The sequence below is a fragment of the Thermobia domestica genome, chromosome 15 (assembly GCF_964235325.1).
Source record: "Thermobia domestica chromosome 15, izTheDome1.hap1.1, whole genome shotgun sequence".
NCBI lineage: Eukaryota > Metazoa > Arthropoda > Insecta > Zygentoma > Lepismatidae > Thermobia > Thermobia domestica.
In genome coordinates this window covers 89,798,127-89,926,205 of record NC_137468.1, presented here as the reverse complement: position 1 = coordinate 89,926,205, position 128,079 = coordinate 89,798,127, and the positions used below count along the sequence as shown (strand labels likewise).

The 128,079-nt window shown below is 36.5% G+C and overlaps 1 protein-coding gene across 2 annotated transcripts; it reads right to left on the bottom strand.

Annotated features, from left to right (window-relative positions):
• Positions 1-10,243: 10,243 nt before the first annotated feature.
• On the bottom strand, positions 10,244-111,324 carry LOC145671132 (beta-galactosidase-like). 2 transcript variants are annotated; one of them, XM_081739930.1, is made up of 12 exons: positions 111,107-111,323; positions 94,112-94,275; positions 80,430-80,580; positions 76,980-77,040; positions 74,587-74,681; positions 67,283-67,463; positions 47,210-47,431; positions 29,222-29,340; positions 23,717-23,986; positions 18,784-18,918; positions 15,929-16,177; positions 10,244-11,490 (listed from the first exon to the last, which is right to left on the bottom strand). In XM_081739930.1, the coding sequence occupies exons 1-12, from the start codon at positions 111,170-111,172 to the stop codon at positions 11,266-11,268; spliced, it is 1,938 nt and encodes a 645-aa protein (XP_081596056.1). In that variant the 5' UTR covers positions 111,173-111,323; the 3' UTR covers positions 10,244-11,265. The 2 variants fall into 2 exon arrangements, with proteins under 2 accessions (XP_081596056.1, XP_081596057.1); XM_081739931.1 differs by lacking the exon at positions 23,717-23,986 and having other exon boundaries at positions 111,107-111,324.
• Positions 111,325-128,079: the final 16,755 nt, after the last annotated feature.

Sequence of the window (128,079 nt, the reverse complement as noted above, 5' to 3'; positions counted from 1 at the left end):
CTCATGCCTTTGCATATGTGATGTATTTAAATTCAATGGTATAAATATGCCAAAGGATCAACCTTTTTCTGTGCTCTACTTACATTCATCTTCCACGTTTCATTGCCAAGTTAGGCGTATAACAACTCAAAAGTCACAGGATAGGACTTCGTGTACAGACACTAATAGTATTAATACGGGTAAAGTTTTCAGCTACTACTCCCAGGCTGACATTATTTGATGCAAGATCAAGAGCTGTTGAAACAATTAAGATATGAGCATCAATTTCTGAGTGTTTCATTTAGTATTTTCTCCAGACTATGCGTTACTTATAACAAAACTGATTACAATTGGAACATCACAGTTTCAGTCTCAGAAACTTCCATCAATGAAAAGAGCAGCTTTTTTCCCCAGTGTACACCTTCAAGTACTTCACTGGAAATCTCTCACTTAATCAGACAGACCCGAGAGAAAGGGAAGTCGGAAGGGGAAAAGTGGTAAATACGAATCGATTTAATATGACATGACCTCTGAATCAGAAGGTTTCCTGAATATTACGTGGCGTAAATTTAAAATGTAAAAAAAACCCTTGCTTTACAGGAATCTGTTCCTGTCAAAAAAGTGGTCCAAAATACGGTTCCTGCCATTGCAACAATTGAAGAAGTTTGTAACGACTTGAGCGGTGGTGATGACTAATTACATAAAATATACTATTTTTGATATATCTATATCTATCTATCTATCTATCTAATATATATATATATATATATATATATATATATATATATATATATATATATATATATATATATATATATATATATATATATATATACAAAAGTGCATATACACATTTGTACTATTCATAATTATATGTGTTAACATTATGTTCAACAATTTAACAGGATTCACATTTTGTATCCGCAAATCGGTCTGTGAACTGGGACATAAGATTACTTTGTTGCTTCAGGTACGCATATTCATCAAATATATTCCAGTACCACTGCAATGCGCTTATATCAAACATTTCTTTTATAAAATCTACAAATATTTATCCATGCAAAATAATAATAACAGATCAGCTTTGTACTATCCAGATTGAATTCAATTACGCCTCCTAGACTTTTTGACCATAGCGAAATCTATCTAAATATACACCTATAAACACCCTCCAATAAATAAATAAATAAATAAATAAATAAAAACATGATAGGGCTTGAAATTGCATAAGATAATTACAAGATATTTGCCACCTATGTAACTGATAAGCACAGAGAGCAGAGAACACTTCCTTTTCAGGAAAATGAATTACAAAATTGAGAATGTTTGACTACATGTATTTTTTATTATTATTCCTCAAAACCGATTTTGACTGACTTTGAATATGTTGTAAAGAACACTCTCCTCCATTTGTATACCAGAATTCAGCTTTGTACTATTTTATTCTGGCTTGAGCCTATATTTCAATCGCTTCGACTCCACTATAATGATTTATTTTTTTATTATTATTTATTTATGTAGGAGATATTAGTTTGCAACTTTAATGGTACTACTTAATAATCAAGATCGAGACAAATGGCTTGATACATGGTGAATGTAAAATGAATTTGCTCACAAATAGCAAAAGATTAACGGGCTAGAAGCAGATTGGAGTTTTCTTGTATTTACGCGTACTTTTAAATACAGTGCTATTCAAAAATCTCCGAACTCTGAATTTAAATTACTCAGATATAGTCAAAGAAAATAGTGATGCAGATTTTCTATCTATTGTTTTTACAAAATACGTTTTACTTTCCTTTAACTACAATGGCTGTAAATTGCTTTCACAAAAGATGTCCGAAATGTTCACCATTAACCTTAAAGAACAGACAGACTCGGTAACTCATGTTGGTTGCAACTTATTTTTATGTATTAGTTGGGATGCCACTCATGTTTTGATTATGTAGTACCGCAGGTTTCGGAGCATCGTGGGGCTGCTGTATTTTACGGAATTCTTCGGATAACAACATAAATAAAATGTGATATACCCAAATCATGTGAGCGAACACAAATCGTTTGATACCAGTTGCTCTTGTGAGAATTAGTGGAGCATCTCCATGTCTTGTCCTGTTGGAACCAAAAATGACATTCAACGTCTCCAAGGATAGCCGTGAGTGAGTGCTGATAATGAATATCTAAATTTACGGTTGTGTCGAGAAAATGGCCCCACAACTTGCAACCTAGTAGAAATTGCAGATAGTTTGCCGCTTCTAAGCGTATCTGCAACACTATCTCGCGATCGCATCCGCTGTCACTTGGTATTACTGCGTGGTGATAGCAAAACGTTTTACAAGGTCCCTCACAAATATCACACACAATACTCGCAAATATTTTCCATTTTCCAATTATTACATTTTAAACTTAGAGTTCGGCGAGTGCGAACTCAGAATTCAGCACTGTATGGTAGCGCGCTAAAAAACATGCTAAGCTGGAATGACGTGACAGTGACTGTGAGAATTATAATGCTAATAACGTTTACAATATTAGAATAAACGAAGAATCAGACGAAACAATGCAAACCAACAGACTAGTTAATGAAGATATTGGTATTTCTTTTGCACCGTATAAATACTTTAGAAAGTGGAGCATATTTAATTCAATAAAATGTACTCTTTTGTTTCTGAGTCATTCATTTAGTTCTAATCCAGTGTGACAAATCGAGTAAGAAAGTTCTTTGGGAAGGTGTGAGCAATCGTGAGAGCCATCATACCGATACTTCATAAGGTAAAAAGATGAGGATACATGATGTTCATTATAAAAATATAACCAACACTGTTTGCAGTCACATCACTTACAATAATTATCTTCCATTATCGTCATCATACAGTGATTTATATATAAAGGAAGGTCTCGCTGTCTGAGAGACATCCAAAACTTACTAGTTTGGAATTGCTTTTTTCACTTGAATAGTATCTTGAAATTGCTCTTTCCACTTAAATAACATCTCAAAGGATAGCTTTTCCTCCGCATTACATTGCTTTCATCTTGTAGTAGAATTTACTTTTCTGATTTTTTCTACAGACGCAGAAACTTAGTAACGTTCCTTGGATCCACTTTATCATAATACATTTTTAATCAACATGATATATCATAATTAAAAAAAACTTAAAATTTATCGGACTAAATTAAAAATCAACCTAATGAAAAGTAATTGATTAATATTAAAGTTAATATCAGAAAAAGTAACAGTTAAAATTAAATCAAATTTAAAACTGATTAAAATTAAATTTAAAATTTAAGAAAAATACAATTTACATTACTGTAACAAGAGAAGTCTAATATTGTGAGCAACTAACACACTCACTAAAGAGGCAATTTTGGAATGTATTTGTCAGGAAAATGAACTCTTCATAGAAATGATTTATATCATGTCAGTGATGACATTACAGTGTGCATCCATTGTTTTCATAAGAATTCTGTTTTTTTTTTTTTCTGGTTAGAATATAAACGAAAGTTTATAAGAATTTAAAAATTTGCTTTCATCAGAAGTTCTTTGGGATTTTTTAAAATTTAAGATTTTCTGGAAAATCGTTTTATTTCACACAATGCAAAAATATTTGGTTTTGTTTTCATTAATAAACAGTATGACTTACGTACTGAGAATGTACATTTCTTTGAGGAACGAAAAGTTGACTCTGGCTTTAAGGTAATAGCCAAGGTCATAGCTATTCTGCTTGTGAAATGGTCTTGAAATAAAGTAATTCTGCAAATTGCTGCTAGCGAAGCGTTTGGATGAGGCTTATAATAATAAGGTGATTATACGATCTTTTCGGCCCTTCTAGTAATTATCTGACAAAATTTTTACATTGTAAGGAATGTTTTTAGTTCATTTATTAGTTACATTTCGTAACTACAAAATCGGAACAAAAATGTCAGATAATTGTGAGAAGAGCCGAAAAGTTTGTTTAATCACCTCGAAGAAACGAACAGAAACTTTATACATCTTTGTAGAGATTTTCTTACGATGATGAAACGAACAAACAGCTTTACGTACAATCCGATAATAAATATTCTAACTGGGAATCAAAACTCTATCTTCCGTAATAAACACAGAAATAATGAGGGTGAGAGAAGTGGGAATGGGCCAAATAAAGGAACATACGACAATAAATTAACATACATTTTTTTTTTGAAAATTTATCTTAAGAGTTATTACAAAGTGCCTTTAATAACATAGCAAATTTTAAGTATAGTTTTAAAAAATAACATAAATGTTGAAAAAGTTACTAAGTTTCTACAATTCTAGAAAGATTTCTTCGTTACGTGTGGAACAGTCATTTTTCAGATCAATTCTTTGTATTAGGAGAAAACTTACTTTGTTTAAAAAACAGTGAAAAATTTTCTAAATAACGAAGTAAGAGTTGTAGAGTTTGTAACGGACCGTCTCTACCGATCCGTTTACAGAGTAATATGTCATGAAGTAATTTCTTAATGTTCATTTTTATTTCAGCTTTTCAATGTTAGCTGATTTAATTTTATTTGTTATTTGCCGACATTATATCAATCTGTACGTGTTTGTTATCTTGTGTTTATGTACAATGAAATTCATATTCCATTTTGTTTATTACGTATCTCGTGATATGCGATGGTATTCTTCATCTGCACGTAGAATACTATAAATTGATTTTCTGGGAGATTTAAATAATCTTTGAAACATTTTTTGTAATTAAGTTTAAAAAAAGAAGAAAGTAAGAAAAGATATATAGTGTATTGTCTTAAAACAAGACTATTAAATAATCTTGAAAAATAATTTTGTGCAATTTTAAATCACAAAATAATCTAAAGATATAAAATTACAATTATTTATTCTTCTGCTTTTTATATTTTGTGAAAGGGATTTATTGCCGGAAAGTTTAAAGTAAAAAAAATGATGCATCTGTAAACGAACGTTCTCCGGAATCTACAGGTAACATTAGCTGTAAGAAAATACATCGGAACACATTCTTATGAGGGCACACCGTCTTGTTTCCGAACCTGTAACCTATAAGGAGTAACACATCAAAAATGGCGACTGTGAACAGGACTTTTCAGGTTGGTTTGTCAACAACTTTATGTTTAAGAAACTAAGACGGGAGTTGTATTGTCGTCGAAGAAGTGTTTAAGTTCTAACTAATTAAATACTACACTAGTGCTTACTTAGGATTCCGGGGTATTGTATGAAAACAGAAATGGCATTGAGAAGTGATAAACTTTCTAATGCTAATAGGCAAGATAGTGAGTACGCGTGTGGTGCGTCGAGTTCTAGTTTATCGTCAAGTGACGAAACTGTAAATTCCATAATGTGTAGTCGCTGTGAGTCTTGGTGCCATTTCGACTGCATGAATATACCAAATGAAGAATTTGATTCTTTAAGTCAAAGTGAAGTGAAATGGCTGTGTATTAAGTGTAGGACTGAAGATAGTGCACCCGCAGAAGGCGTGCAGCGGGAAGACAATGTGCCAATACTACGTTTGTCTGGAAGAAACGCATCGGACAATTTGCATGAAAACTCTGATACAACCCGAGAAACAAAGCTTACTCGAAACGTGGTCGAGGAAAACAATTATACTACTGCGTCACCAGGGCAAACACAGGACATTACATTAGAAATGATTTTGAATAAGCTATGTCAAGTAGTCGAAAAGGCAGAAGAGTATCATGTTGGACTTCGAACTCTACGCCTGGAAGTTCGGGCTATGGGAGATGTTATAAAAGAACAAAGTAAAGAACGGAGAAAACATATGGATGATGAGCAATCAAATGATTGTCCTTTGACATTACTAGAACCAGAAGATGAAGAAGTTGTCAGTCTGAAGGAATTATTTAGTGAAGAAGAGTCAATTAAATTACAGACCGATGGAAATAGAAATTATAATCCGTTACCACAATCTGAAGGAATGAAAGACGAGTTTAGAACAACTTGGGAAGATGGACACAAAGATTTGAAGATAGAAACTATTTCTATGGAAGAAAACATTGAGGTCGTTAGTTCGAAAGTGCAAAGACAAGAAACAGAAATGAGTCGGTCGAAGGAATGTGATGTAAAAGATGTAAATCAGTGTTTAGGAGTGGAAGCATTGCAAAACAGAAATGCAATAGCTAATTTCCATGAAGTGATTAAATGTGATGTGGAAGAAAATGCAGAACTGAACCTAAATTACGTGCAATTGAAATTAGAAAATGATACCAATGACGAAGGAAAGTTTGAGTTCCCTGAAGAGAGAAAGGACGTAAATGGACTTAAGTCTGTTAAAGAAAGTAATGTAATCAGTAAGAGATCTTTTGAGAAAACAGTTATAAAAACAGGTCGAAGGCTGAGAAAATGGGAAGAAGCATATGGACAGAATATTTATTTAAAGAAACCTGTGAAAAACTACAAGAGCAAAAGACGAAAACATAATTTAGTTGGAAATGAGGAGAAAACTGTGAAAAGGCGAAAGAAGCATAATTTGAGTTGGAAGAAAAGAAAAAGACAATATTGTCTTCAGTTGCAAATGAAACTAGTACGTGGAAATACAGTGATTGACCACAGGAAGAAGACGAAAAGAAAATTTAAAACGGTAGTCAAAAGAATGGATCTTAGATCAAAAGAAAAGAAGAATGTGAATCCGAATTTGAAATGGTCAAAGCGAATTGTTCATCGTAAAGTGAAAAGAAAGAAAATTAAAAGTGAAACAGAAAAGGAAGAGAGCTGTAATGAGACACAAGACAGGTGGAATTCCAAATCATGTTGGAAGTTTCGAAGAAGGAAACGTATAACAAGGAAAGGAAAGATGGTTTGGAAGAGGAAAAAATGGAAAAAATAATGTATATAGAAAATGAGATTTCCTGTTGATTGTTATATCAATTTTGTTTTAATTTCTGGTTTGTTTCCTAACAATTAAATATTTGAATACATATCATGGACCCTATCTGGTCATACGTATATTTAAAAGTTGTGCTTTGTTGGGAACTTTCTGTTTTAGTTCCTAATTTGTTAATAATAGTTAAATACTTATATACCATACATACCAGTATGTTCAACTTTACAATTTCATTTGCACATTTAGAATAGTGTCTCGTTAAGAATTTTAATGTGTCTGTAAAAAATTGCGTTTCCTAATTGTTCAATACAATTTTTTTTCTTAAGCCCGTCGCAACCTGTAACGGACCGTCTCTACCGATCCGTTTACAGAGTAATATGTCATGAATTAATTTCTTAATGTTCATTTTTATTTCAGCTTTTCAATGTTAGCTGATTTAATTTTATTTGTTATTTGCCGACATTATATCAATCTGTACGTGTTTGTTAATTATCTTGTGTTTATGTACAATGAAATTCATATTCCATTTTGTTTATTACGTATCTCGTGATATGCGATGGTATTCTTTATCTGCACGTAGAATACTATAAATTGATTTTCTGGGAGATTTAAATAATCTTTGAAACATTTTTTGTAAATAAGTTTAAAAAAAGAAGAAAGTAAGAAAAGATATATAGTGTATTGTCTTAAAACAAGACTATTAAATAATCTTGAAAAATAATTTTGTGCAATTTTAAATCACAAAATAATCTAAAGATATAAAACTACAATTATTTATTCTTCTGCTTTTTATATTTTGTGAAAGGGATTTATTGCCAGAAAGTTTAAAGTAAAAAAAAAAAAAAAAAAAAAATGATGCATCTGTAAACGAACGTTCTCCGGAATCTACAGGTAACATTAGTTGTAAGAAAATACATCGGAACACATTCTTATGAGGGCACACCGTCTTGTTTCCGAACCTGTAACCTATAAGGAGTAACACATCAAGTTGCATTAACGAAAAATATTTGAATGCATATTTCATGAAGTAACTTATTAGGTTTATACCAGATTTTGTCTCACACAGGAACATATAAAGGGACTCTAATTAATTTTAGCAATTTTGCACATGAAAACAAATGTGATTCGATGCCGGAAACCAGGAACGGAAAATGCTTAGTTAGGGATTATATATATAGATATATTTTTTTTCTTCCTGCCAAGATTTATCCTACAAATAAATATCCTTTGGTTTCTACTGAAGTGATTGGATCAGTATTGACTAAATTATACTTGATCTTATCTACCAAGTCCTGATGCATTTAAGTTGTTTACAGTCCCAAGATCCATGTCTATACACTTTTCCATTGCTGCAACTTCTTGCAACGAAGCCTTCTTGTGATGTTTGTACTGCGTCATTTAATGTAAACGCAGTTCATAACTCAGTTGTCTTAAGGTGTTTTCTTATATATAAATATTCTTTTCTCTCTTTATCAGCGCACAATCTTCATGCATTCCCAAGTAACTTTTATATATACAGGGTATATCAAAAGTTCCCTGACATGTGTCACTCTGTCATTATCAAAGTTACAATAAAATGAAAGTGGGGAAACTGTATCCAAATCAGAGGCGAGGCTTGAGGGGAGACAGCGCATGCCCTCTAGAATTTTAAAGCCATTAAGCCTAAATTACTAACTTAAAATTTTGTAATTCAAAGATTCTGAACTTAAAATTTCCTATAATTTATTCTGAGCTTTTTTTTTTTTTTTTTTTTTTTTTTTTTAATGTTTCCATATGAAAGACAGAAAGCAAAGCGTCTCGCGTAACCTTGAACATTATACCTCTGCTGTATCCATTTAACTTGCATCAACTTATAGAAGCGTAGGAGAAACATCCACATGAGAAGTTAAAGTCCAAAGACTCGCACTTCGAAAAGACGTTTGCTGTTCTAAGTTTACAGGGCTGCCTACCTTATTTTAAACTGGATTTGTAAGTGACAGAAACAGACCGCTATTTATTCTTATTTGTTTTTATGTTAAACCATCTTTCGAGCTCCCTCTATAAAATGTTAAATTTTTATAACGTACCCTTGAAGAACATTATTATATATATATATTTTGTCCATATGTGTCTCCAACATCAGAATAAAAAAAGAAGACCCCCCAACGAAAAGTTGAGATGTATTGGCAATTCTATCACTTTTATGTTTTTCGCGAGAGTGACAAGCACTTTTACATGTCCCGATAAACGCCCCCTCCCCCTCTAAGACCCCTCTGGTTCGAATTAAAAAAAAACGCTTTGTCTTGTTCAGGGGCCTGGATCAAGGTACCCGTGACCAAATTTTGGTAACTTGGTCCAATCGTCTGGTCCCCTGATGCACACAGACACAAAGACAGACAAACAGACACACAAACAAGCTCTATTTTATTTATATTAGATTCTTCGCTCAATAATTGTGCAGATGAAAGATTTGAAAAATACAAAAAAATCTGGTCATTGTAGAACTAATAAATTATAGAAAATTTAGTATGTATCAACGAATTCTTCCATATGGCAAACTGAATGACTTGATATCCACCTTTCCTAATACTTTTTGCTCAGATCAACTTAAGAATGAACTCATCAACTTTTGTTCCGATAGTAACGAACACATTTCTCTTCCCGACTACTTGAAATATATTCTCAGTAATGAACTTCAAAGCGCTTATTAGGAAACAACAAAGCTGCTAAGTATGGTACTGAGCATTCCATCAACTTTTTTTTTGTGTGTGTAAACATTCAATGAGTGCTTTGAAAAGAGTGAAAACTTACTTAACGAACAGCATGACAAATTATGGACATTTCCTGAATTACGGACCGTTACAATAAAGAACGCGGTGTGGAAGTTTTGTAGGACACCTGAATCCAAAGAAAGAGCCATTAATATTTTCGCCGAAATGAAGAACGGTATGGAGCTCATTTACAAGATATAAGGTATTAGGTTAGGTGTTGTAAAGTGTTTTACTTCTTTCTTTCTTTCTTTCTTTCTTTTTTACTTTACAGCTCATTTCTAAGGTATTTAGACATGACTATCCCTAAAGAGGGTATGGGGAAGTAATGCAATACTATACACCAAATTTCATTAATTATAAAATTATATACTTAAAGGAACAGAGTAAACATATATTGCAAAGAATATTGAAAACGCAAATATTAATATTATATTTCTGAATTATCAGGGATAATCTTACTTGGAATAGTGATTAGTGTATATCAGCATCCTTTATACAGTACGAAATATCAGAACTTTATATATATATATATATATATATATATATATATATATATATATATATATATATATGTGTGTGTGTGTGTGTGTGTGTGTTTCTGTGTTGTGTCTGTCTACTCAGTTTTTTACAGCGCGCTTCACCACTGATCCAAATGTGATGTTTTCAATCTATTGAAGGATTTTTTTTTAAAAAAATCGGACGAGCCGTTTGGGCTGTACACTCTTTATGCGCCCAATGTTAAATGAAAATGCAACGTTGCAATTTACCGGGACCCACAACATAAGTGAATGAAGTTACTGTCTGCTATGCTGACGTGTCAGTGGCCAGCCCCCATTTTATCATACTCTTACAAAATTTATACACCTCCCGGTAAATTACAACATTGCATTTTCATTTAATATTGGGCGCATAAAGAGTGTAGAGTCCAAACGGTCCGTCCAATTTAAAAAAAATCCTTTCCCTTTGGATTTGAAATAATCATATTTGGAGTCGGTTTTCCCTCTTGCATTTTATTGTAACTCTGATAATAACAAAGTTACCCTATGTCAGGGAGCTTTCGAGACACCCTGTACATGATCCACACTCTCATTTCAAACATGAACAGATTTTTATTGAATTCGGCCATGAGCAGCAACGAAGTTTAAATAAGGCAGTTCCAGTTATTTATGGTCAAGTAGAAAGTATAGCAATGTTCTCCTTAGAAACCTTTTGGAAGTTGATTCACGGCAAAATTTAGTTAGGAAAACTAAATACAGTGGAACAAAACTTGCTCTAAAAATTGTGAATAGAGAGCGCTTTTAGTTGTATGAAATCATTACATTCACAATAGTCTTTTGGCTGCAAAACGGTATAAATATATTATTTGAAGTAAAATGAAGGTATCAAAAGGTTATTGTCCTGTTATTGTCCTTTTATTTATCGTTCAAAATATGTCTAATTAAGAATAACATTAATGATACTACTGGTAAATGTTGTGTATGAAAAGATAATAATAATATGAGGGTGTTCAAAAGTATCTATTTTTTTTTTTTCGTGACAATCGTAGTTGGGTAATACTTTTCCTCGACTTCTTTTATTTCATGAGAATTTGTTGACATTTTCAATTCGACTTTTAACGTTTTACAGTTGAGCTTGTTTTATTTAAACATCGTTATGTATACACAACTTTACATTACGTCTTCTGTTGATTCTAAAGATGAGAGTTGTCTGTGAAATCATCTCTCTTCTTGTGGTGTACTACCATTTATCTTAGGATATGGGCTAAACTTGATGTGACATGTCACTACATCTTTACATGGCGATGCTTCAAGTTCTACCACCAAAATTCTGTTTGATTGAGGGTACGGGTTCAGGAAGCTTCCTGGAACGTAGAGTGTTATTTGAGGACCAACCACAGGCCAATATCTTCCAAGGTTGTGATCGTTTATGAAAACGAAACCCTACAACATAAAATATTTTTTTTTTTAAATGTAAAAAATATAAAAGTAATTTATCAATGGATATATAACAAATAATCCTTAGTATAAAAGAAAAGCATCTCAGTCTGTAATTAACACCTGTTTATAGCAGTTACCACTTGCTGTTCCGCTTTGTACACTCCCTGTCCAATGTTAATACATGACACTAGCATGCAGGTAATTTTTGCATATTTAAAAACTTGTGACGATTTAATTGCAACTTAAATTGCAGTGTTTCGATTATTTGAAAATAGAATAGGCCTATTTCCATATTTAGGTCTGTGTCTTTCTTCAGTAGTATATTGTAATTATTTAATTGCAACGTAAACTATATTGCTTCAATTTACGAGGGTGATTCAGAAAGTAATGTCTCCATAATGATACCTTTATTTGTATTTGGCAGATAGCACTGATACAGGTATCACTGGAAAGTTTGCAATGTCAGCTACAAATAGTGACATCATTTTTCAATATAATCCCCATTACGGGCAACCCATTTGCGCCAACGCGAATCAAGGTTTTTTCATGCCGTCGGCGAAGAATAATTGTGGTGGCTGCTGGTGACATCATTGCCGAACTGAAGCGTTCACCTCCGTGTCACTACTGTAGCGTTGTCCTTAAAGTGCTCTTTAAGTTTGGGGATAAACTAAAAGTCGCAGGGCGCAAGATTCGGACTAGGCAGGATGAGGCAGAATGTAAACAACACTTTGTCAACAGATGGGACAAGTTCGAATTTTTTAGCGGAGGACAGGACGTGTGGCAGTACTCCATCGACTGATGCTTCGTTTCAGGGTCGTAATGGTGTATCCACAACTCGCCACCGGCGATGAATGTTCCTGTGCGCACAACCTTCCGCAATCAGAAAGTCAATGACAGCCCGCTGTTTCAACCAGACGTTATCACTGGATGGCATGGATTGCTACCTTACTCTGGAATGAGAAGAGATACGAAGGGGAAACAAGTGACATTCTATAGCTTAAATATCAGTGCACTAATGATAAACAATTCAGTATGTTCTCAGTGCTATTGGCCAAGTAGTGGGCTTGGAGGCATTACTTTCTGAATCATCCTCGTAATTATTTGAAAATGGATAGTGATGATGCTAAGCTTGTATATGCTTTGTTGTTTATTACTGAGACAAAAGCCGCAACCGTATTTAGGTTTGAGCATTAATATTTGTTTAACTGCAAGTTGGTTGGTGGATAATTAAATATAATATATATATATATATATATATATATATATATATATATATATATATATATATATATATATATATATATATATATATATATATATATATATATATATATATATATTTAAATGTAATATACATTTACATTTAATATATATATATTTAAATGTAAACAATTTCAACTTGTTAATCAAGAATTATTTTAACCTATAACGTACAGCAAGCTGAATACTTGGAGGGAGAACTAGTATACTTAAACCTAATACACCGAAACATAGTGCAGACGTTATAATGTCCAAATTACATGATTTGTGAAGTTGCAAATGTTAGTATTTCCCAAACTAGGTACTACCCGAAGTTGTAGGAATTAGAATTTCCTTCCTTAGATTATTACGGAGTAGGTACTTCAAGGTATTTTGTTTATGAAGCAGTTTATTAATTTATGCCTTTCTCAGTACTCGTGATTCGAGTCTGGTTTCTATTATTATTATTATTATTATTATTATTATTATTATTATTATTATTATTATTATTATTATTATTATTAGATACCGTTTGTTGTTACACTGATTGAAATTTTCGATAGTAAAGAAACTTTGCATCATTACATTTTGAGGTTTTACAATTCCAACACGTATTCCTAGATACAATCAACTGTTTGTCTGTAAGAATAGAACAGTGAAGTTGTATTCTATAACGTTACTATTAGTACAGGGATGCAAATAACCACTCGCCCACTCTCCCAGGACGAGTGGTTCATCAGTGCGGGCGAGTATTTAATATCATACCGAAGATAAGTTAAAGATTTCTATTGTGGGATGTGAGCTAATAGCTTCTTTTCTTGGGCTAATAAAATTTTGTTGCTTATTTGCAACCCTGTATTAGTATCTAAAATATCTAGTTATTTGTAGTAATTGCTTCCTGAATTTGTTTTAATCTTTTAGCGTCCCAACTTCAAGTTCCTGAAATTTACACTTCAGAAGTTAGGAGTTCATTTAAGTATAAGGGTGTGGTATCATGAACTAGTGTTATTAATGTTATTAAACGATATATAAAATTATAAAAATAAGTGGCATATTGCAAGTTGATTTCAGAAAGAACCTATATTAGTAATAGTAGTAAAGGAGAATGAACTCGACATTAAATGTTAAGATACAGGGTTCATTATGAAAGTAATGAGCATGGTGCTACCCTGACTCAAAAATCCCCCGCAGCGCGCGCTGCCGGCGCGGAAAAAGTAGTGGGTAGTCTGTCCTTCCAAACGCGCCCGGAGTCAGTCTGCTGCGAGCAGTGACAGCGTGTGGATGTCGATCCGCGTGAGGCACGTTTTTACAAGTTGTAACATGGCGCGATGGAGGGTTCGCTCGAACAACGCTACGCCATAAAATTTTGCGTCAAGTTGGGTAAGAATGGTACGGAAGCTTATCAGATGCTGAAAGAGGCCTACAAGCAGGAGTGTTTGTCAAGATCCCAGGTCGGAAAATGGGACAAGTCGTACATGGAGGGTCGGGAGGAGGTCGCCGAGGAGCCCCGTTCTGGACGCCCAACAACGGCCAGGACCGACGATAACGTAAACCGTGTGCGTGAAGTGTTGCGCTCAGACCGGCGTGTGAGCATTCAACAAATTGCGGACACCCTAAACATGTCAACATTTGCGGTACATGGGATAGTGACCGAGGACTTGCAAATGCGAAAGATCTGTGCGAAGCTTGTGCCGAAGGTGTTGACGAACGAACAAAAATAACTTCGAGTTTTGTGCTGCAAGGAGTTGTTGGCATTGTGTGAAAGTGATCCGGACTTTTTAGACTCGGTCGTAACTGGAGACGAATCCTGATGTTCGAATACGATCCAGAATCCAAAAGGCAGAGTGCGGAGTGGCATACCTCATCCTCCCCCCGTTCCAAAAAGGCGCGCATGAGCAAATCCCGAATCAAAACCATGCTCATTGTCTTCTTCGACGTTCGAGGAATCATCTATTTCGAGTTTGTGCCAGCAGGACAACCTGTCAACGCAGGATTTTATCTAGAAGTGCTCAAGAGACTGAAACGCAGGGTCGCCCGCGTTCGAAGTGACATCAAACACTCAATGAAACTCCACCACGACAATGCACCAAGTCACACCGCCTTCACCGTCGTCGACTTCCTGGCCCGAAGCAGAACCCCAGTGGTCCCCCACCCCCTTATAGTCCTGACCTGGCTCCTAGTGACTTTTTTGTTTCCCCGTTTGAAGATACACCTCAAAGGAAAACATTGGGACTCCATGCAGAACATTCAAGCCCATGTTGCAAGTGTTTTTAAAGCCATTCCAGCCGAGGACTTTAACCCCTTCAGTGCGTAATTTTCAGATGCGAACCGCTGTAAAAAGTGTAGTTTTTTGGGGGGAACTTTGGATGTTGATTCTAAATCAGTTTCAAAATCACTTACATCAGAACCACTAATTAATAATTCTTGCTCGATGTCAGCATCGTTGAAATATCGTTTTGAAGCCATTACTGTGCTGTCTGGTCTCAAACAAAACAAAGAATGAAAACTGTATTTGACGAAGCCTAAACTCTATTTTAATTTCTTTCGTTTTCCTCTTCTTCTTTTAATTAAGCAAGAATTGAAACCAGCTGAGCGCAAACTAGCTAAATATTGTCGGGATAACATTACTCATATTATAGGCAAGTATATTCGCCATACGCAATACAAAATAGCCAAAGCAAAATGGAAGCGTATATATACGCCACCCACACTGAAGGGGTTAAAGATGCTTTCCAGGCGTGGAAAACACGTCTCCAGAAGTGTATCGATGCAGAAGGAGCGTATTTTGAAGAATTTTAAAGATTTGTAACAATCGGAAGAATAAAACAGTTTTTCTAAAGCAATGCTCATTACTTTCATAATGAACCCTGTAATGTTGAAAGTTTCGCTGGAACTAGATTAGGCATATAATTATTTTAGCCGTTCCTAATGATTCTTGGGCTTAGATATCAGCCTCTTTCACCCTATGTTTCCCTAGTTGAGAATCTTGAAATCCTCAGTGAAGAAAAATGTTTTTGAATATCATTACATATTTTAGATTTTTAAACACTGTCAAATGCATTATGCCAAAATAATTTTGAAAAGTTCTTGTTAGAAGATTGAGAAATAGATCTTTAACAGTTTGGAAAGAAATAATAATAATAATAATGTGCATATAATAATAATAATAAAAGTAGTAATGCAAGGATGAAAATTTACCTACCTTATACCAAGCACTCATGTCCAGAAATGTGTCAAGTGGATCATCAAAAGTCTCTGGTAAAGTAAAAGTTCCTATATGGAGACTTGGACCGTACTTTCTACTAGATTCTACAGGGTGATGCTTTTCTTTGTTTATGGAGCTGTAGGTTTCTGCATACTTGTACAGTAAAGAAGGATTGTTAAAAGGAAACGTGTACATTGTCCATTTTGTCTGCATTATTTGATTGATCGTAACGTTAGAAACAAGACCCTGTAACATAGAGAAATTTTCCTACTTTATTATTGAATAAGAATCCATTATTGTATACACATACATATAATCCCTTTTCACTCATTGTACTAAAATGAACCGAATTAAACTTATTTCAGAGCTACAACAAACCTGGATACTGAGAGAAATTGGTTAAAAGTTCAAGAGTCGATGCTGCTAAGTGGATAAAGTTTTTCTTTTTTCGAAGGCTTTAGAAATTCAGGAAAAGCTACAGCACATTCGTTAAACTTATTGACAATCTTGTGTCATACCTGCAGTTCACCCGTAAAGGAGTTCATTTTAGTATAGGGTTTATCATTAGGACTGGATGTTAGGCACTAAAAGTATACAAAATAGGCAGACAAATAGGTATTCAAAATGTAAGCACTAAAATCTAATTCAAAACGATGAAGATAAACTATTCAACAACTGAAATGAAGTCTTAGGAAGTTTGAGCAGTTTTGTCTACATCCATATTAGGCGCAAGAACTTACTCACATTTCGCCCGGTGGTATTCTTTCCACGTATGTGAGTTAAGTTTATAACTCTGAATTATTTATCTGAACATAAGTCCGTTTTATGAATTGACAGAAACTTTCATTGATATCTATGTGGTTACTAAAACTATGTGGTTACTGATTTTGAAGAGCATGCAAAGGAATATTCAGTACTTAAGTAATAATATAGGTATTATACAGCAAAACGGGCAAGCAAAGGCAACCCAAATGAACTAAAGTGTGTTCGTTTTTATATCACCTCTAATATGAGGGTGAGTTATAAGTCTTTCAACGTTCTGGTACGCAACATACCCTGTATTTATTACAGTACAATGATAGGAGGTTAACATTCAAAATATAGCCCTTCGGTATCTGTAGCCACTTTCTTGACAGTTCCACGATTCCGCATCGATACAACGTCTTGTACTTAGAGGCAAAGGAGCCAGTCATTGCTCTTTCCATGTTGATGCCATCAAGTTCTTGCATATTCATTACATTTTTCTAGCCGAGTGTGGTTTTACTTATCATGTTATAGCAGGGTACGCTTGTGGCTAAAGTGCGTATTGTTGGTTCATCAAGTTCCGGATCAAACGGACTACAGTGGTCAGATCCTACTTTAAGCGTAGGTTTCGTATTATATACGTTCGTTGCTGATGTAGGACGTAAATACAAATCAAATATTTGTTTCGTTTCGCCCCACCGTAGTCCCTTGAGCAAATCCCTTGGTAGGTTGTCGTGTCCAGTGGCCTTCTTCCTTCGCATCTCTTTGATGCGTTGTACTACTTCACTTTTCAACATATTGGCTTCTTTTTCTTCACCATCTACCTCTTTCTCTGCTTAGATCGCAATATCGTTTTGACAATTCTTCTGCTCAAGGGCCGCGGTGGCTCAGTGGTAGAGCTTTCACCTCTGGTGCTTCGGGTCCCGGATTCGATCCCGGCCCCCGCCAAGTGAACCTTGTGGTGGGCAAACACTGAGTGCGTGGGTTTCCTCGGGGTTCTCCTTTATCCTCCCACTTTCTTCATTCCAGCATTTCATTCATTATTCATCATTACCGTCTCCTTTAGCCTAACCGACATAACTGTGGGACGTAAAACTCAAACATTTCAGTTCATTTTTTCCATTCCACATGTTTTTTGCATCCACTGCAATAATCAGAAACTGCTATTGCATAATTTCCTCCCATATATTGTACAAGATTCAAGTATATCACTACACTATTAAATAAGCGAATATTGCAGTAAAACAGACAAACGTTTATACCATTTATAAATGACATTTTTACTAGCTACAAGTTTTCTCCAATGATAACAAGAGGATGTGACACTATTTTATGGTCTTTCTGTTTTAACTTTCGACAAGGTAGGCAAAGTGAAGAATTGCTTCCAGACCCGCAAGCAGTACCAAAGAATGACGCTAGAGGACAGGCCTTTCTAGTGACATTATGAGAAACTCACAACAACTATTCAGTTCTAATGTCAAGGAAGGAAAGAAAAAGTGACATGTTGGAAATCGGTTGGAATAATAAAAAAAAAAAAAAAAGTAAAAATAATGTTAGGCCTATGTGTGGGTGTTATCGTTGGGTATGCACTGCTTACCTTATATACATGAGATAACCACTACCGGATAGTACAATATAACTGCATTTCTCATAAAATGAAATACGTATCTGCCTATTATATTTCCCTGAATCTGCCCGTAAATGATTAACGATGTTTTCTCTTTTTCCCTCGGCGTGTATTCGGGTAGACCTATCCTATTTTTGTCTTTTCTGTTCCTTCAATTTTTTGGGTTCTGGCTTATACGTAGGGCAGACTATTTTCGAGCCAATATGGTAATTCTAGAAAATCGGAATGTCCTGGTAGTCCAATTTTACATGTAGTAGATATTGAATTTTAAGAATATTTGTTAAAAAGAGCTCAGTAACGAATATATAATTTGCTAACTTAAAAAAAAAAAAATCCCTCTGAAATTAATTAGTATTACCTCTTACTTTATATTTTTTTATTAGACCTACGCTCACACATATAAATTTCATAATAAAATGTGTACTTTAAACTCCTGCCTTTACTTGTGCAACACATCAATAAAAATGCATGAATACATTACCTTGCGGTCTGCTAGTAAAGGTCCAAAGTTAATTCGTCCTTGATTTTCAACAAGAATTTGAAGTTTTTCTCCCACTTCCGCAAACATTGGTAGCGAATATATTTTCTGAGTCCTGCTTAGGATGCCAACAAATCTCTAAGTAGAAGATAAGGTGAATTACGTTAATCCATGATTGATTGTTATAGCAATGAAATACTTCAAAGGTTATGATCTATCTTGAACAAAGTATTTTACTTATTACGTGGTCTTCTGATTTATTTTGAAAGAAATACTTTTACAACTTATACACAGTACATTCAATAAGTTCCGGGACTATCTCGAAATAAAATACTTAATTATGCCATACAAATTTACTACCACGGTAGTTTTCTGCATAAATTCATACCCGCGCTACACAATCGCGGGATCGGTCGTAGAGGCTCTAGAACGCCCGAGAGAAGTCGTTCACTAAAATGCTATTCGGCATCAGCATCACACGCTTTATTTGTTGTGTTTCGTTATGAGTTGTCAATGCTCTTTTATTCATTGGTAATGTTGAGATAATGGACCAAGTGATGAAGTCAAGTTTTGTGTTGAACATAGTTAAGACCGTGACTGAAATATACAGAATGATGCAGAACGCGCGTGAACGTGATTGTCTTAGACGAGGCAAAGTGTTCGAATAGTTTTCGCGTTTCGAGAATGGTCATGAGTGCCTAGAAAATATCCTCGTATTGGTAGACCTGTGAGCAGTCGAAATAAGGAAAATATGAGCAGTGTGAGCGCGCTGCTTCACGTAACCGACGAAGGAACATAAAAAAACATCGCAGGTGAAACAGACGCACAACAACTTTCTTGTGCGCCAGTTTTTAGCCTTAAGAAGGGCCAGACTCCTTGAAGGCTCCAGCGGACTTCATACACTTCCCTATTCTCAAATTTGTTTTCAAGGGTAAACGTTTTGAATATATTGCATCCAGTGGCATCCGACGCTCTTGCCGACTGGGGAAGAGGTCATGAATATTAATACACCCTTCGACATTGTCAAACACAAGGTAATGTCAGCATGCGTTTAACATGGGAAACATCATGTTCACGGATATCCTCGAAGCCCTTCTATTTCCTCCCACATTATCATTTTATAAATTCTTTCAAAATCATCCGTCTTTTTAAGACTGAATGGCACAATTGTGGGACATTAAAGATTTAATTTCATTTTTGCACATGTTCTGCCAATACTGCGGCCGATCGATTTCCAGTAGCATCTATGTGAATCATGTGTATCATTTTTCACCCATGACAGTGTCCGAAGTTGCTACGCCTTGCAACAAAGGGAGAACTGAAAATTTCATGCCTTATTTCGGTAAGCATTTTCTCTGCTATAAAGCTGGTTAGGTCATCTTAAATTCTGTTCGAAGTTCTACAAACGTAGTGTGCGTTTAACAAATGCTTTGCAAGTTTCTAATCATTTCTTACAATAACACTGAGCAATTCAATATAGTTGTTCTTGCTCATTACCTTGCTACTCTCTCTATGTCTTCTATGTTCCAATCCCTGCTTTGCTAGAGAAAACCTCTGACGTTAATAAGGTATTCTCTTTTCTTGTTTATTTTTACATTTTCATTAGTTTTAACTATATCATAGCAACGTTGATGATCTGCTCGACTGTCAATCCTTGTGTAATCGAATATCTTTACGTAGTACTTGGATTGCGATGGTTTTGGGACTATTCACGACACCCACTATTTACACAAAAGTGATCACTGAATTATAAGACCTTTCAAATGGCTTTTCAGTAACAAAAAGAGCATGATTAACATCGCAATTTATCACTTGATGAACATCCACCAAACCATTTCGTAGAATTATGGTGACTACTTAGAAAATACCTACTGTAAGATTTCATTTTAAATTATGTAAGGCGAGGGGTATGCCTGCAATTTAAAATAACCATACATTATCATAAAATCCAGTGAACTAAAAGGACTCAATTCCACTTGATCTGTCATGAATTGGCTGGCTCATTTCTCTGCAAAACGAAATTTGCGAATTCGTGAACCTAGAACAGGTACCACAAACTTGTTCCGTTGTTGTTTTATTTGCACAAGTTTAAGTGGCATAAGGAAACCTAAGCCTTCCTGATTCTTAAATAAAAAATGATACAATATCACATACAACGTTATACAAAAGGATGAACAATTTCTTTACTCGTTGACAAATTAAAATTACATAATTGCACGATCCACTAATGCCCAATATACTGGTAGGGTCAGGCCAAAGTACAGCTTCCTCTCTTTCGTCGCTATGTTCGTGTCTGTTTGTTTTACTCGGAAGGAAATATCCCCCTCACCAAGACAACAGCAAATCAGACGACATGGAGCTTTCTTACAGTAAGACAGCAAATGGACTTCCTTGCCCTAGGGAACACATTTTATAATATTTAAATCTTACAGAGAGAGGCATAAAGGGGGGGGGGGACAGGGTGTTCCGTCTGTTAGATGGAGAATTCATCGCTGGCTATATCAATTCAAGCGAATGTGGCGTCGGTGCTGAAAGCATTCCAGTGAACGACTTTTGTAGGGAGTAGCAGAGCCTCTAGAACAATCCTGCCAAGTGTGTGGAGTGGGAAAGGACATACCTAGAAACTTAACATGGAAATACCTTTTTGGCATCGTTAAGTATTTTATTGCGAAGTAGTCCTGAAACACTGTATTCTGAGCAAAATTTTGTTGGAAATAAATTAGAGAAATAGAATTCACAATGACTTTGCTCTTTTATAACATTTCACTACATAAGTATACGCCAGTGTTATTGATATAGATACTTTTCTCTAAAATTGGTTGACTTTTTCTCAAAACTTATAGAACGCTTCTTTGAGTCGTTTGACACCAGATAACTCTGTAATACAAATAATTCGGAACCCATGAATCCAATAAGGACTTACGTTCGTGTGACAAGCAATGGAGTGAAGCATTTCATTTTTTAAAAATAAATTATGGTGAGTACACCTTGTCCAGTTTGGGGGCATGTTTTCAAGAATCAGTATTACATTAAAACAGATTGTATACGAGGTGGTATCAAAAAGTTTCGAGACAAGTTCTGTTTACAAGAAAGTATTTTATCTACATTTACACACTATCACTTTCAAAATAGACACCTTGTGTAGCAATACAGCGCTCCCAGCGCTTCTCCCATTGCTGGAATGTGCTCTTGAGGTCTTTTTGTTTTTTCGAAGTTTGTCAAGCATCTTCTGCGATTTGCGCTGGATCTCCACTATCTTGTTCAAACGGTGATGTTTGAGGTGGATCTTCAGGTTCATAGGGACGTCCGCAGGAGACAAACCTGAAGAGTAGGGTGGATGTGAAAGTGCGATCATCTTGTTTCAGGTGAGAAATTCACAAGTGAGAAAAGCATGTTGATAGGATGCATTGTTGTCGAGGAGCAGCCAGTTTTTCGCGCTACAGTTTCGGTTGTTTTCACGGAATGTCCTCCCTTACACGCTTTAAAACAACGGCAGTATTGACGATGTGGCCCTTGGTGACGAATTCTTGATGAAAAATGCCATGAATATTGAAAAAGACGATGAGAATGTATTTGATGGAGCTGCGGATCTGCCTCGACTTTTTCGGTCGTGGAGATAATGGACCCTTCCACTGTAAAGACTGTTGCTTTGTCTCTGAGTCGTACTCGTACACCCAAGTTTCGTCACCGGTAATGATCCTCGACATGAAAGACGGGCCATCCACGGTGCACTGATGAAGTTGGTGGCAGACTTCGACGCAGTTTTCCTTCTGCTTCTGGGACAGCAGCCTGGGGACGAACTTGGCAGCAACTTTCTGAAATAAGCATGTCATTTCTGTGTTAATAATTGCAGAGTTTTGTGGAATTAGTCTGGTCACTCTATAGTTCATTCATCCCCACGTGCAGTCAATTAGTGAGTTAACAAGTCAGTGATAGTGCGCAAATCATTGTTGAAGTTCTGTTTTTTAATAGTATCTCTTTCAGGAATTTCATCCAGGTCAGCAAAAACTACTCACCCGAATTAACCTTCTATAGATTACAATTATCAAAATCAATCTGATAATTTTCTCCTGACACGAAATCATATTATTGTTCAAGAACTTTGTTTGGTAATTTATTATTTGGTATTTAAAGACGAAATCCGCTTCTTGTTAAATTGGCGGTTAATGTAAACTTAATGAATAAAAAGGACGACAATCTAATATATGAATATCATTTGAAATAATTTTCATTATTTTTTAAAGATAAAATTGTTATATATGTTAATGAGCACTGCACCAAATTGAGTTAGGTAGGACCATACTCAAGTTAAGAGCTAGTGAAAAGTAACTGTATGGTTATTCTCATAAGGATTTTTCTTTTTTCTTGGTTTACGTTTTTGGTCGTTCACGTGAATAGCTTTGTTCTTCTGATATTGTGCAAGTTTATAAATTTGAAAGAAATATATTTTCCCCCTCTTTTCTTTCTTTACTGCCTAAGTCTACCTCACGGTGATTAGTTTTTAGGCCAAGATAGAAAGGTAGAGCATAGTAGGATTTACTTAATTTTTCTCTATTTCTGCTGAAATGTTTGTGTATGTTAAAGATATGAAGGTTAGTAGTTGAGTTTAGAAAAGAAACCAATGAGAGCCGTACAATTTGAATCTATCAATGAAATCCGAAATACTAACATTTCTGCATACATTATCTTTTCTGTTTATGTTCTGTCTTCATGTTGCTCAAGCATCCGTGATGCCAAACAGGGGATACGGCTATATAATTATAACCTCTGAAACCACCAGTGTTCTGATAAAAAGTGAAATGTCTTTATCGGTTCATAGTAAGACTAATTAAGTATTTTTCTTATACTTATTAAAAATATTTGATTTAATAACAGCAGATTCTCTGAGAAATAATTTAGCAAGAGAAGAAATAATACCGAAAGACACATAACTTACCCGTCCTACAAATACATATCCTCTGTCTCTTATGCCTTCCACTGTCAAGAGAGCTGGGTCAGTTAATCGTCTAGTAATTTTTGTTTCATATAAAACGAAGCCATACGCTTGATTTAGTTGTTCAAATGTTAATGGAAATTCTGCATAGGCAGAATCACTTGTTAGAGTGTCTTTGGCATCTAATAATAATCCGGCAGACCGGAGATGCACGGAGCCATAATCACCTTTTGGAGAAGGCACTGGTAAAGGAATTTCTGGCAACGGAAGATACTAAAAATGTAGAAAACAATTCGATAATCACAAAAAAGTACTTCCATCAAAATATTGGTATTCAAATCTACATATTGAACAAACACTTAAAATACCACAAATATTATTCAATGTTATAAAGCAGGGATGCAAATAACCACTCTCCCACTCGCCCGGGGTGAGTGGTTCATTGGTGTGGGCGAAGATAAATAAATGATTTCTATTGTGGGATGTTGACTAATAGCTTTTTTCTTGGGCTAGTAAAATTTTGTTCCTTATTTGCGTCCTTGTTATAAAGTAAGGACGCACCAACATAACAAACAAATTTTGGCGGCATGTACGAGGCAATGTACACCCACTACTTCTCAATGTCGGATACAGTGATCATGGTATCATATCTTTCGAATGAATAAAAGCAAAGTTATGCGAGATTAAAAATTAGAGATTTTTCGAAAGGTTTTATTTCGAAAAAGTATTTAGATAAATATTACATACCATTAGCTCTTCAATACACGTAAAGATCATTATACTGTTTATACCTAATTAATATTTCAAATCGTTGCAGAGACCCTATATATATGCTCTTTAAAAAAGGTGGTGAAACATAAATCTGTCAGTCCAAAACATATAACCGACAGGATCATTTAAAAATTTCGAAACATCAGACGAAAACTTTCTGAAAATGTTTTCTTTCATAAAAGGTAACTTTCACAAATAAGTCGATGCCGCCAATATAGTTAGGCTGGTTCAAAGGTGGTACAAAAGAAAAAAAATAATGTCGATGGTAAACATCTCAATATGGGATTATGGGATATGCTGAATAAATTATATAGGATATTCACGAACATACAAGAGTTATTTTGAAGCGCGTAACCAATTCGAGAGACCGCATAGATAAGCTAAATGGGACTTACGTCCAGAAATCTAGCAGGATAGGATAGGAGACGTATGCTGAATAGAGCACATCGTATTGCCCTAGTGATATTGGGGACGTGAGTTATATGGGCCCACAAAGTGTCCACATAAATTTGGATGATATAATTGACGACGTCACAAGAATATAACGCACTAGTCACACTCTCCTGACTGGAGATCAGAAGTGAGATGGATGTGCTTATCGCTCTCCATAGTAGAATGCTAGATACGTGGCCTTCTTTAGCGAGTGCGAACAGAAACTAAATTTCCCTGCTAATCTGCAAGACCATGGGTACGGACACGGGTATCACTGTGTCCGAGACAGAAATGACTTCCATCGTTGGATATCACCGCCTTCCATTCACCTCACAACTCGATTGTTTAGTGTTACAAGAGGGTACGGTGGCTCTTATTTCACTGGTGATCACCGTCCTCTCAGTTAGGATTGTTTGAACCATCCTGCTTTCAATACACTGTCCAGTGCTTTTGAAACTTTGTCTCATACATCACCCATGGATCGCTGACATATCACGATCATGTGAGGGCTAATAATGCGAAACGGCCGCCCAACCTCTTGCAGCTTTATATACGATCATAAAGCCGTAAAGTCAGTTGCATAATAGAATTCGCTAGCATCATTCTTGCATTGCAATCACAGGGGCGGTTCACACACAAAGGATTATCACACGTAAGTTCGCTCATCTTGTTGTCCGACATTTTTCAAATACTAGCTACAACACTCTTTATGGTCATTTTGTCTTCTCTGATGACCAATGTACTACCAGCACTAGCGTACATACATTATATGGTGCAAATTTCGTTAGAATCTGGCGGTAAATCTTATATACATACACACAACAAATAGCAGAAATGATAGACAGATAGAGATAGCTTCTACCTACGTTGATATCTCCTTTACTTAAACTATGTGAACCAGATGTCTTATCTCACAATTCTCACTAGTTGACTAAACATCGATAGTGTAACAATAAATCATGAAACAGATTTATCACCAGTTGACCTTGTGTAGTTTGTTGGGCGCGACAAACGGAATACTTTATGAGCGAAGTGGACACTCCTCTTGGATTTTTCAAGACAAGAGTTCAAATGATTTACCAAGAATAGTCAATTCATGATAGACATGAATAGCAAGTTGACAGTGCAGGCGCTCGCAACAGCCAGCGGCTAACCAGAATGGTAACCGCGTAAGGTGAAGCTTACGGCAAATCACAACAGAATTTAGTGTGAGTACTGTCGTACCCATTATTCAACGTACTGCATGCACAATGCACTGTTCGGGTTTTGGTAGTCATAATCTCATGTGTGTGCCAATGTTAACACCCACTCGTTGGGTACTGCCCCTCACTTAGACCAGAGAACATCGGTGCTAACCAGTAAACAATTCACACGGTATCGTGAGGTCTAGTTGAATGACGTTTTCAGGTCTTTCAGCTATTCCATATACTGTACCATATGTCTGCTCTATTTTATTTGTATACTTTACACCATAACAGCTTCTTAGGATTCACCTTGTAAATGAAAGAAAAGAAAGAAGAAAAAACAGTAAGAATACCCGTTGATTTATTTAAAATGGGACTTTCTTACGCAAAGATAGAACACGCTAGCTCCTCACTTAGATCCTATCGATGAGTGTATTTTGACTATTAATAATTGATGCTCTTTTCCCCTAACAATACAGATATATACACACTTCAAAAATAATAGTTCTATATAGGGTACACATTCAGTGACGACGCCAGAGGGAGGGGCGAGCGCCCCCTATTTGGTACTCCTACCCCCTAACTGCCACCCAGACTGCCCCCAGACTCGTATACTCTTAAAACATTCTATATATAGTTTTATACGTCATTATCATAACCAATCTCGTCAAATTGTAAGGTACTATCCATACATTTACTATATGGTTCAAGCTTTCTTCTTTAAGCGCTTTTTCCGATAAATTTTATAGTTCTTTCTCATGGTTTTTAATTTCCAACAATGAGAATAGGCTACATTGTAGATTCGATTCAACTGAAAACAGAACTTTCATTATGCCTAATAAACAACAATGGTAGAGTTGGTTGACTTGGTTTCTTCGCGTTGGATCAACTTTGATTGGAAACAAAAGAAAGGTAAAACCATTAATTATATTGTATACCAAGGATCTTATAAAATAGAGGATCTGCCCTTACAACAAAATCTTGAAATCATACGTCATAGTTTCGCCACCCCTACTCTGCCCACTCCGCCCAATAGGATCGCAATGTTTTGAGCCAACAATCATGGAGGAAACGAAAGTAGCCAATCAGACGATGGCAGAAACGAGAGTAGCCAATCAGACGTGCCGATGCTCGGTTGTTTTTTGGCTTCATCGATTTAATAGGATGACGATACATATGGGCAGATCCTCTATTTATAACATCCTTGTTGTATACATTAAATAACTCGTGTATGTTTATCCAGTTTTGAAATTTTCAGTTACACATTTTGTTTTATTTAAATGTTCTACCTTTTCCTGAAACATTTTCGGCATTCAGTAGTCATAGGGTGGGCTTATAACAGCATAATTTGCGAGTATCAGAGCTTAATTTTTAGAGATAGAGTTCTTTCCGTTACTGCTAATAATAATAATAAACGTATCGAATTAAATTGATTAGATCCCATTAAAACGTATTGTCAGAGTGCTGATCTTTAGTTAGTAATTGGTGTGTACTAGTGCTTCCTTAGTTATTTTGCTTCAAAGCACTGATGTGATGTCTACAATATTGTGTAGAAATGTACGAGCAACTGCTGAAATATTCGTAGTCCAACCCAAAAGGAGTGAGTGAACGTGAAATTATGAGTTTTAGCTATTCTACTCCGTAGCACTACCCTTATCAGATCTAAAATTGCGTCCTTTCAAGTGTTATTTGAGTTTGGGAAATAAGTAATACGTAGATGGAGTTAAACCTGGGGAATAAGGAGAATGATCTACACACTGAAATCATAGATCATACAATGTCAGTTGTGTTTGCAGTGTTTGATGGTGGACAGGTGGAATCCTGAAGGAACAGAATTCCTTTCCTTTCCTTTTCCGCGGCGTTGCACTTTCAATTTTTCTTTCAGTTTTGTGAGTAATGCAGAGATTCTGCATTAAATGTCTAACCCTTGGGCAGGTAGTCTATGACTATGACACCATCCTTATCCCAGAAGAATATTGCAAACACTATCTTAGCCTACTTCTGTTTCTTGAACTTCTTGGGGTGACGAGAAAATGAATGCTACCACTCCATTAACTATTCCATTGACTGTTGTTTCGTTTCAGGATCGTAGTTTAACAACCATGTTTCGTCCACGGTTACTATTTGTAAAAGAAATTGATCGGCATTACGGTCAAAGTGGGAAGACTTCCCTTGATGTCGTCACTCTTTTGATCTGCTGACAGAGTTTTGGCAACCCATTATGCAGAGAACTTTCGCATGCCCAAGTCATTATGACTTATACTACCGACGCATTCCAGTGAAATGTCCACAATCCCTGACACACGTTTTGCTGGAATTCTGCAATTTTCAGGAATAATGTCACGAACTGTATCCACGATTTCGGAGACATTCATGCTTTTGGTCATCCTGAATGTAAAGGGTCATCTATGGAGAATTCGCCATGTTTAGACTGTGTCGTTTACTTCTTCACCACTGTATATAACGAAGGAGAATCTCGTAGTGTTTTCCTGATTCCCTCATGAATTTACTTCGGTGACTTTTCTTGGTGTAACAAAAAATTTATGACAACTGTGATCTCGATGTTCGTGAAATTCACTGACTTTCTGGGTTGGCCTACGGGTTTTTCAGCAGCCTCTTAAGTCACTCAATTTATGTTTAGACTATCAAAAGTTTATTGAAAACTATTTCATGTGCAAACTTTACCTTATTTGTTAGAAATTTTACTTGAAATAATTTAAAATTATATAATATGAAAATAACAACAAAATATACGTTGTAATGTAACGTAAGTCAAATATAATAAAACTACCGTTTTTGGTATGAAAAATAGGCACCCCTCCACAAATGTATTGCCCCTTCTTTGCCCCCATAAGAAATTAAGGCTGGCGTCGTCACTGGTACACATATGAAGAGGAAGGATATAGTATCTTCAATTCACAGAAACTGAATAAGCTTTGAGAAAAAAAAAAAACTTTCATTTCCTTAACCAAAATCTTAACCTGTGTTTCCCAGAAAAAAACTAGACAATGATGTTCCTTGGGTGCGTGGAAGAACATTTTTTATTCTTTAAACCTCAGAAGAGGTATGAATAACGTATTTTTCGCACTCATTCCTCAATGTAGTAAGTTATTATAATTACCTTACCAACAACTTCCCGTATGGCAAAATATTTTGGTGTAGGGTCTCCAGCTTCTGTCAATGGAGCATCGTAGTCATAGGATGTAAGCACAGGCATATATGTGTCATCATAATTTGCTCCTGAAATTATCATAATTTAGATATAAGCATTGGTAGTAGAGCGATCTATATGTTGCAATAAGTGTCAGGACCTAATCTAAAATAAAGAAAGAAAGAAAATAAATTTTACATTCTGTTTTTATGCTCATTTATAACGCTTGTAACAATAGTGATTTTTGTCACGAGTGGCGAAAAGGAAGAATCCTCTTATAACATAGCTTCATCAGATTAAACATATATTGGAAAACAGAGATCAGGAGGTGCTGTATAGAAATAACTCACCACACCATGGCTAGTCAGAGAGTTTCTTAAAGTTCGCATGTACGAAGGAATGATTCTACAATCTCCATCACTGCTATGCTACATATTTAAATTATACAACGAATTTGGTGCAAATAAAGACAATTCTTCCCCACTACATCTCTTCTTCGACTTCAGGACATATACCAAATAACAATAATTACATTTGACACTCTTGTGTGGATCAGCTAACTTCAAATTGTATGCTTGTTTTTACAGATGCATCTAAATACATCAGAATGTCGGCGCAGCAGTTGTTGTTCCTACTCTTCATATTACCAAAAAATTCAAATTTCCTCAACATTTTACCATCTTCGAAGGTGAGGCCTTTGCCATTCGGCAAGCTCTTTTATTAATAAAAAAATTACAACTTTCCGATGCCTGTATCTGTTCTGATGCTTTCAATGTCCTTAACGCTTTGAGACACACCCATTGAAATATTAAAACTACTTGACTTCTTTTATATATAAAATTTTTATACCATCAACTTCAAGAACAAGGATATATTATACACTTTTTACACACGAAATTGCATTCTAATATCAAATTCCATGATGATACCGACCTAGTTGCAAAGTCTGCATGTACTGATGGACAACCAGCTTTTATTAAAGTTAGTCACTTAAACTTCCTTCCCATCATCAAACGAAATCAAGTCTAGACGTTAAATGCTTGGAAATCCAAAAATAGGCTCAGACCAGGGCGACACTATGGGCAAATCATATCTTTCTCAACCCAAACCATGACTTACTATACATAATTGGTCTCGATACAAAGTAATTCTATTCTACCGTCTTCTCTTTACCACCACCTTAAGGCCTCATAAATTATATCAAACACATAAATTGGCTACACCTTCATGTTGGTGTCAGCGTGATGTTGGATCTTTAAATAATTTAATTTTCGTTTGTGAACAATTTACTAAAGGCAGATATTATATGATCAACAAACTCCACAGAAAACTTGGTTATGGACCTTTTTCTGTCGCACAAATTTCAGCTACGACCTCTTGGACTCTCATCCAATTATTGATTGAATTTTTACAGATAAATGGAATCCCTCTCTAAAACTACCAAACTAGATGCACATATACTCTCCATTTCTACGTGAATACTTAAAAAAAAAAAAAAAATGAAGGCATTTAATAATGCATCTAACGAAAGTGCTTCTGGATATTGACACACCGACTTCACCTGTGATTTTTTTTCTTCCCAATTTGATTTCTTACGCTTATCGGAATACAAAAGGCAAGACCATCAATGCATAAAAAAAAAAAAAAAAAAAACTGATTCAATCCTTAGCGAAAACACTCATGAGATTGCCAGATAATCTTCGTGATCTACATACGTCCCGTTATGCATCACTCTCATCATCAGAGAACTGTCCGTAATCCACTTGACATTTTTCATCTTCCCACCAGAACAGTTTTCAAGATCATTACTAACATAGTTTTCTAAGTTCAACCATTCTGTCGAGGACTCGTCTTCAGCGTACGCAATATCTACTTTCTTCAAGGATTTTCACTGGAAGCAAGGAGTTACAAATGTACATTATACAATCCCTTAAGCAGAGATTTATCTATTTCTTATCTTTGAACAATTCTAGGGCCATAGCGAACTTAGCTACTACGGCGCCGCATCTCCTCCTTTGTATAACCTCTGTGTGAGGTTACCAGAACAAGAACAAGAACAATAGTGATAACAAGATACTGTTTTATTATCGAGACTAACGGATAATGGTTTTTTTCTGTCAAATATGTAGCATGGCCACAAAATAAAGAACGTTTAAATAAATGGCAAAAGAAAAAAATATTTAGTGGACACATAAACTTGAACCATCTCACCAAAGCGAAGCATTTATCATAACTTAATACCAGTTTTCCTACACTATTATTGTACTTGATTGTATCCACAATGTCGCTCACGAAGGTATTTAATGAGTTTCTATTTATTTATAACAAAATGTGCTATTTAAGGTATTTAAAATGTTTAATGAGTTTCTAAATTATTTATAACAAAATATGCTAAGGTTTTCGTGTTGTTTACGCAATTATATATCATGAAAAATGAATGTTTTACATACCTTGCATTAATTCGTGCTTTTCTTATCTCTAATTTTCTATTATGTAATTTTTATGTAAAAAGTTTATTTTCCATAGTTGAATCGATTTTTGTTTAAAAGGCGTATGTGCAGTAAACACAATTTTCGGGAAATGACAAAAAACTGTTTTTTTTTTTTTTTCACGAGTCGGTTCGGTTAATGAAAAAATAAAAATATGTGTAAATGTACATGGTTACTGATTGTTTATTAGCTATATAGGATGTAACTGTGAATTATGGTTTAATCTACAAAAAAATATTAAACTTGGGACACATACGTCCTTTTAACAGAAAACATGGTGACATAAAATGTGAAACCACGGTTTTCCTGAAATATATCTAAAATTTTAGACTCTGTTACATTGGTAGGATATAGTTGAAAGACAGAGATACTAATAATAGTAATTAGCAATAATAATAATTTGAAAGCAAAAATTTTTCTCCCAAAAATTACTTTTTTAAAAAAAATTTAATCTGTGTCAGGATAAGTTCTGATTTAACTCTTGTTGTCACTGTTTGCCTTACTCCAACTTGTAAAGTACTTTGGATCCATATCGGGAAATACTTAGGTTAATGCTGGCATATACCTTGGCCTATATGCTAAATAAAAATCCTACAAACTTTAATATTGTGTCAGAATAAAAGGTAAAATTTTCTCACGGAATCTAAAACTGTGGCTACAAAGTTTACGTTGATCTTCGGTATAACGCCAAAGTAGGCAATTATAAGTTTAGGTGGATTTTATTTATGTTGTGCGACGAGACATAATTGGAAATACAAGGAAATAGCATTGCATAAGAAAATATTGTGTTAATGGTAGATTTGTATTTTTAACCCAAACGAGTTTTCTTTAAGTTTTATTCCCCAAATTACTGAGCCTTTTTCCAGATTCCAGTACAGCTGATAGACTTACCAATAGGGCACATTAATATATTATAATATATCATAGTATAATATTATAATAATATAATTCAATGGATTATATTTTCAACATGTTCCAAGGAATACACTTCCTTGTAACACAAATCTTTGCATCTATCTTTAAAATACTAATTTGTTAAAAAAAAGTGAAAATCGTAAAAAAATGTTACATACATCCTTTTAACAGAAATCGATTCAGTTATCGTTGAAACAAAATTTATAGTGGAATACATCAATAAACGGCGCTCCCCAGTAAAAAAATGTTTCGAACAAAAAATGTTCAGTACACAAAATGTACAACTGTGTTCTTAGCATTGTTATTCACATAACTTATCGCTAAGCCAGAATTTCAGGTTAAACGTTTTGACAACAGGCGGACACAAAGTTCAGTTGTATTTAATTTGCAATATCCCGTGAGACTTTTCACATAAAATACATATTTTTTGTAGTAAACTGCACTTATATATTGTCACAGCCTCTCATTCGTCATCAGAGTGGGGTTCAATAGTTTGTACTGAATTTTCACACGACAACTCTTGACAGTGTAGGCACATGGGACAACACTACAGCACATCTTTCTAACATTGACTCATATTGGAACAGTTAGACATGCAGTTGTACGAAATAAGCGTTAACAGTTCAGATGGAGCAGTGCTTTCAGTCATGCACAGGAGGGGCTAAGGTACTTCTGCTTTTCATCCAACCCCAATCAGTAGGTTCTGTTGCATTCCCTTTCCATTCTTGGATTCACAGACACTCACGATAGGAGTGCTAAACTCTTTCACTATTTGTTGAGAGTAAAGAAGCAAGAGATCAAATAGCTTATTAATGATGTCGTTAAGGTGTGTATAGTAATGGGAGAAAAAGATTTACAGTTACTTTCTAAAATAGAATCTCACGAGTCTCTCATTTTAAGGAGATTAAACTGTGCATATAAAGTCCTCATTAAAAACACGGGTGTCTCTGGCGGGGGGACGAGGGAGACGCGTCACCCCCAATATTTTGAAGTACAAAATATTCAATATTTTATTCTAATTTAATTTCTTTACTAACGACAGAATATCATATAAATAATAATAATTATATTTATTTGGAATATAGTATTCAGGCTGTGAAACTATTGTAATCGAGTTCTTGATATACCTTAGGGGGTTCTGTAGAAGGCCGATGTCCTTCTCCATCATCTGCATATCGAAATGCAGATGAGGGGCACATTTGCATATATATGTAAATATGATAATTTTGTGGTATATTTAATTGCTTAACATTAGCATATTCAGTGCATATTTATTTAATATTATGAGTAATGAAGTGTGAAACACCGAGCATAGTACGTAAATATTAATACAATATTGTATTATATTGTATTTATTTCTTTGTGTTTATTTCATTTATAGGCATTATATAGCATATTAAACAGTTGCATCTAATTACTGCGTTATTGCATAATGTATAGCTTACAGGGGATGATGGAAGATATGATATTAAAAGCATAGATGAAGGATTAATTAAATAGGAAATAAGCAGATTCTAAGGGAATCATACATGAAAGTTCAGAACGCTGGAAGAGAGCTAGTGCTGAGAGAAGTTTTTTTTTTCTTTCCCGACTTGCTGTCGCCTAGACTTCAAGAGGTGAGGTCTCTCACAACTCACCATGGAAAGAAATAACCAGAATAGGAACTAAATAAGAATCTTTATACACAGGAAGTAGCCTATGAACTTCCTTGGTGAAACTACACTGAAGTTGATACAGTGTGTCGAAACACATCGTTTGTATTGTTTCAAAAGCCATAAACTTTTTCGCTGCTACATGCGAAATTTTAGTTTTCTATAGGTGTGATTTCCAATGCAGCGAGCTCAGGCGTCACTTCCTCCCCCCTTCTCACCAAAGACCAGTAAACCTGGCTAGCGAGCCTTTAGTTAGTTCCCGCAATGCAACACCAATTTGAAAATGTATACTCTAATTTGACTTATTTTCTGTGTTTAATATTAATATTTACGTACTAAGCTAAACACGTTCTTGGAAATACCGCATAAAATTCTGATTTATTTTATCATCGTGTTTCCCTTATCGAACAAGACACTTGGATCTTGTATTTGGTAAAAGTAAATAATTAACAAAGATGTTTCCTCAATCTCTCTCCAAGCAAACATGGCTGCATTAGTAGCAGACAGTTTTGAAAGACAGCCACAGGAATTGGGTGTACTGCTGCTTCTGAGAGAGATGACAGTTCATGAATTTTATATATATGTATTCTGTGTATATTTTTCTTTAATTTTATGTATAATAACCAATGTTTCTCATATTAATTTGTGTGTAATAAGTGAAGAATAACAAAAGTGTGTTAAAAACTCTCATAGTTCCTGCTGCGAGCAAAAGCTTCAGTGTTTACCGTCCTTGGTGTAGGGGCAGCACATGTCAGCAGGGTCAAGGTGAAGTTGGCTACGGAAGGTAGCTGAACAAGTGCAGTGGCAGATCGGACCACCTCAGAATATCGCTTCAAGGCAGAGAACCTTTTGTCAAAGGTTGCTTGAGGAAGCGAGTTTCTTCGTTTCCTTGTTTTTGGTAAAGACATATACTCGTTTTCATGAGAGAACGAGGTAGTTCAAGTTAGAATTGAGAGGCGACAAGATATAGTTTTTCGGTCAGAAGGAAGTCACTTGACTTCTCTTACAGAGAGTTTGATACCCGGGACAAGGTGTGAACAAAGTCCGGTTCCCCTGGATGGTCCTGTGAACAACTGTATACGCGAGTGTGTAGAACTCAGTTTTTCTATATATGAAGTTATAATCAATTCACAGAATGTGTAAGCCCTACACATATCTGTAGTTTATACATCAGTGGTGATTATTACATATAGTGACAATGGAGAGTGAACTTTAATCTTCCATTAGTAATTCTTCATTCTCTGAGTGCTACAGACACTCACTAGAGACCTCGTAGTTTGAATCTCGTCGAACATCCCATTTTTAATATGGGAAAACCTAGTTCTTCCAATATGGGAGAAATATATAACTTAAGATATCTCAAGTAGTGATATTAAACATAGGCCGGTAACGTCTTTATGCCGTGCCTGTCCTTGGACATTTAGAACAAGGCTTCAAGCAATTATTTTGCTTGTTTATAGAAGATACTAAAAGTTCCCTCATAGAACATCAGTATTCCTGTGTGCTATATCTCATACAGAACATTTTACTTCACAGTGGAATGAGAATCTAGAAGGACACTGTCACATTCAATTTAGAACTTGTGAACATCGTGTGAAAATCTGAACAGTGAATCAGCAAATTAAAATTTTATTTAATTTTATCTTCAATCTGTTTGTTTATCTACGCAGATAGTGAAATATGTTTTTCAGTTTGAAATATGTCTCTCCTCTCTAAACTGTTTAGAGACCAGAAACTCACGAATATGAGGAGTTAAAAGAAAGTTGTGTATATATATATATATCTATATATCTTCGTTTTTTTTATCTTATTAAAGGTCAGACAGACCTTTCTAACTTCAGGTTCATCCTACGTTATTATTTTTTTCTTTTTAAAAGAAATGAAATTGTGTTAAATTATCAAGTGTATCAATATATAGTAAGGTGTGTGTGTGGTAGTGCACTACGTATAGGTGATAAAATAATAGTGTATCAAGTGTGGATATCATCACATCTAGCATATTTATGTTCCTGTTTCCTATGTGGAAAATAAAACTACCATCTCTGACCAGAACCAAATGTCTACTCAATTTGCCGTAGGGTGAGTACCTGTGCTAATGATATGTTTGTTTCAGGAGTGTGACTCAAGGAGGCATTTTCCCCTTAATTGTGTATGTTTGACCACCTCTCTGTATGGGGGCTCAGAGAGAGTATTCTGCCCAAAGGACCAAATAACAGCCATGAGATAGTGAGTTCAAATACAGGCTGCTACCTGTAAAATTTTAAATTATAATTTTTTTTAACCTTATTGAACTTTAAACTGACTCACTATTGTAGCATCTTTGAGCATGGCTGTTATGCAGATGACCCTGAGATCTGCTGTTCCACAAAATTAAATAATATTGCTCTACCGACTTCATAAGGGAGTGGCGGCCCCTTACAGGAGAGTACCTTATCTCCAAGAGGGAATAGATCTTTTTCACAAGTTTGGTAATTTGCATTCTATGCAAATATTTCAGTTAATTTGAATATTCCCAGCCACTCCACTACTTATGCTATTTTATTTTATTTGTGTTGGTGTTCTTAGGTAGCAGTTGTTTCGGCTCTGGCTACCTGGCACCTCACATAGAAGTGGCGCCATCAGCGTAAAGGGCATGAAGTATATGTTATATACTTGCTGGTCAACATACAGTTTGTGTTAAAATTTTCGGCATATGTTGTTTCTCTTCCGGAAAAATTTCCAAGAACGAAGGTGTCTTGTGTGTTGAAATTTATTTGTGTCTTGAATATTTTTGTTTTACCATCACTGTGTCTTAGAGAATTCAGTTTTTTTTGAAACTTTGGGGGGAAGAAACCTTGTAATTCTGTTTGTATTTGTAAATGGTTGTAACGCGAGCACAGGCTCGAAGATTAGAAGGAAATATGGACACAGATTTTGTATTTGAAGAGTTCGCTCAGAGAGCTGGGGAGCTCTCAGAGGAGAATAGTGTTGTTGACGCGCAGAGCGCTAGCGAGCGTCCAGTCAGCGTTGTGGGAGACGCTGATGCGGTGGATACGGTTCCGCCAGTCCCCAGTAGGGAACAGGAAGTACCATTGCGGGAGGAAAGGGAGGTAACCTCGGAAACTACGAGAATGCCGGTACATAGTGTTAGCACCACAGTCAATGAGGGTAGCGTGGTGGAACAGAGAAGTTATTTAAATATTGAGGCCATTTTAAGCGAGATCTTACAAGGACAAAAGAAACTAAAGGAGGAATTAAAGTTAGAAATAGAAGCAAAACTTGAAGAGAATAGTAGAAGCTTGAAGGAAGATTTGAATTTGAAATTAGGAGAAAGCTCAAAGGGATTGGAAAAGTTAGAGAAGAAATTAGAAGAAAGCTCCAGGGGTCTAGAGAAATTAGATAAGAGTCTAGAACAAGTTCGTAACGAAACTAGACAGAATAGTGTAAGACTTGAACAGGCCATAGAATCGGTCAATGCTCGTCTTGAGGTCCGTTTAGATTCGATGACGTCAAGACTTGAGCAGAGTGAACGGGAATTGACAGAGCGACTTGAAATCACTACTGTAGAGCTGAGGGGGGAGATTGAAGGCGCTCGGGAAGATCTCAATTCACGTGTCACTGAAACAACTAGAAGATTAGAGGAGAATTACTCAGAGCTTTCTGAAAATGTTAAACAGGTCTCGTCTCGTGTCGAACAGACCACACTTACTCTAAATAATCAGGTCAGGCGAGTGGAAGTGAGTTTCGCTTCCCAACTAGCCAGGATCCGGGGGAACTAGAGCAGGAAACGCCACTCGATGAGATCAGGTCGGAATGTAACGGTAGCATCCAACAGATGCAAGACACCGTTCAAGACGTGTGTGCACAACTTGAGAAGAAAATGGAGGAGTGGAAGAACTCCATACAAAAGGAGACGAGCGAGGTGATTGAGGGGAGACTCGCAAGCATCTCTGTCTCCAGTGCACCAGAACGCCATACGTCACCAAATGAAACCTCGAGTCGCGATCTGCCTGGTTCTCAACCTGGGAACCTCGCTACTTCCCACGAGACAGAACCTGTCCCGTCGACGTCTCGCTCATGTAATCATGAGACGAGACAGCATCTCGCAACAGCATTTGGTCTCATACACAGGGACGTCACTTTACCTGTGTATGCTGGAAATGAATCAGAAACCGAAACCTACAACTTCCTACAAGATCTCGACCGGTACTTTGAGGTCACTGGAGTACCGGACGAGATGAGGCTCAGCTTCATACCTCGAGCAATTCGGAATACTTGTTATCAGTGGTTTCAAGTCAACCGGAACAAAATCCACTCATATGAAGATTTTGTACAAAATTTTAAGCAGTGTTACCTTAGTGAAGAGCGCCTGGCTAACCTAAGGGCGACTATTCTCACCTCCCACTTCGACAATCGTGTACACAAATCCCCCGCAGAATATCTGCTGGATTTGTTACACAAGAATAGTATTTTGGAGCCACGAATGTCTGATGCTACATTACTGAAGGTACTTCCGCGGCATTTCCCGAACTGGCTATTTAGGGCGATAGTCTCGTCTCGCCCTAAGACCATAGCAGAACTTTTAAATCTGGTACAGGAACTGCAGTCGTCGATGACGAATCGCGACCAGTTTTACCAGAGCAACCAGAGGAAAGGGGTCAACATGCTCCAAGTGAGCGTGGAAAATGAAGACAATAACCCCTCTGGCCATAGCGGTAAGCACGCTGCTCGTAAGAAAAATAGAACGAGAGAAAACCAGCGTCCTTACCAGAGACAGAGACATCCAAACACGAATCAAAACAACCTCCAGCGCTCCCCGCCTCGCAACCAGAGTAGCGGAAGTGGGTCGTCTGGCTGGTCACGTGGGGGGAACTCCCACTCCTCCCACAACAACAACAACGTTCGTGGAGCCCGCGGTAGGAGGGGTGGAATGCGCAACACGGATAGACCACAAGGAAATTCCTTCCGTCACGAGGACGATGAAATTCAGCTGTTGGAACGTTATGACCGTGCGCCTCCTCCTACCAGCCAAAACCAAAACAATACCAGGAGTAACCAATCCTCTTCTTCTGCTCCCAGAGAATGAGGATTGTCCGCATGTGCTTGGGACAACGGTAAGATGGAAATGGAGAATACGAGTACATCTGAGTTGACAAATTTAAATTCCGAGTATGTGCGACATTTAGAAGAGAACGTAGAAAATATACACTTATATGAAAATTCATGTGAAACCGCAGTTAAAGAAATTTTTGAAAATGTAGAAGAAAAGGAAGAAGGAAATTGTAAAATTTGTTTAGAAATTAAGGCAAAGAAGCATTTCAGCGAAGGCATGTTGGAAAATAAGTTAACTTTATTAAGTAGGACTGGAGAACACATCGATTTAGATAGGGCTGTATATGAAGAGGCCAATGGCATTTTTAAGAATTTATTTGATTCAAGTAATGAAGAACTACCTAGTAATAACGTCATCTCACTGCCAGAGATTAAAGTACTTTTGTTTGGAAAGGAAGTTAATTCTTTATTAGATACAGGGGCTTCTTGCTCCGCCATTTCAAAAGAAATTTGGGACTCCGTCTCAAATGGCCACCCCACACCCGCATTTTTGAGTGCTAAGAATATACGGGTACGTCTGCTTTCGGAAGTAAATCAGCGACGATCATAGGCCAAACGCTGTTAGTCATTCAGATACATGGGAAGGAATTTCATACACTAGGCATTATTATTTCAGGTCTGAACAGATCTTTGATTTTAGGTTCCAACTTCTTTACAGAATCTCGTGCCGTGTTAGACTATGACACCGGCCTTCTACATCTCAAACATCCTCATGATGTAGAAGTGAAATTTAGATCAGTAGATTGCGAGACTGAGGATCTAGTAGTTCGTTGTTTAGAATTGAATGGAGAGTGCGAGAAACCTTACAGTTTATTTGAGGAAGTAGATACTTTTGAGTGTAATTTTTCCCCGTCAGATGAAAGACGGAAGGCCATACGGGTTAGCGCACAGAATGAGCATAAGACCTGCAGAGAAAAGGCCGCTCGTGCCCCGAACTTGGATGATGGTAGATTCCCAAGTGCCCAAGAAATGGCAGTTCATGTATTCCCACCAGAAGAGTGGTTGAAAGTGAACACACGTGCCTCCCATTCAGATATAGAGGAGTTTGTCTCGAACTACTCAGATCTCTCAGCCTCACAACGAGATAGTTTGAAAGCTGTTCTTTTAAAGCACCAGGCGCTTTTTGATATCAAGCCAGGTTGCATAGCTAACTACGAGCATGAGGTTGGAGTAACGGACGAACGTCCCATAAAAACAAAATTGTATCCTTACCCAAAGAAATTCAGGAATTTAGTATCGAATGAAATTTCGCGTTGGGAGGCCTGGGGTGTGATCAAGAAAATGCCTACAGCATACATAAACCCTCTGGTAGTGACGCCGAAGAGTGACGGACGCATTCGAGTTTGTATTGATGGAAGAGCTCTGGCCAAAATTTCAGGGGATCTCTCCGACAGACCTATGCCACCCCTATCTGTTCTCCAAGACATTTGCGACAACTCTTGGTTCAGCTGCGTCGATGCAACTGAGATGTTTTTGCAGATAAAAGTGAAAGAAAGTGACCAGAAATATCTTGGGTTCCTACATGAAGGCATTTCGTATGTTTTTCAAAAACTTCCGTTTGGGACAAAACAGAGCCTTGCTTCTTGCGTTAGAGCATTAGATATGCTGATTGGATCAGAAGCTAGAGAGTACTGTGGCGCTTATGTTGACGATTTAATTTTAGCCGACAGGAGCTTCGAAGATCACATAGTACACCTCGACAGAGTGTTGGGTTTACTCACTGCGGGTGGCCTAACTCTCAGGCTGAAAAAGTGCAATTTCGCCAGAAAATCATTGAACATACTTGGTTTCCATCTTTCGCAATCCGGTATCGGCAAAGATCCGGCGAAAGTGAAGGCGGTGTTAGATTTTAGGACACCACGGAACGTAAAGGAACTGCGTTCCTTCATTGGCTACTGCCAGTACTATCGTTGTTTTAGTAGGAAGTACTCAGAAGTTCTCCATCCGTTGTTCCAACTTCTAAAGAAGAATGTTAGGTTCAAGTGGGAACCAGTACATCAGGCAGCGATGGATAGGATCAAGCAGATCTTCCAGGAGGAAGTAGTACTGAAAACCGTCCTGCCTGACAAACAACTGATTCTTGAGTGTGATGCGTGTGATATTGCGTGTTCTTCTCTATTGTACCAGCGTGATGATAATGATGATATTCGTGTCATTGCTTTTACATCACGTGTGTTCAATGCAGCGCAACGAAATTATTCTATAACGGAGAAGGAATTTTATGGACTAATAGATGGGGTTGTAAAGTTTAAACAGTACTTAGTTGGTACTAAATTCATAGTACGCAGTGACCACCTTGCTCTTAAGTTCATTCTCTATTGTAGACTTACAAACCAGCGCATCACCCGGTGGGCGATGCTGCTCTCCAACTTCAATTTCGAATTTCAGTTTGTCAAGTCCAATGAGAATCTGAGTGATTATCACTCTAGGTACCCTCCTCACACAGAAGAAGACCTCAGTGTTTCACGGAAGCCTATCCTCCAGGAGTCGCTGATGTCCATCCTGACGGAAATCCCATGTGAGTTGAGGAAGATGATAGCCATACTACCGGAGATGCAGTCTTCAGATCCTGTCTATGGCAAGATCAAGAAAGATGTCGAAGAGAAGACGGACTCACCAAAGGTGAATGGGGCTTGTCACCGTTTTGAAGTATTGAACGGGCGCTTATGTAAGCGTGACCGGGAAGGAGTCCGAATATGCATCCCAGAAGTGTTAGTAGTTCCACTGCTCGATTATTACCATTCAGATCGAGGGCACATGTCGGCTAGCAAACTACTTCCGCTTCTATCAGAATTTTTCGTATGGCCAAAGATGAGGGCAAGTGTGAGGCGTTTTTGTGCTTCCTGCGAATTATGTCAGAAAAGCAACCCTCCCCAATGTTATCGTCCGGGACCACTGAATCCCGTGGTAGTTGAGAAGCCAGGCTACTTGGCCTGCGCTGACTGGTTAGGGCCTCTAACCAAGGAAATTGGGGGAGTCCATTACATATTAGTATTTTATGATGCATTTTCCAAGCTAATTGGCTTGTAAGCATGTAGAAAGGCAAACACTACCACTGCAATAAGGAAACTGAAGGAGTATCTGAAAGTTAACCCTAGTGTGGAACTAGTCTTAACAGACAGAGGGTCACCTTTCCAGTCTAACCGCTGGAAAACAGAGTTAGCAGATCTTGGTATCAGGCACATCACTTCGACGCCATATTATCCCCAGGGTGAGATGGCAGAGGTCGCCGTCAAGGCAACAGTACGTTTACTACGTAAATTGTGCCATGATAACCAGAGATTGTGGCCCAAATACTTGGAAAAAATTGAGAAGTGCTTAAATTCGGCCAAACACCTGACCACTGGCGTGTCAGCCTTTGAGTGTCACTTTGGGCAGTCTATGTCTAGAGACATAGCCAGGCTGTTTGAAATCCCAGAAGTGGATCAGCGCCATGACGTGCAGTACTATATAGAAATTGCAAGAAAGAACCACAAAAGGAATGCTGCTGCACGAAAACGTAACTTCGACAAGTCACACCGTACTGTAGAGTACAAAGTGGGTGACCTTGTTCTATCTAGAGTATTTCCCAAGTCGGATGCTCTAGCAGGTGTGTCGAAGAAGCTCTTACTCTTGTACTCGGGACCATGGCAGATTGTCGCCACCACTGGTCGTAATATGTACACACTAGGGGATCTAGCGACTAAAGAAGTCAAGATGACAAGAAATGCTTTTCTATTGAAACCATATGTTTCTAGAGAAGAGAAGGATCACAGTGGTACTGGTCAATAGAGATGAAACAGATCACACATATAAGCATCACTTAACCGGATTTGACAACCTGTGTATATAGTGTTAGTGTATATTTCAGTGAACTAGTGTATTAGTGTATTAGTGTATGTATGGGAACCTATGTCATTTATGTTTACGTAACTTAGGGAACACTGAATTCTCGTTATTTAGCTTTTGTGTATTGATATTTCATTTATATTATGTTATTGTGGTGTTTAACTTTTTTTTTAACCTTGGATGTATTGTGTACCTATAATATTTTCAGGAACGAAAATGTGCCCTCCGTATGATCTACGTCCTGTACTAGAAAGTACAGCACCTAGAATCATAGGGGGGAAATTACTGTAGAAGGCCGATGTCCTTCTCCATCATCTGCATATCGAAATGCAGATGAGGGGCACATTTGCATATATATGTAAATATGATAATTTTGTGGTATATTTAATTGCTTAACATTAGCATATTCAGTGCATATTTATTTAATATTATGAGTAATGAAGTGTGAAACACCGAGCATAGTACGTAAATATTAATACAATATTGTATTATATTGTATTTATTTCTTTGTGTTTATTTCATTTATAGGCATTATATAGCATATTAAACAGTTGCATCTAATTACTGCGTTATTGCATAATGTATAGCTTACAGGGGATGATGGAAGATATGATATTAAAAGCATAGATGAAGGATTAATTAAATAGGAAATAAGCAGATTCTAAGGGAATCATACATGAAAGTTCAGAACGCTGGAAGAGAGCTAGTGCTGAGAGAAGTTTTTTTTCTTTCCCGACTTGCTGTCGCCTAGACTTCAAGAGGTGAGGTCTCTCACAACTCACCATGGAAAGAAGTAACCAGAATAGGAACTAAATAAGAATCTTTATACACAGGAAGTAGCCTATGAACTTCCTTGGTGAAACTACACTGAAGTTGATACAGTGTGTCGAAACACATCGTTTGTATTGTTTCAAAAGCCATAAACTTTTTCGCTGCTACATGCGAAATTTTAGTTTTCTATAGGTGTGATTTCCAATGCAGCGAGCTTAGGCGTCACTTCCTCCCCCCTTCTCACCAAAGACCAGTAAACCTGGCTAGCGAGCCTTTAGTTAGTTCCCGAAATGCAACACCAATTTGAAAATGTATACTCTGATTTGACTTATTTTCTGTGTTTAATATTAATATTTACGTACTAAGCTAAACACGTTCTTGGAAATACCGCATAAAATTCTGATTTATTTTATCATCGTGTTTCCCTTATCGAACAAGACACTTGGATCTTGTATTTGGTAAAAGTAAATAATTAACAAAGATGTTTCCTCAATCTCTCTCCAAGCAAACATGGCTGCATTAGTAGCAGACAGTTTTGAAAGACAGCCACAGGAATTGGGTGTACTGCTGCTTCTGAGAGAGATGACAGTTCATGAATTTTATATATATGTATTCTGTGTATATTTTTCTTTAATTTTATGTATAATAACCAATGTTTCTCATATTAATTTGTGTGTAATAAGTGAAGAATAACAAAAGTGTGTTAAAAACTCTCATAGTTCCTGCTGCGAGCAAAAGCTTCAGTGTTTACCGTCCTTGGTGTAGGGGCAGCACATGTCAGCAGGGTCAAGGTGAAGTTGGCTACGGAAGGTAGCTGAACAAGTGCAGTGGCAGATCGGATCACCTCAGAATATCGCTTCAAGGCAGAGAACCTTTTGTCAAAGGTTGCTTGAGGAAGCGAGTTTCTTCGTTTCCTTGTTTTTGGTAAAGACATATACTCGTTTTCATGAGAGAACGAGGTAGTTCAAGTTAGAATTGAGAGGCGACAAGATATAGTTTTTCGGTCAGAAGGAAGTCACTTGACTTCTCTTACAGAGAGTTTGATACCCGGGACAAGGTGTGAACAAAGTCCGGTTCCCCTGGATGGTCCTGTGAACAACTGTATACGCGAGTGTGTAGAACTCAGTTTTTCTATATATGAAGTTATAATCAATTCACAGAATGTGTAAGCCCTACACATATCTGTAGTTTATACATCAGTGGTGATTATTACATATAGTGACAATGGAGAGTGAACTTTAATCTTCCATTAGTAATTCTTCATTCTCTGAGTGCTACAGACACTCACTAGAGACCTCGTAGTTTGAATCTCGTCGAACATCCCATTTTTAATATGGGAAAACCTAGTTCTTCCAATATGGGAGAAATATATAACTTAAGATATCTCAAGTAGAGATATTAAACATAGGCCGGTAACGCCTTTATGCCGTGCCTGTCCTTGGACATTTAGAACAAGGCTTCAAGCAATTATTTTGCTTGTTTATAGAAGATACTAAAAGTTCCCTCATAGAACATCAGTATTCCTGTGTGCTATATCTCATACAGAACATTTTACTTCACAGTGGAATGAGAATCTAGAAGGACACTGTCACATTCAATTTAGAACTTGTGAACATCGTGTGAAAATCTGAACAGTGAATCAGCAAATTAAAATTTTATTTAATTTTATCTTCAATCTGTTTGTTTATCTACGCAGATAGTGAAATATGTTTTTCAGTTTGAAATATGTCTCTCCTCTCTAAACTGTTTAGAGACCAGAAACTCACGAATATGAGGAGATAAAAGAAAGTTGTGTATATATATATATCTATATATCTTCGTTTTTTTTTAATCTTATTAAAGGTCAGACAGACCTTTCTAACTTCAGGTTCATCCTACGTTATTATTTTTTTCTTTTTAAAAGAAATGAAATTGTGTTAAATTATCAAGTGTATCAATATATAGTAAGGTGTGTGTGTGGTAGTGCACTACGTATAGGTGATAAAATAATAGTGTATCAAGTGTGGATATCATCACATCTAGCATATTTATGTTCCTGTTTCCTATGTGGAAAATAAAACTACCATCTCTGACCAGAACCAAATGTCTACTCAATTTGCCGTAGGGTGAGTACCTGTGCTAATGATATGTTTGTTTCAGGAGTGTGACTCAAGGAGGCATTTTCCCCTTAATTGTGTATGTTTGACCACCTCTCTGTATGGGGGCTCAGAGAGAGTATTCTGCCCAAAGAACCAAATAACAGCCATGAGATAGTGAGTTCAAATACAGGCTGCTACCTGTAAAATTTTAAATTATAAATTTTCTTTTAACCTTATTGAAATTTAAACTGACTCACTATTGTAGCATCTTTGAGCATGGCTGTTATGCAGATGACCCTGAGATCTGCTGTTTCACAAAATTAAATAATATTGCTCTACCGACTTCATAAGGGAGTGGCGGCCCCTTACAGGAGAGTACCTTATCTCCAAGAGGGAATAGATCTTTTTCACAAGTTTGGTAATTTGCATTCTATGCAAATATTTCAGTTAATTTGAATATTCCCAGCCACTCCACTACTTATGCTATTTTATTTTATTTGTGTTGGTGTTCTTAGGTAGCAGTTGTTTCGGCTCTGGCTACCTGGCACCTCACAGTTCGTGAAGGTAAGCAGAAAGTTAACAAATGGAATCGAAGATAATAAACAGGTTGGGCTAGGTAGTGCCATTTAAATCACCTTCTTTGATGTCTTCCCCCAAATTTTACGTCCCAGAGACGCCAGTGATTAAAAATGTTAGATCACGTGCTCCACTGTTTTCGAAAATCTCGCCTGTAGGGAGAGCAGAAGGTGCAATTTCTAAACTTAATTTCTCTTAATCTCTCACTTTGTTCACCTTAATTTCTCACTTTGTATTTATGAAATGCCAAAAGCAAAGAAACGTTTTAACTGTTTAAAATTAATTTTTGAATATAGCACTTGGATCAACCTGGGTTTTTATTTCGCTCTGATTGAAATAATATCTTAAGGGAAAAGGGTTTTTATCTTTTTCCATAAACATATCCTATCTGTTCCAAGAACGAGAATTTCAGCTAGTACAGATGTAATAAACATACAACCTGGTTTCTGGCAATGTTATCGCGCACATGGCTATTGTCTCTGTTTCTCGAATTTTTTTGTAAATTTGTTGTGACCTGATTGTTTCATTTTCCCTTATAAAGCTATCTGAAACAATTACCTGATGTAAAACCGAAATTGGTTCCACCATGAAACATATATATGTTAACTGAAGCATTCCTAGCTAATATTCCATCAAGTGATTCGACAACATACGATGTATTGACTATTGAATGTGGCCTCTCCCAAAGATCCATCCAGCCTGGATAAAATTCTGAGTTCACCAGTGGACCACGCGGTTGATGATTTCTCATGGAGTGAAAGGCGTCCTCAATATCTTCACCTTGAATAAGAGAGTAAGTAATGTCATTTAAAACTTGTACAAATTATAATTAAATATTATAACTACTATGAAATTACTAAATTTCATTATTACATTTGTTTATTTTAAAATTGAGAATTTAAAGCCATCCTCTTTGTAGCTTTAAATTATAGTTGTAAATGTAGCTTGTAAATGTAAATGTTTCTTTCTTACTTTTGTAACGGATCAGTTCATCTCCATCACAAATTTTGTTTCATAGTTTACGATTTGTTATGTTATATGAGGTTTAATTAATTTACAAAAATTAATTAAATTAAAATGCTATTTGTGTGGTCATAATTAGAATAAAATTACGAAACCTTATAAATAGCTGTAAATTTTCATAACTGTTCTCCAAGTGGATTTGTTTATAACCAAAGGTAGTTTTGTGAAGTTTTAGTCAAAAAAAAAAAAAAAAAAAAAAGATCTTGAAAACAGTTCTTATTTCTGAAAGAATACATGATGATCGTTTTGGATTTTGTAATGGTCTGTCCACGCACCTTGATAAAAATTCAGCATAGCATAACAACAAAAGCTGCTCTTCTCTTATATTAAGAAAAAAAAGCAAGGAAGCAAAAGTTTGGTACGGTGAGTGTAGGGAGCGCCGAACTCTACTTCACCCCGGGCGCCGAAATCTAGCTACGGTTCTGCAAGTAACCAACCTCTTCGGCTATTGCAGATGAAGAAACTGAGTGACATAGAGTAGATGACTAGATTCTTAAGCGTGCTTTATTATTACTGCAATGTGTATTTGTGTAACTTTATTAACCGACTTAAAAATGGAGAAGGAGGTCCTCAATTCAGTTCAGCTATATATATGCTCTGGCTAGTTTTTTTTTCGTTAACTGATTTTGAAGATTCTTCTTTTCTTTGAAACAGTAGCCTATATCTTCCCAGTGGTCTCATAAAAACATCTCTAGGATCTGACGGTAATCTAAGCTAGACTATAAAACTCTTCAACGGATGGTTGGGTTAGTTACGCAAAGTAATATGCTTATAGGCAACCATAAATTCTTTACCATGATTATTGTTGCATAACAGCACAAGAAATTACAGTGCAAAATTTCGGAACACTTTCATAACACTAGTTAACAAATTTAAACTTTTTGTTTGTTACATGAGAAAAATCACCTGATCTTAAAGGAACTTTTTGCGCTGAATTCGAATATGCACTCGGTTTCTCTCCATCACGTACAGTTTTCCCGTAACAGAGGGATTTTCGGGAAGTTCCCTAAAAAATTTCCCTTTTTCAGATATTTTATTCCCCTAGCTCCTGTCCCCTTACATATAGTAACATAGAAATTATACCTAAGTATACCTCGATTTATATTTAATAAACCCTAAAAGTTTCGTAAAAATCGCTTTGTTCTTTCTAGAGAAATAAATATATTTGTATGTATACTGTGTGCACTGTTTATTGCACCTGATAGTAATGCTTTCAGATCTCCTGAGTTGGGGTAAAAACGATTTGCTTTATTACTACAAACACAGACATAAAAATGAATATTTACAATAGTCAACAACACACTTGTATTGCTCTCTGTAAAGTAGAAACGTGTATAAAAATAGAATGTACTTCCAACGTATATTTTGTTTAAACGTACAGTATATCTTAATACATATATATACAATTCTCCAAGTATTTTCGTTTTGTTCATGAAATGGTTATCAATATTTGTTATCAAGTGTAACAGAATGCAAAAGAAAGAAAGAATGGAATACAGACTCATTGTTGACAACAATGAACTAATGCAGTCTGAATTTTCCACTACGGTATCGTTTCCCCCCTCCCCCCGCGAATTTCTTTCTTTCTTGTGTTCTTGACACCTGGTGAGGGAGTTTTGTACATTTTTATATTGACGTGTGGTTTAACACTACTTCACTTTCAAAGTTGTCTTTGCTGCTAAGAGTGCTTTCATGTTTGATCTTAACGGCATTATACCCAACTAAGACCAGAAGTTTAGTTTGTGATCAGTACAATGGCGTCAAGAGGACGGCGTTCGTGTGTTAACTCACCAAATAGTTTTTGTTATGTGTGTGGCCAGTTTGTAGTTAAAGGACAGTGTAGATCCATTACGCCATCGGTGAAACTAGCATATTATATATATTTCGGATGTCGTGTGGGAGATCAGGACAAAACTTGGGCACCCAACATAATTTGTGCGTCGTGCTACGTCACTTTACTTGCATGGGCCAAAGGGAAACGGAGGTTCATGAAATTTGCTGTACCAATGGTGTGCAGAGAACCCACCAACCATCTGGATGATTGTTATTTTTGTCTCACAGTAGTTAAGGGACATTCTAAAAAAAGCAAATACACAATAAGTTATCCCAACGTTAAATCCGCAATTAGACCTATTCCGCACGGGGATGAACTTCCACTTCCCGAGCCCCCTACCAACTGGGAAGAGATATGGCCAAAAGACTCTGATGATGATCATGACCTTGATGAACCATCGACATCAACATGTACATCCAAGGATCCGACGTTCATCCCTGACTGTGTTCGCGAGCCACATTTCATCCGGCAATGTGAACTTAATGACCTAGTCCGTGATTTGCACCTGACAAAACAAGAGGCGGAACTTCTGGGATCAAGGCTCCAGCAGTGGAACTTATTGGATGCAGAAACGAACATATCAGTGTACAGGAAAAGGCATGTTCAATTTTCAAGCTATTTCTCAATGCAAGATAATGTGTGCGTATGTACGGATATAAATGGGTTGATGGCATGCGTATGTACGGATATAAATGGGTTGATGGCGGAGCTAGGAATTCCTTACGTTCCAGAAGAATGGAGGTTATTTATCGACGCGTCAAAGGTCAGCTTTAAAGCTGTCCTTTTACATAATGGAAATAAAAAACCTTCTATACCACTTGCGCACTCAGTGAAGATTAAGGAATCCTATGACACCATGTCAACTTTGCTAAATCTTATAAATTACCAGGACCATTGTTGGCAAATATGTTGCGATCTCAAGGTAGTTGGTATTTTATTAGGACTGCAGTGCGGTTACACGAAGTACCAATGTTTTTTATGTTTATGAGATAGCCGAGCTGATGACAAACATTATGAAGTGAAGGAATGGGAACCTAGAGTGAATTACGTACTTGGAGAATGCAACGTCAAATACGCTCCTTTGGTAGATCCTAATAAGATATTACTACCGCCACTTCATATCAAGTTAGGACTTATGAAAAACTTTGTCAAAGCCATGGACACATCTGGTGAAGGTTTCAAGTATTTGCGAGATAAGTTCCCTAACCTGAGTGATGCTAAGATTTCAGCGGGAGTGTTTATTGGTCCCCAAATTAGGAAATTAATGCTTGATGATAGTTTTGACAGCAAGTTAAACAGTGCTGAGCTAGCTGCCTGGACAGCATTTAAGTGTGTTGTGCGCAACTTTCTGGGCAATAACAAAGCTGAGAGTTACACAGAAATCGTACAGGACATGATACAGAAATACAAAGAGTTGGGTTGTAGGATGTCTTTAAAAATCCACTTTTTGCACTCCCACCTCAGCTTCTTTCCTGCTAACTTAGGTGCTCTCAGCGACGAACAGGGGGAAAGATTCCACCAAGATATAATGGCAATGGAGAAAAGGTACCAGGGACGATGGGATCCTTCAATGATGGGGGACTATTGTTGGGGTCTTGTTAGAGAATGCAACATTTCTTACAAAAGAAGGAAGTAGTGTACGTTTTTGTAACCCAATGGAAGTTTCATATATTGTGATAGTTATGATTGTCTTTTCACGACCTTTTGGTACATTTGTATTATTGTTTATTGTAAATTGTCACACTTGTAAATTATATTGTATTATATTTTATATATGTGTTTGTGGTAATAAAGCAAAACGTTTTACCTCAACTTAAGAGATCTGAAAGCATTACTATAAGGTGCAATAAACAGTACACACAGTATACATACAAACATATTTATTTCTCTAGAAAGAATAAAGCGATTATTACGAAACTTGGAGGGTTTGTTAAATATGAATCAAAGTATACTTAGGTATAATTTCTGTTAGTATATGCAAGGGGACAAGATCTTGAGGTGTCAAATAAACGAAAAGGGAAATTTTTGAGGGATTTTCCCGAAAATCCCTCTGTTAGGGAAAATCGTACGTGATGGAGAAAAACCGAGTGCATATTCGAATTCAGCGCAAAAAGTTCCTTTAAGAACAGGTATTTCCTTTTATATAACAAAACCTTTGTTAACTAGTGTAATGCTTTATACTACCTTTGTTGTTTGTAACACTTTAAACAAGTGAATTACATGTACAGTCGGTTAAGACTTTTTTTTTAAAGTTTTATAATTATACTGTTACAAACTTACTTAAGTAACACAAAATTCAATTTATGGTACTATTAAACAGCATTTAATTTCAGTTACTGGTGTAAAAGAAACTTGTGTACAAAATATTAATAAATAAACAGTAAATAAAATGTTTACAGTAATATTTACGTTCCATTATTTATGTCAACAACAAATTTAAAATAACGCATAATTTGCAAAATAATAAAACACAATGTGACTTGCTTTATTTATCAGTATTATGGCTTGGTCTTGCAACAATAAAGTGCATCTCCTCATATAGCCTCGCTGCTGAAAGCGACGTTAAACTCAACCTAAAGTGCATCTAATGTCTCAACTTACTACACAGTGTTTGAGGATGAAGAAGTAATTAGAGAGAGAAGTTGTCCTTGATTATATGCGTGACTTTGAGTCGCTAATTTTAAAGGAATACACGAAAGTTTAAAAGTTAATAATACGTAAATTTCACATTTATTGGAACTATGTTAATTTCATTGAAACTATGGAGGAAGTTTATTAAAGTTAATTATTTACTACGGAACTATAAGGATAATTACAACAAAAAAATTTCGTATTGATAATAAGAAAATGTCATTCTTTGCGTAAGTCTGGCTGACAGCATAGCCGACAACGTTTGGGAGATGTTTCCTGACACCAACATAAAACAAAAAGTATAGACCAACCTGGGTGCACAAATGTTTTTTTTTTTTTCGGAGTTATAGGCTGCCGAAAACATGAAGTGAAATTTAAAGGTCAATAGTTCCAAAACTATGAGACCTACCCTAATTGGGTCAAGACTTCACTTAGGAACTATTCAAATATCGATGTTTCAGAATCCTGCGGTACTTCCGCAACAATTTTTTATAGAAGTAGTTGGTGAGTACTTCAAATTATACGTCCGTAGTCCTACTCCCTCGATAAAAATGGTTGCGTGAGTACCGCAGGATTCTGAAACATCTATTTTTGGATAGTGCACATATTAGTTCTTAAGTAAAGTCTTGACCCGACTGCAGTAAGTTCCGTACTTTTGGAGATGAGGACCATTAAAGTACATTTTCCCTGTTATATATATATATTCAGTTTTATTTTGTTTAATTGATTTCGTCCTTGATATTTGATTTTTCTCAAATAATAACATAAATAAATCAGAACGATAGTAGCAGATAGTCGAAAAAGTAGTGAGCTTTTTGCGCACGATATGGCATTATTGTTCAAAATCTGAGGGTACATGAATCGCAGCGAGTCGGGCCTAACGTCATTAGACAGTTGACAGCTGAAGCTAGTAGATGTTCAATAATGCTGGAATTCTTATAATCAAGAGTATGGTGTTGCGCCGTAAAGATAAATGAATGGTTCGCAATTCGATAAAGGCGCAAATGCTGCATAGGCCCGTGAAGATATTTGTGCTGATTTTTGGACAAGATTCAGTAAAAGCAACAGTCAAAAGGTGGTTCAGTTACTTTTCTTCTCAAAATTTCGTTTGTCCAGGATGCTTCCGATGGTCGACTAATGATAGAAATAGTAGATGGTACTCTTGCAAGAGTCGAGTAATACTGCTATATAAGCAGTCGTGACATTGATAATGACGTAAATGTCCTTCACCAAATAGCGTTAAATCATTTAGAGAAAGCTGTAGCTACCAAAAAAAAAAAAAAAAAAAGCTCGATGTTTGGACGCCACATGATCTGAGTCGAAAACATTTATTCAATCGAATTTCTATCTGTGAATCTCTACTGAAGCGAGGAAAAGCTTCACAGTCTGTGGCAAAGCCCATACTGACGTCCAGGAATGTTAGTGTGCGTTTTGGTGGCATTAGAAAGACATCGTGCATTACGAGCTGTTGTTGCCGGGAATTGTACTGTCGACAATTAGCGTTCGTGCATCTACCAATTGAAGAGAAGCGGCCAGAAGTGGTCAGCAGAAAGGACGTCGATTACGTCGCTGACAACGCCAGACCACATACATTGTTAACAACCCATCAGGTATTGAGAAAATTTAGCTGGTAGGTTTTGATATATCCACTGTATACTCCGGAGCTGGCACAGTTAGAGTATTATTTGTTTTGGCCTCTGCACAACTCCCTGAATAGTGTTAAGGTAGTTTCAAAAGAGGCTTGTAAGAAAAACACATATCACCTTTTTTTTGTCCAGGAACCACAGTAGTTATATGGCAATGAGATTATAGGGTTGCGAGAAAAATGACAGAGAGACATTGAACAAAATGATGCAAGTGTGATTTCATAATGTTATTGTCAAATCCAGTGGCGGCGATTGGACGTTAAAAGTGGGGGGGGGGCAAGATATGATCTGAATATGTGTATATCAATGTTAGTGTTCCTGGTTGTTTCTAACACTTTGTTTGACGAAAGGTTGTATAACTAATAGGATACTATATTTTTCAGTTAAAATACCTTATATCGTGTTTCATATTTAATTAAGTAAATTGACAAGAGTAATTTACTTAATTGCTCATGATTCCTTGCTCATGAACATCTTAAAATTCTGTCTGGAAAATTGTGTGATCAGATTATTTAATAACATATTTGTAAAACAAATAAATAGAAAGGATATTATTAATCATACTAATGAATAATGAGTCTTGTTTTGTAGAAGTTATATTGAAACTGGGGATTAACGAACAACTTACATTTTTAATTCCACACTTGCCATCAAATGTATGTTATTACTCTTAGAAAATGAAAGACAGTAAATACTAGAAGCATATGCTACGACGCAATTGTAATATTAATTCCTTTGAATTGTAATTAAAACACAATTCCTGTAGCTGTCTTAACTCCACGGGAAGACAAATAACCAATACAATCTTACGCAACGACAAATATTATATTGTACCATTTTTTCTATGAACCAGTAATATATGCAAAAACTTTACATTTCCAATTGCAACTATATACATTAACCATTTTAAATTGTGGCTTTTTAAAGGTAAATTATTGAATTTCAGTCAATCAGCTACAGCATCTATCCTAGGATCATGGTTAGTACCTCATTCTCTTCAGAATAGAACAACCTTTCAAACGGTTCCATTTACATTTTCGTATCATGTCGCTAAGGCGGGAAATTTTGAGGGAAATCTGGATTTTTTCTGATTTTTTCATACTTTGATTCCCTCTGGCCCCCCTTTGTTAACGCACAGATCTCAAAATCAACTGAAAAATACGAAGGGGGTGTACTAAATGTGTATAAAAAATTCAAGCTTCTATCTTGAAAACTAAGTGCGGGAAAATATTTACCAATGAGCTAAGAACATTCCCACAATGCCCCAGATGACCCGTATGTAATATAAAATTTTCCTGAGACATCCCTATTTATACTATGATCATTGTTCATACATCATTCCCTTAAGAACAGAACATACCTTCAAACGGTACTACTCACGTGTCTCCATTATGTACCTGAGGTGGGAAAATCATGAAAAAAAAATGTATTATTTGTTTAAAAAATATTCCTTCTTTGTACTTTTTTGCCCCTCTGTACCTCCTGTTTTAACGCAGAGATCTGAAACAAATCTGAAAAATACTAAGGGGTGTACTAAATGTGTGTGCAAAATTTAAATCTTCTAGGTGCAAAAGTAAGCCCGCCAAAAATAATATTTCTACAATAAATCCAGATTGCCGTATAAAAAAGGATCTCAGGTAAAAATTCCCTGAGACATCCCTATTTATACTAGGATCATGGTTCGTACATCATTCTTTTTAGAAGAGAACAGCCTTCCAAACAGTACTATTCACATGTCTCCATCATGTATCTGAGGAGGGAAAATCGCGAAAAAAGGGATTTGTTAAAAATATATCCTTTTTTTAACTTTTTGTTCCTCTGGGCCCCGCTGTTTTTATAGCAGAAATCTGAAAATAATCTGGAAAATATTAAGGGGTGCACTGAATATGTGTGCAAAATTTCAATCTTCTAAGTGCAAAAGTAAACCCTGCAAAAAGTAATAAAGAAGTAAAAAAATATTTTTTTTAGTTATGACGTTATCACACTACGTCTCGAAGCAGAAAGGCGTGAAAGCATATGTAACATGTTCTACAATGCCTCCAGACTTGAGAAAAAAAAAAACAAGTAAAAAGCTTTTTTAGTACTTTTTAAAATCGAATAATGAAAATTATAGCCTATCACCGAAAAATAGATGATATCATTTAAAAGAGTTAAATGGTCACTTCAAAAAAGTGGGGGGGGGGCAACTGCCCCCTCTTGCCCCCCCTAATCGCCGCCCATGGTCAAATCATAGTAAATGTATACCGTTTGGACAACCTGAAATCAATGTATCGTGCACGATCGAAGAAATTCATCTGATCTTGATGAAACTTAATATGGCCTTTGACAAACATACTGAACATTTGAAACATTATGTGGTTCACGCTTTCATTTTCCGAGTTATGGACCATCAAATTTAGAGTTTAGACTTAGTTAAAGAGCCTATTCGATTGCAATGATGTGAACAGACTTTGAGGGAGATTGTTGAAATTCAGCTCAAATGTAGAAGAGACTATGTGGTAGAGACCTACACAAGCCGAATTTTTCGGCCCGAGCCCAATCCAACCCGAATGTATCTAGATCCGGCCCAGCCCGGGCCCGAGAAATTTTGGAGATTTTCGGCCCGGCCCGATAAGTTTTTTAAAATTCTTGGCCCAAGCCCGGACCGGGCCCGATAAATTTAAAAAGTTTTTGGCCCGATAAATTTTTAAAATATTTAGCTCGAGCCCCAATCTTTCTCAAAATTTAGTATTAAATTTGACCTACCCCTCAGAAACATTTTCTAAACTCTAGTTCACAACCTGACGCTTACCTCCCGAATGGTACCATTACCCCGGTACTTTGCCTGTCATCGAGAGAACAAAAACTCCACTTCCTGTAACAAAAATCTAAGTTAATTGATTTTTAGCATAAAGTGAAGATGGCAATATTGTTTAGCGACAGGCAAAACTTCCAAACCTTCTTGTCATATTTTAAGTTCAGTGAAGGTCAAGGTCAGAGTTCAATTTACCGCACAATGCCTGCAATCCTCTATAGTGAAAGTGGAGCCGCTAAGCAACACAAACTGTAAATAGCTATTGCATTCTTTGTAACATTTTTCTTCTTTGTAACATTCTTTGTAACGGGCATACTTCTTCAACGTTTGGCTTTATTCCAATTATCGTTTAACGAAAGTCAATAATTATTAAAGAATTGCAATTAATCAACCCCAGCCCGGCCCGATCTGAAGAGAAATCCGTGTTGGCCCGCCCAAGCCCGGCCCGTGCAGGTCTCTACTATGTGGATTCTATATTTCACAAGGAAATTGTCGTAAAATGGATGGAACATGTAAAAAAGCACGAAACATTAATGTCAATGGAAAATCAATGACAAACAAACAATTCCTCCAGTTACGTAGAAAACCAAAAGAGGGAGATGGTTGAAATTCAGCTTAAATATAGAACGGACTATGTAGATTCTACATTCAAGAAAGAAATTGTCCTAAAATCGATGGAACATAGTAAAAAATCATGAAACATGAACATTAAAGCCAATGGAAAGTCAATGAAAAAAATGAAGTCGTCCACATATCTGAAAGACTATAATAAGGAGATGGAAAATTGGAAGATTATTGCAAAGACATAATGAAGACTTGAAAACGATGTATACCACATAAAGTAAATATGGATAGAACATAGTCAAAAGTCAAGTTGTTTGAGTAAAATGAATATAAATGATACAGTATATGCATCTTCTTCGAATTGCTTAAGACGCCCCGCGCGGAGGCAAAAATACTCATAAACAGTCAGCTAATAATTTCGTTTAAATGAAGATGTTGAAAATAAATTATATACAAATAGGATATAATTGCTGTTAACTCTAGCGAATGCATGAATATGAAACCTATAATAGTCCATAGGAATAGGCTACTGCACTATCTTATACGCATACATGTTTACATAAAATACGGTACCAAGTAGGTTCATAATTCTGATTAATGCCTAGTTTAGTAAAAAAAGCTGGATTCTCATGCAGGCCATGCACTAAGCCCCATCGTTTGTGCTTTCTAGAGATATAAGCGAAAAACTGGTAGGGGACAAAGTTTACGCTGGCTACCCCGCTTCAAGTACAAACCAGGTTATTGGTGTCATTGGATAGTGCATTGTTTGTGATTCTTTTGTGCACGAAACCCCATGGTTTGAGCTTTTTAGGTCCAGAGACATAATCGAAAAAATTGTAGGGGGCAAGTTCACGCCGCTCTCACCCTGAAGCGCAAACAATGATATTAGTGTCATTGGTTAGTTCATCGTCTGTGCTCCTCTGTGCACAAAATCCCATCGTTTGTGCTCTATTAGTTCCGAAGATAAGTGAAAAACTGATAGAGGGGCCAAGTTCACCCTATAAACAAAAACTGGTATGGAAGCCAAGTTGACGCTGGCTTCCCGACTTCAAGCGCAAACGATGGAATTAGTGTAATTGGTTCGTGCGTCAATTTTGCTTGTTTCTGCACAAATCCCATCGTTTGTGCTTTTTTAGTTTTAGAGATATAAGCGAAAAACTGGTAGGAGGCCAAGTTTACGCTGGCCTTCCGACTTCACGCAGAAACGATCAAAGTAGTGCCGTTCGGTAGTGCTTCGTTTGAGCTCCTTTGTGCATGAAACTCCATCGTTTGTGCTTCGATAGTTCATAAGTTATAAGCCAAAAACTGAAAACAGAGTTCGAAACTGCCTAGGTAGATACAAATATTTGCAATTTCTTTTGAAATAAAATGCTTGCAGTTGTCCCACATCTGAAGCACAAACGATGATATTAGGGCTATTGGTTACTGTATTGTTTGTTCTCGTTTGTCCACGGAACCCATCGTTTGTGCTTTAACAATTTCGGAGATGTGAACAAAAAAATGGTAGGAGGCTAGCGTAAACTTGGCTTCCCGATTTCATGGGCTATATAAAAGATGAAAAAGTGTCATTCTTTAGTGCGTTGTTTATGTTCGTTTGTGCATGAAATTCCATCGTTTGTGTTTCAATAGTCCCTGAGTTATAAGCCAAAAACTGAAAATAGAGTTGGAAACTTGATACAAATTTTTACTATTTCGTTTGAAATGAAAAGTTTTTATTTCTTCCACATGTGAAGCACAAACGATGGCATTAGTTACATTGGTTAGTACATCATTGTGTTCATTTGTGCATGAAACCCCATCGTTTATACTTTAATAGTTTCCAATATATATCGCGGAAAAAACTGGTAGGGGCCAGCGTGAACTTGACCCCACAACTTCAAGTGTAAAACATTAAAATAGTGTCGTTTGTTATCGTTTGTGTTCATTCCTGCACGAAATCTCATCGTTTGTGCTTCGATAGTTTCTGAGATAAAAGGTAACAACTAAAAACTGAATTGGAAAATGTCAAAAAGTTGCTTGATTTGTAAGTTTCAAAAAGAGAAACTGTGTGTAGCGAAACAAAAAGCATGATGATAGATTCATTTTTTTACATTCGCGTGCCAACTGCCACGATTTATACATATATATTTAAATTACACTATAAATTAATATGATTATTGTTGATAAAAAGTTAGATAATTTGTAGTCCTGTTACGAAATTTGGCCATGTGCAGTAGTTTGGCATCTACGTAATATAGAAAAATCAATAAGGCAGTTTTGATATTGAAAAGAAAGAAGGTCATAGGTCCAGAAAGTATTCCCCACAGAAGAGACAGGAAGATCATGAAAAACAGTTCGCTTCAAAAATTTCTTTGTTGTTCCGACTTGTTGCAATTCCGCCTTGTTGCAAGTGATTGTAAATAAATACAGGTAGCTGGTTTGGCGCTGATTTTTTAGCAGACAAAATCAAATCATATCAAACAGTGAAATTCACTGGACTCTATTAACAGCAACTAGAAAACTGGATCTGAATACCCAATTTTCAGCTCTGGAACCGAGTATCTGATTCTCGATTTTGCATCCGGATACCGAATTCTCGGTACTGAATTCGGATACCCGATTCTCATTGGATCCAAAACCAGGTAACCCGGATTCGAAATTTTCTGGCCATTCTCGTGCAGGGGTCATTTCTCTTTTATAAGACTTTGGTTTTACAATGATGCTCCCTTTCTAAATTTGGAAACGGTACATTAGCATACTCCTTAAACTTAAGAATTGTCAAAAAATGAAATTTGGTAAATGTTTCCTAGGACTCGGATATATAACTCTGTGAATTTGGATAATCCTACTTATCCCCTTCTGTAGGTAATATATATACCGGTATATACAGTATTAGTATATATATTAGTGTTGCCACGTGGTCGGTTATTGGACTAATTTATCTTCTTTGATGAGGCTTTCAATTCTCTTGCAAGACATATACACTCATGTCCAAAATGATTGTCGCATATCTATAACTGTCTTCTTGTAAGAATATAATTTGGTAATGATTTTGCAGGATACTTTTCATACTGATACTATGTGTGTAATCGGGAAATGTATATTTGTGGTAAATTTCATAGAAAAAGAATTATAAATAGTGCTCTCAACGGGTCGGGTCAGGTCGGGTTGAAGACCGACCCGACCCGAATAACCCGACCCGAGCTGACTCGATTGACCCGACCTGACGATCCATAACCCGACCCGAGCTGACCCGACCTGCGGGTCACGGGTCGGGTCAACCCGACCCGTTTGAGAGCACTATGGTCATGACACTGGGTGAACGCCAAAATGCATTCCCATTGGGAATTAAACTCGGAGGACGTGTACCGAAGTCTTACACGTTAACCACTAGCTAGATCAAGCGGGTGATTTGTATATGAATCTTAATAAATATTTGGCACTTTTGAGGTTTGGTTATTTCTTTTTATAACTGATACCAGTGTCCGACGTGGGAGATTTTCTTTTGCTTTAGTTCTATGTGACGAAATTTTTATTCAAGGTCAGTGTTCTCACCTGCTCGGACGGCAGGGGGTCTTCTCGGAAGGCAGTAACAAGTTTCTCTTGGCGGAGACAAAAGGAAATCGTTTAACTACAATGATAAGGGTTGAGGAAACGGGAGAAAACCTGTGATTTTTTCCAACCCTTCAACTTTCATTCCAAAATAAGTTCTTATGATTCCGGGACCCGCGCCACTTTGATTTTTCTTTCTCGGTAATTAAAACGTATCTTACAGTATATATAGTTGCAAGTAAGAAGATACATAATATGAATTTTGTATTTTAAAATTTAAAAATACAGTATGATAATTAATTATAAAGCACTAATTTTATTTCATCACTTTCAGCCCAACAAATGAAATTCAAACAATTCGCACCCTGGGTCTTGGTCATCAATACTGCGTCTTATTCTTTGTCTTGCACAGTCAAGTCTTGGTGCTGCATTTCAATATTCTTGGTGGTCTTTCATGCTATACAAGAGCCAAGAATGCTCGCCTCATCGGTACACCAATGTGAAGACCAATTGTGATTTTGATTATGGTCTTTCATACTATACGGAAAGCAAGAAAATATGCTCATCGCTACTTCGTGATCACCAAAACAAGGCCAAGAGCAAGATACTTTGCACTTCGTCTTGCATATTCAATCTTTATCTTACTTTGTATCGATGTTCTTGGGCTTGGTGAAATAAAATGAAATATTCAGTTTAAGGTCCCTCGATTCTGCACCGAGGCTAAGGGATATGGTGACCATGAGAAATAAATGAAATGGTGGAATGAAGGAAGTGGGAGGAAACAGGAGAACCTCGAAAAAAACCGCTACACGGCGTTTCTCCACCACAAAGCCCACTTAGCACAAGCTGGGATCGAACCATGGACATCACGCACCATAGATGAATTCTCTACCACTGAGCTACCGCGGCTCTGCTTGGGCTTGGTCGTCCATATCCAATCTTTCTTTTGGCCTTGTTTAAACAACTTTTAGTTTTGTTCTAAATCCAGACTCCATATTGGCGTAGATACTAATATTACAGTCGATTGGTAAAATCAATCTTCCACATTTAAAAATTAAAATACACACAAGCACAAAAATAAGCATTTACCATAAAAACACTAGCTTACCATAAATCTATTGTTCAAAATAGATTTATGGCATCTATAAAATCAATTGAAAATTGCTATTTTTAATTAGGCAGCTAGTGAAAAACAGCAGCTTTCGACTCCAGCCGAGTTTAAGCTCAACCTATAATCAGTTGACCAAAGTGAACTGACCCGACTGATCTGACCCGAGCTGACCCGATTGACCCGACCCGACAACCCGACCCGAGCTGACCCGACCCGACAACCCGACCCGAGTAGCCTGACCCGACAACCCAACCCGAGTAGCCTGACCCGACAAACCGACCCGAGCTGACCCGACGCGACAACCCGATCCGAGTTGACCCAACCCGTAACCCGACTCGAGTTGACCCGACAACCCGAGCAGAGTTGACCTTATCCGACCCTACCCGTAACCCGATTCGAGCTGACCCGACCCGACCTGTTTGAGAGCGCTAATTATACATACGAAAATTAGAATGAATACAACAAAATGTTGCTAAATGGGCAAGAAAGTTTTATTTTCGTTTTATTGTTCTTATTTACTGCTCTTTTGACATGAAATTTACCACCTATATGTATTTGCCGATTATACACATACTAACATATAAGAAATACCGAACGAATTCGTTATCAAATTATATTCCTACAACACCTTACTTATAGACATGCGACAATAATTTTGGACATGAGTGTACATTGAATCACTTCTTAAATTTAGGAATTGTCAAAAAGAAAATCTGGTAAATGTTTTCTAGAACCTAAATGTGTATTTTGGTAAATTTGATTGGTATAGCCTATTATCTTTTAAGGCTAAAAAATTATCAAAAATCAAAATTCGGAGGTTTTTGACCTATTATAATTTCCTTCTTGGAGCTTTAATGTATTCTGTTTATGTAGATAAGTACATAGTGAACTTTATGTCCAGTTTCATCTTCCTAAGTTGGCGAGTTCATGGCATGTACTTTTTTTTACATACATGAATTTTTAACCTCCTTTGCCCCCTTTCCATTGGATGCGCTCTTGAACCAAAGTAATATGATTAAAGAAAACAGCTCAGGGTAGGTATTAACTACTGTTTGTTCAAAAATTCATTTCGAAATTTTTAACCCTTTCCCCGTGATGCGATCAGAAACAATAGGCAAGATCGCTTTCAAAGTATAGAAAATGCTTCCCTTTCCCACTTGAAATGGAAATTCTCAAAAACGCTGGACACGAGTCCATTTATTTGTAATGTGAAATTTATACTGTATAAAACACTTCATCTGCCTGACTTGATAGGATCGTGAAATACTAAGTTTTTCGCATAGATTTTGACCCTCCGCTCTCCATTCCCTTCATAGAATATACATTTTAATAAAAGTGATATGATCAAAAACTCAGTTTGTGGTATGGTAACTACATCCAAAACTCATGGCAAAAGGTTAAATCGGTTAAACCATTTCCCCGTGATACGAGCACAAAGAAGATCCTCTTAATTTTTATATAATAGAATTCAGTTGAAAACTGTTAAAACGAATTTGATCGAGTGCAAACACAATTCGTTATATATGATTCGCAAATCTTTTTTGTTTTCAAAGGATTATGTTTTAGTGGTAAATACGTATTTTAAGCCAATTCTGAAACTGGACATATGCTAAGTAGCATGATTAATGAAAGTAATTATAATCACATTAAGGTTATTTCAATCCAAATTTTGAAGTATGTTTTTGGAGGTCAAGTTTTCGGGTGTTATTGTGGGTTTCTGGGTTATATAGGATTTTATCTAAAAAAAAAAACCGGGAAATTTGGGCTGGGAAAATCCCACTAACCATGATAAAATGGAACTAGATGAACCATCCAAATTTACAATGGTAGGGTAACTGTCCCAATAATTGACAGTATAAGAACAGTGTTTGACAAATTGCAAGTTTCTTCACCCTTTAAATGAGCCTGGCTTACTGATCTCTCGTAGAGGTACGAAGGCATCCTTCCTTCATCTATATAGACCATCATAAAAATAATATACTAATAATTATTATTTTTTACAATATGTATAGGAAAAGTTGATCATTGTACCAGAAATTGACACCAAGATTTGTGAGATTCACCAGTAATTGACATCTCCTAATATCTTATTCTAATGAAGCATATAATTTTCGAACAACTTATCAAGCTGATTTATAACAGTTTCCACCTGGATAAACATGTTTATTTCTTTCGCTAATATAGCTATTATAGTACTATTTTGCACTGTCCATCGATTTTCTGTTTTCTTTGGAGAACTACTTCTTAGAGGCAAATATTAACAGTGGTGTGGGATTAACAACACTGCAAAGGAAGAATAGGTGGCAGCATTTGCTTGTACCTAGTCCCGCAGTCTTGTTGCGTCGGAAAAAAGACGACAGTGTCAATTACTGCTACACTGTCAATTATTGGGACAGTTACCCTATATATTTGGGTCCTAGAGAATATTTACAAAATTTCAGTTTCTCCCAATTCATAAACTTAACTATGTATTATTCCAAAATTGAGAAGGGAACATCAATGAACCATGTCTTATGAAAGGAGATGAATGGACTCTATATTCACATATATAACCACATAAGGTAATTAAGGCTTATCGAAGGGAATAAAATAGGTTTAAACTCCCCGAAATTTCAATTTTTGGCATTTTTTACCTAAAAAAGGGAACGAGATGGACCTCTAAACTTACTGAGGTATATAGACTGGTCCTAAAATACCAAGTCAGATTTTTGAACTGGCCAATTTCCAGAACTTAAGGAGGTGGGAAACGATATCCCTGCTAAAATTTGTATCTACTCTGTTTTCAGTTGCTGGCAACACTTTAGGAACAATTGAAACACAACGATCGAGTTTCGTGCACGAACAGGCATAAATGCCGCACTGACGAACGATATTACTTTCATCGTTCGTGTTTAAAGTTGGAGAGCCAGCGTAAACTTGGCTCCGTACCACTTTTTATTTATATCGTCAGCACTAATTAAAGACAAACAATATGGTTTCGTGCACAAACGACGCATGAACAAATGGCACACATCCCTATCATTTGTGCTTCACGTGAGGCAGAAATGACCATGTGATTCATTTTACTTAAAAAGAAATACCAAAAATTTGTATCCAGTTTCCAACTCTGTTTTCAATTGTCGCATAATATCTTAGAAGCTATTGAAGCAATAAACGATGGGGTTTCGTGCACGGACGAGCATAAATGATGCACTAAAGAATGACACAATTTTCATCATTTGTGCTTGAAGTCGGTGGACCAATGTGAACACACACACCCTACAAGTTTTCCGTTTATATCTCTGGAACTAATAAAGCACAAACGATGGGGTTTCCTGCACAAACGAGCACAAATGATGCAATAACAGATGACACTATCTTTATCATTTGTGCTTCACGTGGTGGATTAATATAAGAATTTTGTTTATAAACAAATAGCAAAAATTTGTGTCCAGCTTCCAATTCTGCTTTCAGTGTTTGCCTTTCCCTCTAACTCAGGAACTGCTGAAGCACAAACGATGGGATTTCGTGCATAAATGAGCACATACAATGCACTTAAGAATCAGACTATTTTTACCTTTTATAGGTCTACTTGAAGCTGGGGGGGGGGGGGGGGCAAGTTCACGCCGGTCCTTACAAGTTTTTCGCTCATATCTCCGAAATTATTAAAGTACAAACGATGGGGTTCCATACACAAACGATGTAGTAACCAAAAGCCCTAATCTCATCGTTTGTGCTTCACACGTGGGAAAACTGCAAGCATTTTATTTCAAAAGAAATTGCAAATATTTGTATCTAGTTTCGAACTCTGTTTTCAGTTTTTAGCTTATAACTTATGAACTATCGAAGCACAAACGATGCACAAAGGAGCACAAATGAAGCACTAATGAACGGCACTACTGTGATCGTTTCTGCTTGAAGTCAGGGGGCCAGCGTGGACTCACCTATCAGTTTTTCGCTTTTATCTCTATAGCTAGTAAAGCACAAACGATGGGGTTTCGTGCACTAACGAACGACACTAATCCATCGTTGGTTCTCCAAGTCGTGGAGCCAAGTTCATGTCTCTGATCTTATAAATGTCAACCGTTTGTTTCTCGTTATTTATCTAATAACATCGTTAGTATCCCTGCATAAACGATAAAATTCAAGCACTTTCGAGTAGAAACGTTGAAGCATCGATTGACATGTTGAAAACATTGTTTTCGGAAAGTGTCCCGACCAACCTCACCTTCTGTCAAGTTGGCTGCGACATTACAAAGTTTATTAACGGCATTAAATTCATTCCGATAGCAATGAAACTCGAGCACTTTCCTGTACAAACGTAGCTCAAATGATCACGATATTAAAATTTACTTATTAGAAAAATTTCCCGGCTAAGTAGAGCACATCTCAGCACAAACGAAGCACAAACGATTAATGTGTTTAAATTTGCGTCATCTTAAGATGTCCCGGCCAACTTGAAGGACATCAACTAGCTCTTTTATTTTTATTTCTCGATTTTCCTTCTACAAAAAAAAAAAAAAAAAAGTTTCCACCTTCAATGATTGTGAGAATGACAAGCATAGTTTTCGCATCAAAACTGTGATAACTAACTTAATGGAACAGGTGTTCGATACTGTTCCAGAATTGAGTTCTTGTATTTGACAACAGTCAAGCAATTCATACTGGGATTTGTTTTACCATTTGTTTTAGCACTGTCTATGTGACCTTAAATTAGCACTGTCTATGTGACCTTAAGCATCTACCAATACACGCATCTTTTCTGTCTATCAATATGAAACTTGTTACACACATTTCTTATCCAATATAGTATTTTTCAAGATACATTTGGATTGTGTGCATTTACCCGGGGCCACTCCAGAGGAGTCGTCCAAAGTTGATGGGAGGGACTTCTGGAGGGAATTTTCCCGACATTCTCCCAATTTTTCTGTTCAAGTACGTTATGGGCCCCAAGTTACATAGCACCTCTGGAAAGCTTGAGAATGAACTATAAATCATGACTTTCCAATGAGCAGTGTTGATGCAATACCTATTTAAGTGCGAGTCTACGATTTTCTTTATACTGACATGGTTAATGGGTCCCAGGGTCTTACTCCGTTGTCCATGGCATCTACTTTTTTGTGCATGAACATATCTTTATTATTTATCGAATGGAGTAGGTTTGATTCGGATGTCCGGATGACACGTTCATGTTTGTTCCTTGTTAGTAAATTTAACTACCATCATCATGAAGTCTGTTTCCAACAAGAAATATTCATTTTAAATAATAGAGTTATGACAGATTTTGGCGCCCCTCGAAACTTTCCGCTCCGTGCAAATGCACGTGTTGCACACGCGGTAGAGCCGGCCATGTTCTCATGTTAACAAATTGGTAACGATAGGTAAGTAATGCATCTAAATTCAACGGCGAGTTTATGAGAGATGTGAGCCAATCGAACAGCATGTGCCATTACTGCTCACAATAAAACTATGCTAGTTATCTTTCTGTTGAGTTGCAGATAAAAATAAGAATATTTACCTACTCCAAAGTCCACTGTTGTATAAACATCTGCAATCTTCCCACATTTTAGATATTCATCACCTGCTCCATCAGTCGTGAAAAGAACTGCAGAATCTTGAACGTAGGAGCGTAAGAAATCTCGTAGAAAACTCGTGTACGTAAAATCACATGCTGGATAGCTTCCATATTCATTTTCCACCTTTAAAAGATAGACAAAAAACTAGTAATTATTATATTTAACCGAAAAGTATAACTAAATTTAGGAACTTTGTGAGAGCTAATGAATATATTCTGCTTATCAATGTATAACGAGGTATTAACAAAATATCTTCCCTTGGTTATAGATTTATTAGGACAATGGATACAGAGCATGATCTAAGATACAAAGTACACTATGTTAGAAATATTTTAAAAGGATAAGAATTATTGATTTCAGTGAGTGTAATTGAGTATAGAAATATAACAACGCCGAATAATAGATACGGCAGTCACATCACTATACAGGATGGACAAGATAAAAGAGGCCTCGTGTGATACGGAACGCGAAATTTGTAGCTTTCTGAGTGTTCTTATTTCTTAACATTAGTGCGGCGCCCGAGCCGGGTCAGGCTGTTAGCGAGCGGCTGTTAGTGACAATAATTTTAATAAATTACAATTCTGTGATCTGTATCTACAATAAACGAGTTACAAGACATGGGGCCTCTTTTATCTTGGCCACTAACCAAGGGCGCCCATGTTGTGGTTTCCAAGGGGGGAGGCAAGTATAAGCGACGTTTCAAAAATAGTTTCAGATTTTGCTGTAACTAATGTAAAAATTCTATTGGATTTTCGATATTCAGAAGAACAATTTTCTCTGGAGGGGGGGGGGGGGGTGAGCGCCCTACCTTACCCCCCTGATGGGCGCCCTTGCCACTAACTGGTTCATATTAGCTTTGTTATCTTAAAATAACTTGAACTTGAAAAACAAATCACTGAACAAGTAAACGTTTATCTTAAACTAATAACTGTGTCACAGTTTCTCCAACTAACTGAACATATTGGCTTCAGAGTGTCTGATGAAACCAATATGTTCAGTTCGTTGGAGAAACTGTCACACAGTTATTACTTTAAAATAAACGTTGACTTGTTCAGTAATTTGTGTGATGAACAACTATCAGCATATTAAATAGCATATCAAATATATAAAACATGTTACTAGTGTTGTCCAGGAGACAAGACGAGACAGCAGTTTCTTGACGAGATACGAAACGAGACATAGCTCTTTAAATAGAAATACAGTTTTTGAGACGAGAAAGCATTTTATGTTTTTTCGTCGAGGTGAGACAGCCGCAAATCTGTCTCCTGGGCAAGATTCTATGTTACAGTAGAGCGTCGATTATCCGAAGTAATTGGGGGACATGGGTGTTCGGAAAACTGGTTTGTTCGGATAATCGAACCGTACTGTACTGTACTGTACTGTACTTCTACAGCCAGTGCCAAACCGACAGAAGTGTGCTGATTGTTGAAAAACAGCGACTGGCGGCTTGGCCGGTCAGCAGCGCCTTATGAAGGCCCCATTAGAAGCAATGTTCCGCCAGCGGTGGCTCAGTGCGGCGACTACTGTGGGAAACTTGGTTTGGGAGTGAGGGGGATGATGGACGGTAGGGTGGGAGAGTAACAGGTGCGAGCGAGTACACAGTTCGGTTAAGCGGTCGTTCGGTTGACCGACGTTCGGATAATCGACGCTCTACTGTACTTCCTTTTGTCGGTGGCTGTCATGGAACTAACAAGGAAAGAGAGGGAGATTATATATCGAAATGGAAGATGGTTTAGACACCAATCGAAAGCACTAATGACGACTATTACGAAACTGTAATAAAAATTTTCCGAATGCATATACTGTGCGAGTTATATGAATATACAGAGTGCCCAGAAAGTTCGTTGCCACCCCTAGAAATCACAAACGATAAGACAGATGCCAAAACAGGAAAACACGTGTTTGATCATTTTAAAAGTACAACTTATCAAAGCAAAAATTGTTGTCCTAGGGCCATCCGCAGCGCCTCAGGCGCGGTCCAACTCAAAAAATTGCAAATGGTGACGGGATCAAGTAGCGTATCGTTGATAGCTGTTGGGAAATGAATGAAGACGAAACAAGTCTCGACTCTAAAATTAACATGTGCAAAATGGCGGCCGGTCAAAATGTCTGCAAAAACGTAATTGTAAAGTCTATGGCACCTCATAAATCTGAAATGGTGCGACAGATGTGAAAAAAAAGGAAAACACCTGAGTCATCATTTCGAAAGTAGAATGGCTGAAAGTAAAAATATTTGTCTCAGGGTCCTCCTCAAGGTCCCAGACGGGGTTCTACTCAAAACTTTGAAATTCCAAGGGGGTCAAGTAGCATATTGTTTGAAAGCTGTTGTTAAATGAAAGCAGATTAAAGAAGTCTGGACGCACTACGATAACACTGTGTAAACATCTTGCGTTTTAGTTCTTTTTTCTGTAATCGGGTATTCCTTTGTTTTTACTTTAATTCGCGTACGAAACATAAAGAAAGGAAATGCGCCTACTGTGAAATTCTGTTCTTCGGGGCACATTCATGTGTAAACAAAGAAAGAAAAAAGAAAAGAAACGACAAGAACAGACAAAACGAAAAGGAACGGATATTAGTCTATATATCGAAAAATGAAATGAAATCTTTGACTTTTACGTCCCGCGGATATGACAGATTATATATCGAAGTGGAAGATGGTTTATACACTAATCGAAAGCACTAACTATGCTCATTAAGAAACTAAAATTATTGGTGTGAATGCATGTACGGTGTGAGTCATAAGCATACTTAATTGTAAGTTTTCTCATTTTCACCGAATATTGTACCAGATCGCATCGGAAATGGTTTGAATATAGTCTGAAACTGATTTTCTAGAGATTTGTGTTTGACAGAAGTGGTAAATCGTAGTTCATTTTACATGCACAGTGAATGACTACTTCTATATACATGTAGTTGTTTCATTTAACAACAGCTTTCAACAGGCCCGCAACTAGAGGGGGGCCTGGCCCCCCTAAACTTTTCATAGCCCCTCCAGACCTCAATACAAAATGCTATTATTAATACTAAAATCACAATTTAGATATTTGTAAGAGAATTTTTAATGACTTGGCCCCTCTATCTTATTCATGGTCCCTCCAAACTTATGTGTCTGGTTGCGGGCCTGGCTTTCAAACAATTTTCTATTTGATCCCTTTGAAATTTGAAAATTTTGAGTAGGACCCAGTCTGGGACCCTACGGAGGACCCTGAGACAAGTATTTTTACTTTCAAACATACTATTTTCGAAATGATGACTCATGTGTTTTCCTTTTTTTTCACATCTGTCGCACCATTTCAGATTTGTGAGGGGGCCATAGACTTTACAGTGACGTTTTTACTGACATCTTGACCGGCCGCCACCTTGCACATGATAATTCTAGAGAGTCGAGACCTTTTTCGTCTTCTTTCATTTTCCAACAGCTTTCCAATGATATACTACTTGATACCGTCACCATTTGCAATTTTTTGAGTTGGACCTAGCCTGGAATCCTGCGGGTGGCCCTAGGACAACAATTTTTGCTTTGATAAGTTGTAGTTTTAAAATAATCAAACACGTGTTTTCCTGTTTTGGCTTCTGCTCACCGTTTGCGATATCTAGGGGGGTGGAAACTTATTTTCTGGATACCCTGTATATTCATATAACTCTCACAGTATATGCATTCGGAAAACAATTATTACAGTTTCGTAATAGGCGTCATTAGTGCTTTCGATTGGTATATAAACCATCCTCCACTTCGATATATAATCTTCCTCTCTTCCCTTGTAAGAGCAATATCCAAGAATTGCTAATATTGAATAACAATTTGTCAGAGAACCGGAAATCTCAACTGCGGTTTCAATCAGTAAAATGTTTCTTTAGTAGTTCTGTGCTCTTGTCTGTACAATTAATTTACGTTCAAAATATTGTAACTTTTAATCGTCTTAAAAGAATTGTCTTTCTATGTCGAAATATTGAGATTACATTAAGAAATATCGTAGTTATCAGACGTATATAGTAGAACGCAGTTATCAGAAATATCGTAGAATATGTTTAAAATGATATTACACATAAAAAAAGAGAGAAAAATAATAATGAAAATATTCATATCGAGCAAAATCATACGCATACTTCATACCTTGAAGTTCGAATTGCCGACATGTTCAAGTATGACTTTAAGATATGATAATGTTTCTGTATGGGATCAAGTAATTTAAAGAATTAGATTCTTTCCGAAATGAGGTTTTTAGATCCTGGTGGACATCTAAAACTAGTGAGATCTTCAGGTTGAAATCTGCATAGGACTATTTTTTTTAAAATGAAACTTATTTCACAAACTATTGTGTCAAATGAACGCCATTTTGCATTTTACAAAACTAACCTAGCACCACATACAGTAGGCTCAACAGTATGAAATGGTAGGATAGGCAAGCCAACTGTAATTGGCCACTATAACGAGCATTTACCAACAAACTCAATTGCCAAAGTGACTCAATTTTGATTGCTAGTGCGGTGTCGAAACCATTGAGCAAATTACGGTGAATTGTTGATTGGCTAACATGTCACTAGACGTTGAATCAACATATTTTCAACTTATTTTTGCAATGATCAGTTCCCAATCACGCCGACCATTACGCCAAGTAGGACAATCATTTAATCTCTACCCGTTATATCCTGCAAGCATTTAATAAAACCTGTACAGCTATGTTGTTCTCCTATCATCCCCTATTAGATTTACATCATCAGTATACGCCACATCCTGGTGAAGACCGTTCAACTCTAGAACCTGGTTGCTACCATTGATTTTCCTTGAGCGTACTACAGAACAAAGTTGAATAATAATAACAACAACGCATCTCATTGTTTCAGGCCATTCTTGTCAGAAAGGCTCGTGGACAGGAATTTACTTTGGAATGAATTTAAACATATCTTCCTCGAAATTCTGTAAGAATGTCGTGCAGTGTTTCCCTTCTAAACGATTCGTAGGCTTTTCTAAATTTAATAAATAATTGATGTACCAAGGTATTTACTCCTATTTCTTTTCGAGTACGTATTTGTTGAATGGTAAATATGTGGTCGATAGTACATCGATTTCGTCTAAATCCACATTGATAATTAATCTCCAATAATTTCATCTGCGTATAGGATCAATCTTGCTAATAGAATGTTTGAGAAGATTTTATACGACAGAAGAGAAATGTCTTGAATTATTACGGTACAATCAGTTTTATCGCTTGTTTTGTGAATTGGAACAATGATTGATTCTTTCCATTCTTGTGGCAATTCCTCCTTGCTCCTGATGAAGTGAATAGGTGTGTGTACCTTTTCTACATTTTTTCCCCTCCAGCTAAAATTAACTCAGCTGGAATGTCGTCTACACCAAGAGATTTGTGTTACTTTAATTTCCTTTAGCGATTTCTATTTCTGTTCGGTTAGGCTCTGGAATAGTTCTGCTGCATACATTTTCCTTTCTCCACGAACATTAGTTTTTGACTGCGTGTTAAGCAAATCGTCAAAGAAATCTTTCCATCTATTCAAGATGCTATCTGTATCAGTGATAATAGTTCCGTCGGCTTCCTTTAATACATAAGCGCGAGATTGATAGCCTTTCTTTAATTCATTGATGCCCTTGTACATGTCCGGATGTTTTTGTTTCTGTTATTATTTTCAAGTTCATAAATTTTAGCTTTCAAAAATTCGCGTGTCTTTTTTCTAAGAGTTTTGGAAGTTTGCCGTCTGGTACGGAATTTTGTACAGTTATATCGTTTGGATTTGGTAGCCAACGCAGATTTGCTCGTTTTCTCTTCTCTTCTGGTTCAGTGCATTCCTGGACGAACCGTGAATTGTTCCTATGTATTTTCGTGTGCCCCAATTTCCCTTTTGTTGAAATTTTAATGTTATCCCTAGATTCAAACCAAGTATCCTCAATAATAGTGCATTCCAAACCTTCTCAAATCGAGAACGTATTCGGCACTTTAATTTGGTATTCCTTTCTCGACTTACCTTCCTCTAAGTTGTTTAAGTTAAACCTCTCCGTATTCAGATGTAGAATATTTAATTTATTCAATGATAATATTTCTCTTACTATCGCTGCTACCAGTTAGTGATCAGAGTCCCAGTCAGCTCCTCTGAGCGACTGAACATCAATTATGCTCGACTGTCTTCTATCTAGTAAAAAGTGATCAATCTGATTGTCTTTTTTCCATCCGGTGAAGTCCAAGTATATTAATGAATGTTGCGATGTGGGAATTTCAAATTTTCATGACAAGATTTTGGATGTTGCAAAGTTCACGAATCTAACGCAGTTGTCAATAATAACTTGGTTTGATATTAAAGAAAGTAATTTAAAATTCTTAACGTATTTAATTTTTCGACATTTTTCCCTCGATGTTCAACGAACTTTCCAAACGATTCTCCAGCTTAGCAATTCCCTGGCGAAAATTGATTTCTTCCAGACTTTCAAAATACTCGTTTACTTCTTGTATAACCTTTTCATTTAATTCAGTTTTGTCCGGCCAGAAAAGTGTTAAGTTTAGGAAATAGATGGTAGTTCGAAGGAGCTAGATTTGGTGAATAAGTAGAATGCGGAAACGGTTTAAATTGCAGCTGGGCCAATCTTTGCTCAGTGACACGACTTTTACCCTGCGCTGGAGTAAGTGAACGTGGCACCATTTTGCGCAATTTTTTTCCCATGTACAGTTCATTATGCAAAATGAAGTAACCCCACTCAGTTCAGATGCTTTTGGGTTCTGCTAACTCACGCTCTTTCATTCACTCGTCGGATAAAACCAAATGGTGAACTTCCGAAACACTTCTGTTTAGGAAACCGTCAAACAACGAATTACTGTCCGAATGACTTGAGACAAAAGACCATTTCTGCCCTGTCGCGACAAAACGCTGTAACTTTGGCGGAGCAGTTTTGAGAAAAAGAGTCGTAAAGTCGCCACAGACCGGCTAATTTCCTACTTACATCGAAATTCTCTTTGGTATATTTTCAAAAGTATTTGACTCAGCTCAATGCTGGGCCTGGTGAACATAAATATCGGTGTCGGGAAATTGAAAAATGCTTATAGCGACAAAATAATGTAACTCAAGTTACAGCGTTTTGTCGCGACACGGCAGATTTATTCATAGAAAGGAAACTTTATGACTACATATAGGGATGACGTTAGCGCCATCTATCAGTATGCGAACCAAGTTACTTATCAAACTGTCCTCTTATTATCTACAATAAAATTAAGACTAGTTTAGTGTAATTTAGAAATATTACCTGCACCATTATGATAGGTCCACCATTTCCATATAATAATGGCTTTACTCTTTTCATTAGTACATCAAGCCATGATGTAGCAGCTTTGAGATAATCTGGAAATGCACACATATACGCAATGCTAATGAGTAAACTGGTATGTCACACATGTTAATCCAATATGTTTTAATATCGTCATTGCAAGAACCTTGCTACATGGTTTCACAAGGGGAAAAAATTGAAAAATAAATGTCATTACTATGTCCATTGGATCTTAACTTAAGACCAGAGATAGACTTGTTTCCTAGCAGTATAATTTTGTAAATAATATTTATTTAAACCTGAATTTAAATTTAGTCAAAAATAAATCTTTTGTTTTCTAGTTTATGTTCCTCAATCTTGGCAGCTATTATTGTTTGAAAATCTTCGGTGTCATCTCATTTCGTCAAATGATCTTTAGCCGTTTCTCTTAATAAAATAAAAGTTTGAGAAGTTTTATCACAAGCTACAAAATGAAAATAATGCCTTGATGGTTGCCATTTTAGACAGAACGACAACAAAACAGTTAATCTTTTTTTTTTGAGAGAAATCCTCATACTCAATATTACATGTTAAAAAGTGCCTGCATGCGCTTCAGAACTCAAGTGAGATTTTAAAGTTATTCATAAGAATGTATTTTGCCATAACATTTCAGTATGATTACTTATTTATCTTATATATAAAAGAGAACGCACAAATCCTTTGTTCCCTCATCACGCTAATACGGCTGAACCAATTTCTTTCATTTTTGGGGGGTTATTAGGATTTGGACCCTAGATGGTTTTTATCATATCACTTTAATTTTCAATTACCAGTGTCTTGAGATAATTGACCATTCAAGTGTCCATAACGTACAAATCCTTTGTTAGTTCATCATAGGTAAAAATAAACGTATTTATATGCAACCCGCATGACCGTGTCACTCGGCGGGTTAACATAAATGACAGGCGATATAATGTTAACATTTACTGCAATCTACTATGGTTTTTATCATATCACTTGAAAGCGAAAAAGTAAAAATTATCTAATTAACAAGGTTTATTGCGTTCCGGGGTGACCCCAGCGAAGCGGGGTGAACGCTGCTAGTATTAAATAATTACAAGATGTCAGAAGAGGTCTTTGGTTTAATCTTCGTACCTAAAGAGTCTATATTATGCTCCTAACCACCAATTGTTCTGCCGCTCCTGAACCCATCGACTGACACGGATCATTCAGTCGAACCTGTGTCGTTTGAGAACCTAAGCCCTTATGAGCTAAATATGCATGTAGATCATAGTTAATACAAATAACCAGTTTTCCAAAATTGGAGAGGATTTTTTTTTTCTCTTTTGAGACAACATTTTGTCAGATTCAGAGTAGAAAGATCAGAAGTGAGTAGTTTGACGATTAGCAAACCATTAATTCGCAAAGACTAATTGGTTATTGTTTACGCCATCAGTTCGTACTCTAAAGGTAATTAATCAGTTTCTATTTTCAAGTGTGATTGATTTCTTTAATTTTTGATAGCTCCTTACATCTATAATATTTGTATACATATATCAAACTGTGGGCCGCAGTGGCTCAGTGGTAGAGCGTTCACCTCTGGTGCTTGAGATCCCGGGTTCGATCCCAGCCTCCGCCAAGTGAACTTTGTGGTGGACAAACACCGTGTGCGTGGATTTTCTCGGGGTTCTTTCGTTTCCTCCCACGTTCCTCATTCCACCATTTCATTCATCACTCATCATCACCGTCTCCTTTAGCGTAACCGGCATAACTGTGGGACGTAAAACTCACAGATTTCATTTCATTTCTTATATCAAACTGTTGCAAGTATTGCAATAATAAATACTTGCTCACGACAAGTATTTAGAAAGGGGAAAGATATTTACGTAGAATATGGTTAGAGAACAAGTTATATAGCTTTTGCTTGGTTACGTCAAAATTATATACGTTTACAGTGGCGGATCCAGGATACGATCAAGGGAGGGGCTAAACCATAATTTGCCGTTTTATCCAGTGTAAAGCTGAATTGGAGCTCATTTTATCCAGTGTAAACCTGAGCGTCAAGGGGGCTATAGCTCCTTATCCCCCCTTTGATCCGCCCTTGTACGTTTATATTTTATATTTGCTTCTGTGAAATTCTAAATTGTATTAAAGTGCATTTCTGGTATTTGCTATTGATATACAGTAATTTGCTTGATGTCTAACATTACAAGTGGAGGATACTGCTTAAATACTATAGCAGTAATCTACCAAGAAATATATATAAATAAAATAATGTAGCATACCCTTGACGTAAGTTAGTTTTCAGTATCTTTGCATACAGCATAATTTTAACCAATGGTTATACAACATTGGAAGTCAAAGTTTATAACAATAAAAGATGAGTACTTAACCTGGATCATTCGTTCGCAGTTGTATTTCTGGATCTGCTAGCAACCAAGGTGGAAATCCTCCCTTGAAAACAGAGAAAATATTTAAATATAGTCAACATTCGATGGATTCATTCACAAAGTCACAACGACAGACCATCTAACAACATACCTAACTATTACCAATAAGAACACAGACAAAAGGCGTGTCAGGAAAGTGAAAATACGAACGTCAATGACAGTGCACAAAAACCACCAAACACTTGTTGATTCTCACTATCAGTGTCAGTTTCTGGATCTCAAATTGCAGAATTCTACCATCACCTCCTGAACCATGTTATAATTTCCTCCTTGATCTCGTCATCGTCGTGGAAGCATTGTTCAGCAAGGAGTTTCTTCAAAGAAAGAAAGAATGAAACTCACTTGTTACAAGGTCTGTGTGCTGTATGGTAGGTGATCAAGGAATTCCCACTGGAATCTTGCAAAGAGCTTTTTGGTGACATAACCTTCGTGGACCATAGCGTTTTTATAAAGCAGGCTAACTCCACGCCATAACACAACCCTCCTTTTTAATGTATTACATGTCGAAGCTGTTCCGAGGTCTGGCAGTGTGCTGCAGCAGCAATGTTAATCCCAGAGGCTGAAATCCACCAACAAGATGTTGTGTTTCTTTTATAGAAAACTCATGACATCAGCCTGCGGGATGAAATGATGTTTTGAATTTTCTTTTTTAAATTTGGAGAATGGGTATGCCACCATTGCAGTGACAATTTCTTGGATTCAGGCATAAGGTGATAGACCCATGTTTCATCTTGTGTCACAAGTGTTGAGGAATGTAACTTCTTCGTCTGCGTAGCGAGTAAAGATGTAGAATACGACACCAATTTTTTTTTCGTTTTGTGTTCAACATTTTGGACATCCATCGAGCACACATTTTTCGATGCCCCAGTGTTACGATAATGGCTTCATGAAACGTGTTTCGTGATACCATGGGAAACATGACACCCATTCTCTTGTTGTCATACGCCTGTTTGCACACACTTGTTCTTCAGTTCTTATAAGATCATCAGAGACCACAGATGGCGCTTTTTCCCTTTGTTCGTTGTGAATATCAGTCCTACTTCCAGCATAGGTACGACACCTGACAATTTGTAATGCCTCCATAAATAGCCATGAGTATCCTGTGGACATTCACCTTTTGCCTGGAGGTACTACTGTATATCACAATGCACTCTTCAATTTGATGGGATTTTATTTCTCCACTGTCATTTCCAAGACATGTAGCTTTCACAAGATCCACGATCGGCGCAACATTGCCGAATATACGTTACTGGAAAGAGTCAGGATCAAGGTTACTGTCAGTGGGGCCAACTTATGCCCTATACTATTTACGCTACTGTATATATGCATTATATCTTTACTTTCCTGTCATGCTTCATATTTACCGAAGCTTATTATTATTATTATTTTAATATTTTAAGAAGAAGAAACCAAGCGTGAAAATCTGCAGGATTTAAATCCAACTAAATCCGAAGAATAAGTAGTATATTTCAAGATAGTAATGGAACTAACTTACTGTGAATTACTCTCAGGAGTATTTTAACCACAACATATAAATAAGATAAAGGTAAGATTAGCATAGACTCTTTTAAAAGGGTATATGTACTTCGTTTCCCTTTTAGGAATTGCAGTAATTTACGTAATTCCTTGTTTTTATCATAAACTCTTCAAATGTACTATTTTTTAATTAACTCTCTCCATAACCTTTATTTATTTTATCACTATTATTGTTGTTTGTTTATGAACAATATTAGTAACATAGTTTCCACAATTCAATTATGAGACCAACTTCTTTCACATCGTATTTCTACGTTTTGTGCGTCACCGGACGTGAGTCAAAAATTACCTTCAACATAGACGGAAGAGAAATGCTGTTTCGCCGTCATCGAATTTCGAGACCATGTCTTCTGCATCTGTGTGAGACGTGGACCTACAGCTTAACGTGGGAGCCAAACCAGATGAGCTCACCTGGAGCCGAACCCTGGTCATCCGCCCGCTGACCATACAGCTAGCAGGTAGTTCTAATGGCTTCACATTTTTCACTCAAATTTTGCTCCTCAGAAGTCACAATTTCATATTATTACCTTGTGCAAATTGCGCAATAAACGTATATCACTTTCACAAATTGGAGTGAACAAGTAGAATATTCTCTTCCTCCTGTATTCACTCAATCGCCGGGGATAAACTAATGTTCACGGCGAGGAAGATCAGATTTTTGCACTTAATGCAAAGCAGCTGCCATCAGGAAGATGGATATATTTGTTTTCAATAAATTTTCTTGAGGACAGAAGCAGGTAGAAGTGACAAACAATATGGTAATCAGCGATCTACATGCGAGGAAAATGTGTAGAATGACTAATGGTGTCATACGTACTGCAACTCCCAGAGATTACGTAGCCTTTCGTGTAGCTTACGGAGGGCATTATCATGTAACTACACAATGATTCTGTGGTGTTGACATGTTCCGAATACTTACGAAAAAGTCAAGAAACTAGTCTGAATTCGAAGTATGTCGGTAGCCATGGAACAGATGTTCAGCGTTGTATGCTGGAGTGGAATTTAACTACCAGGTACCACGATACTTTACAGTGTTATTTTCAGTATTGAAATGAACCACTTTAAATTTCCTATAGAAAATTATTGAGTTGTTAGTTTTTTATGTTCCGCTTTAACATAACTGTCTTCAATAACAAATACATGAACATCTACTTGTATCCTGTAGGTAAAACTGAAAGGTAGGGTTTCCAATTTCTATGGATAGACATGAGTAATGTTCCTGATGAGAAGATTTATTATTCGAATTCCACATTAAGATGCAGATTTACGTCTCATAGCTATAGCCTCATTGCTGAAAATAGATGTTAAATAAACCAACTATAAAGTAATATATGAACGACACTCTTCAAAGCATAGCATGCCTTCTTGTTTATCAATGTTTTGATGTATTATATCTGATGTGTTTGGAGCAGTTATTTTGGGAAGTGAGTTTCTTTCTAGATTAGGAAAGTGAGAAGTTTCTTTCGTTCGGATATCATGAAGACTACCTCGTCTTGTACCTAAATGAATACATTAACTATAGTCTTGAAACACTAACTTTTAACAGGAAATCGAAATCTCGAAAATTTTCTGAGTATACCAGTATATTTGTCGTATTTAATAATCTATCAGCTTTAGCACTGAAACAAAGTATTGATAAAAGTTACGTGTTATACCAACTGTTTTTCGAGAGGAGCAAAATTAACACTCACTATGAAAAGAAGCAAATACACATCGTTTTCCTAGCCTATTCTATGTGGCATCGGGCATTTAATTGGACTCACAAAATATACAATTTTAGCATTCTTCAGTACAATTTTCTTATAAGCATTCAAACGTAATACTAATTTTTTTAAAAATATAGTATTCAATATTTACCAAATCTCTTTCTGCACATATATAAGGACCAACTCTCAAAATAACAAACAATTTTTCTTCCTCTGCAGTGAGAATGAATCTTATAATATCCAGGTCACCACTAAACTTGTACACACCAGGTTGAGGTTCATGTTGGCTCCACTCAACATAGCTGTGAAAGATATATTTTTACGTTAAATTTTAATGGAAATCATATAAGGAAAGAACACTAGAGAGTCTGTATAAATTTAGTGTAATAATTTATTTTTTCTTCTGTGTACGAAAAAAAAATTCCACTTTTCAGGAAGAAATTGCTGGCGGGAAAAAATTACAGCACTTGCCGATTAGAATGAGAAAATCACTCAACAAGTTCATCTAAGATGACGACTTTGAGAAAAAATTGAATCTAATACGAATTTTACATGATGGGTAGGTAAACAATAAGATTATCATGTATTCCTATAGGAGTCTCCCTTAATTTCTTAGATCGATTGGTCACTATTAGCTTTTCGCTAAAAGTTATAGTGAGCTACGAATCTTTAGTTTAAATGTTCGAGCCATTTGCTGAGCTTTACATTTTTACTTAGCTCTACGCTGAGTTGCTGGACTGGACATAGCACACAGTCACAGCGACGAATGTGTCAAACCCGTGTTGTAGGAAACTCCAGGGGAAATGTTGACCCTCAAGAGACAATTTATATACTACCTGAATTGTGAATACACAGTAGTGAATATACAGAATTTTTTCAAGTAAAATTATTTTTAAAATGTTATCCATATGATGATATTCGTTTCATGGCGTCCGGCACTGTAACGATCCGAAGTGATGGTCTCGTCACAACGAAGGACGATATGATGTATCAACCGCACCATAAATCACCATACCAGCAACAACATCTTTAGTAGTATCGGAAACTATCCTGGACCTTTGATCTAGATTAAACCAATATCCTGACCTTTTACGATTGTCAAATGGTGCGTCCATTTTTAAGCAAAAATGACAATCCGATGCAGAAAATTTTTACGGTTAATCATTACACTCAAAGAACTACACACATTCAGGTGGTGATTTATGTTGGCCGGTGGCACCCATGATCCCAACCTTTTCACTTTACAAATTGCACGAATCAGCCGAACGACAGTAGTATGATCTATGCCTAACTCGTCTCCAACGGAACGAACACTCATCTAACGGGTCGCTTCCACTGTGTTCTAAAGGAGCTCATCCGAATATTACCAGTGGCCATGAGGCTCATTTTGTAACGCTGTGTCATCGGAACGAAATTAGATAAACTAACTACGGCTGGTGCGTCTATTTGCCATTCCTAGAACAAATGGTCATTCATGTTTTTTTTTGCGTCTTACTGTGCAGAATATCCCAATTTGAACTCGCAAATAAATAAATAAATAAATAAATAAATAAATAAATAAAATAAATTCAATTGTGTGTTCTTCATGGTGCACTGTTATACGACCCCGTTTAGCAATGTACTTTCTTGTGGTTGACTAGGTATCTCAGCCAATTTGTTGGCCCTGTACAAAGTTTGTGACGTTCGACACATGACCTTAATCTATCTCTGTGTTATGTTTCTGAGGTGTTTCCCACAAGACGTCAGTGCTTTCCCATTATGTAATCGTCCATAATTGTTATGAAATGAAATTTCTAGTTTTACCCCCACTTTTATGACAGAAAGCCTAAAGGAGATAGACGATTAATGGAAGTATGGATGGAATGACAATGTGGAAGGAAACAGTAGAATCCTGAAAAATCCATGTACAGGGTGTTTATTCACCACAAACTCACATGAACTGGAATCGAACCAGGGATCCCTCTAGGTGAGCGGTCTACCACTTCTTTTTTTAAAAAATGCTAACTCTTATTTTCTCGTTTTCTCACTTCTCAGAAATACCAGACTAGACACGGATATGAACACAAAATCACCGCGAACATGTTCTCAATACAAACGTGGACTTTAAACAAAAAAAAAAAAATCCATTTATTTTGTGAAAATAAATAAACAAAGAAATAAGTTGCAAAAATAAGCGTTACTTCTTTTATTCAGAAAGAAAACGAGGTTTCATTTGTCATCAAACAGATAGCTCTGTATACCAGTATTATGTCTTGTGAATAATGTGGCGATATACGTAATCATCAGCAGTTGTAATTCTTTCCTTCCTATCATCAGACGTCAATCTTTGTCGTCACGAAAAATACTTAAAAGAAATAGTAAATAAAATTAGTTCATATCTGAAGTTAGATTCTAAAAACATTCTTAAGCTGTAAGAAAACATCTGATGAATTATAGGGATTTTATAAACACTGTTACTACTGGTCGGGAATACTAATATATTCCAGACATTAACTAACTAACTAACTAACTCAATGGCCTATGGAACCCGGAGGTTCAATGCCGCGTTCACAAAAGCTCTCCACTGACTTCTATCCTTAGCTAACTGCATCCAGTTTCTACTCTGTATTCCAATCTCTGCGAGATCCATCTTAGTATTGTCCTCCCATCTGCGCCTAGGTCTTCCTATTAGTCGTTTTCCGATTGGTCTTCCTCTAGCTGCATGACCCGCCCATCTAAGCCTCCTAGACTTGACGACCCTCACAATGTTGGGTAAACCATATAAATTATGTAGTTCCTCGTTATGAAGTTTCCGCCATTCCCCATTCTCGTTCCTCTTGGGTCCGAATATTCGTCTCAGGATCTTGTTCTCAAATACTTTCAGTCTATGTTCTTCCCTCAGAGTAAGCGACCATGTTTCGCAGCCATACAGAACAACAGGCATGATTATCGTTTTGTATATTTTAAGTTTCAAATTCCTCGACTGAATTCCCGACGCCAAGAGATTTTGAACCGAATAGTAACACGAATTCGCTGCTTTTAGTCGACATTTAATTTCTCCGTGAATATGATTTTCCTCTGTTAATATTGATCCTAGATATTTGAAAGTGTTCACTTTATCAAAAGTATTATTTAATATTTTAACGTATCCATAATTTGCTGTATTCCGGTCCCGACGTACTTCCATGTATTTAGTTTTCTCTGCATTTAATATTCCAGACATTAAGGGGAGAAAAATCTTCTTGGGCTTTACAAATTAAATTTCGTATTTAGCTTAAAGTTATACCAAAATTAAAAATTGTCGTAAATCCATTAATGTAAATCTATTCTTGGCTGAACTACATTGATATCTACAAAAGCTTTTAAGGTTGAATGGAAAATTTGGTACAAAATTAGCTTCTTATATAAATATATAGAAGTGTAAATAGAGCAAGGAAGTATAAATGCAATATTAATCTATATATATAAAATTGAAAATCACTATGTTTGTGACTCTAAATCTCCTGAACCGCCCGACCGATCTTAATCAAATTTGTAACATGGATGAGGTTCGAGGCTGGGATGGTTTTAGGCTATTCACTTTGATGATAGAACTGAGGGCTGGGGGAGGGGGTATAAAAATAAATAAAACTTAATAACTCCTGAACCACTCGACCGATCTTGATCAAATTTTCAACATAGATGAGGTTCAGGCCTGGAATCGTTTTTATTATTTAAATTTTACGGAGCAATGTAGGGGAGGAGAAGGAGGGGGAGATATATAAAAATCAATTTATATAAGACTGAAAGTGACAATTTTTGTAACTTAATAACTTTTGAACTATCCGGCCGATCTCAATCAAATTTTCAAGATACATGAAGTTCGGAGGGGGAGGGGGACGTACAAATAGAAACTATTAAAACCTAATAACTTTAGAATCGTCCAACCAATCTCGATCAAATTCTCGATCAAATGAAGGTCGGGCCTTGGGTGTTTTTTTATCGTTTCACTTTGACGAGCCAACGTAGGAGAGGGGGAGGGAGGAGATATATGTTAAAAAAATAAAATTAAAATGACTACCCTTGTGACTTCATCACTCTTGAACCACCCGACCGATCTCAATCAAATTTTCAACATACATGAGTTTAGGGACAGGAATTACTTTAGGCTATCCACTTTGACGATGCAAGGTAGGAAAGGGGGAGGGGAGAGAAATTTAAAAGTGATCAAAAATGACAAATTAGTGTTGAATCCATAGTTTTCGAGGTCGATGAGAGAAACAGTGACTCTTCTGATGCTTTTTGAATCCAAGTTCAGCCATGATAGTTGGGGAGCGGGAGGGTACAACGTAGGGGAGGGGGATATACTTTTAAAAATGATCGAAAATGACTAATATTAGTGTCGAATCCATAGTTTTAGCAGTAGCTGAGATTAACAGTGAAAATTCTGATGCTATATGCCGCAGCACGGAGGAGGTGGAGGGGGAGCTATATATAGTAATGATCGGAAATGACCAATATTAGTGTATAATCCATAGTTTTCGGGATCATTCAGAAGACCAGGAACATTTCCGATCCGGTTTAAATCCAAATTCAAACCCACAACTTGGGGGAGGAAGAGATACTTAAAAATCGACGAAAATGACCGATATTAATGCTGAATCCAAATTTTTTGGTGTCGCTGAAATGAACGGTGACACTTCCGATGCCATTTCCCGCAACATGGGGAGGGAATATATATATAAGTGGTCAAAAATGACCGATATTAATGTTGAATCTGTAGTTGTTGAGGTCGCCGAGACGAACAGTGACACTTCTGATGCTGTTTAAATCCATTTTCAGCCCCGACACTTGGGGGATGAGGAGGGGTGACATACATTAAAACGATCGAAAATGAGCAATATCAGTGTGCATTTAAATTATTTATTTCAAGCCAGCGAAAGAGTAATATATGCTAGTAATATATAATTTGTATAATAACATTAAATAAGACCATTAAACAATGTAATAGAATTTAAAGCAGTATGGTCCATAATTTTGCAGTCAAATACAACAAATTAATGAACATATCTCAAATAAGTTGTGTCTAACTATATTTTAGAATATTTTAAACTTATAGTCACCAATTTGCTTAATGCCATCACAAATAATACCAGCATACAGCTTTTACACTTTCCACAATACTTTTACGATTAATTTTACAGGGTTTAATTTTGACACATACATTTGTTAACATTTGACACTTCAGTTTCGATGAGTTTTGATGAAACTTAATCGCCAAGATGGACTTCAAACGAACAGACCAGTTCCAAGATACAACGCTACGGAAGCTATTATAGCGTTGTTCATAAACACAGCAAATTGAGTGTATCTTTTTAAAGATACAAATTCATAACATCCTACAATGTTAGAACCAGTGTTAATTTGGTTTATGGGCGCCATTAAAATGTTTGTACCTTGGACAGAAATCTCCTTGTATGACGAGAGTAATGAATGAAAAAAGTTTTTTTTTGTTTTGTTTTTTTTGTTTTTTTTTTTTAATGTATACCAAGGGAAGGAAATGTGATTCAAATGTTTTACCCAGAATAGAGTAAATAAATCAAGTTACAGAGATTAAACGCCACATAAAACCCCTAATTAAAAATAAGAGGATGTGTATCCCAGCATTTTTTTAAATTTCTTTTTAAGGGAAAGAGACATTTTCTACTGTTTTTCCTCCATATTGAAAGCACTGTTGTCTGTTATTTGTGATCGCATCACAGAAAAATGGCTGAAAACTTTCAAAATAATTTTGGAACATCTCAAGCTATCACTACTTTGATTAAAGGGCATATCTCAAAGGAGTATGGGGTTCAAAATTAATGAGGTAAATAGAGTATATCATGATCTTCTCAAGTTAGGAAGTTGCAATTGCTATATATATATATCTAACTCTTCATTAAAAATAAGCAGACACGTGGACTACCACTTCCCAAAATTCCGGTTTTAAGTGGGTGGAATTTGCAATTTCTATATTTTTTTCGCCACACTGGTATAGACGCCTGTTCTTTGTGATTGCATCACATTAAACGGCTTACCTATTTAAAATGAATCTTAGAATATAAATCCTGCCTCAAGGTTTTTCTCATGTTACCTTGATTACGGAAGCACTTCGAAATATGCACAAAAAATGGAGTATCTTATGAGCTTTTATAATTGCACTTTCATTCAAATGATAATAGTTCAAATATTTTTCATGAACCTGTTCTCTTCGTACAAAGAACGGACATTTTAACTAGTTTTCTTTTAAAGCCTTAGAAACAAAAGTACTTGTTACACTTATTATTTATCCTTTCATTTATAAGACAAAATATAAAAACTATATATATATATATATATATATATATATATATATATATATATATATATATATATATATATATATATATATATATAGGGTTATTTTGTGGAATATGGGCAGTCCGATAATATGGGCAGAACTAAGCTTTTCATAGTACCACTGGAAGAGGAATTAGGTAGAAACGAAACCTGGTAGTTGGGAACACTGTGTAGAGTATTGGCACAACGAAGAGACAGCATCGTGGTGTTCGGCTTCAAGTTCGTGGTATTTTGAAAGAAAAAAGGTAAGCAATCTGCATATTTTCTATTGTATATTTTATTGTTTGTAAAATGTAAGGTATTGCAAATAAGAGATTCACGCGAAATAAATGTTTGGGTAGAAAAATCACCTTGGTGAGTGTAATCTGTGAACATTGCATCATAGTTATCCGAAATTGGAGGGAACTCGTACGATGTCTTCTTGCTGCAGTGTTGCAACTTACTAAATAATATCACTATGGGGAAAATGAGCATATACGTTTTGTATAAAACGGGCAGATGCATTGAACATAGGATAAGTACATTTTGGAGAAAATCAAATAAAAGGATTCGCATAGTTAACAAGTTCTTCATCATGAAATAATACAGTCATATTTGAAAATATATATTTTAAAAATTATAAATAAATTTACTAATTTATTTTCTTCAATATTGTACTTAAGTAGCCTTACAACTTGACTTCTTTCTATTCAATTCGCTCAGTGGTCACAACACTGGAGAATTAATCCTTCGATACAATCCTTAGCATTAATTTTTTATTAAGTACTAAATGTGAAAATATATAATCTTGAATCGAGCACAGGATCCATAATATTAAAAGTGACCACATGCGGTTAAAACAATCGAATAAAATATTGCAGTTAATGCAGCAAACAAGCAGGTTTGAATTGTTGGCACTTGTTCAATAACCCAGCCGGGTGTGTTTCCCAAACATTGCGACTGTAAGGTAGCGAGAAAAACGAAAACATCAAGTGAGAACTAATTAACATAGCTCATGGCCGCTAGTGTTGCTCACGAGACAAGACGAGACGAGACTTGAACATGTCTCGTCTTATCTCGTAAAATAGGTGTCTCGTCTCGTCTCCTCTCATCTTGCAAAAACAATGATAAAAATTTTCGAGACAAACGTGACGAGACGAGACAGGTGGAAGAAGGTATCTTCTCGAGTTTCAAAAGTCCTGTCTCGTCTCGTGGCCATCACTAATGGCCACAGCTCTTATAAGCACTGTTGAAAACAATAGCAGCTGATTATTTTTTGCTTTCACATTAATAAATGTTTGTCATTCTCTTCTCATTGTTTTAATTTGTTCCCTCTCCCTCGTCTTTTCGTATGTTATTTATTAGGCCTATTATGGTATTTTTTCATTGCAGATGGCTCATAAATATACCAGGAAATCTGACAGGAAAACATGGAACATCGAGTGCATGGAAATGGCTATTGCAGCTGTGAAGAACGGAGATTGTAACCAGTCAGAGGCGTCTCGAATATATGGAGTACCTCGTCAGTCACTTCAACGTTACCTAAAAGAGGACAGTGATGAACCGTTCGTTGTGGCTAAACTGGGACGGCAGTGCGAAATGGGCAGAGAAGCAGAAGCTGAGCTATGTCAACGTGTAAAAACTTTACAAGAACATGGCTTTGGAGTGACAAGAACACCATTGGCGTTTGAATTCATAGAAAAACTAAACGTGCCACACAAATTTAATAAAAATAAACGAATGGCTGGGTGGGAATGGTTGTATGGGATTCTTGGACGTCATCGTGATTTAAGTGTAAAGAAAGAGGAGAACTTATCACTGAACCGTGCTCTTGGGATGAACCGTCAAGCAGTGGGAGAATTCTTTACTCTCTTGGAAAATGAACTTACCGAACTTAACTTGCGTCAAAGGCCAGACAGAATATTCAATGCGGATGAATCTGGTCTGCAAATGAATACAAGACCAAGACATGTAGTTTGTGAAAAAGGGAAGAAGACTACCTACTCTATCAGTCCTAAAGAAAAAGGAGAGACAGTGACCATATCAGCGTGTTGTAATGCTGCGGGAAATTATCTTCCTCTCTTCGTCTTGTTCAAAGGTAAACGGCAAAGGCAGGAATTCGAAGACCATCTTCCTCCTGGAAGTCACATTTATATGACTGATAGCGGATACATAACTTCTGAGGTATTCTTTTCTTTCATCAAACAGTTTGTAGCGTATTTTAGTGTTACTTTAGACAACCCCGCGCTTCTACTTGTGGATGGTCACGACACTCATTGTAGTAACCCTGCAATGCTGACATATTGTAAGGATAATGGGGTGTACTTGGTGTGTTTTCCTCCTCACACAACTCATTGGCTGCAACCAACAGACAGGTCTCTCTTCAAACCATTGAAGAAATACTTTTATGAGTTTGCGCAAATGTTTGTGCGTAATCACCAGGGTCGCGATTTCACCAAACTTGAATTTTGTGACATATTTTCACAAGCATGGCAAAGGTCGGCACATGCAGCCAATGCCACCAATGGATTCCGTGCAACAGGAATTTGGCCGCTTAATCCATATGCAATTCCAGACGAAGCTTTCATCGGAGAAGACTTGGAATGTGCTATCCAAGCAGAGTCTTCGGCAAGACAATCTGCAAGCTCCAATGCAGAAACTTCACAACAACCTGATGAAATTTCTGGCTCCTCCGGCATGCAACGATGTCGCACAGGCTTACAGAGGCAACAGCAACACCTTCCTAGAACAACGCTGCCTTTATCAAGACCATCTGCTACAGCCAACCCAGCGAGTACTGCAGCAATTCATCGCAAGAAAGCTTCACAACAACCTGACGCGACTCCTGGTCCTTCCGTCATACAACGATGTAGCAAAGGCTTACAGAGGCAACAGCAACAAGAGCTTCCCCCCACAACACTTTTTTCATCACGTTCGTCAGATTCGTCGGTAAGTTTGGTGGAGGACCAACAGCAAAGTCAACCAGACATTCTTCGTTCTATTTCTCCTGTTCCGAAGATAAAGCTCCCAGCCAGGAGAGTGAACTCTCGACGTCGATGCACCAGAGAACTGACTAGCGACGCGGAAATAAATGAATCAGTTGTTAGAAAGAAAAACCGGGAAGAGAAGGCAAGTTTTCAGCCATCTAAACGAGGGAAGAAAGTAACAACGAGCAATAGTGTTCAATCGAAATGTCCTATTTGTGTCGTTGATTTTTATTCTGAAACAAATGGAGAAAGGTGGGTCGAGTGTCAGATGTGTGCGGTGTGGTATCATGAGTTGTGCGTTGGTACCGGGTCTCGAGGTGAGTTTATCTGCGTTAAATGTAAGACATAATCCAGACGTTGCAGTGAAACAATGCTCATTAAAGAACAACTGTACGTGGTGTATCCAAATATGAGCGTAGTTTGAGATCGTGGCTTTGATCTCTTATTATTTTCATGTTTTTTTCTAATTTAGTTTTCTTACTTTTTCATATTTTTTGTATTTTCTTTTCGTGAATAATGAATTAAAAACGAATTGGTTAAAACAATTATTATTATTATAAGCAAACAGTACGCCTGCCCATATTATCCAAACTACCTGCCCGTATTACACATATACTTCGATTAATATGGGCATTTGAAGTAAGGTTAGTATTTAATATTTCCTCGCAAGACCCTTACATATTGGTGAACATAAAATCCATGAAAGGGTAAGTAAGGTATCATTCTATGTTTCTGTAACATTTCTTGTCATATTATCTATTGATGAATATAAGTAATATTACATTTTGTTTTTTTATGCCCATATTCTCAAAATTACCCTATATCTATCTATCTATCTATCTATCTATCTATCTATCTATCTATCTATCTATATATATATATATATATATATATATATATATATATATATATATATATATATATGAATGTGTATATGTATATACAAGGGCGCCCATCAGGGGGGAAAGGTGGGGTGCTTGCCCCCTAGAGGAAATTGTACTTCAGAATATCGAAAATCCAATAGAATTTTTACATTAGTTACAGAAAATTTGAAACTATTTTTGAAACGTCGCTTATACTTGCCCCCCTTGGAAACCACAACATGGACGCCCTTGTGTATATAATAATTCAAAATGTTAAACTAAAATATGTCTCAATCGTTTAAAAACTTATTCTTTTCTATTACTATAAATAGTATTGTGCAGAACAATATGATTTTATTGAAATACATTTTATACTTAAGACATAAGTTTTCAGATAAATAAACATATTTAAAAATGTAGCTCCAACTGAAGATATTATTGTTTTAAATGTACATGCTCCAACTGAAGACAAGGATGACGATATAAAAGACAGTTTTTTACGAAGAAGTGGAACGGATATTTGACCAACTCCCGCGATACCATATTAAAATTCTATTAGGGAATTTCAATGCGAAGGTAGGACGAGAGGATATTTTCAAACCGATTATAGGGAAAGAAAGTCTGCATAAGGAAAGTAATGACAACGGCATTAGACTCGTGAACTCTGCAACATCCAAAAACCTAATCGTGAAGAGTACAAAATTCCCACATCGCGACGTTCATAAATACACTTGAACATCACCAGACGGGAAAGCACATAATCAAATTGATCACGTTTTAGTAGATAGAAGAAGGCAATCTAGCATAATTGATGTCCGGTAGTTTAGAGGGGCTGATTGTGACACTGACCACTACCTGGTAGCAGCGATAATACGAGAGAGGTTATCGTTGAATAAAGGTAATATTCATTGTCCGAAAATGGAGAGATTCAATTTAAAGAAATTAGAAGAGAGCCAGGTAAGAGAGAAATACCAGATTGATATTTCGAATAGATTCTCGGCTTTAGAAGATTCGGAGTGCACTAGTGTTGAGGATACCTGGATTGAAATTAGAGATAGCATTAAAATTTCAGCAAAAGAAAAATTGGGACACGCGGAAATACGTAGGAACAAACCATGGTTCGACAAGGAATGCATAAAACTAGCAGAGAAGAGAAAACAGGCAAAATGACGCTGGCTACAAAATCCGAATGAAATAACTACACAAAATTTCGCGGATATCAGGCGGGAAACTTCCAAAACTTTTAGAACAAAGAAACGATATTTTTTGAGAGCTAAAATTAAGGATCTTGAAGATAATAGCAAAATAAAAACATCCGGGACATGTATAAGGGGATCAGCGAATTTAAGAAAGGATGTCAACCTCGTGCTTATATATTAAAGAAATCTGACGGTACAGTTCTCACTGATACGGATAGCATCTTAAATAGATGGAAAGATTTCTTTGACGATTTGCTGAACACGCAGCCAAAAACTAATGTGCGTGGAGAAAAGAAGATACACACTGCAGAGCCGTACATTCCAGAACCCAACCGAATAGAAGTAGAAACCGCTATAAAGAAATTAAAGGAACACAAATCTCCGGGTGTAGATGAAATTCCGGCTGAGTTAATTTTAGCTGGAGGCGAAAAATTGTGGAACAAGATACACAAACTCATTCTCCTTATTTGGAACAAGGAAGAATTGCCACAAGAGTGGAAAGAATCAATCATTGTTTCAATTCATAAGAAAGGCGACAAAACTGACTGTAATAATTATAGAGGCGTTTCTCTTTTGTCAACATCCTATAAAATCCTTTCAAATATTTTATTAGCAAGATTGACCTCATACTCAGATGAAGTTATCGGAGATTATCAGTGCGGATTTAGACGAAATCGATCAACTATAGACCAAATATTTACCATTCGCCAAATACTCGAAAAAGAGTGGGAATACAATACCCCGGTACATCAATTATTTATTGATTTTAGAAAGGCGTACGACTCGGTTAGGAGAGAAACCTTATACAACGTTCTTACAAAACTTGGAATACCGAGAAAGCTAATTAGATTAATTAAGATATGTCTAAATGATTCCCAAAGTAAAGTCCGGGTAGGAAAATTTTTGTCCACGAGCTTTCACGTCGAAAATGGCCTGCAACAAGGAGATGCGTTGTCGCCATTATTATTTAACTTTGTTCTGGAATACGCTATAAGGAAAATCAAAGATAGCAATCAGGGGCTAGAGTTGAACGGTATTCACTAGGTTATGGCATATACTGATTATGTAAATTTAATAGGGAATGATAGGCGAACAATAGAAAGAAACGCAGAGATCTTATTAAACGCTTGCAGGGACATGGGTTTAGAAGTAAATGCAGGGAAAACTAAATACATGGAAGTGCGTCGGGACCGTAATACGGCAAATTGTGGATGCGTTAAAATATTAAATAATACTTTTGATAAAGTGGATACTTTCAAATATTTAGGATCAATATTAACAGACGAAAATCATATTCACGAAGAAATTAAATGTCGAGTAAAAGCAGGGAATTCGTGTTACTATTCGGTTCAAAATTTCTTGTCGTCGCGAATTCTGTCGAGGAATTTGAAGCTTAAAATATATAAAATAATAATCATGCCTGCTGCTCTGTATGGTTGCGAAACACGGTCGCTTACTCTGAGGGAAGAACATAGACTGAAAGTATTTGAGAACAAGATCCTGAGACGAATATTCGGACCCAAGAGGAACGGGAATGGGGATTGGCGGAAACTTCATAACGAGAAACTACATAATTTATACGGTTTACCCAACATTGTGAGGGTCGTCAAGTCTAGGAGGCTTAGGTGGGCAGGTCATGTAGCTAGAATGGAAGAAAGTAGAAACGCTTTGAAAGCCTTGACTGGAAGACCAATCGGTAAACGACCATTAGGAAGACCTAGCCGCAGATGGGAAGACAATATTAAGATGGATCTCGCAGAGATAGGACTACAAAGTACAAACTGGATCCAATTGGCTAAGGATAGAAGTCAGTGGAGAGCTTTTGTGAACGCGGCATTCAACCTCCGGGTTCCATAGGTCATAGAGTTAGTTAGTTAGATAGATAGAGGAAGTAGCTCCAAAATTTAACAATGGGAAGTAGTCATAAACAACAAAAAATCCATGTTTTGTAGACACTCTGTAATTTACCTTTTAGAACATCTTCTTGTCGCTTCGCCCGTTACAACTTAGTTAGAGCAATGTAATCTAGAAAGTAGTCAGGTTTGTTGGTTCATGTTGTAGACGATTCTTTTGGCATGAAGCAGGAGTTTCTTGATGTAGATTGGAAGTGTTAAAATCTACGAACTTAAGTTTTATCATTTGTATTTTACCCGCAGCTTACCATTCGACTATTTATTCACTAAATGTTTTTATCTTCTTGCAAGTTCGTGCAGAAGGACCGGAGTGTATATCTTTTCTGAACCTGGTGTATCAACTAGAAACTGAGAGGTAAAATGCTTTAACGTGGGAATTTTGTATTTCCAACCACAGAAAATTTCATCTAGTTTTTCTTTTAATACTTTATGACAATTTTATTTAAATGGGGAGAAAACATGCTAAATAATTAAAACTTTTTCTAAAACTTGATCTTTTAGTTACGAATTGGTATTCAATAGATAAGTAGAGATTTGTGGGAATCGAGCAACTTACGTTTGTACAGCGTTTAACCCAGCTGCTCTCAGCTTCCGCAGTCTGTCTCTCCAATAGAAAGATGGTACACGGTAATAGTGTAAGGATCCGGATACGTACCGAAAAGGTTCTCCATCTAGGATGAATTGGTTGTTGTTGTAATCGATACTGAATTCACGTTTAGCCTGGAACGAAAGAAAGCTTATTTTATAACTCTTATAAATCAAATTTTGAGATACAAATACTTGACAACGAACCAAGACTTGTCCAGACCTAGCCTTTCTCTTATACCATAGCCTATTATTAGAAATCATCATTATCACTTTCTGGTATCACGAAGACTACAGCAAACCACATTATGCATTATTTTAAATATATTCTTAAGAAATAATGGAAGACAAATATTACTCTAAATACCCAATTCTCTGTCTATTTTTATTATAGACATTACAGTTTTTTCATATCAATAAACTGAAATTAAATGTTGTTTATCAATATCTTAAATTATTATTATCTGACAGTAAAGCAAGTTTTTAACTAAGTATAAAGTTATATGTCAGTACACACTGAACAATAACAAAGCAATGTTTAGAAATGAGAATCTATTTTTTTTATGTTACTCGTAGTCCTTTATCTATACCACCCTGAAGAGGTTGATTAATTGAAAGTTTCAGATGAATCTCAAAATTTTCTTATCAGACAGGACATTTTAGCATCAAACTGAGCGTAGAAAAGCTGTTCTCAATTGAAGCAGATTATGAATTGCTCTGATTAAAACTGGCAACTGACCATGAAAACATCAAAATTTATATACTTTAGAGGAGTAATTCCCAACCTTTTCTGATTGACGACATACTTTAGTGAACGCCCTCATCAAAATGACATCTTATTTGATTTTTATTAATAATAATAGTGCAAACCTATAAGTTTCTATAAAGTTGTGAGTCTGTTAAGTACTGAACATTGTCTCATTCCCTTTCACATGCGCGGTTCTTATGGTTTTCTTTCTCCACATGCATGCACGTGCTTCCACCATACACTGTCGTTAGATTTCTAACGTAATATCACGTGGCACGTCGCAGATGTCGATTAACTCTGTTCTCTAACAGGTACCCTTCTCTGTGCAAACGATACCATGAGATGTCACTGCCGCGACGACGATTGTACGGAGATCAGCATGATATCTACGACGACGATTCACTTACGTTACGTACAGATAACGCAATGTCCGGGTTGTTGAATAGGCGTTGATTCTGACCGTGACGAACTTAAGAGATTCTGAAAACTATGAAATAGTCTGATGAACAAATTACAGTATTGTACAATTCATAATATATCAATGTTAGGTTAAGTACAGAACTTGAAACACACATGACTTCGAATAAAAACATACATAACGTGTACTGAAGTGACTGACAAGTAAACCTTACGTTTGAATGAATCGAGTTGCTGACTGAGTCACATATGAGAAAGTAGTACTAAATGTGGTCAGTATTTCAGTGAAGTTGTAGGTGCGAAGCTCCAGGGGTTTAGGAGACACAGCTACCAGAACATCACATGGAAGTACAGAATAGTCTTCATACAGTTGGAGGTAAAAGCTCTGTAAGACCTCTTGTAACGACAAAAGGTGAATAACAAATATATGAGTACATATTAGGACTAGGGGGAAGTCATATAGTAAGGGTATACCTGACGGCGGTCATCTTGAAATCCGTCATTTTGAATTAAGGTTAAGTTTTTAAAATAGGAATGGGGCCATGTGATACATAATTTAAAGCGCAAATTTAATCAGAAGAACTATCGTGACTTTAATTTTTATTTACGCGCAATTGGTAAAAAGTTACAGGGAAATTAAATATTGTTGCACCATATGTATTAGTCCTTTATCCCACCTTGTAAATTTTGTGTTAATGATAATAATTAAATAAAAAGCAGGTGGATAAATATTAGGTCTATGGTAAGAGTTGCCTTGATGGTGGCCATGTTCAAATCCGCCATTTTGAATCAGACAAAAGTTTTAAACAAAACGCATAACATTGACACATTATTAATAGCAAATTTTACCATAAATCCAACGGTATAACCATTTTTGCTTTATCATTAACCTGCACAAAATTAAATGGGAATAGAGTAATGCAATAGATGACTTCGGGTTAGAAGTTAATCAGAAATCCAATGGTGGCGTTACAATGTTAGTTGTTTGATGCTGTACTTGCACGCCCTTTCGTTGTTTTTCTTGTATCCTGTTCACATCTATTTCTCGCTCGCTCTTGTCCTCACTGTACTATTGCTCACCTTGTCTGTGCCACGCACACACGACATCTCTCTTGTTTGTTGCTGTTTTTTTTGAAAGGGTAAGATTAATGGCTGTATGTGTCAGGCAATGGTTTTATATTAATGTCATTTGATTTTGTCTTGTTGTTGATATTCTGCACCTGTTTAAACCGTAAGTGCTCGCGTGGGGGTCTATTACATTACTCTATTCCCATTTAATTTTGTGCAGGTTAATGATAAAGCAAAAATGGTTATACCGTTGGATTTATGCTAAAATTTGCTATTAATAATGTGTCAATGTTATGCGTTTTGTTTAAAACTTTTGTCTGATTCAAAATGGCGGATTTGAACATGGCCGCCACCAAGGCAACCTTACCATAGACCTAATATTTATCCACCTGCTTTTTATTTAATTATTATCATTAACACAAAATTTACAAGGTGGGATAAAGGACTAATACATATGGTGCAACAATATTTAATTTCCCTGTATCTTTTTACTAATTGCGCGTAAATAAAAATTAACGTCACCATTGTTCTTCTGATTAAATTTGCGCCTTAAATCATTTATCACATGACCCTATTCCTATTTTAAAAACTTAACCTTAATTCAAAATGACGGATTTCAAGATGGCCGCCGTCAGGTATACCCTTACTATATGACTTCCCCCTAGTCCTAATATGTACTCATATATTTGTTATTCACCTTTTGTCGTTACAAGAGGTCTTACAGAGCTTTTATCTCCAACTGTATGAAGACCATTCTGTACTTCCATGTGATGTTCTGGTAGCTGTATCTCCTAAACCCCTGGAGCTTCGCACCTACAACTTCACTGAAATACTGACCACATTTAGTACAACTTTCTCATATGTGTCTCAGTCAGCAACTCGATTCATCCAAACGTAAGGTTTACTTGTGAGTATGGATAATATGATTGTATCAAGTCGTCAAGCGTCTCTTCAACTGGGTGGATACTTCGACACAATGTAAGTATTGAAAGAACCAGTCAGGTAAAATATGTGGATTAGGTTTAAAAATATCTTATATAGTAGTTGATATGTTAAGATGCCCTTTTTATGTTTTAATCCTTTCCTTTCTTTTATAGGTGATGTTTCTGTGTATTTTCCTACCAGATGTTCGTCGGACTACGTGGACTAGGGATTTCTCTCCAGCGTATCAAGTAAGTTATCTCTTTGACTATTTCCTTTCTCTACTTCGTTTATTCTCTCCTTCGTAGTTTTACAATTACCGTGTTTACTCGCGTTATAGTCGCACTTCTTGTACCAATTTTTAAATGCGAAGATCTAACTACGACTATTACATGAGGAAAGCTGCCGTTCAAGTATCGCGAGGATCAAAACAATTTTGAATTTTGATACATATCAACATAAAAATAAAATATAGCCTACATACGGTAAAATATTAAAACTTGTAAAAATTTAACTCGTAACTTACCGATTAGTGGGAGACAAAAATAATCTTATTGGCATTGGCACAAAAGAACGATATATTTACTTAATCAGTAAACAAAAATCCCGTAGACTGTAACTTTTATACGGAGAAATTTGTTGGAGAATGATTTTACTTCAAACTTAAGGTGCGACTATTATGCGAGGGTGACTATAACGCGAGTAAACACGGTAATACAATTTCTGATTACGTAACTTCAAATTATTAATTAACTTATTAATGGGGTATAAAGAATTACATATTAGACATCCGAAAAGCACAAAATTAGTCCAGTGATTGTGTGTCCCCGCGCGAGTACTAGTGTCACAAAAAGGGCGCGAGTACCTACGGGATATCTGGAACAGGTCATTTGGATCATTTCTCTGAAAGCTTTAAAACATATTAAATTTCATGTTTCTATCTATTATGGTTCTCGAGTTGCAAAGCACTACAGACAAGACAGACAGACAGCTTATTGTATTATTAATATGTAGATGCTATTAAACCATTACTGACGGTGAATAAAGTAAACAATTATTTTTCTTATCAGTTATCATCGATAATTTTGGTGTCTTACAGTGACGCCCACCAATGGCCATCTACCTTCGGGCAGAACACACATCATAATCATCATTGAGAGAATAAGGCTTTTTAAAAAATAAATTATAACTTTTGTAACTTGTAATACCTAAACTGCTACTTAACTGGTATGTTTGTAAAATCACGGCTTGTTTCCTTGTTTGAAACATAAGTTTGTGCACGGAGGGGAGAATTATTTAGAGCACAGGGGCGCACAATATATAAATACGAGTCTGAATACGATATAAATAATTTTTCATAAAAAAAATCACAAGGTGTAATTTACAGTTGAGGGTACTTTTCTCGGACGATTTTTCTTAAAAACAACTCAGGCAACTGTGTTCACATTTCATAAATAAAAACAATGTTTCAGTAATAAATCTGCAGTACAGTTTTAGTGTAAATAATTTTTCATTTAAAGGGTCACAAAGAGTAAATTACTCTTAAAGGTGAGTTTTTCTCGGATGATTTTCTCAGAAACAACTCACATAATTTTATTCATAATACATAAATACAATATGGTACATACTTTTTCATTTAAAAATTTATAAAGGGAATTACTCCTGGGGCGAGTTTTTCTCGAAGAATTTTCTCGAAAATGATCCAAGCAAGTTTGTTTATGTTTCATAAATAAATTTTTCATTAACAAATCTACAGTAGGGCATAAGTCATTTCTCATTTAAAAAATCACAAGCGGTAGTTTACTCCTGGAGATAAGTGTAGAATTGTTAAAATTATAGGGTTTCCTTTAATAAGTTATTTTGTATTTTAACTCTTAACTATACGGTAGTCCTGGTCTATCTAAAGCTATGTCTTACATGATTTCAATCGTATTTCTAAGTCATCAATTGAGCTCCATCGTGGCTAAGCGGTTAGTGTACGTGTCTTTGGTGCGGGAGATACGGATTCGATTCCCAGATGGAACTCGTGGTTCGGATTCCATGTTAAGCCATAGGTCCTCATCTCATGTAGCATCGCTGCTGAAATGGACGCTAAACTCAAGTCAAATCAAATCTAAATCATCAATTTATGTAATACTCTTTTATAATAACGAAATCATCTTTAAATGTCTTTTACCTCATTCTTGTCTAATCTAGTTATTCTTACAGATCCAATAGAGTATATGAACATGGGATTTTTATGCACTTAAAGTTCATGAAATATACATGCAACTATGCTGTTAAATGTGTTAAAATACCCACGTAATTTGCACTAACAATATAATAAAAGGGTGCACTTCCAAACATGCAGCAAAGTTGTGACAACGTTTTGCAAGTGAAATGTAACATCGGAAGTGTACTTTACGGGGGACTTCACTTTAGAATTTACTATTACGATGTTTACAATTTATATAGTCTATCCTTATACGGGATGGCGCACGAAAAACCAGCCCGGCACGCTACGAGCTTATGCTAAAATACATACAAAGCGCAAAGGTTTGGTTAGTGAAATGCACTTACTTATTTAGTTTATTTACTAAGTAAGTAAGGTAAGTGTATTTCACTAACCCTGGCGTGCCGGGCCGGTTTTTCGTGCGCTACTCCGTACTTTCTAAAACATACACAGATTATGAGATGAAAATGAACACAGTGATATGAGAACACAATTTCTAGTTTTTCTTCACAATTGTATTTTAGAGTGCACTTAATCTATGAGCTACGAGCTTAACTTTTCTACATGTTTCCACACATTTCTTCTTTCTCGTAATTAGCCATACAGTATATCACGAGATGTTTCTCTACATTTTCTAGGGTCAGTTTGTAACATTTGTAGTCATAAAAAAATCCTGTCAACATCAACATAAATATTACCGGAGAACATTTATAGAGAGGAGCAAAATTAGTACCTATATTTTCTTGCAAATTCGAATTTAACCCTTGAAGGTATTTTTCTTATGGCTTCAATTAGTTTGTAGTCGGAGTTTCTGGCAAGAACATCTATCAATTTCTCTTCCACAGAGCGCCTGAATTAACCAGGAACTAACTGGAGCTTGTGCTGAACTTTATCAATTGGAACTAAGCGTTCACTGAGCAGCATTCTTCGCGTCCCTTGTTTCTGATTTGATGACACGATATCACACTTTATCATTATCAGATTTCTAATAACATCTTAAATATATAAAAGCGCATTTACACTGCTGACTGGTTGCTAACAATATTAGTTCTTCATAAACTAGGTATTCCTCCATCCTCCCATCCAAAGAGCCATTGTGTTGCACAGACATTTAAATGCGTTGAAAATACAATCTAAAATTGGATTTATTGCATGCTCTAAGCTTATATCTGAAATAATAAAAACTTACAGAGTATGTTTAATATGCTATTAAGTATTAATATTTTATTAACCTTCGAAATATGCACTTATATGCACTATGAAACTTCAAATTTGAGCTGCATTATTATTGTTAGAAACTGCTACCAAGTTTAACAGAGATGCATATAAGGAAAGAAAATATGCATTTCCATAAAAATCCGATGTCTACTTATGATTTACTTAGTATTTTCGATCTTCCATCTAAATCTTGATATCTCTATACGTGAATAGACTAAACGTTTGACCATAATCTTTCTAATATAGGTATGTGCACTTTATCAAAAAAATTACCCAATGGGCAAAAGAAATTACCCAATATGACTTTATCAAAAATGACTCACGCAATTTTGTTTAAAATTTCATAAATAAATGTTTCCCCTAATAAACTTACAATATGATTTATACACTTGTCATTAAAAGAAAAAGAAAAACCCTGCTAGTGGGATAAGTTTTCTTGGATACAAAGTTTTTTTTGAATACACCCTATTTTGATTTTCTTCGTATTTAGTTAATAAATGTTTCCGTAATAATGTGTGGAATTGAATCGAATACTTAATGTGTGCTTAAATTGAATACAGGATGATGTGATTCAATTTAAGAAGTGACAGTGTTGGGTAAGTTACTTGTAAAAATGTAACGCGTTACAAGTTACTTTACTTTCTCTTAAAATATAACGCGTTAGTAACGCGTTACTTGCCCCCAAAAAGTAACTGTTACTTTACTTCGAAAGTAACGCGTTACTTTAAGGTCCGAAACTTTAAAAATGTGAAAAAAAGATGTTCACGTTCTGAATCGCTTTATGTAAATGCAAGGACAAATTTTTACTTGATATATGAACATTTTCATATAATGTAACATTGACAAAATGCCATACTGCGTTACTCGTAGGGATGGACACGAGCGAGTTCGAGCGAGTTTTGTTTGATACTCACCCTTTACTTCTGAATACTATGCACTACTTAGCCCTCATCCTTCTCCATCTCGATATTACCCTCCACCGCTATCGTTACTCGATACTCTCTACTGCTACACTCTACCCCCTGACGCCTTAGACCAGGAGCTCCTCACAGACTATCAAGTTCATGATCATCTTCCACGCATATTTCCATCATTTGCACACTGAATCCATCTGCTACTAACAGGGCTCCCATTGTCTACATTGAAGCCTAGAGCAGCCCCTAGGCGAGAAGATAACTTCATCTGTCTAATTAACATTTTTAGTGTTGTGATGTGATAGCACACCTCGCCTCATCCCTCATGCTCATCATTCACAATATATACAAGTATGATATACTTTATCACTGGATATCCATTATTCCTTCCATATTTCTACTGTTCCAGTTCTGTACAATATTACACTAACTGGAATTTCTTCGTTAATTTCCTACCAAATGTTAAGGATCGGAAAGATCCTTAAGACCTTAGCAATTATTATAATGTAATAAAGAACTTCTATGAGACCGACACACAATCCCTTAAATCCTCCATTTATGCAGTACTCTTCCCTAAGAGAGGGCATAACCCTCTAAAAGGATGCTAGTCATTATGATTAGTTATAACGAACGAATGAACCTTGGTAGTGAATAAAAACCATGCAATACACTCAAGTGGTAGTCATTTTGTGTAGTGGTGTGTAGAGTTGGATCACTTTTGTAACCAACTGTCCGTGTAACATTAACGACATGTGTATTTAATCCCGTAACGGTTAATGTGACCTTTACTTTTTTAACCCATTATTTCGTCATGTTTTAACACTACCGTGGTCAATTTTATCTCATTGTTTGGTTATTTGCACTCCCTCTCTTCTCCAAGAGACCCCACAATGTGGTCATTTCTTACTCCACACTTGTTCACTTTTAACTACATGTTTGATCAAACGCATAACCGGGTTATTGGAATTTAAACCCTGTTGGGTCATATTGTACACCAAGTCGGGTTAAACGTAACCGGTTATGCGATTTCACTCCAATTGGGTTGCTGGGTTGGTCTCCTACATTTAAATACATGTTGGGTTGAATTTATTTCAACCCAATTTAACCAAACGCTTTGACCCTATTTGAGTCGGAGCAGTTTTAGCCACTTGGTTGGGTTAAAACATGCACCAATAGAGTCAATTTCAACCTAATCATTATTCTCAATGCATTAGAGTATACCTTCTGCTTTAAGGCATATAGTAATTTCTACCGTTGCGTTGTTTCGTTTATATTGGTTTATTTGTTTAATCGAGTCTTGATTCTAGTGATAAAACAACTATATCATTTTCTTTCCTATCCTATTCTTTGCCACTGTTCACGTATGTCGGTGCAAAAAGGCTTTTTTTCTGACTATTCTGCTATCATAAGAGAGAGTAAGTGAAGAAGAAGAAAGAAAAAATCGAGATATGTCAGCTCTGTCCATTCTTGAGTTTACCCTCGATTATGGACCTTGGCTAAGAGAGACGGTGGTGATGAGATGGATTATAAGGTTAGAATGAAAAAGTGAGAGGAAACGAGGGAACCCACGCACACGATGTTTTTCCATAGCAAGTAGACTGAGATCGAACCAGGACCGCACAGATCAGAGGTACGCACTCTACTTCTGAGCCACGAAAGCTCCACTTCTCTGTTCCAAGTTCGTGTTCTTTTGATCACTAAATATCAGTAAAAAAAGCTTTGTTTACCCATTGAAAAAATTAGACTACTGCACTGATTAGTCCGTTGTAACTTTGAATATACAGATTAAGGATACCAGATTGCTCGTTTTTACTGGTACCATCCGTCTCTGAGACGCTCCCCCCCGCTTTTGTCTGACTAGAGCAACAATGGTTGGTTTTCTTGAGCTCGAAGAAATAGAAGGAAAAAGTAAATAATTATCATAATTTTTGCTTATGTGTACAGTTTATTTTGGCCCTTTCGCATATCAATTTCTCCTTCCCCTTTTGAAACAGTGCCAAGTGTTAGAGTATAATGATAAAGCTGTCAATTGTTTAATATCCCACTTAATCTATAATTTTGATAATGCTTCATATAAAAAGTCATTTCTTAGGGTCTAAAGCGCACTAGTAAGCATTACGAGTATCGTTACTTGTGCATTAACAAAATATCTTTCGTATATGTGCTGGAATATTAAGATTTTAATTAAGTCTGAAGATAATTATAAATGCGTTTAGAAAAAGCTTGAATAATAAGGGCCTTATGCAGAGTCATTCTGACGCGTGATTAGTGACATACTACAGCAGCGTTTCCCAACTGGTGTGCCGCGGCACACTGGTGTGCCGCGAATGGGCCGCTGGTGTGCCGCGAGGAAATGAAAACAAAATTATTAATTATATAGGAACCTAATTACAAGACAGGAAATATATGTATTTAAATTTCACATTATTATGAACCTCTACAATGAAAAAATACTGTAATTGTAATATATTATTTTACATACATTATTACTACATAGATTGTATTTCGAAAACAATTTTATTAATATTTAAAATTGTGACGTATATTAACCATGTTAAGAAATTATAAGTTTCACACTGTGTTACTTATCTGTTCATTTTTAATGTTGGAAAAAGTAATAATTATCATTGTTATGACCATTATTGTTTCTTTATTGTTACAGATTATTTCGTAACTTGAAATTTTAAAATCTCATTATATCCTTTCGACAAAGCAAACACTCATACAAATTACCGCAATTCTGTTTAAAAGTACAAGAGATTTGTTTGTTCGTTCGTAATTTAGTGATCTTCCTTGTGACAGGTTGGATACATTCTTCGAAAAAGAAAGTGTATTTTTTAAAAGACTGAGTTCTATATTTCATTGGAATTGTTTTCTATTTTTTAATTTGAATGAAAAGTAAGTATAATGATTTACGATGGAGGAAAACCAGTGATTGAGCTTTATTCTTTGTGAGAAGGAGGTCAGTAATCAAAGAAAACAAATACGAGGGTATTTTCTATTTACAAATAATAATAATAATAATACCTATGAGTGTGCCGCGAGAATTCAAGTTAGACCCGTAGTGTGCCGCAAGTTGAAAAAGGTTGGGAAACGCTGTACTACAGGGTATATTTCCTGCAGTAGTCAGGCTTTTAATGTGATTCTAATCATACATCAAAACGACTCTGCATAAGGCTCTAAATGTTTAATGGATAGATGAGAAAAATAACTTCATTGCTAACACTGTAAAGTTTATATAAATAATGTATGTTCGCATAACTTGAAACACATATCCAGCCAGGGCTTTAATAAGACATATTGGGAGTGCACGGCGTATAATATTTTTATAGTTCAGTGTATACTTATCTCAAATTTACGAGAGAACGAACGTATACATTATAGTTTTGAAAAGGGTCAAACGTATACCTACCAAGAACTCTAGCATTACATTACTGCACTTTTAACATATACAGATTACTATGACATATGCAGACTACTATCACATCTATGAAGAGAGTTAGAGGTATAGAAAAGTGAAAACTATCATAAAATAATTTGTAAAAAATTGCTTGTTTTTAGACTTCTAAACCATGCTATACATAAGTATCGGAAGACTTATAGGATGGCCATGTCTGTCTGTCCTTCTGTCGACTAGTATCAGAAAAAAAAAAACGGTAAGCGATATCGAGAAGCGACTTTTTGCAATCAATTAAGCATCCAAACAGTATGTTCCATCTCATCCATTAACCCTATATTCAAAACGAGAAGTGGTAGATCTTAACATTTCTGACTTCAAAATTGATTGGCAGAGAACAAAATTGATTGGCATAGAACAAAAATGATAACCAATAGCGAGTAGTAGTTCTTAGAATCTATTCAGTATTCCAAGAATAGGTTCCATCTCATCCATTCAAACTGGAAGAGATGGAAATGAACAATGTGCGGTTTCCAGGTTATCGACATAGATAGCTACAAGCAAACTTTTGTGATTTATTCAGGCTCTGTTAAGTGGCGGCTTTAGCGGGTAGGCCGGGTAGGCACGGACCTACCGAAAAATTTTGAAAAATATGTAAACTCTAAAAGATACAATAAAGAGTAAATATATTTCCACTATTTATATTAATGGTAGAAAATTATTTAACAAATAGCATCAAGCACTCCTGTAAAAGTAATTTCCTACTGTCATTAATCAATCAAATAAGCGACGGAGTAAGCCTACCTAAAATTAAAATCCTAAAGCCGCCCCTGGGTCTGATGGAAAGATATTCTTTTCACTTACATCTCTCTACTAAAACTGGAAGTAGTAGAAATTTGCTACTTGTTCGAGTTTCAATACTGATCTCCATAGTGCAAAAACATTAAGAGATTGCGACTAAAGCCTTTCTGGTATGTATTGAGCGTCCAAGTAACAGATTCTATCCTTGATCGTATTCCTCTATGACAACCAGAAGATATAGAATGTTACTAAATACTATTTCCAGTTCACTATTGAATTCGCTTAATTTGGAAACCTACTGTAGGTTTACAGTATGAAACGAAACTCATTTGTTTAAATTTGAAAGTATCGTAACTGTAATGTAGGAACAAAATTTAGTGGACTCTCTCGTGAGTATATGGTTGGCGTACGCGCTTTCAGCGCGGTGAACCCGTGTTCAATACCTGGTGAGAGCTCACTTGGTTCGGATCCCACATGAATCTGAAGGTGGTTCGACTCGGATGTATCATATAGCCTAGCTGCTCAAAGAGATGTTAAACTCCATCCAACCAACAAAATTTGGTATATATATGTGTGTGTGGGGGGGGATAAAAGAGGAGTAGGTAAAAAAATATGAGTGATTGTCTAACCACTATATTCCTTGAACCTCTTAATTAATCGAATTGAAATTTTACGTTAACACTACTCCATAAAATTTCAATTCAATTTGTAAGAGGTTCCTGTGATATAATGATTAGACAACTAATAATATTTTGCTTTTGTACCAGAGTTGCAGTTATTTTGCGCACCTCTTTTATCTTTCCCTCTCCCAAACATATTATCAAATTAAATAAAATAAAATAAACCTAACTGTTCCTTTACTATCCTGTTATCTTTTCGAGCTTTGGACGCATTGGTAAATAACTTCATATCTGCAGAATTTTCGATTCAGTAAATATTAATACATGTTATTTGCACAAGTTTAATACTGATAGCGACCCACGAGTTTAGTATAGCAGTGATCCAAGGAAGCTCTTCTTTTGACCTAGTGTCATTAACTTTTGAATTGAAAAGTAAAATGGTACGAAGTTTGATATCTCGGGTATTTTGGTTTTTAAAAAAATACTAATGTGATAGTAACAAATTTAATATGTTTGCCGCAGAGTGCCACGGCAAAACTCAACGAAAGAGTAGTGGAACTAAATTTGGTATGTGGGACAATGGGACATGAAGAATGAAAATCTATCCGTTCTTGCATGGGAGAATGGGAAGATTTCCGAAAACATTTTAGATAACACGAGAATTCTTATTTCTCGTTTCGTAAATTTTGTAAAAGTCTCGTGTCGCCTCCATTCTCGAAGAATTCTTTAGGCTCGTCTATTTTGTCCTTGTCTTGTTTTGTACATTTATATTTAAAATTTATGCCCTGATTTTTCTTAATTTCATCTAGAAGTTATGAGAATCCTTCTGTGTCATGGGAGCTCTATGATGGGCATTTACGCCGATCCCAAGAGTTTCAGTATTCGTGCGCTACCCTGTATTATTTCTCGCACACTACCCTAGCCAGCAGTTTGGCAATGTAAAGTGTACAGAAAAATTTGGGCAAGAGAACAGAACCTAACCAACCCCTGCGGGGCTTCTAATCCGTTCCTACTACTACTACTATTTCTATTGCTACTACTACTATTATGACTATTACTACTACTACTACTACCACTACTTCTATTACTACTACTATTATGACTAGTACTACTACTACTATTACTTCTACTACTACTACTACTTTTAAAAGTACTATTACTACTTTTACTACTACTACTACTACTACTACTACTACTACTACTACTACTACTACTACTACTACTACTACTTTTACTATGGATCCGTATAGTAAAACTGCAAGTTTATTTTAATGAAAAAAGTGTTATGAAATTTTTTTTAAAATCGGTAAATCAGTTTTTCGAGTATTATTTTCGATCTTATTTTAATGAAAAAAGTGTTATAAAAGTTTTAAAAAATAAAACATTTTTCTTGGGCAGGGTTTGAACCCACGCTAAAAACAATTTTCATTGCTAGCATGCTCGGCTACGAGGGCCAACAACAGTTGACCTTTACTTTCCGCTATATGAAAGTCATGACTCTTGATGTCCTATCTGTATCGGCCAATAAGATAAGAGGATGTCTGAAACTCTTGGGATATGCGAAAATGCCTACGATATGTGTAATACAGAAGGTCGATCAGCGTATATGTGTCCAATTTTGAAATAGCACTAACCTTATGAAAATCTATGGGACCACCATCGGTTGGCCTCAATGTGATGGCCATGTGTTCTGGCAATAGCCCTGCACCGTAACTTCCACTGTAGAAGACTAGGAAGAAGTACAGGAAGTGGAATCTTCTCCCGTTACTCCCGGCAGGCTTTCCACAGGCCCTCGAGAGTAGTGACACGACGAGAAGAAAGTGCCCTTTTTAGTAGACCAAACCCGCAGAAATCCATGGGACTGGCATCTGGTGATTTCACTGGTATATCATGAAATGGAATAGCACGAATACCGGTGTTTGTCTCCATCTGCTTCAGAAAGTTCTGGTTAGAACGAGATGTATGTGAGAAGGCCTTATCCATATACACAGACACTTGCTTTATGGCATACCCATACAAACAAGGCAGATCTTCTGTATAAATTGGAGTCAGTATATGTAGCTGAAAGAATGCAGAGTTGATTTTACAGTTTTTAGGGACCTGACGAATTGTTAACTTGCCCTGATAAGAGTAACCGGCGACAACCATAACTCCTTTCGAGAAAGTTGCTTTGCAATGACGGATGAACGCAGGACGGCTTTTTGCATCTCGCGAAGTGTAAGTTATCGAGCGAATTTTGCCACAATCTGATACATACACCCATGCTTCATCTAGTGTGGCCACAAACTTCCACTTTTTCCCAGATAGATGGCGTTCATAGAGGCGCCTGCTGTTGGTCTTTCTCTCACGGCGATGGGCCGCACTTAGGTAATGTCCATGACTTTGAAAGACCCTCCGGATGTTTAATTTCCCACTCAGAGCGCGGTTATCAGTTGACTGTGGTATGTGCAGTCGAGCTGCCATCACACGTTGCGGAGGGGGATTTTCTTGTAAGGCCATTCGCCGCAACTTCTGAGCTACTTGTGGAGTCACTGTGGTACACGCTCGCTTTCTCGACCCCTAAGTGGGTGAACGCTTACCTGGTATGTCTGCATTCTTATACTGCTTGATTATGTTCTTCATAGTCGTCGAATCCAATGCACAACCATTTTCTTTGCACTGCTTTTGAATTTTAGAAACCTAATATTTGGCGTGGAAAAGTCCAATGACGTAGCCCTTCCAAAAACGGTCCACCTTTGGAGCCATGATGCACACGATACACAGTTTCGCTTGGCAGACGATAGAATGGACCTCCAGGTATAGCACACGCGTTTAACCACTTGGTTCGGTCGCTTCTGTGGTCAGGAGTACGGGTGTAAAATTGGACACATATACGCGGATCGACCTTCTGTATAACAACCTTTAGACAATTTAGTATTGAAGTATATATTCTAATAACTTGTGTGTTTTTAAATGTTGACAAATGGTTTTCATTGTACACGTACAATCGTTATATCAATTAATAGTATTTATATTACAGCACTAAAGCAGCGTTTGAGATCTAACAGTAAGACTTGAGTGAACGAATATTGCTTACGAGATAATTGGCATTTCTCATCTCACTTGAAAACGAGACTAGAATTTCGACGAGATTCGAGACGCGAAACTAGAAATTTCTCGTCTTGTGGGCAACACTAGCGGAGGGTTATGTCCGTCCAAACTGGATGCTTAAATAAATCGGCTTCCATCTCTGCTAGCATTAAATATTAGCTCCAGGCGTAAATATACGGGAGCTTATAATTTAACTCCAAGTGTATGTTTGTGTATGTATATGTAGGCATTTCTCGGAAACTATTGGCCAGATCTGAACCGAATTTGATGGGCAAGTAGCCCGCTATCTAAGGAATAAAGATCGCTATTTTTGGTGGCTGACTTTAGCAAGGGACAAGCTCGTCTCCCTTTATTCCTCGTTAACTACGGGTCAGATCTATGCAAATTTAGTGGGCAAGTAGTACATCCTCTAAGGAATAGAGAATGCTACATTTTGTGGCCAATCTCGGGCATTGACAGACTCTGCTCGACTTGAATGTGGTACTTTATTTCTCGGTAACTACTGACGGGCATATACAAAATTTGGTGGGCAAGTAGCCTATAGTGTAAAGAATATGAAGATTGCCATGTTTGGTAACCTATTTCGGTCAGAGACAGGCCTTGATTGGCTAGGCTCAACTCGACTAGGCCACAGCTTTGCACGACGGGAGCTTCTGAGTTCGGTTCACCGAACTGTCCCAACCACTTGTTACGAATAAGAGGTAAACCTACATATATCTAGACTTTATTTTAAATAAATATTTTATTGTAATGCATAATCCGATATTTAATCTAGAGTTTCTGTTCGGGATCTAAAAGTCGATTCAAAGCGACATGACTAAGAATAACACATACGTACTTAAGTACACACCTACTGATTGTCTTTCGTATCAAAAATTAATGAGATCTTCTTATTTTTTCATTCCAAACAGCATTAAGAGGGAGCAGGGGTACAAGAAATGTTTCTCTTACTTTTTTTCGGAAAATGTGTCACAATAATTCAATGTATGTTAATACAGCTATATTGATGGAAGTTTCATAGGGATATAAGGTCGTAATTTATTTTATCATTAATCAAAACTCTATAAGGAAGTAGGTTATTAATATAATAAATTACGCCTTTAATACACGCCAGTGAAACTTCTATCGGTAAAGCTTACGATAAACCATTATGCCCTCCCCCCACTAAAATAAGACTTCATAGATCCAAGATATAAGGCCTTATGCAGAATCGTTTTGACGTATGATTAGCGTCACACTAAAGGCCTGATTACTGCAGGAAACGTTAGTCAAACTCTTTAGTATGATACTAATCACGTGTCAGATCGACCCTGCATAAGACCCATAGTGTTTATGGTGCGTGATAAATCCGTTCTGCACCCGCTTAACATATGGCATTACTGGTGACTAGTAGTTAATATTTTGAAAGCACAAAGAAAACGTCTTATAGTTAGACTATTTAACAAAAGCTTTCGTGTTTTGACAATTGATAATTGTCAATTTCACGTGGCGTGTTTATTTAAAAGACAAAGGATGCATAGTATCTATTTGACATGAATTGCATTAAAGTCTATTACTTACTGTTGTATCTGGTATCCAAAGAAAGAAAAGAAACCATAGAAATGCGAATGTGCTGTAGAACCTCATAGTTGTCGACTAACCGAGATAATGATAATACTTTGTGGCAAAATGCCAGTTTCTTCCAGTGTATCTGCCTTCTGTCCTCCGCGTCACTCACTCAGACGTCAATTAAATAAATTTACTGTTTGGTATTTCTTCTTTCTGCACGATAAGGTTCAAAAGCAAAAGTGTATAGTCTTTCCTAAAGTTATATACTGTTCTTTTTATCATTATTTAAATATTTAGTTTTCGTTGGTAAAGATAAATTTGTTTTATACGTAGTATATGGAAGGACAGAATTGGTGGTATATCACGTAACAATACAACCAAAATTTTAGGAATGATCCAAAAAATGGATCAAAAGATTGCGATCTTGGCCAAAATTTTAGTAATGATCAAAAAATGCATAAAAAATTGCGATTTTGGCCAATAATTAGTTTTTAGATCAGCGGTCAAAAAAATTTTGAACGGCTCCTAAATCAAGTTATCGTATTTTTTACGGAATAAGCACATCATACTGAGTTAAGTTTGGGTTTGGTAACACTATATATAGTTCTCCAGATATAAGACGTACAAAAAATTTTTTTTGACAAATATATTGGATCTTTTGATTCAAAAAATAAGGAAGGAAATCCATTGGTCATGGGTTTCTCGTTCAGGACGATAATGGATAAAATTTCTTGTTTAGGAGGGGGAAAAGGAAAAAGCACTAAGCGGAAAAATACAATTTATTAAAAACAACAATGGTACAAGTTGTATCATTTGTAATTATGATCCCCTCCCCTCCCCACTCCATAAAAGTTATTTTCTCATTTTCCTTTTTAAAGAATCACCCGGGCCATTTTAGGGCCCGAAAAAAGACATGTCCGGGTAAAAGAAAAAATCTGATGACGTGTTCATTCGCCAGATGATGTCGTGGATGGGATAAAATCTTTCTGGGTCGTATATAGCCCGTGGGGTGTAGTTTGCCCATCACTAGAATTGCAGTTACGGCCTCTGAAAATTGATGTTTCCAAATATTGAAGAAAGACTATCTCTAAAGCTATTGTGATTATGTATCCTGGGATGGATTAACCGTAAAGCAAAATAAGCAAGTGGTTATAGCAGCGTTTCCCAACCTTTTTCAACTTGCGACACACTACGGGTGTAACTTGAATTCTCGCGGCACACTCATAGATATTATTTGCAAATATAAAATACCATGGTATTTTTTTTCTGTGATTACTGATCTCCTTCTCACAGAGATAAAAGTTCGATCACTGGTTTTCCCCTATGCTAATTCATTATATTTAATTTTTATTCTAATTTTAAAATAGAAAACAATCGCAATGAAATATGAAGACTCAGATTTTTAAAAATACGATTTCTTTTTCGAAAACTGTATCCACCTTTCACTAAGAACGAAGATCACTAAATAACGAACGAACAAACAAATGTCTTGTACTTTTAACTTTGCTGTTTTAACCAAAACCGGTGCATATTATTGCAATCACACAGCTTGCGATGCGTCGAAGTCAAAACACAGCTGTTGAGCAAAGTGTTGTTCTGTCATTCACGTGCGAATGAGTGTTCTATGAACGTTCACTTGACGCGTACCGTACAAGTGCTTCCATTTCTCGGTGTTAATATGAATCTCAATTGAAGCATGACATAGCAGCTAACCGTGGAAATGTGTACAAGCCGAAATACTGTCTGCTACTACAGTAATTTTTTCCATGGTAGAAATTCATAGTAATGTGAAATACAAAAATATACATTTTTCCCTATGTATTGCAATTTGGTTGCTATAGAATTAATAGTTTTGTTCCAATTTCCTCGCGGCACACCAACGGTCCATTTGCAGCACACCGGTTGGGAAACGCTGGGTTATAGAATCAAGGGAAGCAGAGTTGGCGTGGGTCAATGAAAACTTCACCCACGACCCACTGACTCATCACCCACCGTGACCCACGATCCACTGACCCACCACCCACCGTGACCCACGACCCACCATGACCCATCACCCACCGTGACCCACTCTGACCCACCACCCACCATGAACCACTATCATCGACTGTGACCTACTCTGACTCACCAAATTCCCGGCGGGAGCTCATGTGGTTCGGATTCCACGTTAATCAGTAGGTCCACGTCTCATATAGCCTCGCTGCTGAAAGGGACGCTAAACTAAAATCAACTCAACTCAACTCTGACTCACTAAAATCCATCGTCATCAACTCTGAACACGATCCACGGCCTCTTCTGTACTGACTAAATAGTTTACACTTGTAATAAAACAAGACTGTTAAATTGTCACTAATCGGAGTTTGAATTTCTAGTCAATCGCTCAAGCACCACTCCGTTACAATAACGGTGGATCTGACCTTGACGATATAACATGGTAAAGCAGGGCCTAAAATTGAGTGGAGTACTCCACATTTTGTGGAACTGTAGGAAAGGAGTGTGGAACTGTAATTCTTAAAGTGTGGAGTGGTATTAATGTGAGTACCTTACTTTTCTCGGATTATACATTTCAAAGCATTTAGTGTGTCAAACTAACAAGTAAGGGACCATATGGTTGTCGCGCAAATCAGATGTAGACATACGCCATCTGATTAAACATGAAAAGATATGGAGAACACAGAAATTTAAGGTGCTAAGGGCCATAGGGAGCGGAGCGAGGAAGGAGGAAACATTGAATGTCGGCAAAATTGAAGAAAGTCAGGAATGACGGGAAAAGTTAATTTCTTGCAAACAGGGAAAGAAAGTCAAGCAAAAGAAAGAAACTAAACATAACAAGGGCATCAAGGACGAAGAAAGATCATAATCAGGGTTGCCATCCGGACCGCAGTGTTGCCAGCTCTGCATAACATTGATATGGAAGATATAGCACAGTATAGCAATTCATGCACAAGGAAAATATTAGTAACACAAAAGACAATTGAAAAGACTCTGTACACGTGCGTAAAAAGGTTTAACGATAGTCGTGAGTGAATAATGTACATGAGGGAGGACAAATATAGACATGAAAGTAAAGGAGGTACACATGATAACACAGAAACGAAAGTGTTTGGGAGCATCGTTCCATGATGATGATGATCGTTGTTCTGCCCGAAGGCAGGTTTTGACCTGAAGGTCCCTGGGCTGGATGAACCCATGGTGATTTGCTATTGCCTTCCATGGGATGATAATGACGTATAAAGGACGGGAGCTACAGTTTAACGAGGGATCCGAACCTTTTGTGTTCGATCCGGGATTTGCAAATCTTCCTGGATGAAGTTTTGTGGCCCGATCTTCAGGGTAAGGATCGTGTTTTGCTTTTGGTTGACTCCTGGACTCCGAACAAGGATGACAAACTTTACAACATGACAGTTCCTAACGGTGTTCAATTTTACAAAAAGCTTATTCCTCCGAAATGTACAGGCCTTATACAACCTGCTGATGTGTTCTTCTTTCGTCCATTCAAAAACATGGTGAAGTTCATCACAGATACGTTAGTGTTCTCCAATATTAATGTTTCGCAACGTGAGAACTTTCTCCGCCTTCAGTCATTTGTTAATTACCAGTTTTCCTCTAGGCGATTCCAAAAGATGATACGCTTTGCGTTTTTCAAATGTGGCTACTCCAATGAACATCCTGGACAGTTTGAAACACCTTCCGCATATTGCTTTGAAAAAGGACTCACAGAGGAATGCTGCAGAGACGCGTGTGACCAGCTTGCTTTCATCCGCTGTGCTCACTGCGAGAAATGTTTGTGCGTTGACCACGCATTCATTCGTGATCTTCACGTCAACTGCAATTAAACTACAAATGGTGCGTACCGTTCTCTATTTTCCTCCATTTGTATATTCACGCGGGTGTAATATTCACTCACGACTACGTTAAACCTTTTTACGCACGTGTACAGAGTCTTTTCAATTGTCTTTTCTGTTACTAATACTTTTCCTTGTGCATGAATTGCTATAGTGTGCTATATCTTCCATATCAATGTTATGCAGCGCTGGTAACACTGCGGTCCGGATGGCAACCCTGATTATGATCTTTCTTCGTCCTTGATGCCCTTGTTATGTTTAGTTTCTTTCTTTTGCTTGACTTTCTTTTCCTGTTTGCAAGAAATTAACTTTTTCCGTCATTCCTGACTTTCTTCAATTTTGCTGACATTCAATGTTTCCTCCTTCCTCGCTCCGCTCCCTATGGCCCTTAGCACCTTAAATTTCTGTGTTCTCCATATCTCTTCATGCTCAATCAGATGGCGTATGTCTACATCTGATTTGCGCGACAACCATATGGTCCCTTACTTGTAAGTCTTACTGATTCAATACATTCATTATGCAATGGGGGGTTACTCAATTCCATATAACTGCCAGTATATGACATTAAGCCAGAGTTAATACGTATAGGTGTCTCCTAGATGGCAGGGAAAACCATTGCCAATTTTGAGGTGAAGGAACTTTTTAACTATATTAGTTTTCAAACGTTTTCGGTTGCATTCATATAGTTTTAAAATATGCAGCTAACTGCACGTTTATCTGTTGTTTCAATAGGACATTACACTTTTCCGATATAATGAAATGTGTTGTTTTGTAGATAAAAATTACACGATTCTTTGAACCCGTTATAGAAATATGTACTACCAGAGATAACGTACATCAATAACCGCCAAAAATTTAGCCGAAGCACAGCGTTACGAAAATCAGTAGAAAGAGTAATGTTTCCCAGAGTGACTTCGATAGTTACTGATAATGAAAACATGAATACAGGAGAACACAAAGGAATGTGGAAATTGTTAACTGATGAAAGAATTGCTTCAGGTGAAACGTTGCCTCTGTTGAAAATTTGGTATGCTGCCCATCGCATTAATTTAGCATGGAAAGTCACCAAGAAGTTTCATCTCTCATATAAGCAGCATCTGTTTTCTATCACTCTTCAGGGCAGCGAACGAAAGGTTTAACGATGGTAGCTTCAGAAAATAACTTAGAAGTTTTGCACTACCCAGAATATTTTGACGTCAGGTGGACAAAATTTTCATTCAGTATGCTCACTACTCTCCTAAAAAATTGCTATCCAAGCTGCCTTTACTTGTAAACGGAAAGCCATGTATGTAATGAAGCCAATGGTCATCTGCGTAAATGGATAGAAGTAGATCGCTTCCATCTTCTATGTCTTATGACAGACGCTCTATATAATTTCAAGAACTGCAAGCAGAAGTTTGAGAGTGATGAAATGTTTCTTTTGGACATAATAACAAATAAAAATAGAACTGTAGCACAATTGGAGATTATGAAAGAGAAACCTCTGTTAGGCGGATGGAAAAAAAACGTTTTTAAACGAACGTGTGCAAGAGAACGTCAACGGAGAAATACAGTACTCATTACATGGTTTTCAACTTCATCGTAACACACGTTGCAATAAATCCCATAACAAATATGTCAGTGAGAAAAGAGATTTTACTGTAGTAGGCTACGAAGCCTGATTCCATAATTAACTTTGTTAGTCAGCGTTTGCTGCATGAAGACAGTATTGTTGCTTTGGAGCCTTTGCGTGTTTTGCAAGAGGATGTAACTGATGATGCCTTAAGAGAATGCCACAAAGTTATTTGTCTTGATACAGATCTTTTGCAGTTCGCAATGCAATATAGAGAGGCATCATCGTGTAGTATGTTGAAAGGTCTGGACGCTAAAAGCCTTCTCATGAAAATCTGTGGAAATCAGACATTTCATGCTCTGTCAACAAGTCTAGCCCGATTTGTTGCTTTGAAACCATCTTCTTCCGATGTTGAAAGACTTATAAGTGACTACAACATATTGAAAACAGATAACAGACTGTCTTTAGCTCCCACTACTGTGAAAAATTAGCTTCACGTTACTATAAATAAGGGTCCGTTCCAAGATTTTAGCCCAACCCCTGCTGGCCAGAAAGTAAAGGCGTTTCGAAGTTGGTAGAAAGTCAAAGGAACAGCCCTGGTATAACGGTGTATTTGCCTCGGCAGAAAACAGACTGAGACAGCGTGATGATCACGGAAAAATGACAGTGAAATTCTTATGTAAGAAAAAGTGACTTTTTTCTTCCAATGTGACTATTTTTCTTACCGGTTTGTTTCCTGTACTTTATGGTTTAATACAATACAATTAAATATGTATCCTAATGTGCCTTTAATTTTGTTTGCTCTGGATGCCAAAATTTTCCTAAATAATAATAATAATAATAATAATAATAATAATTTTGGGGGGTCGCAGGTAAACATGATGTACTGGACAAAACACTGATTATATGTCTAAACAAATGCTGACTAAACTAGTTTTTCTATACTATATAAAATTTTTACCAGTGTGGAGCTGTGATTTCGTTGAATTTTAGGCCCTGTGGTAAAGTGTTTGTCAGTGAGGAAATTGAAACAGTCGGAGGTGGGGGGAAATTAGTGTGTGCCTAAAATATACTTGTACTAAGAGAGTATTCTTGCAAGTGTTAATTTCTGAACGCATTTCAAAAGAAACTTCTATTCGCAGTAAAATACCCCTGTACAATATGGGTATTTTCTCAGTTCACAGTATTTTTCTTACAAAAGACTTGAAAAATCAGTTTTTCATAGTGTATAAAGGTGCTCGGGTACCCTATGTGAGAGCATCTCCATAAAGTATGCTCATAATTGTAAATTGTGTAATCAGTAAAACACCACGTTAAATTTAAGTTACAAATATGCATAATTGCAATTATTATGAATATTTATTCAAAGTAGTTTATCTAAAGCAAAGAAGAGACTTACTAAAAATTTGGTACAAAGTTGAATAACACAAATAAGCCATTAGTAATACAAGTAGCCCTATACATTTTCCATAACTCGTAATTTGCCACCTTAAAACAAATCTGAAATCGGGTTTGTTTATTTCCTGTTGGCCTCCAGAACATTTTCGTGGTAAATCATCCGCAGCGGAATGATGTCCATCCTTCAGCCAAGAAATAACTAGCTCGTCTACTTTGAGCTTGTCTAGCGGTGGACCATTAACATTGATGAACAACAAGTTAGACAATGTTTCAGCACTTAGTCTATTTCTAATATGCCATCTGTAAATTCATAAGGGGAAATCCCCGTTCGCAGTCTGTCGTGGAAATTGATAGCCTAATACTTCTACCCGATTCTGCAACTCCTCATCGACAATCTGCTTGTTAGACTTAAGTCTAATAACGATTTTTTCTTGGTCAGTTTTGAAATACTCAGCAGGAGGTATCATCTCTCTATCACCATACAACATCTTTTCCATATCGACCATGTCAGTTGGCAATGTCGACTCATGGAGAACAGAAACTTCATCTACCACACCTTCCATAGGAAATCTTGTGCATAAATTATCAATTAAAGCCTGATAAACTGATGATTTCTTATTTGTTTATAAATTTAATTTTTGTAATTACACATGAAGGTTTAATGTCATTACCAAATTCTCCCCCCCCCTAGAAAGCAAAAGGGAACGAGGTTCCGGGAAAGTGTTCAGAGGGGAATGGGAATTTCCCTCCTTCCCCTTCAATTACCAAACTGCTGTTTGCTATGGGCCAAATTACGATGAATTTCAATTAAATTATCATAGTATAATTATTTCCTTGTTCAATTATAATACCTTTAGTGGAAAAAAGCATGAAATTTGAAAGTTTCAAGTCAAGGTAAGTAGACCAACGTAAAAGGGAAAGAAGTGTAAAATTTTCCATATAATTATGCGTACAATCCAAACTTAAAATTTCCGTGTAATTAAGCTTACAGTGTAAATTTTATGCCTATTTTTCTCACAATTTTGTGGGTTGATTACCCTGTGCTGTAAGCGCTCCATATAATAAACGTAAGCTTCAGCAATTATTATAGTAGAAAGCAATGGATATATGTAGCCAAGCACAGTATTTTTTGCTTCTGATTTTTTTTCTAAAATAACATCGATCGTTTTAGTCATTTTTGCAAACCAACTCACTACCAATTTTCCATATATAGAAAGTGCCCCCCCACCCATATAGGAGAATTTAAAAAAATGCTAGGACACATTTTGTTTATTTTCAATAAAGAGTTAATACACTGAATTTCAGCTCCGTAAGTTTAACGGCGTGCGAGATACTATTTTTTTCCCGCAAAAATTCGGATCCTCACTACCTCCTTATGCATTATAATGAAAGCAATATAACATCCCAGTTTGGATTAAGGCCTAACTATATACCAAAAGTAATTTCATTTGACTTTGCAATTTGACTGTGATGATCAGGCACACATAGTTACATTCAATTCTTTTATATAATAATTTATATATTACAGTGATTCAAAAATGTATTTTTTCCAGTAGTTAGCTCTAAAAACTCACAGGTCTCGAAAGCCAAGTAGTAGTATAAGTCCTATTGCTATTATTACAATTAAAAATATCAATATCCAAAAGTGCCTGAAGTTCTTCTTTTCCGTGGTTAGATATACTCACCTCAGGTAAGTAGACAGAAACAAATGGAAAAGGAAGGGAAATGAAAGTCTTGAAAGTAAAACGAAGACAAATTTACCAGTCTTCATAAGATACTGTCTACAATGCAGTGAGCAGAGTGGGTCGGTATATCATACTGAATCGGTGGGTCGCAGTGGGTCATGGTGGGTGGTGGGTCGCAGTGGGTCACGGTGGGTGGTGGGTCACAGTGGGTCACATGCTGTTGAACCACGACCCACTGAACCACTCAGAAAACTTGACCCACTTGACCCACTGACCCACCGACCCACTGACCCACTCCATCTCTGGATACCTCGTTCGATAGATCTTCATATACTAAACAGCGTTGTGGCAAAAGATAGTTCATATGGGTCACCGTTTTCAAAATGGCCGCCAAGACATGGTGCTTTTATCAGATATAACGTCCAGTACCACTAATATGAAAACGTTTGGAGATAAATGAACAGAATAAAACTCGTACAGGAAGTCACAGAGGGTATTTATCATTCCACGCCTCGAGAACAATCCAACGGAAAAAATATTATAATAATTAATTATAATAATTATTAAAGTATATGTAACATACTGCTAAAGAGGAAAATTAATTGTTAGAAAATTATATTTCCGATCTCCCTCGGTAAGTGGGTGAAGCGGGAATGAATGGTAAAATCTCAAATGAGAACCCCACTTTTACTTGCAATAGGTATGGTTTGTCTGAAACACTTGGGTGTACAAGTGATTGGTACTGTAATGAACCGATGTTGTGCAGACGACACAAATAATCCTAACATTGATATACTTCTAACAGTGATGCACGCTTCATAGAGCCTCATTGGTGAAAGGAACGCTAAACATCAATCCAAGCATATATAAAACTTGCTTTCGGAACAGCGTTGCCAGATCTAGCATAATGATACTAGATCTAGCATAATTTGCATGTCTTTAGCATCTAGCATCTTGCTTTTAGTATCCTGCCCAAATCTAGCATAATTTCAGCAAGTTTATCAAAAAGCCGCAAAACCTGGAGATGAGAAAGAAGTTGGTCATGGGAAGAAAAAGAGTAACAGAAATGTATCCTCTTCCATTGATTCATACAGTTGGTAAACCTTACAGGCAGTCTCAGTTTCCGAAGTTACAAACGGCTTTTTTTTTTTTTTTTTTTTTTTTTTGTGGCTCCACCCAGGGTTTCCTAATCCTCTAACTGCGAGGCATGGGCGGAGCTATGGGTGCCATTCTCCCCCCAACTTTTTGGCTTCTTCACTATCTTTATTTCTGACTTCATGATCATCTTTATTCCTGAAATGAAAGGTCCGAGACCGACCAAAAATCTGCCCCCCAGCAGACAATTCCCAACTCCGTTTATGTTGCGAGGTAATTTTCTTTCAAAATATGTAAACAAACACTTTGCATTCATTTATACGATATGTACGCCATTGAGTCTGGCAACGACTGCACTAGTTTAGTTCAGTTAAAGCTTTGGTGCGTGAAGTATTGAGATCTATCCACGCATTCTTGCGCTCTGCGTATTTTAAGTTACGTTATCGTATCTCAACTTCGTTTTTTTCTTTTAAAACTCCTGAATTAGTAATTATGAGGATGTAGCATAATTTGACCAAATCTAGCATAATTTCGATCAGGTTTTGGAATAATTCCGAGCCGTGAGTCTGGCAACGCCGTTTCGGAAAGAGAATTCACAAAGATACACTACCTGCATCAAATTCAACAATTTTGCGCTTAACTGTTCTAGATATCTATACTAAAAATAATCAAAAATGTTTGATTTTTATTTTTTCCTGTTCTTGTTAATATACCTAATACGAAATATCGCAAGTCATTGTTGATAAAACTAGATTTTCGATTCTTGTGTTCACTGTTGTCGTTACTAAGAGCTGGAAAATTCAGTGTGGCGATAAAAAGTCAGACGTGGAATAGTGAAGGTCCGATTTTTAAAATGGTTGTGACCGTCGTTGCACTGAGTACCAGAGTATCGACTCCAGTGGGAATAGAATTTACACATACAAATACGATGAAGAAGTGGTTACACGAGTTTTATTTATACGTTACGAGCTTACTCTGTCACCTGGTTCTCAGTTACCGACATGTGTGTAAAATGTATTCTTCCATATGTCAGCATTCGCACCTTTTGATGTTGAATGAGGAGTCTTCTATCGGTTATGTTCCAGCAGATGCTTCCTGGGAATACAGTGAAGATGACAGCGACCCGGCCACGTTACTATGTGCCGATGAAGAACTTAATTTCGTTAATAGCATGCCTGAGAACATAATACATGAAAGCAATTCGCTTACCACAATAGCATCTGATAATTACAAAAGCGATATCTCAGAGTATGATTCGCTAACTGACATCCCAGAGTTCGATGTGATCATATTCGAATCTTCTGAAACCAGAAGAAATAAGCGGAAGAAAAGATCGTGGTGGCGGAGATTACTCTGTTGCTTCAGAGGATCGACGGCAGACTAGGAAATCTATGAACTTCAAGAGGCTCTTCAAAGAACTGTTGAAGCCCTTACAACAGGGTTGAGTATTCAGCTGTTAATATCTTTGTGCTGTCACTGTTAATGTTTTCAATAAACCCTGATCGTCTCTGGATACTTTGAAACGCACTTCACTGTTTTGGCAAAGAAGAGAAAATAAAATTGTCCTTGTAGCTGCCGTGCCTTGGCACAAATTGTCTTTAAGGAAAAAGAAAAAAAATATTGGAAACACTTTGCTTTTGACATATTAAACATGACTTGTGATGACATATTTAAAAAATACCCTGTGGACAACAATTCGATATATATTGAATTTGGAATATTCTGAAGACTATTTAAAAGCAAAAGGAAAAGAAAGCATTATAGGATGATGAACGACACAAGTGTCTAACTGCGAATGAGTTGGAGTTATCAGTTTCTTCACATTGAAATAAATAAATAAATAAATAAATAAAACAGTAAAATCTGTTTACAATGTAATAGTTCGAACTTTCTTCGTGAATATATGGTCTACCACATGTGGAGATATTCCATATTGTATATGTTTGTACTGTATTCTGTTTTATTGTACACTACTTGTAAAGAAACTCTGTTTCTGTTGATTCAATGTGTTAAGAGCAATTTAATGTATTGACGGTATGTTTTGTGATACATCATTACCTGTAAACACATGTGACTGCCCATATACGTAGTACTTTAGTTCAAAAATGAAGAAAGAAAGAAAGAAAATCAATTGTTACAGCTAATCTTATACTATAGTAAATGAAACATCTGCGACAAATTTGTCATAACTTTTTGTTGTAAAAAAAATATTAAAGAAAACCGTTGCTAAAATCCGACTTATTATTTATAGTACTTTTGAAAGGGTAGACAAGGGGCATGTACAGTCACCCACATAACTACTTGGATCCCTGACCGTTATAATTCCATTACTTGGGGTCCAGGTACTTTTGTGGGTGACTGTACCTTACATGGTCATAGTAAACCAAGTTACCAACATCTGTTTATAGCATGAACACTGTAGAAGTGTTAGAAGTTGTTTAAAAGTTTTAATTGAAATGATAAGACAAAAGGTTTGATAAACCAACAGTCCTTATATCAATAAGTTTCATAACTCTTTGGACAATTAGAAATTTACTTTAAGTCGAAATTTTATAATAACCTAAGAGATGTGTCGAAACCAAGTATGAAAAAAAATAGCACACAGTTCATGCCTCTCAACTGACTCTCAAAATAGTTCTCAAAATAGATGTCTCTCAAAATAGAATTTATAAGTTTAATACTACTACTTACTTCCAGTGGCGAAGCGTAATCCCACAAGTAAGGTAGGCCCGACAAATTAATAGTGCAAGTAACATTTAATGTATCAAAATGTTTAAAATTACAGTCAGAATTCTAATTCCATATTGAGTTTTAAAAAACTACCAATTCTTATTTATTTTAAAGAGCTTTCTTAACTGTATTTCTAACACTGTTTAAGAGTTGAATTTATGTGCATGTATATATAGTTTTGTTGTTGTTTAATTTAACAAGAAAGAATAAATATATAAGTGGAAGGAAAGTAATCTATTATTATTGTTATTATTATTATTATTATTCAACAAATATTTACATGAAAAAAAAGGCAATATGTGTGATTGGAATATTCCCATTTAGCTCCACTACAAATATTTTAAAGTGCAGTTCCTACTTTCTTCTGTCTGTTCAAACCCTGTTCCCGCCAAGTGAAGTTTGTGGTGGACAAACGCCGTGTGCGTGGGTTTCCTAGGGGTTCTCCCGTTTCCTCCCACTTTATTCATTCCACCATTTTCATTAATTTCTCATCATCACCGTCTCCTTTAGCCTACCCGGCATAAACGTGGGACGTAAAACTCAAAAATTTCATTTCATTTTTCCTTCTGTCTGGGATTTTCAGGGGGTCTTACATCATTTAAAGTTCTCGGAATAAAACCTTATACGAATCTCTCCCACTGTAATCTAGAGATCTGTAGTGGGCGTCTCTCCATCTGTGTATAGACGCTATAGTCTATTCGGGAAGCAGAACAACCTTTGGAGTGAAGTCCCGTTGAATGCTGTTCCATTGGATGCTGTGTTTCTACCATTCGTCTCCCTCCTTTCCATGACACCTTTAGGAGAAGACCAGCTTGTACGATGTGCTATTACTAAGAATTTCTGATCTCGTACGAAGTCCTGTGGAGATGTTATCCCGTACGAAGTCATGGTATCTGTCTTTCTACCCTGCTCTTGCGTTTCAATCGCTCGAAGCGCAAGTGAATAACTACAATCGCTGTGTGTGACGTAAGTAAATTGTTCCTTTGTTACCTGGTGTGTACGAAATGGCTATAGTGACGTCGGTGGTAACCCAAAAGTTTTCCATTTCAACTTCCAAAGAGCCTGCGGTAGGATCAGCGTCAGTACTAAAACAAATTAATAGCCGATCGATTATATGATAAAACGAAAAAAATCGTACATATACTACAAACCAAAATATTAATTCTAATAAGACTTATTTCACGTCATGCCGTCTTCTTCACTCTCTAATTGTCTAAAACAAATAATGAATTGTTGCGAAAGTTTCCTTTATTTTCTGAATGTGACGAACACAGTTCTCCCGTAAGTTACTGTCAACCTTCTTTACGTATTCTCGTAATGAGTTACCTGTACTAGCACTAAGGGTAGTATTGTTTTTCTGTCATCTTTCCTTAACCGTGCCCAAACCCAGGGGTGCCCACAAGGGGGGGGGGCTATGACGCAAACTGCGTCATTGAAATATTGGGGGGGGGTAAAAATCTATATAAATATGTTTGAGAGGGTGTAAAAATTAATCAAAAAGATTTTTTTTCATGGAAGAACACCTACGGATAGGCAATTGAGGGGGGGTGCGTCATGGACATGAGGGGTGGTGGGCACCACTGCCAAACCAACTCTATTGAATTGAGGCAACAATAGTAACGTGTGCAAGGACAAATCACAACTGGATTATTTGTTAAAACAAATGAACAATATTCACAGCAATTTGATATTCGTCGTGGATAAAGAGAAGAAGGGCAGTTTTTCGTACTTTAACCTTAATATAAGAAAGCACAACAATAAATTCATCATCTGTGTTCACCACAAGCCCACAGACAGTACACAGTACATCCATTATAAATCTGCACATTCAGCAGGTACCGAACCTAACACTTGGAAAAATTTCTTTTTGCGTCTTACTGCCTTGAGAACAGATTCACAGACAGAGATTGAATACTGATGAAGCTGGGTAGTTTGAATGGGTACCAGCTTCATTATTTAATAATTGGTATAATCAGGTTAAAAGGAATTTAAGATCCGAAAAAACTGAAACCGATATAAAAGGTAAAAAAAAATGGGTTAGATTGCCTATTTTTCCAATATTGACAACTGCATTAAATAGAATGTATACACAATACGGTTTTTGTACAACCTTAAAGACCACCAAAACTTTGGAAAAGAACATTACCCAATTTAAGAGTTATTACACGGATCTCAATGAAAAATCGGATATTTATGAAATTAAATGCAGTTGTCAAGAAAATTATATAGGCAAGACGAAAATAAATGTAAAAGTTCAAGTAAAAGAGCATATTAGAGATTGAAAAGCAGAAAAATCCGGTGTTGTTTATCGAAACATTAAAAAAAAAAAAAAAAAAAAAAAAAAACGTAGAAAATTCAAAAATTTTATTTAGAACTAGAAATGAAGTAGAGAGACTGGTTTCTGAAAATTTATTTATTCATTTAAAAAGACGAAGCATCGGCATGACAACAAAATAATATGAGTTGGCAACCTTCGAACAAGGAACAAGAAAGGCGCACAAATTGACTCCGCCATATTTTAGTTTGCACCATCTTCATCGTGAGACCACTGAAGTACTTGACAACGTGTTTCCGTACAAAAACTCTTCATACTTGGTGAGTTCGTTCCAGCGGCGTAGCGTAAGGGAACGCCGGTATGCCCGGCATCCCCTGTTAATAAGAAAAAGTACGTATTTCATTGTATATAAATTGTTTGCTTGTAATTATCACAATTATTTCCACTGCAATCTTCTGGATGTGCTCTCTCGCCTTACTTTGATAAGCGGAACCTACGCATGCGCGTCACTCAGATGCACATTTTCTGTCTTTCCTCTTATCGTATGCTATGTTCCTTGGGCATCCAGACCTACTGCAAGAAACAGGGTTTTCGTCTGCTTTCTGTCGAGTGCGCATGCGCAACTACTTGCTTTCTTAACTCTCTTCATCCCTTGCAACTCTACATTTTGCTTTAGATATACGCTGGCATATCTTCAAGTATTTCCAACTCTATCTATTTTGAACTAAGCTATAGTTTCTGTACAGAACGTACGAGCGCTAACGTCAAGGAAATAGAACAAACCAGAAATGGCTAGTTCAATGCCTTTTTGAAGCATGTCGGTTATGTAAATAATAGTATAAAAATAGTTATGCTTTAATCGTAATTAAATGCATCGTAATTGTAATCGTAATTAAAGGCAAAATATTAATCTTCATCATAAATACATAGTATGTCCAGTGGCGTGGCCAGAAACTCTTTGAGGGAGCTCACACACACAAGTATAAATATAAAGCATTCTGTAGAAACACGGTCACCGATCTGGTAGACCAAGAGAGCCAGCATTCCCGCCCCTCGCAAAGATTGCTTGGGCCCTTCAATCATTGGTACATCTCCCGAGGGGATGAGGGGGACATGTCCCTTCCATCCGATTTGAAATTGTGATGATTTGTATCCGAATGCCACAAAGGAAAGTGGGATGAAATTAAGGTCCCTTGACTTGTTTCATTTTTAAAAAAGAATCGTGTTTTTTAATATTTCATTGTCATTAATTATTGTTAGTCTATTTTCAACTATTTGTTTAATTCCTGTAACGATTTCTATAATGCTATTGTGATCATCATAATTTTGCTCAAATAAGAGTATTGTTGCGCCATACATAGTTGATTTTCTTTCATAGTTTTGGGGAAGTCATTGTTTATATTATTACAAAACAAGTGTCCTAAAATTTTAATGTGGATCATTGTGGATGCCTAAATAGAAACATATCAATTATAAATATGCCTGTATTCAGATTTTAAAATGTGTTCACGGCACTTGATAGGTATCACAATTTCATCTACATCGCCTGGTATATAATATACAACAGGTTCACCTCAGAAATCAGATTCATCTACCGTGAGTTTCATCATTCCTCCCCCCAGACTAAGCCTCAAATATGCCCTCCTCCCTCAAATCTGCCCTCCTCCAAATGTTGAAGACAGCTCTGATCCTCCACAGCATTGGTTTTCAACTTCATAAATATTTTGAACATCGCTTTAAAAAAAATGGGAACGGCCTTACCCGTTCCCCGAATGTTGAAGGCAGATTTGCGCCCCTGCTTTCAGTATCTGGATATCTGACAACGAAATACATACACAGAAACAGGCCCTCAGAGTTGGTTTAAGTGTTTTCTATTTGCATCTTCAAATGATATACGTATACACTCAGGCCCATATTCACGAATGGGCGTCTGAGTTCCGGACTCAAGATGACAAATTTCTAGGGGTGAATTTTTAAAGAACGAGATTGAAGTATGGTATGTGGAGAAAGAAGCTGCCCCGAAAACGAAATAAAGGGAACTATACTGGAAACAGTGTTTGTACAACAGCGGGGCCGAGTTTTCTTGTCACACGGTAGTTGTAAGAAGAAGCTGAGACAATTGCTTATTGGCTTCTGACGTAATCCACGCATTTGCTTCTGTATGTCCCACTAGGCCACCAATTAGGGGGCCTCCCCCTAAATTTTTTACAACCCTATATTTCCCATCGGTATAGCTATGTATTGCTGATTTTAGTAGTACTGTATCGCACAAGTGACTAACTTTGGCATCCCCATTTCGGAATACCACGCTACGCTACTGGTTCGTTCCATTTTTATTCCTTGATGTTTCTATTCTTTTTCTTTTTGTTTTTAACCCCCGAGACCAAGACTCCAGGGGAGAGTTGAAA

Excerpts from the sequence above, each read along its gene's own strand:
- LOC145671132 (XM_081739930.1), bottom strand. The coding sequence starts at position 111,172 with ATGAGGTTCTACAGCACATTCGCATTTCTATGGTTTCTTTTCTTTCTT. Across the intron at positions 23,987-29,221 it reads TACGGGAAGTTGTTGGTAAG|TATCTTCCGTTGCCAGAAAT; the intron begins GTAATTATAATA and ends CTACATTTTTAG. Across the intron at positions 11,491-15,928 it reads ACATGAGTGCTTGGTATAAG|GGTTTCGTTTTCATAAACGA; the intron begins GTAGGTAAATTT and ends TTTATGTTGTAG.